This window comes from Acanthaster planci, linkage group LG13, assembly GCF_054643075.1.
Source record: "Acanthaster planci isolate LZ-2023a linkage group LG13, COTS_SCS, whole genome shotgun sequence".
NCBI lineage: Eukaryota > Metazoa > Echinodermata > Asteroidea > Valvatida > Acanthasteridae > Acanthaster > Acanthaster planci.
Window position 1 is genome coordinate 8,956,251 of NC_141789.1, and position 126,619 is coordinate 9,082,869.

The following is a 126,619-nucleotide window of genomic DNA, read 5'->3' on the forward strand; positions in this document are numbered from 1 at the left end:
ATTCAAAAGGGACCAAAAGTAGATGGTCTTCACTAGATAGTCTGCTATTAAAATAGAGGGGATCGGTGCTGTAAATCCCGTGCAATTTTAAGGTTAAAGCAAATATTCTAAACAAAAAGGTTTCAATGTACATGAACGTACACTTCAATTGTCAACGTGCGTGCTGACCGTCATGCACCAACCTATACCGAAAACAGTATCCTTACACGTATTATCTTCGATGGTTTGTAAGCTCTTTGTTGTGTAACATTAACAATACATATGGCATAATTATGAGTAAAATCATGTAGTTTACAGCGATACGTTTTATTTCCATTCACAGTTTACCTATATGAGTCGAGTGATTGTTAATCATCGCCAGATCTGCAAGTTATGCCCAACGGTTTGAACAGATATACCCTTTTAACTAATGGACTAATCTTCTTATTTGCAAAGCTTTGTGCATTGAATCTTACACTGCAGAAAGATAAGGTATCGTATGACAGGCATATATATATAACGGTGCTAGAGAGTAACCGTCAAGTCGTTAGATTAGTCGGAACTGGCCATTAATGTAAGCAATCAAACTACAGCAGCACCAATGGAGTTGACGTAAGTTCACAGACAGAACACGCAGGAGGAATGCGTGTCTTTTAACATCGGCTTTCGCTTCTCGGGGAAATCTTTCATTCCTCGAATACAGTAAAGCTTTAGTAGTTTGGACTGAAAAACTATGTTTTTACGATGGAGAGTTTTCTGTGGCCTCTGTTAATCTTCCATGCCATCGTAGGCATTGTTGGTTTACCAGGCAATGCTCTCATCATATTGGTGTATGGCAAGAAACGACAATTAATGAGCCCACACGTCTTCATCCTCGCCTTGGCTGTAGCGGACCTGATCATCTGCCTCTTCACTCCCATAACCATCTACCACTGGTACATCAAACTCAACTACACCAGTGACTTTTTGTGCCGTCTCGTTGTCAGTGTGACTTTTATCACCGTCTACAACTCTTGTTTCTTGACATCTGCAATAGCTGTAGACCGATACCAGGCCATATGCCGACCGCACCGGCGCTGGATGACGGTCCAGCGTGCCAAATATGCAGCTTTGCTCTGTCTGGTCTTGGCAATGTTCTGCGCTGTGCCGGTATTTGCGTCATACCATGTCCAACGTGAAGGTGAGTCTCAGACTGGCATTTGCACCATCAGCACCAAAGTTCCGAGTTGGGTGAAGTACCTGAAGTTCTCAGTCACCTACGTCGCCCCCGTTTCCTCAATTGTCACAAATACCATCTTGTATGCCAAGATCTACTTTGCTATTCGAAAGCAAGCCGCAGTTCGGCCAGGCGCAGTGCCCTCAAACAAGGTGGTGACAGAAACGACCCCTCCGCAACCCAATCAAGAATTACAAGGAACAGTGTCCTACATTGGCATTCAATCTGAACGTTACATAGACGGTCCTTGCACCACAAAGCACTCAAACGTAATTCCTAACTTTAAGGGTGCCTTGACACATCAACACCAAAACAACCGAACTGATGGACCACCGCCCAAGACCAACCGCCATACTAATGATGTCACTGAAGTTGCACTTAATGACCCCAATAAATATCATCAATATGCGTCCGCCAAGTTTAACGGTAAGACAACCAAGATGCTAGTTATCACTACTGTGGTCTACTTTTCCACCTGGTTGCTGGGCATCAGCCTCATGTCTATACCTAGACACACCCAGAATTACATACTTGAGCACGACGAGGTTGGCGCTGCTTTCTTCCATACGTTTAGTTTCGTATTCTATGTAAACAACGCTGTCAATCCGTTCATCTACGGATTTGTCAACAGTCGATTTCGACAGGAGTGTAAGGAGACAATGAAAACTGTTCGGTGCCACAGTACCTGAAGTCCGTACTTGCATTCGATTTCAAATGTAAATTGAATTCAAATACTGATCACACATTTTCAAAGATACAAACAATGTTATTCAAAAAGCAATGGTGTCTAAACCATGCAATTAAATTAAAAGTTATTTTAATTTCGTAACCATGAAGGTTGCAGATCAATGTTATGTTTCATTCTTTCATTTTTCTTCCCTTTCAATTCATGAATACCTTTTTTTCTGTCGAGTTTATTTTCTCAGAAATATACTAGAATCATATCAAGTTGCACAAGAAAGCAACACAAGGAAACTTAGGTCATTGATTTTTTCTGTACATTGTTATGTTTGTTTATTCTCCATTTTCATTTCTTTCAAGTCTAAAACGTTTATGGAAATATTTTCACCTTTGCTGTTGATATGATGTGCAGATTATTGGTTCTTTAGGGTGCAATTCAAAGGAAGACTTATAGGCATACACAATATTCATTTACTTTGGAAAAGTCCTGATAAGATTGTTAAAAGAAGAATTTAATCTCTGAACGCGGCTATTCATCAAGAGTTTAGATGACTTTGATTTAAAGACAGAATTTTCAGTCAATTAAAAAAAAAAACCTTTAGTAAAATAGCGTACATTGCCCCACACTCAACTCTTTTGAGGGCCTACATTTCAAAGTTTGACCCAGAATCACCATTCTGTGTCTCGCGGCTGACTGTTGGAATTGCAGTTTGCGGCATGTAGTGTTTGGGGAACTGATAGAAAGCAGATAGTACACTTCAAGAATTCAATCTTTTTTTTTCTTTCCAACCGCACATTTTGATAACGCAATGGTTTTTTTTCAAAAACGCGTAACGCCCCGCCCCAGCACCTAAAACGGACCTGCATCTCCGAGATTAAGTCACAAGTTGTTTTGACCAAACTGGTAAACTGACGAAGCCCTATTGACTCGAGAGATTGTTATGGCAGGCATCCAGATTACAAATTCACTCCAATTGCTGTTCTGTCGAAATTTACATTGTAATTTGCGTTCACTGCCTACAGCCCTATTGTAAGAACACAGTCAGATTCTGGAGTGCCAGAAAGCAAAAAGTAAACACGAGACGGGGGCACTTGCCCAACCTCAAACAGTCTGTGTCCTCCCCCTTTGGAATTTTACTTGTGCGTTTAAACATACCAGGCGCCCTTTTACGCTTTTTTTCTTTGCTTTCAGTTTCGGTTTTTTTTTTTTTTTTGGTACTCTCCCCTTTCCCTTTCTTTCCACTCCTTAAACGAGCGTGTGGAAAAGCGATCCTGCCTAGGCTGGTGTTGCTAGGGTTAAAGTACTCCCCCCCCAAAAAAAAGAAAAAGGGGTATTTTAAAGTAGCGAAAATAGAAAAGAGAATCTCAAAGAAGGGAATAGCAATTGTGTGTTCCTAATTCCTCAGGACTGACCCCTTGCATTGTTAATGGTTAAAATCTCCTTTCTTTAGTGCTTTGCCGAACAAGAGCATTTCTCTGTAAAAGCTTAATTTGTTAACAGCGGAAGAGAGTCGGATTGGGTGCCACTAACCATATGCCCATGGTTGTCGCCAGGATTTTTTTCCAGTGCGGGAAAGCATGAGTTTCTGGGGAAAAATACCATGGGGCAAAGCACTCACTGGCAGCGAACTGATCAACTTTCAACAGTGAAAAGGGGTCCATTTTCTCAAGCAAACCTGGGATTTTCATACCCCTTTAATCCCTCTTCTTTATTTCATTAGCGTTTTGCTCACCCCAATCCTTTTTTTTTCTTTATTTTTCCGGGGGCCCCACCCCTTGTTTTTCAGTCTAGCTTATAGTGGTCAAAACACTTTAAAGACCACCGAAGTACGAAACAAAACTTGCTTACTCAAAATACTATAATTACGTACTTATCACCAAAATTCTGTTTATGAACCAAAACGTACCATAACTTATGCCATAACTTATTTTTTACGTTATTACACTGTGTTGTTTACTCTGTCTATTTCATTTTTAGTTTGATTTCAAATTACTCTCATTTACGTATGCCTACAACCATCTACTTTCTAAATTTGGACATTGTTTAAACTACTTAACTAGTGGATATTATGTGCTATTGCTAAGCATTGATTTAGTGCGTACCGGTACATCATTAATGTTGCCTAATTAATGTATAATGTTTAATAATTTTATTTAGTCAATTGACTAAAACAATAGTCATGCACGCAGTCGTATTTGACTAGTCATCAGATTGTCAAGCATGCATAACTTTGACTAATTGTAATTATCGACTAATATCTCAAGTGATCGGCAATACATGAAAATTAATGTAGGAAAATTAATTAGTAATGCAAGAAAATTATTTTATTATTCTGACTGATTGGAATTGTCAAGTGATGTGACTATGTTGATTGGTCACATTACATGCCACTTTCACGGTTTAATCACACTTAAAATAACAGTCTTAAAACAAGATTGCAACTGACATTGTCATTGTCAATTGCTGATTAGCATGAAACAAACAAAAATTGTAAAATCAAATGAAATTGTGACCTGCACTCTCTACAGTTCCTTAGAGTATACTCTTTTTTCAAGATACAAGTAATATTGTCTGATAAGAGATATTGAGATGAGAGATGGACTGTGTCTGGAAGATGTAGAAGTTTGAACTTATCTGCTTTTTATTGGTTTGTTTTTTAGCACGAAATAGAAAGTATGCATTTTCATTTACCTATAATAGACCTTGTTTTTGTCAAATTGTTGACGCATATATAATGTTTAAGAACTATGTAAATGGATACACAAATGAAAAGAAAAAATAATAACTTTCAAGATGTATTTTAATGCTTATTTAATGTTATAGACCTATGTTAAACAGGCACACAAAAGTGTTATCACTTAATGGTCAAATTAATTTTAAGCATCAAAGTTGATAGTAGATTGTACCCTGTGTTCATTTTAGGTGTTTAGAACAAGGGGTAGCAATGTTGTATGGTGGCTTCCTGTTACACCGCATTTGCATTACATGTACAGGTACATATACTTTGATTGGGAGGCATTTCATTCACGGAAACCCATTGAAAACTTTGTGACAAAATTGGGTCCTCTCATCCAGAAAACAGCCAACCAGGAGAGCAGCAAACTGTTGACCAATGGTGAAGACGGTTTGGAGGGGCAACCAACCAATCACAGATTTTGTTCTTTGATACTTTGCAAGGCCTGGCCAGTGAGAAGTTGGGTTGGTTCTTTTCTCTTTGAGGCGGGAAGGAAAAAATGTCGTGTCGTTTTTGTCTCAGCTTATAAAGGAGCAACAGCTACAGTCAGATTCTTGTACAAATTTTTCCCACTACCTTTCCATTCCTCCTCCTATAAACCCCCATGGTTTACGAACGATTTGTTACTCTTGACATTATTAAATTTTAAATAATACATAGATGAGATAAAGTTCATTGTGATGAATTACGTAATTAACGTAATGAAGTAGTTAGTGTCCAATGGTTGCTGTAACCATGTCTTCCCTTGAGTAAGTGCAACCGGGGAGGATAAACCATTCTTTTTTCTGTAAGTGCAAACGAAGAAAGAATGGTGTCTGTAAACTCATTTGTTGACTTTGCATATATACATAGTAATTATTACGGCTTGGTGAAGTTTTGAAGTGTTCTGGTACTGTCCTAACGAATTGTCGCTTCGGCCTATCATAAAGTCATTGTCATTGAGCTGTGGTGCTCCAAGTCAAATGGTGCTTAGAGCTGTTCGTGCTTTTTGGCCTTGGTGGGAGTCCAAACAGTGAATAATGATTAACATGGCATTCCAAGTCAAATGGTGCTTGGAACTTTGGGCACTTTAGGCCTTTGCGGTTGCTCCAAGAATTCACATAGAATGGACGCTCCGAGTCAAATGGTGCTTTGAGCTATGTTTCTGGGCCTTTGTGGGCGCCCAAAGTTATGCATATTGATAAAATGTGCTGCATGCAGGACGAGTCGGCTGCCCAGATCTCGGTACCCGACACATAATGATGGATAAACTTCTTCCTGCTGAGGCGTGCACACACACAACAGTATTTCTGTCTTTGTGTGTATTTATAGACTTCATGTTTTACAAAATTACTAACTCTTGGTAGAGGAAAGTGAAGTGGAAGAAGCGCATACTAGTCCCTTATGTGTGACTCCTGGCACATTTCCGACATTAAGGATCCATGAAATGACTTTTTCCTAGAATCACTTTTTGTTTATCTCTGTACTCTTCTTCCATGTAGACTGTTTGACTTTTCTTCTTTTTTTTGAGTTACGTGAACTGAAAGGTGCACTTTTTTAAATATTCAAAATTGACAGAGCATTTCTGGACAAGTGAGGCGCCTCTGCTTTGATGTAGATGCAGGAACACATGGTTCGAGTTGCATGTTTTCGTGTTCAAATTGTAAACTCTAAATTTGCAATCTGGGAACATTTTTTTGAAAAGGATGGTTGCGGCCCTAACCATAGCAGTGTTTAAAAAATCTGAAAACTTTCTGTGCAAAAATCGGTGCCACATTGAGATTCAGTGTCTTGGATAACATCAATGTTCTGCTCATGAATATGCAAATGTGCATTTAGCTTAAAAACCAATTAAGTTCCAAAGTATGGGTTAAAATTGCAAAACACAAATTTCAAATAAGGTTAATTGAAACCCAAAGATGCAACTTCAAGGGTTTTAGTAAAATTTATAAAAATATTTCTATTCCATGGTTCCTTGAAGTGCACGCGTATCGTACTCAATATCTCAAAGGGGGAAAGATGAAAGCATAACAATGGACAACAAGGTGACATACGCGAAAAAAGACGAGAAGAGGATGACAATAACTCAAAATTGACTCTTTTGTATCATTTATTTCTGCTAAATGTCTTTTCCCGGGGAAAAACCTTGCCCCCTGGACAAAATTCTTGGCAATGACCATTCCCAAGGTTTATGAAAGTTGATATTTGTTGGTCAAAAGAGCGTCAAAAGTAGACAACCTCATTTCCTCATTTTCTTTAAGTAGATTTTCGGGATTTTGGACTTTGCCAAACTAAGTAAATTCTCAATTTTTGCTAGCAGAAAATTGAGTTTTTGAAAATGCTTTACGTAAATTCCCCGAACCCGAAAATCTACCGGCAAAAAAATGAGAAAATGGGGTTGTCCACTTTTGGAGCATGACAGTAATTTTGCTAGTGGGAATTTGAAGTTTTTAGTTGTCAACTTTTGACGCGCCACGAAGAGTTGTTAAAGTAAAATCCAAATTTCTCCTAGCAAAAAAAATTGCGTTTTTGAAAATACTTTAGGAAAGTCCAAAATCCTGAAAATCTACTAGCAGAAAATCAGAAAATGAGTTTGTCCACTTTTGACGCTCCATAAATTACAACATGTGATTGCGAATGTATTTTCTTAAATAGATACATTTTATACATGCTTAGAATTTTGAAGACTACTTTCATTCATGAAAGGGAAATTTATTTTAATTAGTAGTTTGTATTTAATTATAAGTTCTCTTAAAGGAAATATTGGGCAAACATCTCTTGACAGAATAAACATAAGAATATGCACATTAGGCTGTATAATATATAGCGCTTGTTACCACTCCAAAATTTGTAGCTTACTATTCTCTTACTGCGCTTCCTAGACTGCGTCCACAGGCATATATCTTTCTGATGTTCTGAGACCCCCAGAACTCCATATTTAGTGCCAATTGGGAGCTGTCAGTATCATTGGAAACCGTCCCTTAGGCCTACTTAATGCCATAAATGAAATGTGTCATTTGTCAAAATGATCGGTAAGTCAACTGACTACAATTAACGTCTTGTGTTGTTATGCTTTTTTCTTGTAGCGCATAATGATTTGTAGCTGCAAAGCCATAGATTACGCAAACATTCAGTAGAATTTTAAACAATACAGTAAGGGTTTGTGTGGACTATTCAAAATTACCTTGAACTTCTTCTGGCTCATCATAGACGATTGCAATTTACACGCTGCATTTAGCCTAGTCCATTCCCAAAGCTGAGCTTGGTCCGTTATTATTTTAGCGTATTCAAACAGGAAATCACTTCGGCCTTACGTGCTGCTTTGTTAGGATGTATAGCTCTAAGATGAATAGGACGTGTATCACAATGCCCTTCATGTTTGTAAGAAGAATTTATCTTGTAAAATAATTTGTATAAATTAATGCGACTGATTGATGTATACGAAGAGCAACGTTCGTTGTATCCAGCCCTCCCCCAGACATGTTGGCATTTTTAAAACTTATATTTAGAATTGTTTTTCCATTTGTTCTTAGGAAGCGCCAGCATATTAGAAATGGTGCTACAGTTTTGTTTAGAGAGTCTGGGTACTTTTTAGACAAGTCATTTATAGAAAAAAATCATTATACCTCTCAGACGAAAGACCTGATACGCCACTGGAGAAATGTATATGATTTGTTTCTCTATCTTTTCAGTAGTTACAAATGGCACCTTATTCATGTGGTATTAAAATGTAGTTGTTCGTGTTTTTCTTGGAGGTTTATAGCCCCGGTGTGTCTGAGATAATTTTCTTGCTATACGGTATCAATGTATTTTCAATATTGCCTTGTGTGTTACAAAGCCCTTAACCCCACCCTTTGGTACTCCTTCATCAAAAAACAATCTTATTCACTTTCCTATTTGTACCAACTACATTCCGTATTAGTGGCAAAAGAGAAAAATCAACGCAGGCCTGGGTGTCAAGCCTAATCCGTCTCTTCTAAATGGATTAAGTGTGATTTTGGTGGGCACTGCGCCATGAGAAATGGGCAGATTTTGTTTCAAACCTTCAAAACATATCTTTGCTATCATGCAAAACCATATCACAATAGTTTCATCGCATTTAGTTTTCAATTGTTTAGGGTCGTTTCAATTGAATTGTCTTTCTGACGTCTTGTAGCCGCGTGAGTAGATGTAGGTCCTATTAAGCTCCGCGTACCCGGGCCGGGCGGAAATACACACGTACGACCAAACGGCACACAAGTCCACAGAAAAAAAACCAAACAAATTTCAACTACTGGACAACATAGTCTGATACTCGTCTTAGAGGCATAGGATACCAGGCAGATACCCAAACAGTTGGCTTCGGTTGGACTTCACAGGCGTCTACAGAGAATGACCACAATCGCTTGCAGCAGAGACACGTGCTTTTTCGAGCCGAAGATGTAACTGCGGGTATGCCCGTTGACAAAAGGATGCTCAGTAGCTTGGCAAGTTGTTTGTACGCCCAACAAAACTGTCATTTCACACAATGAAGCGGACAAGCAAGCCAAACGAAATCGGTCGAATTTCAGATCAGCTGGGGTGCAGGTAGTACAACGAGCTGAGGTCGCCCCTTTGAAAAAAAAAAAGTTGACTGCGTTCCAATTCTCCAATATCACGTGAACTGTGGAGTTTTGTGGCATTTAGAAACTTTAAAAACTTTAAAAAATGTTGTGCAAACCGTTGTCCGATTTTCTTTAATGAGGCTGCACCGATGCAGCTAAATTATGTCAAGAAAAATGACAGTGTGAGTCATAGCAGGCGAAAACACAAAATGGAATTTGATCGAAAAATTCATGCAGTCGATTGAACAAACACCAATTCAATCCTGAGATTATTTAGATGATCAACAGATGGGCCGGGTTCCATTGTAATCTAACGACATCAAACGGAAAAATTCTTATAAATATCGACTACTGTTCACTTGGAACTACCCACGACTAATACTTGTATGGTAGCATTTACGCTTTTCAGTCCTCTCGAGACGAAATTGAATAAGTTTAACCCCACTCACAGGCTCCGCACATTTCATGGAGACCGTAAGCAATTATAAGCATAGCAAAAGGCACGCTAAAATTATTATGTCATGGAACAGGGACGGGTCTGCTCCAGCCAAGGAGGGGGTAGGTACTCAACCTCGGGTGACGACGGTGTGGACCACTCGAACAGAACTCAGCCCCGTGACAAGGTATGTGTAGTGTACTCTTGTTTATTATCACCATGCAACATAAGTGGCCAATCCAGTGGTGAGAAAGCGGATGTGGCATTTAACCAATGAAGAACCATAGAGGTAGGAAAGAACCAAAGAAAAAACCCAAGCCAGTAGTTCTCGCTCTCAGTCAAAACTATACGTACGTATGGGGGTATCATACAAAAAAATCCTTCCAAATGTGGAATCCTGACCAAAACCAGTCAGCAGCACTTGTCGTGATCTGTACTCAGCAGCAGTCAAAGACAGAGAGAGCGAGCAACGTTTGGCGGCCAAACACTTGTAGCAAGTCCAGCTATTGATCCGCAATTAAAATATTTCGACAAGCACTTTAAAACAGGTAAGGTACATAATTGATCCCTTGAAATAACCCTCAGATTCCAACAAGTGTTTGTATGAGCCAAAAGTTTCCATTACACATTTTCCACTTATTTACGAGGAATGTCATAAGTTGATTTACTTTACAGATAGGGGAGGTACCCTTTGTTTATATTAACTTTTATGCACAACGGTGGTTGTATTAAGGCAAGTATAAAATCCAGTTTTCCCCCAATTATCGGCAAGCACCGCCAAAAATAGTGCTTAATGTTAGCTTATCCTTATAAGCACGACTTTTCTGCTATCTGTCAACCAGCTCAGTAAAGTTGACCCTGGTTTGTTTAGCCTCTTAAACACGCACGTATAATGACGCGCTCACCGTCTTATTCCGTCGTTTAGACACTTGCAGGATATTCCCTTTTCAACCACAGTCATGTTAACTATTCGTAAATCATGCATGTATCCGCTGAACAGCAAGCTTTGGGGTGCAGAAGCCCCCAGCTATGAATTGCCATGGTCATAGTGGTCATAGCTATTTGTACTGACGCAACTATTAAGGATTTCAGTGTACTGGGGGGGTGAAGCTTCTGAAATTCGAACTGGGGCAGAGGATTCAAATCTAGACATTCCAAGGGAAAGTAGGCACTTTCATGGCATTTTTGCATTCAGCTATAGGCCTCATTAATGTCTGCTATCTGTTTATTCGGATACAGGGTAATTAGCATTTAAATTTAAACCCACAACGATGTTGTATGAAGCATGCACATGGAGTTTGTGCAAAATTCACACAAAGGACGATCGTCACTTTCGTCGGTACCCTCAATCCTAAAACCTTAAACCTAAAACCTTCATGTTAACCGGACTTTACGGACAGTACCACTTCAATCAATTATTAATTTGCGCAGATAACTAAACAGATCCATGGCGAAACCTGAGGTAACTCCCAGGGAGTCTAGGCCCTCATATCATTATGTATTCCTTCAACATCACTCTTACTGTATTTTGCTTAATTTTTCTTTCCACACATATAGTAATTTAAAGCCTGTCAGGCCACTTGTATCAACGGCCACACCCAAAAAAGAGTTTTTTTCTGCCAAATTTTTGGTTGTTCGTGTCGCGTACGTCAGAAAGACAGAGCGTCTGAAACTCAAAGTGAAGTTACAATTTTAGGGGTGATTTCCTACATTTGCCATGATGTGCGTTTCAAGTGTCGCTGAAGAAGGAAACTGCTGGGGTGAGAAAGGAGAGATTTATGTTGACGTGTTTTTACATTGGATGTAACGTTAACAGGGCGTAAGTAGGCCTACGTCTAGTACAGATGTTACTGTTGATTCATTAACGCACACATTACACCCACACCTACCGTGCCTACTGGTGGGGTACCTTGCATCATCACACTGCTGGTCACTTAGTGTAGGCCTACTTTTTTAGTATTGGGTTTTTGTAGATCTCTTGGGTTCTTTCTGCAGTAGATAATGTCAGTTTTTTATTTTTTGTTACAGTCCTGGAAGAGAAATTTCATTATTTGGAATACAAGACCGTGTGCCCATGGACTACAGTATTTTCAAATGACACAAGACACTTACTTTGCAGCATTTGTGCACGTGGTTACCCACAAATGTTCTTCCATGGTAAGCCTCTCGACGGACACTAAAAGCTTGTACTGTTTTGTCAAGCTCAGCTGTTAGAGGACCGTCATGTTTCAGACAAGATGTGCATTTCTCTTTCTGTGCATATTATATGCTGCAGATTTCTAATTCGGAAACAACATGAAAATAACTTTCGCATGAATTTAGGCTAAATCCACAGCCAATTACATAATGCATAGTAAGAAAAGTAACTACCTTTTCATCGGTTTGGGCCATACTTTTTCCTACAGCACTGGATAGCATATCTACCATTGGGTAAGCCTCATCACCGATGGCAGCCATGGCATTCATCTGTGCTTGTAGAGCATCTGCATTACTCCTCCAAGCTTCAGCTTCTTCCTCAAGGGACATTGCTGCCTTCATCTTCTCTATAAACTCCTGGAACGATTTGTTATTCCATCGTTGGCACTCTGCACCAGAAGTCAATACCTAGCTAATCCTTATGTCCAGCGCGTGGCAAGCACTTTCCAGGGTGACATAATGCTTGAGAAACAGTCCCAGACTGATGTGTAGCCAGGTGGAAGTACCTAATTAAAAAGTTAGGAAGAAAACTCATCAGTTGACAAGTACTGTCAATTATAATGTTGTTTGTGTGAAATGCATGCATTCATCTAGTACATTTACGGGTTAAATAGACGATGGTATGAATCACTATTTTGACATTCATTGTGGATGATGTTATTATGAACAAATATTGAATCTTACTGAATCTCATATCGATTATTGACTCGTTATTCGCAGAGAGGAACTCTCAGTGAGGTTGGGGAGTACTTCAGTCCTGTCAGGTGAAGCTAAAGCCTTTTAATTAACCTGACAGTATAAATTAGTTTCAGTATTTTATACTTATGTTGGAAAATACAAAGAGAAATGGGTTGGGATTCCCCAAGTGCCTGCTCAGTATTGAAAGTTTAGTAAATGTTCACATGTGTAAGGGGGACTGGGAGCAGGTCATACACCATTGTTGACGTTCTTCACTTTCTGTGCCTTTCCTCCATCTCTCTCGAATTCGGTTAAATCACATGTTTTCAAGGCTCCTGAGTCCGGGCGTCTATCACTTTGCAATGCCATGTCATTTCGTTTAATAGTGCACATATATAAACAGGCATGTCTACCTGTAAACAAAAAATAAAGCATATCACTTACATGTAATTAACCGGTCAGATAATTATTCAGAAAAGGTGGTTTTGTACAAATTAGAAAAAGAAATTACATACATGTACTTGTTGCTCCAGTGTTGCCGTACATTTTACACAGGTACTGATAATCACCAAAGAGGAAAACTTCAAACTAGAAATGTCTGCCGAAAGTGCAAAAGATTATCTAGCTTGCAAATTTAAATTTACCTATCCTCCGGTTTTGAAGCTTGCTGTGATTCCATCTGTCGATTTGGGCAAGTTTTCTCCTCAGTATCCTAGTGCCTATTGCTTCTGTCCCTGGAGGAAGGTCTTCGTTAGGTTTGGAAGTGAACACACTTCAGGCTTTTGTTGGAGGGTGGGGGTGATGCATCGTTGGCTGTCTTTCTCCGATAGTGGGAGCTTTGATTGCAGCTATTACATCCTAAATAGGCAGAGCTGAGAGACTGATGGAAATATCTGTTGCCTGTTGAATACTGGGAAGTAAACCTCATATTTGCATACCGGACAGTGTATAGTGTTTGTGCCTTTAAATTGTGCTCTGCATGATGCACTTGAGACAGAATATGTGTATATATCCTGTCTCGACAGGGTTGGTTAGGTTGGGCGTTCATTACCGATAGACACTCCTAATTATAAGCATGGGTATGGCACGGTTGGTTATCCCCTAATATACCCTTTCATGTTCTGTGTAGATAATGCTGTCAATCCGATCATTTTCCGGTTTGTCATCAGGCGATTTCGACAGATTTGTAAGAACACTTTGGCGGTACTAATATGCTTCAGTCTTTGAATACCATTATCATTATTTTAAAGCAACCGAACACCTGAGCCTATGAAAGATTTCACAATAGTCTCTAATACTGGGATTCAATCTTCACATAAGGTAAGCCTTTATTATATTTTTTGTCACTATGTCCTCTTGAGATGACCGCTACATATAAATTTTCTCAGCCAATTATGTCAGCGAAGAGTATCTTTTTTATTAACGAGTCGAAATTTGTGAGCACTTCACAGTAACAATTATTGTATTCGATTTCGATTTTATTTTCGCACAAAAAATTGCCTTAATTTTTCTTTATCTGTGTAATGTTTTCGTTTCTAGATAATAATGTACATGAAAAATATGCAATTTCGATGTGAAGAGGCCTAATTTGGGCATAGGTGTTGTATCTAAATGCTCTATGTTCACATAATCTTGCTCCTTGATCTGAATAAGTCTCTTGCATCGTCATCTGTGGCGTATCTATCTGAAAAAGGACCAAATAGAACAAATCCCCGTTTTGCCTCCGAGGACTAAAGGTTTGGGAACGCTTCCGGTCATCAATACCATTAAGACCGTCTCAACTTTAAAACGACTTTGAGTAGTATCGTGTTAAATTTATTGATGTTTTTGATGGAATCGGCCAGGAAAATCCATCACAGAATTTGACTGTTTTCTGCTTCATGTAACAAAAGCTTTCAAACACTCAACAGCTAAATAAAACTAGTCATCCGTGGTGTTGTTACCGCTAGCGATGTTGCTAGGAGACGAAGGGCGATGATTGGAGACTTTAAGTGGGAAATGCGTTGGAAAAGTCCAAAACAGGAGGACGGGTTTCCAACTCTATAGGAGCTTTTTCACATGTATTATAACGTTACAATGAACTTGGAAAAACACCTCACCCACAGATTTTCTATCTGGATTGGCGGAAAGTGTGTCTTGTGACGCTTGCTATAGTTTTACTATATTATTTGTACCATCACTCCAAAATAGCATGCATTCCACTAATACGCTCGAGCTCATTAACTTGAGTTTGTGATCCCACGAGATTTTACAACAAAACGTGCCATTATCAGGAGCGATCATATAGAGATATCTTTATAAATCACAAATTTGGTTTCTGGCGTCCAACTCGGCGTATTTCGCTTAGAGAAACCTCCAACATGTGGGAATATTTTGCACAGCGGCAGGCAGCTACACTGAGGGTTGAGCGCATCGATTTACTCCTATTTTGGGCGTGTTTTGAGGAGAGACGGATAAAAAATATTCGCCTGGCTAACGCCTATAAAATTGAAAAGAAAAGTAAACTTCTGGCCATAATTTTGAATTTCCAAAGAACAGTGGGAGACCAACCTCTCCCTGAGAGTCACCAGGCGGCGCTGTTTCTGTCCGATTTTGCCCTGTTTTCTATGGGCGCGTAGTATAATCCCTACACGCATGCAGCCTCGCTCTAAGACAGAACTATATATCTGTAGCAACCCTAGAACTTTATAGCAAGGAAACCATGAATATAAGCCTACTCAGGCGAGTATTTTCGCTCGTCGCCAAGCGCCCAAACAGGAGGGCTTATGGCTTTGCACTGTTATTGGCTATTGTGCATGACCTGCGACCGCGAGGTTATCACTTCCTTTTAAATTTTGTTTCACCAATGGCAGTGCTTTGGCACGTGCAAAGTGTCGGCTGTGATTAAAAAAGAATGGCCTCAGTGCAATCACAGTATGGTAATTTACCTTCTCAAAGAGCATCGCTGATCATGGATCTATATTTTAAATCATTGGTTATCTTGATATTTTTGGATGAACGAATAACTTGTAGTGAGCATATTTTCAGCATTGAGCAAGCTTGCGCGCCTGGCTGCAATTTATCCACAATGCTCTGCGAGTCGTTAGCTGTGACACCGTGTGACATATTTCCGTCACTAAAATCTCTTCAAGGCCATCAGCCCTTCCCAACGTCCAGTTCGGGCAGTGGGCTCACAGCGTAAACCTTTACCTGTCACTCTTGAACCTGCTGAACCAGTTTATGTACTAGCAGCAAATTTATTAGGTTAAGAGAACGAAGATACAAATAGTCAGGTGCGCTTTAAAACGCCGGTAGGTCACGTAGTGTATGGCCGTTTTCCAATACTCCACTTCGGCCCCGTCTCAGGCTTCAACTGTTTTTTAACTAGCTGCCTTTGAAGCTGTAAGCGCAGTAATTACTCTAATAGTGCCACAAAACATCAAATAAGATGCAAGAGAACCAAAAAATACAGTAACCAAATTTAAATTAAACGCTTCAGGCCCACAGTCGGGAATTGGTTTTGGGAACGAAGCCTGAGGCTGAGACGAAGTTGAGTATTGGAAAACGGCCTATGTTGCCGGTACACACATTCTAACGTCGCACACAATTTGCAAAATGGAACACCGACGATTGCTCTTTGGCGAATCATTATTTATTTAAAGCTGTAATTGTGCAGAATCTGTGCGTAAGGTGTTACAAACAAAAAAATGACTGTTTTATCTCTTGGTCTAGTAAAACTAATCTCTGTCTGTGATCTACGAAGCATATAATGCACAGTCCGCTCTGTTACAGATGAAATGACTTATCTTTATTTTCATCACTTCCGCATACAGAATACAATTACAGAAAAAAATTCAAATTCTCAAATTCAAAGAGTATTGTACTTTTTGCCCTGCAGACAGCTTCCCTGAAAGAATGAGAGAAATCAAAATACGGCAACAATTGCAACACTTTCACATTTTTTGGCCGATAGATCCCCCCCTGTTTGACAACCTGTCTCGGCACTCGGAAAATGTAGGTGTAAAAATGAGGAAAAAGTTAGAAAAAAATTTAGTCGTTTCATTTCAATTTATTTCACTTTGTTTCATTTAGCAGGTAAAAATCAACAACCAAAATATATACCAAAAATGCAGTAAAAACCATCATCAAAAATAGGAAAGCACGTAACACAGGTGACACCCCTGCAGGACTGGAAACCAACTTAATTTCATGTACTATCAAGTTGTTGTCGTTGGTACTTATGATAATTTCAAACACAAACACAGAAACAAACAAGTCACTCAATTAAATTTAAACAAAGGATAGACTGATAAAAATGACAGAAAAAAACTGTCAAAAAATCAATAAAGATAAACTGCCACTGATTAAAAAACTACAGCTTCTCTTCTATACGTGGCTTTTTAGAAGAGAATAAAATTCTCGTAGAAGATTGTTTCCTCCAGAATTTTATTGAACCGAAGAAGCTGCTGCAAGACTTTTCGTGCTGTCATTGCTTTGCACCCTCTCTCGAGAGGTGAGGCGTCATTGTTTTCGTCAGCCTCTGTATCCTTCGCTTGCAACGTTGTCCACTGGAACCCTACTGACAATTATTTGTGGCATAATGAAATGAACCATATTCCATTTACGTGGTCGCAGTAACGACATGGGCCTTTTTCTCTTCTCATAATTTTAACATCAAGAATATTTTCTTGGTTTTGCATAAAACATGAATACCCTGGGAGCATACCTTCTCATCCAACGCCTGTAGCTTGAAGTCCCCAGATAAAATGAATACATGTACATGTAGTTACTTTATGATTTTTTTGTTTGAGAGATGATTCGGTTTTGCTCGCACTTGCGTCACCTTCATCACCTTTAAGTTCATCAGCCGTGTTATCCAGACAGACACTTGAACTTCTCCCTATCGCAATAGTGGCTCTATCAACGGCTGATGAGAGAACGTCCCTGCCAGTGCCATTCAGACAATTAATTATCAGATTTCTGGCAGTGTCATCATCTGTGAATGTGAATTAACGCGAACTCAATCGAACGTCAAGAATGAGCATGGTTTATTTTCCAAATATACATAGCAGTCGTTTATGAGTGGCAAACATTCATGAGTGGCAATTTAGGCAACAGGCCTGAATGACATTTCAGCTTAAAACGGTCTATATAACGGAGATAAAATAAATTGGTTTAAGGTTTAATTCATGCAGCTCTACCATGCATGATAAGTCAATATAGGCCTATCCTCAAGAGCTCACAACTTTTAAGACAGCCTCCTCTCGGGACAATAAACATTATCTGAAACAACGGACCTGTCAATTTGTCGGCAGTTAAAGAAATACAACTATCATTGTTTACTAACTCAGAATATTCAGCATTTACAATCAGGCTGAATTATAATTATTGTAGCTTACCATTATAATCCGATTTGCTACACTTGAGTACTTCTTGAGGTTGAGTTTCAGGCCCGATTGAAGGGTTTGAAGCGTAAACCTATTTGGGTTGTTGTCCTCCAATTTAGCAAACCGCTGCAAAAAGGGGAAGCAGTTGACTTAAAGGCTTTGATCTCCGAAACTCAACTTGTTTCTTTTCTAATTCTCCCAAGACCGGCTACCTGCTGAAATGCTTCAAGTTCCAAAAACACAACTCATTCTCAGCGTACAAAACACACTGTCTGGAAAAGTATACATTTTGTGACAACTTAACTCAGCCCTGGAACTTAGCCAAACCCCACGTACCCCAACAAAAGAACCCCATTGAAGTGGTCTATTCACAGTTACCTATTTCCGGAGCGCGCGCTGGCCCAGACCCAAAACCATACCAGGTACCCACCGCCCGATCCCTTCCACCAGCGGTGGCGCTAGCGCTTTTAACTAGTAAACTACGGAAAATAAACTGTCAGTTACAAGTTATTGCCATCGCTTGCGTTGAAACGTTTGGGAAACTATCTAAACGGATGCGGAACTTTTTTGTTTAATGTAAACTTGTAAACGTCCCACCCTTAATTATAATGGACACAATCCATTTTGTAAGGTACAAGGCCTTCCAATGTGTGATGGATGTCACGGTGGTCACAACGATTTTATGAAAGTCAGACACTCTGTTATCACGAATGAACATTGGTGTAACTCTAAATGTCCATTTCTCCGAAGACAAGTTGGCCCAAAATGTTTATTTTCCCCAAACAATATGCCCTTTGTGCAGGCCGACACGCGCAGAAGCATGAATCGTTCTCAAATTTTCATGACTGGGCACAAATTTACGCCACTGAGACATTTACATATACATGATGTGCCCTTTCAAAAATACTGTGACGCTGCGCCCCTCCGACGAAGGCGAGGGCGCCCTCCTCCTCGCAGCGCGTTGCGTCGGACGCACGCCGGAGAGTCCCTGAGCGGCTAGGGACGAGTTCGTTGGGACCGAAGTATACCGTCCCCCAAGAAAGTTGGTCTTCGTCGAGATGATGGCTAATCTGTTTGGTTTTGACGTAACCTGGACGGGCCTGACTTGAAATAAACTTCACCTGGACACCTGACTTATATACAATAATTAATGGTCGAGTTCGGGCGCCGTGCTCTTAACACGGGTTTCTTGTTCTCGCGTTCGAACGGCGGGAACACGACTCAAGAACACTGTTCTCGGAACAGGATCACACATCACCTCCTCGTCAGGGTTTTACAGGAAAACATGGAAAAACTCGTGAGATTTTGATTTTTGAACAGCTGCAAAAAATAGAGAGATGGTTTACAAAGTTGGAGACGATAGGAAGTTTTGCAAAATTAACATTAATTATTTTTCACAACACAGAAGTGAATGTTCCTGTTTGAAAAGAAAAGAATTTAGCCCGGTTGTCCAAGCATCAACTCTCGAATATTTTCAAGATGTATTTTTGCGTTGGGGAGATGTTAATTATATATAACGGGTTTGCCCTTACCCAACTCGGACCGGCCAGCCGACCCCGGCAAGCTCGGTGGTCGAGTGGTTAAGACGTCTGCACTAGTAAGCAGGAGGTCGTGGGTTCGAGTCCCACCCGAGTAAGCTTGTGAGGTTTTTTTTTCGCAAGCTCTCGGACAAGCACTGAGCATACAGTGTTTATTAATATACGTTGGGTAAGGGCAAACCCGTTATATATAACTCTCGAATAGTTTACTACAATATGGACGCCGCCATGTTGCTTGTCACTAACTACCAGCGATGACCAATTGTACGTTCCCAGCGTTCGAGCGGCCGACCAAAGAACGACAAATCAAGCTGTTCGTGAACATACGAGAACAAACCGCCCGAATTCGGCCAATAAGCGGCTGGTTTATTCATCAACACACTCAACCGATATACCAGCAGAGGGCGCTATTGACGGGGAGACTGTGTGATTATACGTGACCGGACTGACCCAGCGAACAGTACAATTAATTGTGGGCATCCAGTGCCGAACCAGGGAATTTAGCAAGTCTACGGGGCTTATTGTCACGGCTGCACTATATGCAGCTCACGTCACGAGATAGCAATCCGCTATGGAATTCCATATCTGCCGCCGCCCGTCGTCCGTCACCTTTTGCTTTTTGTTCTGTCCCAATTCTTTCTTTTATCAGTTCCAAACATGCCATTTTTCGTCACCCGTCGTGCATCGCCCGTCGTGCGTCGTCTGTCGTCCGTCGTCCATCAAATGGTTTGTATCGGGCCTGCAAAAGCTTGGGTTTAACATATGACAATGTGATGATTCCATTCACTTCTAAGGATCTTTTCCTAATAGGCAAGTGCAAATCCCACCTGCAAAGTATATATTAGTCCCGTAATTAATGCCAATAATATTAGACTACCCCTGCCCCTTGACAAGAAAATATCGCCTTTCTGAGAATTCAACCAAGTGTTTTTTGGGAAAAACATTTTCAGCAAAACTGTTCAAGCCAACTGATCCACAGACTTATTAAAATTGGAATACTGTAAAATTGTGCCGACTTGTTTTCATCAAATTCCACAAAGAAATCTGCCAACCGATACAGATATTCCATTTTGTCCTCTCAATTTCACCTTGAAATCCAGAAAGACTAGACTATGGATAACAAACTGTTTATTAAATGTATTGTTAGGGGGCAATTACCACTTGGTTTAAGTTTCAGAAAATATGACGTGTTGGTTTTTGTGGGTGTGTATGCCATGGTGGATAGACCAATGAGAACAGGTTGTCCAGCATATCAGCATTATATATGGGGCTAACAAGTAACGTTACTGTTTAACAGACTTCTGTGAGCCTACCTGCAACTCAAATCATGCCTAATTTGGAGCATACAGCAGATTTCATCATAGGTATACCCGCCCTCAAAATAATGTTGAATCAGCTCGTCTATTCAAGCATTGTAAATAATGTATTATTTACATTCAGTTCTGTGGGATATCGTGCAGGGACAGACAAAAATATTACATAAGCTATAGACCTAACGTCGGGCCGTTGACGAGTAAAGTTACGTGTAGAGTAACTAAGCTATCGAGAAAAACAATGCACCCTAACAAAGGTCTATTTTGTTAATTTATTTATGTAACAAAAATTGTATTATTTCATATACACGTCACTTTACCGATGTCAGTCTTTAAAAATGAAAGGATATTATTTTTTCATTCAAGTGGAGTTCGGCGCAACTGCAAAAACGAATACATCTTCTAGTTCTACTGCTAAAATCAGAGTCGGACACGATGGATCGATCGAACAAGTACATGGGCATGTGAAACGATCAAGGATCAAAGTTAAAAATACCACTGCGCAATGGAGACAAAAAAACGGGCGACGCACGACGCCAGATATGGAATTCCATAATCTGCTCTTATCAGGAACTATACCGCACCAACTATTAGCCCAGTCGGACTTTGGCACAGTCGCACTAGTCTAGATAACTTTAATCCTTGCACAGGATTCTCGACCCTTACCTCAGGATCAGCCTTTGACCAGGACGACTAAACCAAAGATTGTACATCGCCGCGCGGCGCTATACAATCTTTGGAATGAGCCTTGCCTGCGCGCGCTTTTTATAGCCTTTGTGCTGCTGTGACCACGTCCGCGCACGCGCTCATGTGACCAAGCAGTGGCTTTCGCATGCCCTGGCCTATTGCACTACGCACAAGGTAGAGCCTATGCGTCGCACTTGCTCAACCACGTCTAATATGGGTGCGTTCGATTAGCTTACACGTGTAAGTCAAACTTACACCAGAGTGGTCGTTTAGCTATCACGTGATCTTCGTGCCTGCTCTGGTGTCAGCCAACACTACTCCAGCTGGCGGGCGGGTCTGTGGGGTGCACCACTACAAATAAATTCCCATAGACAGCAGTGATAAATCCCCATACTTCACAAATATTTTAAAAATACTGTGGCGCCGCGCCCCTCCGACGAAGGCGAGGGCGCCCTCCTCCTCAAGGCGCGGTGCGTCGGACGGCACGCCGGAGAGTCCCTGAGCGGCTAGGGACGAGTCCGTTGGGACCGAAGTATACCGTCCCCCAAGAAAGTTGGTCTTCGTCGAGATGATGGCTAATCTGATTGGTCGAAACTTAATGACGTAACCCGGACAGACCTGACTCGAAATAAACTTCGCCTGGACTCCTGACTTATATACAACAATTCACAAGCGGCTGGTTTATTCATCAACACACTCAACCAATACACCAGTAGAGGGCGCTATTGACGGGAAAACTGCGTGATTATACGTGACCGGACTTCGCCCAGAGCAGTGAACACCACAATTAATTGCGGGCATCCAGTGCCGAATCAGGGACTTTAGCAAGTCTACGGGGCTTATTGTCAGGGCTGTGCTACACGTAACTCACGTCACGAGACAGCAATGCGCCCTTGCATCGACCGCAAGCTCCTATCAGGAACTATACCGCACCACCAATCAGCCCCTCAACCTACCGAGCCCCTCAACAACACACACACACCACTCGGACTTAGGTACAGTCACGCTAGGCTAGGTGACTTTAACCCTTGCACAGGATTCTCTACCCTTACCTCAGGATTAGCCCTTGATATGATCAGGACGACTAGGCCTAGCCTACGCGCGCCTTTTATAGCTTTCGCGCTGCTCTGACCACGCCCGCGCACGCGCTCACGTGACCAAGCAGTGACTTCCGCTGCACTATCGCACAACGCACAAGGCGGAGCCTATGCGCCATAACCACAGCTATGCGCGCCTAACGTCTGCCTCTGTTACTGGGCAGAGCGCCATCTATATCTTTGCACCGTGCCTAGTGACTAGCGCCCTCTGTCACGTCACACAGCCCCCTGACAGGCCTAAATGCCCTCATTTAGATTAAGCCGAACAATTTACATGTATTCAAACAACGTGACAGAGTTGAAGAACGTCTGTAAACAATTGTGAACAATCTACATAAACAATATTACAGTTTTGTTTACCTAACAATGTAAACATTAAGGGAAACAGTGCTATGATTAGTTTGATTTAAAGCCATAAAATGGAGATTCTGATTAATCCGAAAGAAATGACCCTCCTAGGGTACATAAAAATAAGAGAGATCACACTATGTTTCTTGAAATCATCTGATTTAACTGTAAGGCCCCTTTTCTCAAAGTTCATTTGCGCAGGGCAAGAGTACAGTCCACAAGGATGTCTTGTAGGTAGGTCCGTTGCCGTGTCTTGCGATGTATTTCCACGCCGTCCACGTACGTAATGGTCAGCACCTCCTCTACGATGGTTGCTACCCTTGGCACTCTTGGTCTTTTCAGCTCAAACCTTGGTCGAGACTTCGTCAAGGGGTTCCTTTTGCTGGTTTCGCGTCTAGGTGTAGAAGATGTAGCTGCCGGCCTTGAAGACTCTTGCTGGTCCTCGCTCTTCTTGTCCTCCTCCAAAGAGATGCTGCTCAGGGTGTCCTCCTTCTCTGGTGATGCCTTCAACGGGGACAGGGGTCTCGTTTTCTGGGAGAACTTTTCCCAGGATATCTGGATTCTCTTCTCGGGGGCGGGGCTACTCTTCTTCGGGCTCTGAAGTTGTGGGGGAGTCGCCGTCTCTTCCACCACCAGCCTCCGTGCTTCTTTTTCTGGTTGATCGGCCTCCTGACCTTTGTCTTGCCTTGGCCCGGGCGTCATCCTCTCTATGTCACTTAGGTTGTCCGGGTGAGCTACTTTATAGTGCCGCCGCAGGTTATCTCGACGCCTCTCCGTGTAATTACACCGCTGGCAGGAGAAATAGGGTGCTGGCCCATGGCTTTTCTTATGCCGTAACAGGCCCCTTAGGTGGCTGAACTTCTTGGGGCACCTGGTGCACTGGAACTCCATCTTAGCCCCGACCTCCATGTTATTCTCCTTATCTATGTGATTTTTTTACTTCTGTAAAATAACAGAGGAAACAACTGGTTAATCATTACTTTGAGCAACCATTGATTATTTATTAAATCAATGTGAGTACATAATCACTATTGATATCTTATCGGTAATTTATGCTCCCGTTTGGGATATCTTCTAGGCCTTAATTCCGCCACGGTTTCCTCTGTCTCATCATGGCCTGACTCTACTGATATACTTGGTTCAAGCGTTGTTTTATCTTTGCCTGAAACCTCAAGACAATTGTTTCCTCCTTCTGAGGTAACCATGATCTCAGGATGACTGCTTCCTTCATCCCTATCACCCCAAGGTTCAACCTCCTCAGGATGTTCTTGCGCATTCTCAGCACCTGTTCTGGTGTTGGTCTCACTAGAGGGAGCCCTACTAGGAGTACTCCATGGATCCATCGGACTATTATGGCAAGGTTTCAGCCTATCGGCATGTACAACTCGGGGCTTTGCGCCCTTTGACCTCTGGATGCGGAACACAACATCCGAGAGCTTCTTCAATACTAAATACGGCCCTTCCCACTTCAACTGAAGCTTGGGGCTAACCCCTTTCTTCTTCGCGGGGTTGAACAGCCAAACAAAGTCCTTCTCTTGGATACCAGGATCGCATGCCCGGCGATCATAGTTCTTCTTCTGGCGTCTCATAGCGTTGCCCAGGCATTTCTGCGCCCTCTCGTGAGCACTCCTGATCTGGGCCCTCAAACTTTTTGCATAGTCACCTTTTGCCTCGTCATCACTTGGGGCCGGCTGCTCGATTGTTAAATCAATCGGGAGAGTGACTTCCCGGCCTAACATCATCATATTTGGGGTTTCCCCTAGGCTTTCTTGTGTCGTACATCTGTAGGCGCTGGTTGCGAATGGGAGGTACTGGTCCCAATCGCGTTGACCTTTGTGTGGGTCGATCATCATAGAAACCATGGTGACAAGAGTCTTATTGAACCTTTCTATGAGCCAGTTTGATTTAGGATTGTATGCTGTTGTTCTTGATTTACTTATTCCCAGTAGCCGACACATTTCCTGAAATACCTCCGATTCGAAGTTGGTCCCTTGATCCGAATGGACCTCCCTCGGCACCCCAAATCGACAAACCAATTCTCTAACAAACTTCGAGGCAACTGTTTCTGCCTTCGCATCCGGGAGTGCATATGCCTCCATCCATCTTGTGGTGTAGTCTCCAACCACAAGGATCCACTGGTTCCCATCTTCGGTCCTTGGGAGAGGACCAACCAAGTCTAATGCCACTCTGTCCATGGTTCCTCCAACATTATACTGTTGCAAGGGCGCCCTCCGTTTCTTTGGGGGCGGCTTCTTCCTTGCGCATTGATCACATTTCCGGATGTATGCTCTTACATCGGCACTCATACCTGACCAGAAACACCGCTGCTTCACACGGGCCAGGGTTTTCTTCAGGCCAAGATGGCCTCCCAATTTCCCACCATGCAGTTCTTCTACAAACTCGCGTCTGAACATCTCAGGAACCAGCAACCTCCATTGGACTGAACCACATCATTTGACTCCCATCGCTGGTATAGTATACCGTCTTTTACAACCAACTGATCCCAGTAGGACCAATACGTCTTACTTGCTGGAGACCTGTGAATTTCCTTATCCCAATGAGGGCGCTCCTTCCCCTCACCCTTGGCAATTAACAGCCATTTTGTCGATTCATCCGTCATTTGGGCGTTTCTAAGTCTTTTGCTGCTTACAGCAGGCTCCACCACAGCAACTCGGGCCCCCTTTATATCTCCTGGGCTCGAGGTTGACTTTTGTTTATCTTCTTCCATAGTAGTAGTCGCATCAATATCGGCATTGTCACCATCAGAATCATCTTGCGCATTACAATGGTTGCATTGTTTACAAGGTCGTCTAGACAGACTATCAGCATTCTGAATCTTGGCACCCGGACGGTGCTGGATTGTGACGTCATACTCTGACACAACCTCCAACCATCGTGCAAGTTGTCCTTCCGGGTTCTTCGAGTTCCTTAACCATACCAGAGAAGAATGGTCTGTTCGTACCTTGACCTTTTGACCGTAAAAGTACTGGCGGAAGTACTTCAAATACGTCACCACAGCGAGCAGCTCTCTTCGAGTGACGCAGTAGTTTCTCTCAGCTTTGCTCAACTTCCGGCTTGCAAAAGCCACAACTTTCTCGACACCGTCATGCACCTGAGACAAAACGGCTCCGATGCCCTCTGAACTTGCATCCGTATCCAAGATGTACTCGTTACTTGGTAACGGGTAGGCCAATACCGGGGCCCCTAGCAAACACTGTTTCAACCAGTGGAATGCCTTATCACAAGACTCGTCCCAAATGAATTCTTTTGACTTTGACGTCAAGGTATGCAGAGGGCTGGCGATGCTAGCAAAGTCCTTGATGAACCTTCGGTAATACGAGGCAAGGCCCAAGAAACTCCTCACCTCCTTTACATTCTTCGGGACCGGCCAATCAGCGAATGCCTTAACCTTAGCCGGGTCCGTTGCTACGCCCTCAGCCGACACAATGTGGCCAAGGTAGGTTACTGACCTCTGAAACAGGTTACACTTGCTTGGCTTTAACTTAAGCCCAGCACTTCTCAACCGTTCAAAGACTGTTCGAAGTCGTCCCAACTCCTCTTCTACTGTTCTGCCAAAGACAATGACGTCATCAAGATACACCAATAAGATTTCCCACTGCAGCCCTGGCAACACTTTCTCCATTAATCGTTCGAACGTAGCCGGTGCGTTGGCTAGCCCGAATGGCATCACCTTCCAACGATACAGCCCATTCCGTACCACAAAACTTGACTTCTGCTGTGCATCCTCGTCCAAGGCAACCTGCCAGTACCCTGAGGCGAGGTCGAGGGTTGAAAACCATCGAGCGCCCTCTAACGCATCCAACGTCTCATCAATTCTTGGCACAGGATAGGCATCCTTTATTGTCACCGCATTCAGACCTCTATAGTCGATACACAACCGTTTCGTCCCGTCTTTCCTCTTTACCAACACAACGTTAGCCGCCCACGGACTATCTGAGGGTTCAATCAAGCCACGTCTCTTCAAGTCTTCCACTTGGCGATTGATCTCTTGTTGGTTAACCACGGGATGCTTCCTAGGTTTTTGTTTTACTGGTCTAGCGCCACCAGTGCCGATGCTGTGCTTAACTATATCAGTTCTGCCTATATCGTCGTCTCCTTTTGAAAAAATACATCCTGATACTCAATCAGACACCCTCTCAATTTTGCATAATCATGTGGGGCCAAATTCCTTCGACTTCGGTCGTATAATTCGGTCAAATGGTTGGGTAGCGCCCCCTCGTGTCCTGCAACCTTGCCTGCCGTGGGCGGAGTTTCCACCTCCGCTGGTGTTATTGTTGCAGCTATTGTTCCCGCACGCAGGACACGTTTCTCCTTATTTGGGTTCAATACTCGAATGGGCACCACTTCGGCTGGCACATCAACCACAGACTTGGCCATTACTAGGCCCTTTTCCGCAATTCGGCCACCTGACTCAACTGGTTCCATGATCATACTTCCAGTCAACTCCTCATACTGACAAATAACCGTTCCGGGCACAATGGTCTCATGCCCAGCCGGTATCTCCGTAGTCCTTGTCACCACCACTCTGCCGACAAATGGCGCACCAGCAGCACTCGTGCACTTAATTCGTTCGCCATTGACACATAACTCAAGTCTACTGAAATCAAGACTACCTCCTGTAGACAACAACCAGTCCATTCCCAACATAGCTGGTGCTCCAATATCTGCAAAGGTGGCTTTGATCGGGTGCACAGTCTTCCCAATTCGTAAATCTAACCATGCAGTCCCATATACTTTCAACGGGGTACCATCCACCTGCCGGACTCTGGTATCACACTCTTGCAGAGTCGGCCTCTGTTCCGTCGGTAGCTGGTGATATATTGTCACGTTAATCAACGTGTCGGTAGCGCCAGTATCGATTAGTATTCGAAACTCGGTTGATCTAATCGACACCTTAACAAATAAGCCATGGTGTGGCCCCATTGCCGGAGTCATTACCGTACTGACTCCAACCTCGTTCTCATTCTTTCTCTTCAAACCCCGTCGACCTTCTTCTGTGGGTCCTCTGCATTCCTCAGCCTTTCCGCGGACCCTCAGGTCGGCTGATTCTCGTTTCCCTGGTTACGGAGACGCTTTCGTTTCGGCTGTGTGCATTCTCTAGCAAAGTGTCCCTTTACACCGCAATTATGACAATTCAATTCCGCCTTCGGCCTCCGTTGAGGAGGCGGGGTACCCGGCACCTGTTGGTCTGACGTAGCTGGTGACGTCACTGGTCGTGACAACATGGCCCCCATCAATTTCTCCAACTGCTTCGTCATGTCGGCTACACCCTTTATGGCTCGTTCGACAGACTGCATCCTTTCTTCAATGTCTTTATCGATACCTCTGACAAACTTGGCTGGTCTCTCGTCGACTTTTCTTTGTGCCTCTACCTTATGGAAGTTCTCAGTCTCAAGCGCCGCCTGCAATGCCTCGGACAAATTCTTCGGCCTTGCTCGGAAGATTCCTTCTCGGACGTATTGATCAGCTACAGCGTCCATGAAATGATTTTTCTCTAATCGGTCTCTCGCTTCTTCGGGAATTTCCGGATATGCCTTCACTGCTAACTCATGTACTGGCTGACACAACTCTTGCTAAGACTCCTTTGGCTTTTGCCGACGATGACGTAACTCTACTAGAAAATTCTCAGCCTGCTGGCCAGGCCCAAACCTCCTAGCCAACAACTTAACTAACTCTTCATACTTCAACTTCCGGCCCTGGAGGGCGCCCTCTCCAAGAATGCGAATTGCATCTCCTTGGAGGCTCGCGGCCAAATACTCGGCCGATTGTAAATCGTCCCATCGGTTCACCAACCGACAACTCTCGAAGTGCCCGTAGTACTCGTTTCACGGCATTTTGCCACTGTACCGGTCGGGAACAATACTTGGTCGGCGGGGAACCAGACCAAGCCTTCCCCGCAACTCATCTTCTCCAAAAACTCTCTCCTCCCTTCTAACTGGACAAGGCCCCGCCCCATCCTTCTCATCAGCCCGCACGTTAACACTTGGCGAACGCGTGGCGAAACTCATCAGCTCGCTGTAGAGCTTCTTTTCTGCATCAGGTGTAGTTGGCATGTGAACATATGGACTCTCGTTCACACCCCTTCCATGTACCGCAGAGACTATCGGACTGGACGCCGCCTCTTGCCTTGGAGGTGTCCAATCAATTAAACTGCGCCCACCATCGTCTTCCTTGCAATGGACTTCTGGCGTCTTCAACTCAGTCAGTGCTGGTGCTCTGAACAACCCATACCCTGACGTCTCCTCCCTGTTTCCAGCCAAATCTTGGCCAGGGAGCCGGAATACAACATCCGAATCAATTCTCACGTGCTCAAATGACTTCTGCACATCACTTGGGCCAGGTCTACCAATCGGGCTCGATCCTGCTTCCTTAGCATCTCGCAATGCTGCTTCTAACTCCATGATTCTGTCCAATTGCTGAGCCTTTTCCCACTGCAACAGCTGAACCTCCATCCGGGACCTGTGCAAGTCCCCTTCACTTGAGCTACCACTCATACTGCTGTTTCAACCTCGTACTCAGCCGGCGGATCAAATCTTGCAGACCTCAACCAACGAAAGTACCTCCTATCTCTCCGATGAACAAGCCAAACGTACCAAAAGTAAATGACCGCCAACACAATGCAAACCAAAGCTAACGCAATTGATGCCCACAGTAGCTGCTGCATCGACCAATCGAATCACAGGAAACTGGAACTGAAAACTCTCTGTAGACGAAACCTTCGAGGATGATCCCACTTCTGACACCAATTTGTGGCGCCGCACCCCTCCGACGAAGGCAAGGGCGCCCTCCTCCTCAAGGCGCGGTGCGTCGGACGGCACGCCGGAGAGTCCCTGAGCGGCTAGGGACGAGTCCGTTGGGACCGAAGTATACCGTCCCCCAAGAAAGTTGGTCTTCGTCGAGATGATGGCTAATCTGATTGGTCGAAACTTAATGACGTAACCCGGACAGACCTGACTCGAAATAAACTTCGCCTGGACTCCTGACTTATATACAACAATTCACAAGCGGCTGGTTTATTCATCAACACACTCAACCAATACACCAGTAGAGGGCGCTATTGACGGGAAAACTGCGTGATTATACGTGACCGGACTTCGCCCAGAGCAGTGAACACCACAATTAATTGCGGGCATCCAGTGCCGAATCAGGGACTTTAGCAAGTCTACGGGGCTTATTGTCAGGGCTGTACTACACGCAACTCACGTCACGAGACAGCAATGCGCCCTTGCATCGACCGCAAGCTCCTATCAGGAACTATACCGCACCACCAATCAGCCCCTCAACCTACCGAGCCCCTCAACAGCACACGCACCACTCGGACTTAGGCACAGTCAAACTAGGCTAGGTGACTTTAACCCTTGCACAGGATTCTCGACCCTTACCTCAGGATCAGCCCTTTATCAGGACCACTAAGCGTAGCCTACGCGCGCCTTTTATAGCTTTCGCGCTGCTCTGACCACGCCCGCGCACGTGCTCACGTGATTAAGCGGTGACTTCCGCTGCCCTATCGCACAACGCACAAGGCGGAGCCTGCGCCGCGCTTGCTTAACACACAGCTATGCGCGCCTAACATCTGCCTCTGTTACTGGGCAGAGCGCCATCTATATCTTCGCACTGTGCCTAGTGACTAGCGCCCTCTGTCACGTCACAATACTCACAACTCTCACAGGTGTTCAGGCTGCACAGAAAAATGATGTTCCACATGTCCTCTTTCATTTTCCTTTCAATTTTCGGGGGGTTGACCAATGAATTTTTGAAAAATTTTCACCAGAAGCAGACCACCCCTAAAATGCAGAAAATGTCCCTGTCCAGAAAAGTAGCCATTTTGAAAAACCCTCCCTCAGCAAAATGGCTAAAATAGTGCCACTTTCAAACCCGATTGACATCCAAATTGCTCAGAATTGGAAGCCCTGAGTCCGGCCCAGAGGTCCAGTCTCATATTTCTTCAATTCCTCAGTTCCATGGCTCTCAGGACCCTCTAATATAGAATTACCAGGGTGCACCCTGTGGAGGCCTCGAGGCTGCCCGAGTGTAATGACGTCACGGATGGACTGTTGGTGCATATGGACATGATGGAACGTGGCGGGGACTTGACCTTTTTCCCATAATGCTTTGGCGAATACACACTGCAGCATTCGATTCGCCTCATTTCGATGCTTCCCTTGGTGTAACACTGGTGTATTCAGGGAAGCTAATCGAACGCACCCTATAGCTATGCCCGCCTAACATCTGCCTCTATTACTGGGCAGAGCGCCATCTATAAATTTACACAGCGCCTAGTGACTAGCGCCCTCTGTCGCGTCACGATACTCATAAAATACTTTCCTGAACTACATGTATGCGATCTTCAGAACCAGGCGTCGAAACTTGACAAGTGCATGGAAATTAATTGTAGACAAGAAGAGCTTGACCAGTTACCCTTGTCCTAAAAAGGCATAAACATCGAAAAATTTCCCAGTTTTTGGAACTTCCCCTCAGAAAATTTCCTGCAGGACTTTTACATACAGGCTTTCTTCACAATCTAAACAAGTGAAAGCAATCCTGTTACAGCTTGTTAAAAGTTGAAATTCAAGGTCACACGATGCCTGTATATCCCCCATTTCTACGCCAATGTAATCATGCTGTGACAGATTCTTTGTTCATGTGATATGAACAAACTCTTGGTACTTCAGTTTACGCTTGAATTAATCACCCAAACCGGCCTCATACACTGAGAGTGCACTGCAGTGTAGTGACAGAATTAACCCTTCAAAATGAAAACAAACTATTCTACAAAATAAATGTTTCCAAAGTCTTGTTAAAATGTTACTTAATTCACAATCCTTACTAACTGGCGAATTCTGGGGTCATTTAGACATAAGCGAATTGGCCCCTTGTATGTTTCTGTTTGAATAATTGCACCCTTTAAATGAAAACAAAACTTTCATGATCTTTGTTAGAGATTTTTCAGAGATCAAGATTTTAGCATGCATTCAGATTCTCACAGAATGGGTAATTCATGATCATTTGGCAACTACATCTAACATGTACATCTGAATGTTGACCGGGAAACCCAACATTTTATTTTGCCAGCATAATATTTTTCAAATAATTTTAAATAAATTGGAACACTTCAATTTACTGTATGTTCAAATACAAGTTAATGGTACATTCGTCATTTGAGTTTTTGTGATATTTGTTCCAGAGTTCTTTGTTCACACACCCAACAATGGAAGACCTTTCTCTTTTCAACTGGGTATATACATACATATATAAGTTACAAATTTTGTAAAACGTAAAAACTTGCAGACACAAATGGCCTTAGCCTAGTCCTTTCTGAACATTAACACTGGTTTATTTCTTCATCTCCTACATCATTAATGAAATAGAAATTAACTTAATGTAAGCATAATTGTTGACATTTAAATTGCACAGTTCCTTCTGCTATTTACACATGGTAATAACAGCATCATAATTCAAAAGATTGACAATGTTTATTAACTTATACCGTATGGATTATTATACCGTGCATGTGATGAATGGAGTGAAACTAATTAAAGGCAGGGATATTTTTAGAAGATTTTTCAAAGTTCTAACTTCTACCTGCAAGTCTGGTCCGTAGAAATGATACAGAGTGACTGTAAAAAATTGTAATCTTAATTATACAAAATTAAGACACACAGTGTCTGATAGGAAAATCAGCAGATACATACATGCATTACAAACTGCCCAATCTGACACTAAATTTTGATCACAGAAACATGTATGTATGTTAAATGTAAGCCTGAAAACCTTATTGTCAAATTATTGTCGAGTACGCGTAAATACACGTACCCCCAACTGAAGAATTCTGTGAGACATACATGCACATGTACTGTCCAATCATTTTTCAACATTGCCAAAGCTCATGACATAGATGTACTGCCTTCCTTCTTCTGGCCATTAACATTTTTAAAGCTCGGTTTTGAAATATGGAATGCACAAGTATGTATGTACATGGTCATTATATGTCTTGACAAGCATGAGCAGTCGCACGCTTACAAAAATTGGACTGATTGAAGATGTACATGTAACAATTCAAGTGTTTCTATTAAAAAATACAATAGACTTGTCCAAAAGAGTGACTGACATCGAAATAAGTACTTCCTTAATATAACTCTGTAAATAATGTTTGGTTTCTATTCACAAGCATGACAAGCTGGCCCATAAAACCAGCTGCAGAACTTATCATCACATCTACATCAGTTTGGCAGTTTGTGTGGCAAAGAAATCTGTTGCACAGCCTGGACTTCATCATAACAAAGTCAACTGTTGGATGGCCAATGGTTGTGTCCTTGTGATTTTTCTTCATAGCCCTTCAAATTTTACATACATGTTCTTCATTCTCAACTTTATTTGGAGAGTGAGCACCTAGTTGTGAATTGGTCAACAGCTGATACATGTACATGTACTGGATACACTGTACATGTACACGCATGTTAACCCTAACAGTCCCAAATCCTCCAATTTCAATTAATGTACTTTCCATCAAGCACTTGAGGGTTTAGTGGAATTATGAAGAGAAATTTACAGTACATGTACAGTGTACATGTAAGAATGTATATCTTGTTTCAGCCTTGAAACAGCGTTTTGCGATGTTAACATCATGTACTACCAGTATTTCAACCCTTGATCTGAATTACATAAACTTTGCCAAGGCACTGCTTCAAGTAACCTACATGTGCATGTACATGTACAGTACATACATGTACATACACAAATGTAATCTGGTTACCATCTTGCTTAAGATCAGAGTTTGTGAGCAGAGAGTATACATGTATTTGGCTCATTGTCTTAGGTACATGTAAATCTGGTGCCCCACCACATGTATGCTGTTGGTAATGCAACAATCACATACATGTACATCTACAGAAAGGTAAGCACCTGAATACATGACAACATGTACATGCGCCTGAACATGACTTATGTGGCATCATCACATGCCTTACTTGTACATGTACATGTACAGAGTTCTGGTTACATTAAACCGAGCAGTATAGCAATTAACCTCTGATTGGGATGATAAACTGAAAATCATTCTACATGTATACCCATACTGAATTGTGCAATGTAACTTTTCCATTTCAACTTCAATTCAGTTTGCTACATGTAAGCTCAGTCAATTAAGCATTTGACTTGAAATCTCGATTCCATAGAAACTTTTTCTACCTGTTGAGTTTCTTCACATTTTGCAAGAAACACTTTCTATATTGGACTCCTGATGAGTGGAGTTTCAACCATGTACTGGTACACATAATTTGGTAAATTCAAGTCCACTTCATACATGTACAAAAAGAAAACACACATAATTTAGTTCTAAAAATGCTGCCTAAATCATAATCTGTACATTAAGGTAATTTACCAACAAATTCTAATACAAACACATACTGTACATTGTAGACTTTTTGCAAATTTTTAATCTGAAATCTGCATATATGAAGTTACACTTTCTAAATCTTACTATTTTTAAGTATTCCGAGGAATTTTCTGCTACAGAGGACATTTAACATGTAGCGTACGTACATGTATATACATGTACACTGACTTAAACATCAAAAACACCTGTCATTGTGAGCTTCTCACCACATAGTTCCTTGGAGGCAGAGTCCATTCACACAGCTCTATGATGAAACATGATAGAATTCCACTTGATGCAACATACATAAATGTATCTAACACAGTGGTTTTCTATGAGACTGTTTACACAAGGAGAGGGCATACATGTACACAGTTAAGTTTGGAAAACTGAGTGATGTTTCAAAGATACTGTGATGAGACATTTCAATGCCAATCAGCTGTCTGTTAGATATGACATCATTGTTTGACTGGTATAATGAGCACTTCCTCATACATGAACCTTTGATTCTTACTGTGGGCACTATTTTAGTCTGGTAAAATCAGTAAACATGGTAAATGACGATTTCCATGCTTTGAGAGTTTCCACCCTATGTACATGTATGTGTAAATGTAACATAAAGAATAAAAATACACATTGCATGTCATTTTCCATCAACACTTTCTGTCACAACTCATCTGCGTAAATGGGCATTAACACATGCAATGCACGTACATGTGAAGAGCGGCAAACATGCAAACATACATGTACATGTACACTATACATTACATGTACTGTATGTACACTTCCTGCCTGTGCACATATCGGTAATACACGTACATGTATGTAACATGTCAAAAGCTTAGTTTTAAATGTGACATCTACGGTACATGTATCATTAATTTCACTTTCACTGTATGTGACCCCTTTCACACATCACAAAGAAGCAGTATGTCATTTTTTTGGTTCAACAGAGTCTTTCTGTAAACCCTCACATCCTGCAGGAAAGTTCAAACTGCTTGCAGATCACTTTGCAAGTATAAAGCAGGTTCAATTTTTGGCTGAGCAAGTTACAACTTTTAATCTTACTGATGAACAGTGCTTTCAGGATTTTACCAGACAATTAACTGCTGTGATGTGGGCCAAACTTGTGCACTTTACCTGTTTACACTCAAAACATGGAAAGGGCTTCCATGGCTCTGACCCAGCAAAGCCATGCCATATACATGTATGTGATGAGAGATACGACAAATACATACATATACATGTATAACATTTCAATTTCATGACCGTCATGTAAACATCTATAATATCTGAGAGTTCATGCAGTAAACTCAAAACAAAACTTGTAATTATGGGTCTACACAGTAACATCTTTTGCAACTTTATGTCTTGAATTAGTCTCAGCAGATTCTGTTTCGAGTGTTAAGGAAACAAAACAAAAAGTTTGTGAACACATACAAATTCTCGGTACATTTTGTTTTATTGCAGTTATGCTGCCTTTCCCAAATTTTGCAACTGATACACATACGAATGGTATGAGGTACCGCTACATGTACATATGCATAGTATGTTGTGTGCAAACACGTAATGGTGTGTTAACAGTTGCATGAGTTTGGGGTTTAACTAATACAGTACAACTCTAACACTGTGCTGAATCTGTGGGCAAGTGGTTATAAAACAAACATTGATTACTTTACAAGCTACATGTACATGACCCATTGCGCATTCCATTTTCTCTTAGCTTTGACTGAAAAAGAGAGAACACATGTCCAATCACCTGGGCAGATTAGTTTGGCCACACTGGTACCTGTTACTTGAAGTACAATACATGCACGTTGTCAATATTTGTATGGCACTGCAATGCCAGTACCTCTGTCAGGTGTCTGTACGTACAGTAAGCTGTATTATAGTTATAGCTATACAGTATGCATGCATCAATGCCATTCACTGTCTCCCTGAATTTCAAAAGATGGGTAGTGCTACCTAAGGCATGGTAACTGCAAATAATATTACATGATGATTAGGGCTGTGCTGAATATCCAAATATCCGAATATTCCATAGATTATCGAATATTATTGTCTGAATTTGAATATTCAAATGCAAAAATTCACGAAAAGGAGCGGGGAATTTCCTTTGTTTTACATGTAAATGAGAAAACGTGCACTATGGAGGCTTGTTTCAAGCAGATTAAATGAAAAACGATTCAACATGTGAATTATTCATTAAACAATTGAAAAGGAAGAGAAATTTTCAACAGAGTAAGGATTATTGTTCATCTCTTAATCTTGCAACAAGTAAAGCATGGCTGGAGATACATGTACTCCTAGATGTGAGAAACTACTGTAGTGATCATACTGTACAATCATGTGCATTATCACAATTGATATATGGTTTGTTCCTCAACAATCTGTCAGTACAAAGGAATATTGAGATATTCGACTGAATTGAAGATCAAATATTCAACTGGTAGTGAATTATTCGAATTGACTCAGCCCTAATGATGATGTGATATTTCATGACTGAGTACATGTGTACATGTACTGCAACTAGTTCTTCAAGTAAAACTATTTTGCAGATACAAGTTATTTATATTTCAGTTAGAAATGGGGATAAGATTTCATTTTGTTTACTTTGAACTTGAATTAAATTCTGAAAAATTTCAGTATAAAAACACAACATTTCTGATTCACATGTACATCAAACAAAATCCAAATCATTCATGAACAATTTTTTATCTTAAGACAACATACATGTGCAGGTATGGGCAATTCCATGAAGAGGTGAACAAGACCCTAAAATTTAGAACTGTTTTCTTTGAGAGGAACGTCTTTGTATGAATACATGATAGCATACAGACCTAAGTTTCGGGAAAAAACTGTTTACAAAACCATATGAACAGACAGTCAAAACCTGTAACATAACCAACCGTGTAACATATGCAAGTAAAAAGTTACGTACATGTACATTGTAGCTAACCAACATGACCAAAGTTAACATTTAATGTACGCAAGGTGCTGCCAATTTGACATTAAAAAGACTTTGGTTTTTAAAATGACTAGTTTGAACAATAGAAGGCAGTATGATGCATTTAAAGTAATCACGTTTTTCTTGTTTCAAATGCTGCTGCAGCCATCATGTCCGAGCAAACACCTTGTTTAAAACAGGAAGGTCTAACAACTCCAGAAAAAGTGCATATAAGGTGAGTAAGAAAGTGCAGGTCATTCTGATATACATGTACAGTAAGTGCATATTTTAATTTTCCTCCTACATGTAGTAAAAGTGTTAACTTTTTGAAGAAAACATGCAAGAATGCAGCATGTGTAGCACATGCCAGTAATACTGGATAGCTGAGAGTTGTGTGATACAGTGTCAGTACTACAATGGTTGGAGTGCTCTTCATTTTTGTAAGCTTGATGAATTATTTTTTATTAAAATCATATGATCTTCATTCATTTTTAAGTTGCATTTAATTTTTTAATTACTGCAGTTTTGGGCTGTTCCTCTTGGCCTTTAGAACATTAATGCTCAATTGTCACCAAGAGCAGGCATCTCCATGTATGGTACATGTATACTTAATATGAAGCGAAATGAGAACATGCAGGCCCATGCTGTTGTAAATTTAATGTTACTTGAATAGTACTTTGTAAGTTCAAAACTTTTAAATCTGGTTAACATAAATTGTTTATTTTTCTTTGGAATGTGTCCTTAGGTCAGTATTTCCTTTGACCAGCGAAGAAAAAAAAAGGTGCTTCATACACAAGTTGAAGGCATCTGGTCGGTACGACAAATTTATTTTAAAAAAGAAGAAAACTGCTACAGTCAGAAAATGTCATGAAAACAAGAAGTATCATCCATCTGCTGCCCTCGGTATGAGACGAAGGATGAGTCAATAAGGGAGGGAGACTGGTACATGCATGTCTGCTAGAAAGTATTGCAAATGGTCTGCTGTAAAGGACTACATGTACATCGGTATACATCTTCAATCCACTTGAAGGACAAAAAGTTGCTATTAGTGAGATGTCCCAGAGGTGGTCAATAATAGAGGACACTTCAAGTTTTCTCTCAAAATCTAAGAAAATGCAAGTACAAATTTACATGTAGCCCAAGTTGAATTGTCTCAGGCTCAACAAACCATGATACGAGCATTCATGTACCGCATGTACACTGTACCTAGCCTACCTACAGGCAAAGACAGATTTATAGACTGTTATTATTGTGCTCCTCTTGTATTTCATTTTGAATTTGTTTGAAATTAGTCAGGTAAACCGAAGATTCAATCGAATGATGATGCATACACCCGTATATTACATGTATGTACATGTAGTTTGTTGAGTAATCACTTTACATGTATAAGATTACGCATGCATAAGACTTTGTACAGATAATTGCTTCTTATTCCATGTACTAGTGCATGTGTACATGTATACTCCCTTTATTATTACTTCTGTGTACACTTCCAGGAAGACAGGAATTGATAAAGGCTTTGTAATGCTTAGGATTCAATGTGATTATTGTTTTCACTTATTTGTTAAGACAAGAATTCTTTTTGCTGTTTAAACCAGAGTCAACTGGATTTACATGTACTAACAATGCTATGGGCATAGACAAAGTGTAACGTAAACATGTATCAGTAACTGTAACATAACAATCCATGATTTGGGGGAAATGTTTAAAAATGAAAATAATAATTGTTCCACATTTTATGTCAAAACGTTTGCCTTTCAGTGGGAAAATATACCAATATTAACTTGGTTTCAGAAGCTTTCCTGATGAGGACACTTTTCATGCAAAGAGATGCATTTTCTTCCCTTGCCCGTTTTCTGTAACGTAACTAAGCAAAATTAAAGTTCCTGTTAAAACTTATTGCACTGTCTGATTTTTATATTCTTTGGAGGTCTTGTTTGTCTGTGCATCAAGTACTAATGGCACCTTCATCAGAGTTTTCTGACATTCACCTTGATGATTGAGTCCTAAGAGCTGTGATGAGACCCCTAAAATGTAATGAAACTAGCCATGGAATTGCCCATATACATGTACATGTATACATTGTACAGTGTACTTATTCTACCCAATATTAAAGCAGCACATGAGCACATACATGTACATGTACTTACAAGCACAGGAAAATCATGAACCTTAAACAGCTAAAAATTGTTCAGAAATCATTTTGCTCCCACTCTCCATGGACATGATGGAGTCCATTGCTAAACATTGCTCAACACATTTCAACATTTGGTTTCATTGGAAATATTAAAGAGTTGAGCAATCTACATGCTTTATTATTCATTTAACCTAAGAAGAAATCTTGTCTCAAGCACAATACTGACACTGCTGGCTGGCACCCTAAACTTTGTTAAGACAAGAAAAGTAATGCTGCTGTGCATGTGCCAGTACATACATGCACAGTATGTAATGGATGTCCAACTTAAAGCACTACTTTGGTTTCATGGCCTTCAAACACTACAGGAACCATGGTGCCATTATCTGCATATTTGGCCTGGCTGACTCTGGGCCAGGTGAAGGGTCATCTCCTATCCGCTCCCAACATGTGGGAACAAAAGAGGGCATGTTTTTTAAGGAAATACATGTAGAGAGTCCTTTGGTACATGTACCGACTCACCACATAGGCACGCAAGTTTACGTGCACTTGACACAGAACATACTGAGTACGCAGAGCAATTTTATTCTGGAATGTTTGGTCTCCACACGCATGCCGAACGCGTGCAAGAACCCAGTTGAAAAACTTTTTAACAGTCTGTCTTTCTTTTGCCAGTGAGGGTGCACTTTGACTCACGGTGCATAGGGTAAGGGAGGGGATGGGAATGAGGCAATGCATGAGGGCGGCAGGCAGGCTATTGGTGTTTCACACCCGGCGTGATTCAAACCATGAAAAATGTGTGAAGTCACAGGAAGCTGTAAAGCTCAGACTCTCCACATATTGGATACATGGCAAATGCAGCAAATAACCAGGAGCAGCGTTACTTTCACTTTGAATTTGCTCCCCATTAATGTCATTACACTAGTAAATGAAATATAAACCAACCAATTAGATTAAATTTGAAAAATGTTTACACAAACTTTCCCATACTGTTTAAATGCTTAGCCAATTAACACTTTACAGAGGTCAGTGCCACCTACCTCAGTGTTTTCATGCATAATTACATACATGTAGGTTCAACAATGCACATGATCCAACCAACCATACATGTATGTAAGAATGTAAACTGATAATGGGGCATTTTAAGACTAGCAATGTTTATTGTTTTAGATTCCACTTGTTTTCTCAAAAAGTACATGGATGCCGAAAGGAAAACAAATATCAAGAGAATTTACAGGGCAATAGGTCACTCACTACATGTATGTTAGATTCCAAATTCTCTTTCATACATGTACATGTACTCAATAGTCATGACTTTTGGATCTGTCTGTTTAATCAAAATGACTTTCAGAGTTTCAATAGCTACATGCATTGTTTGGCATGCACAGGGTTCCTCTAGTTTTCTGTTCTCTCCAAAGGATGCAATCTACATTCAGAATTCGCATCTTGTCATGAACAGAAAAAAGCCCTTTTTAACTTGTTATAGTTGAGCTCTGAAGACAAATGGCACTGCGTTCGATTTAGATGCTTCCTTATTTATTTGAACAGATAAAATCAGAGAAAACATGTTTTTCCCAGAGGTGCTCTTTAAACTTGACTTCCTTGGTTTCCTTTACGCACACGGTGACTTAACGGCTTTGTCATGGCACTACAAACATGGCACTACAAGGTACATGCACTTGTACACTGTACATGTACATAAACATTACACTTCTTTTACTTACAAAACGAGAAATGCGTCCACAATGTTTGCAATTATGATTGACCACTTCAAGGTAAAATTTGATACTGCAAGATTTAATACGCGTATGGGTAATCTTAACCGTTCGATACAGAATTAAAGATGGGCTTTGCTGACAGGGGTATTTACGATGCCGATGCATAGGCATGGTGGGGATTGACTTGCTTTACAGCTCACTGTGCTGTGCTATGTGGGGCTTGTGACGCAGCAATGAGTCAGTGACTGACGTGAAGAAAAAATGACGTCATCACGATATTATCGAATATTGAAATATATTTTCCCCGATATTTCAGTTTTTAAAAAATGGATATCAAACAGGCCTACTTGTACATCCCACCCTTATTAAGTAACAAGTGCAGGTATTATCAACAGCAAACCCTGCAAACCCACCTACATCTTGTAGAATTTAATGAGATCTTCAATGGGGGCTCGGCACAGCGGGCAGGGGTCTCCCCTCTCCTTCAGCTTGGAGCCACACTCCAGGCAGCAGCAGACATGGCCGCAGCGATAGAAGACAGCATTGGGTGGGTTCTCAAAGCACACCGTACACTCGTCCTGGCGCAGCGGGGGTTTGGCAGGGCGAGGAGGAGGGGCCCGCCTGGCTGGCTTGTTAGTAGAAGAGGTGGAACTGAGTCTTGGAGGGGGTGTGGGGACAGCCTCTGTTTCATCCAGGGAGTCAGTAGAGGCTACAGCACCATCAGCCTCATCAAATATATTCAAGTTGATGTCATTGGCCTCTCGGTCTGGGATAGGAGGTGGTGGAGGAGGTGGCTTATTCTTCAGTGCACCTGGAAAATGTAAACCACGCACTTTGGTACATTACACAGAAACCTCACTTTCCACAGCATTAATTCTTCATGCACATGAACACTGTACATGTACATGTATATTAACACTCCTTTTTGTATGCCAACGTTCATGCTGGATAAAGAGCTTCTCTTTCAGTCAAAATCAATAACGCGTACATGTAAACTGCATGTCATACATGTATGTAGGATGTATCAAATAATCCTACCACCAGAGAATGCAGTACAATGGTACACATACCAACTGGCACTCAGGCAGTAACCAGTTCACATAGATTGAAACTTGCTGCTTCAACCACTGAAGGTGTTGGGAGTTGCCAAAGTACACACTCGAGTTAAAGGACATGTGTGTGAGTATGGTATCATGGCAGTATGTCTCCTCAGATTTATCTGAGGAGCAAAATTTGAATTGTTTGAGACTGTTTAAACATTAGAGAAACTGTTAATCCACGTGACTATTTCCCGTAAGTTGGTGGAATATTAATCGTTAATTCTAGACATTCTCACAAAAAAATCTTCCCGTATCCTCCCAAGTACTCCACTGTGCAGGAATCCAATGACACTTTATCTACACTTTTAATTTAGACAAGGTCATTTTCCTTTCCCAAAAATGGCCTAATTTTTTCCAAGATCTCCGGGGGGGGGGGGAACTTTCAATATGATGAAAGCTCGGGAGGGATACAATGAAATGCTTGATATTCAGAGTCAGGGTAAAATTTGTAGCATACACAGTTTGGTCACTCAATAAATTTTTTGGTTTAAACCAATGCTCACATAATTTGAACAATAGTTCAAAGAATATTTCTGTTGATTTTAAATTGCTGCATACAGATTACACAGCCAATACAGGGATTATTGTTGCCCATCCAAAAAGATGTTTATCCCAGAAAAGGAACATCTTACATGTATATGTAGTAGTACTAACCTAATATTTTAATTGTTTGTGTAGTCCCGTACAGGTCAAAGAACATCCATAGAGGTGTAGATGTATCAACATGCATCAAAACTTTGTGGTCAGCACCTTCAGGTCCAGTCATGTGGAAGCGTCCATCTCTACCCAGGGTGAAACCTAGGCAGGCCCCCTCCTGTAATGTTTCGTAATCTCGCGACATGACCCAGTACTCCTTGCGGTCGCACACATCCTCTGCCTCGAGGGGCAAGGAGTCTACATCCAGGGAGTTTGGGTCACAAGACGTCAATCCAATGCCCATGTGTCCGATGTAACAATGATTGACCGCTAGAACCTTGACTAGGACTCGTTCGTTGCATTCAACAGGGCGACTGGTGAAGGTGATCCCACCACTGACACTAGTCACCTTGCGGTCTGCAATCACGTTCTCCTCCTTGAGAGTGATGTTGAAGCCGTGGGTGGTATGCAGCGGTAACGACTCTGGTTTGGGTGTATTAGAGCGGGCACTGCTGCTGTGGGCAGAAGATGAGCGACTGCTCCCAGGGATAAAGTCTGAGACCAGCCACAAGGAATCCTGGAAGCCAGAATTCATTGACGCACCTCTTGATGATATCCTATTTGAAGTTGGGAAAGTATCTGTACAAGCAAGCAGTACAGAGAAAACACTGATCACTTTTTTCAAGGCACTTCTACACAATTCAAAATCTGTGCACTGGTCAGATCCAGAGCAAGAAATTCTGTCACAATACATGTACATGTACTATGAATCAGTACAAGCATGAGCAATCATTCTGCTTGTAATACAAACTACATGTACGTGTACAGTACAAACCAGTTCAGTGCTTCAGTAGTTCCACAACATTGAATGAAAATAAAGCTGCAGAGAGTTACTGTACTTTAACCTGTTTTTCTGCAGGTTTATTACATGATTAGTCAGTCGCATGAAAAACCGCCTTTCCCTGGTACGTGTACATGTACCCGTATATTGGAAGGGCACACTTGTAAAGAGAAATATCTCACATGTTAACAAGTACACCACAGCGGTACCTCAGTGTGTGGGCCTCCCAACATGCATGGTACATTTGTAATTCCAGAAATTAGGGGTCCAAAAATGTGACATTTTTGTGTCCCTGTTACACCTGACCTTTGTTATTTGACATGGAAATATCACCGGAATTGATTTCAAACTATTACTATTTGTTTGGCAGGCAATTTGCATCAATTCGTCACTCTTGGAAATAAGAAAATGTGTTTTTAACTTACATGTCCAAAATCTGATGTGGCAGGGACACAAAGAAAAATGGACCCCGAATTTCTGGAATTACCGTTATGTACTGGTACCATGAATTAGTTCATGATGGCACCAATGAATTCTCTGAAAAGCAGTTGACACGTTTTGACACACAACTCCCCCTCCCCTGACCAATATGTGAAATGGTTCAAAAAGGGGCATACCAACAATTCTGACTCCTGTAGTATTGCCATAGACATCAATTACTCCCCAGGTGGGTCTGGTAGTGTCCACCCCATTGAAGAACTCAATGAAGTGTTCCTGGTTCACACTGAAATATACAGTTCCATCCTCACTGAGCACAAAGTTGAGTACATTGCCATGCAAAGCACAGCTTTCCCTGACCGCCTTAGCCCAGTTCCCAGGCCTTGCTGTGAGATCGGGACATGCATACTTGGGAATGCCATTGCTGCGTAATGATAGGGGGTCCTGTGATGTGTAACCAAAGCGAAGCACCCCACTCCAGCCTGCCGTATTTTGGATTAGCTCAAAATGTAGGATCTCCCCTACATGTATAGCCCGGTGGCTAAAGACGAGCGCATTGCAGAAGCTGCCCATGCGGGAAGCAGTCTTGCCATCACCAGACAGCACAATGTTCTTGCCGTGAACCTTGTGGAAGTGGAAGTTACTAAGGCTAGGCTGTTGGTTGGCCGGCTGCAGCGGGGAGTCTAGCGGTTGGATGGCATGATGAGGCCAGCTAACCCTACTCGCAGTGGGTGGTCCATGGCTTTGATTAGGCTTGGGCCGGTAACCACTTGAGGCACCTGAACATGTCCTCCGACGTTCTGTTGTTGTACCTGCTGGTCGAGATCTGATGGACGACTGCTGACCAGTACCTACATGTATACATATTGGAGATTGGACCTGCATAAGTCTATCGTACAAGTACAAGCAAACATACCACACTTGTTTCTGGGTTATCATGGTTATGGTGACAACCCATGTATTGAAAGATGGATGGACTATGTACATGTATGTAACTGTAGGCATAACCAGGGCAAAAAAATTGGAACAAACTGGACTCTGGCCACAAGGCAAACCTTGTCCTGCCTGAAAAAAATGAACACTGATGAAACACATTCTGAGAGTTTCCACTAAATTAAACTGTTCATGGCTCAGGAAATTGGAGCGATAAAATTCCATGAAATACACATTGTAATAAACAAAAAACCTTTCTAAACCAACACATTAACCCCTTGACGACGCGAATTTCTTCCCGAAAGCCGAATCCAAGAATTCCAGCCTCGCTTGGCCACGAAGGCCACCTGCCAAACCACAAATTCTTGGTTTGTGGCCCTGCGTGCTCTGCACGCTTTGAATTACACGGTGAAAAGGCTGATTGTTTGGTGGCATGCCTCTTTTCAAAGTGGGGACTATCGTGAAGCTGGTGATTATGATGCAAATTTGGTCTTTTCATTTCTGGGCTACACACAAAGACGAATTACCATATATACAAGAGCCAGGGTCTGCCTTCTTTCACCTTGTTCACTCGAGCGTGGGTCGAGAATAATAGCTGAAAAGCGGGCTGAGGATCTCAATTTTTACGGCGTGTCTATCCCCCTCTCAGCGTGAAGGGGTTAACTGGCATATAACAAATTATTCAAGCAGCAAACTTGGGAACTACATGTACATGTACTGTACGTACCCAGGATATATGTATAACCCCACATTTTAGGGAATCATGGTGTAGCCTTTATCCGACACCCACTACATGTAAGTGTCGGTCATTCTGTTCAATTCTAGCAACTGCTACCTACATGTGTACCTGAGCCATGCCCCAGTAGAGACACAAGCCAAATAAATCAGGCTGGGGCAGTGATAGCCGAGACGAAAGAAGGAATGACACTTCTTATTCTTGGCTGGGACATGCTACCAGTACATGTACAATGTAATTCATGCCTGAGTGTACACAGTACAATTAAAGGAATGCATTTCACTGCAGAATAAGAACAGCTGCTTCATGTCTAGTAGAGAATGAAGTGATGCACATTACACATACATGTACATGGTCATGTACCGATACATATAGATCATAAAACCATCAAATTACAGTTAATTGGTTATACTACGCATGCTAGAGGACCCAAACATTAATGGGGACAAATAAGGGAAAATATCAATTTTCCATTTTCAATCGCATTTGGTTGTCATCATACATGTATTTGCTGATTGGGTGTCTGTTACGGTGTGTTCAAGCTCAAAGTAACCCAGAGAGCAACAGCAAACAGTGCAAAACAATTCATTAAATTGATAGACTTGTAATAATGAGTACACAGTAAATTCAAAGAGTGCACACTGAAAATGAAGCGCATCTGAGGAAAATGTACCAGTAATTCAGAGCAGCTCTACATGTACATGTATGAGATTGGCTTTATCAGCACAGATAGACGCTTATTTGCACACGGCTATACCAAATTGGCTCACTAGATGACAATGACCATGATGACTCGTTATTCCATCATACATGTACATGTACATTGTACGTACCTGTACCATACATGTAGGATGCAATATCTACTGGTACTTTGTACCGGTATCATCACTTAGTAAAGTAATTTGCATAAATAATTATCCTTTTCAATGTGGATTTTCATTTTTAATTCAAAGCGTGTAAAAATAAATAAAGTGTTTTGATCAAAATTTATTACTGATACATTTAACATGGGTTGCATATTTAGTTTTACTGTTCTTTTTTTATGAGAACAAAACAAGCTGTTCGAATACTGCAATATAAATTTTGCGCTTAATACCAAAGCTGTTACTCATGGCCATGGTTAGGTCCAATTTGATCATGGTTCAGTCCAAGTTGGCATGGGTCCAACTCGGCAGTGGGTACAGGTGCAGGCAACCGTGAGTCAAGTTGTTATGGTTCTGGGTCAATGAGAAACCGAAAAAAGGTCATGAAACAACTAGCATGTGGTGGATTCATAGCAAAAATATACATGTTGGCCTCCCGATCCATTTGGTATATAGCGGTAGACTGGTCTACACTGTACATGTAATTCCCATTTCCTATGGACCAGACTAGTACTAGTCAGCTAGTGAGGCATTTAAAAGACAGTAGCATGTCTAAACTTTTAACTCTGGCCGCTGTGATTTCTCAAAGTCCCCATGTCAGAATGTGGTTATTTATGGCATATTTGGGCACAATTGCAGAATATCCCACAACCTGCATGATAAACATTCCCAGTCAACCTCGTAACTGCATCATAGCCATCCTAGGTTAGTTGCTTTGGACCAGACTTTTCCAGTTGATAACCTCCATTCATTTTGTGTTGCTTTGGCCTCAGAAAAATCCCCATTCATTTTGCATTTAATTTGGACTTGGTTTTATCAGCAACTCCAATAGCATAGCCAGTGATTTCAGGGGTGTAATTTCACGTGGCCGGGTACATGTATGCTGCAATACGTGTTTTTGTGATTCACAATACAGTGCACCACCAACAGGTAGTCATGGAGAGGCCTTCTTGCAGTGCATTATGGGATAGTCGACAGAGTCTCATTCACTAACTGCACTGCATGCAGCAATTTGAATTTTTTCTGAACGTTTGTTTACATGTACATGCATCTTGATTGATTTTGCTTATTGCAAATAAGTGTTGGGTAATCAAAATGACGGTTGTGTCATGCGGGGAAATCCTCAATCAATCTAATATCCACAAATTACAAGTGCGCTTAATCGCAGCAGCATGTCTACCGTGTTGACTGCAACAAACTCTCGGTGGCATCCGTATTGTGAATAGCCTGTATAAAGAACCTCTGCCTATGTGTACATGTACTCCCAAATCAAAATTGGTCAACTCATACCCGGGTTAACTTGCAGTGTTGTAACAAGTCACTTGATTAGGTAAGTTGGGTCGCGTCATTTTAACATTATAACTCTAGTCAAGTCATTAGGTCAAGAAGTCAAGTCAGTCACTTTGTGTAGTCGAGTCGAGTCAATTATCGAGCTCGAGTCAATTTGAGTAACAAAGTTTGAACAAAAATACAATAAAAACACAACTACACGTGAGTCGTATTTCGGTACTTTTTTTTTCATTTAGCATGTTTAGACATACTGAAACTAAATTAGGGCTCTTAATTTTCTTGAGACTTGAGTCTTATAAGCTTGCACATGTACTTGAGTCAAGTCTCCATGAAAGATTCCAGTTGAGTCACCATTTGGTCCCAGAGACTCAAGTCAAGTCAAGTCATTTTAATTAGAAAAAGATTTTCCTCTTTACTGTTTGAATTCAAATCTGTTGAAAAGTGTCTTTGTGGTGAACAATTTAAAAATACATGTATGTACATGTATTATTGCATTTTTATTGTACACAAGCAAACTTGTTTCTGCTGCCCTGAATAAATCATAACATGTACAGGTGCATGTAGGTGACACGTTCAAGTCCATCTCCAATCAATTTCCTTGTTCATCTGGTACAATGTACATGTATGCAGCTAAAGTCAGTTTCCTTGTATGGGTTGTTTAATTAATTTGAATAATTTTTTTAAATGTGATCGAATGTGGCTATGTTTGAGGTTAGTTTCTTTTGGGGGAAAGGGGGGTGTTCAGTCGATCAATGACAAGAATTGCTGTAATGTCATTTACGCTGCTGTCCATTCCACTTTCTTTCATTTGAAACATTTTCTTCATGTTCTTCCTGATTGCAGGTAGGCTCTTGCACAAATACCTGATACAGTGTCCAACAACAGGAAGAAAACAATTTATCATGATCAGAATTGTTCAGGATGTTGCAAGTTTTTTGCTAATTTGGAACTGTGACAAACAGCGTGCAGGCCAGAAATGCCATGTAACGGTTGTATTTTAATCATACAATAAGGCTAGCATAGGAGTTAACCAGTACAAGCACGTTTTCCTTCCTCCATGGTACAAGAGAGTTACCCCAGGAGAGTATGAGTAAACCAGGTATGATGCGCAGTTGTTTTAACCCCAGTATGCATGTAAATTGAACCAAAATCTCCCAAATTTGAAATTGTTCATCAAAGACTTGCATGACATGAGCATGCATACATACTGAATGATGAGGCCTACCATGCCTACTATAGAGTACAATTGGATAGATTAACGTTAACTTCAACATTCACATTTTGCCCATCTTACAACATGTACCTATAATTTACAAACCCATGAAACATGGAAAAAAATCCATAAAATTCTCTGGAACTATACTAGGCGTTATAGGCCCTACGCATAGGCATGATCACGGAGGAATACTAAAATGATGTAGGCCCTTAGTATTCTCATGGTCAGGATAACGTCACTAATTCTTGATTCTTCTCTGTGATTGGTCCATTGGTCACCATCCCATATGTTTCTTATATTTCACATTCGAAACTCAGAGGCAAAATACACGTAGTGTTGCGGTCTATGGGGAAAATCTGACTTATCAACTTAACACTTGACCTTTCCATCAAATATGCCTGAAATTTCACAGTTTAGGCCTATGTGCTATGAATATCTCCAACACTGTACCAAAAAAAAGCATGGTTTAAAAACAAGGAAAACAAGCAAACCCCTGTACAAAGTGAATGGAGAGTTGCTCCTTTGCCCAGACGTAAGTGTAATAAATGGAACGGTTTACAGTCACTTTGCCCCATTTCCACGTCACCCTTAACCACTTCACCCCTAACAACCACTTCCTCCCATCCCCACTTCACCCCATCTCCACGTCGCCCCATCTCCCAATCCCCATTTCGCCCCATTTCCACTTCGCCCCGATTTCACTTTACCATCTGTGCTTGATTGTGTTACAAGCCTCTTCAAAAAATGGTTGAGAGGGGAGTTCCACAAACAACATGAAGTTATTATAGAAAACTCTACGGCATTAAATTAATGTCGACTGTGTTGTCCATTATAGTGAATTAATACATATGGTTGGACTAGTATCGGGGTTATTTCTCATCACGTACATGAATAGACTGGTTGCCACACTCCATCCTGCATTCTCTTACATGGGTACGGCACGGCGGGAACCAGCACTTTGCTCACGTGATTTTACCACAGCAACAACGAAACACAAAGAAAACTTTTATTTTCTAACTTGCCAATAAAAATTTTAGGGTCTCGCTGAAAAATTTCGGTCCAGCGGTCGGGAAATCAGAAGCATTGTTTTGGCCTCTGAACATGCTGAAAGTTGGGTTTTGTCTGATTTTTATTTGGGTACTCAAACTGCAAACATTACATGTTTTTACTTGTTGCATCTACATCATAGGCCTATGCCTATCTGTTACTAAAGAATAGAATGAACAATAATCAATGGGGTGAAGTGGAAATGGGGTGAAGTGAAAGTGGGGCGAAGTGAGCAACACCCGATGGAACACTCTCCAATAGCGAAAATTACATGCTACTATATACACGTACATGTAGGCCTACGTGACAAGTATTAACCATATTAATGTACATCATACATGTACCTCTATTGGTGCTGTTGGAATTCGACACCGATGTTGATGAAGTGCTCTGACCCATACTGTTCTGCTGAGCAAAAATCAAACTAATTCAACCAAAAAGGTGTTTGCCATGTTCACACTAGGCCTTGGCCTACTTCCTTTCATTCACCATGTTCTACAAAATCATAATACAGAAAACAACACGTTAAGGCACTGTATCTTGTCACGGCGATGTACGTCCAAAATCAACTGACCACATACAGGTTGTCTGCATCTGTATATGTACAGTGTACATACATGCTACGGCTCGAAATAACGTGTGCTCTAAGGCCTGACGAAGTCGCTAGCTCGCATTAGGCTAGTGCATACGGCTGACTGAGAGCGCCACCATGCATCCTGATGGATGAGATCATCTCATTAACTTTAAATCACAAAAGCATAAATTATCATAATTTATGCACGTTTTGCAATTTATCATCACAGGGACTGATAACAATTATTTAGGAATGATTTTCCGAAGCCCTGCTTTAGCCCCATACCTGCAACATCACAGGAAACAGATCATCACGCTGAACAGGTTGAGGTAAGTAGCCAGCATAGTTTTTGCGAGTTAACCTTGAATAAAACCTGGTACACTGAGTTCTCCATACTAAAGACACTGTCGTTGCTGTACCTCGTGATTCGGGGCAAGATTTTGCTTGGTTACACCATAGACGAAGGACACAGAAGGAGTTACAACTCTGATACTTCAAAGTGGTCGATGAGCATTGCTGCCTAGTCAGACAAACAATAGTAAACTTTCCATAAATGTCCGATTACTGCCTGCCGTACAAGTGGGCTACTACTATCCTAGCAATATTTGGTGTGCTTTGTTTGCAATTACATGATCATCTGCTTGCCCTGAACAAGGTACTCAGTTACCGAAAGCTCGGCAATCATATATTTCAGAGCACTGGTTTAATCTTATATTCTTGTCGATATCAGTTTTCAAAGTCTTTGTATGAATTTGGCTAATACGGGCCCGCCACCAACAAATGTTGACTCGGACCAGCACTGGACAGTCAAGCTCACAACAAAGATGCGCTATTTCATCACAAGGAGTGTTCGTGAGATCTAATAAAATACCTTTTTGTCTAAATGCCGTAATAAAAATGATTCAAATAAAACACAGCATCTTATAAACAACTTGGCTATTTATTCTCAAAATAACTGCAGAAGAAAGAGTTCGACATGGGCAACGACTGCACATGAACACTTAGGGCACACTGCCCAATACACGCAATTGCGCAAGCATTAAATTTGATGTTGTCAGAACATACCAAGCACCAACGATGGCATGAATATTCAACTTATTATACTGCGGTACCCAACTTTTAAGGATGCAGATTACAAGTGAAAAATTGCGGCGATGATCATGCGTTACAAAGAGGGCTTATGGTTGTGAAACAGGTGGTGCCGCGCTCTGCCTATATGGACATAACGGGTATGCATGCCGGAGGGCGATGTCGTAGCCCGGGCAGTTCAAACTCCTTCTGGATCCTAATTCCTCCTTGGTTATAAAAAATATAAGACGCCTTGCAATTTCAATGGATAACGATACAAAGGAACCAGTAATTCCAGAGATGGTGGTCGCTATGCAAAAGCTCGTCCCGAATAAGGAGGTATAGCAAGAGTGCCTTTAGTCTGGGAAATTCAAATTGTTAGTTTATGTGCAATCAGATCACTCAGTGTACCAGATTTTATTCAAATTTAACTCGCAAAAGGCTTATTGCAATGCATTCTATATATGTTGCATGCAGGCATTGGCGCATGACCATGGGTTTGCCACTCACGCTTTTCGCACGGCACAGACAAACATGATGTACGCTGCCAGTTTCACGAAGGAAATCACTGACCAAGGTACCTCACATGAAAAACTTGCTTTCCAAACCCAAATACCAAGACGCCAAACCAGCTCTTGAGCCTATCATCGAGGAGACAAAGAAAAGAAACAAACTAATACGCTTAAAAGACAAAAGTAAACTGGCATCAGACAGCGATGACAAGAAAATCCGGTCTGCGCAAGCAACAGCCCCCCGCAAAACAGCGACAGATCCGTCAGTTGGCCGCATTACAATTAACTTCGGTAACCACCTCTGTGCATGAGTTCCTTGCTCCACTTACTTTTTTCGCGGCCCTAATTCGCAATTCAACAGATCTTCCGGGAAGCCCATGCAGCTACTAGCCAAAACAGACGTATCTAGCTGTTTCTGCCGCTGCGGGCGAACCGGGCATTGGACTGAGACGTTCGTGCCCACTCAGGCGGCGAGTTTCTGCTTCTTCAGCCCCAGCAGTATAAGCATAGTCTTGGTAAAGGACCACGAGCAAAATGCAAGTTCGTCATATTGATTACTCGCCACAGAAAGACACCCTGTGCACAAATTCTGTGAGACTGGTCGGAAAAATTCTGTTTTCTAAGTAAATGACTCCGTATATTTTCCCTCCTAGCTTGAACTTTTCTGGACATGTTTTTGCTTTTTGACTGCTACACTCTCAGAACGTTGGTTAAAAATTTTATCCAACTTGGTTAAAAATCTAACCAACCATGTATTTGCAGGTGAACAGCTCAACAGTTGGTTAAACCGTTAATCAACCGAGGTTGGTAAAACGTTAGCAAGTTGTTGGTTAAAAAATTAACCAACTGCTGGTTAATTTCAATTTATCCAACCCATTGGGTAGTTTTAATTGGGTAAAAAGTTACCATTGGTTGGTTACAACCAGATAGTTGGGCAAATGATTTTAACCAACTGGTAATTAACATCTTATCGCATATTGGCTATTTTTACACCTTTTTAATTGGGTATATTTAACTAACAGTTGGTCAACAAAGACAGTTGCAGGATGTAATGAATAAATAAAAATAAAAAACGGCAAAACGGTTATTGTATACTGAATTATTAGCATTCAATAATTGATTCCGAACTGTTTAACACCTGAACACTTTCAACATTGTTATTTAACTTCTTTATGACGAATTGTGGGATTTACGTTTGATTAGCCTTAATTGGCTTAACTCTTAATTATTACAAAAATAATACACAAAATGAACATTGCAGTTTCCCTTGGTCGTAATTCTGGTCAAGGGCACGTGTTTTGTCATTGGCTGAATGCAGGTTGTGGCATGAGTTTGAGACCAGCCTGTTGGGTAATGGTGCGTGTGCTCCTGAGGGAAGGCACTTTAAATTTGCCACTCATTGCTTCTCTCCACACAGGAGTAAATGGGTACGTAAGGTACGTAATGTGATGAAAGAAAGAAATGCAATGTTGAGAAAATTATGTCGAAATATGTGCCATTGTTTTAGCATAATTATTACAAAATGACCAACTTAACACAAATCCATTTATTCACCTATTATTCTATCTTGTTCAATTGATATGGTTTAAATTCAGAAATACCATAAATAAATTTGGCACAGCAAACCATACACGAAAAGATGACATAACCTGCGCATGTCAATTATAATAGAATACTTATTTCTTGTTACTTTAAAAACAATTTAGGAAATACCGAAATTCAACTTACAGCAGCATAGGCCTGTGCTGGTATAATGATTGATGGTATAATTAGGCTAAAACATTGCTTCAATCGCATTATATCCATATAAGAAATTCCCCAAATAAGATAAAAATCTAAATGAGCGCTTTTGTAATCAACTTTATAGGCCAAAAAAATGAAGCATTCTGTTTCTGGTCATCAGTTGGATTCAAGGGGGGGGGTCGACCATGTCACACAGATAAATTTTAACGATTTAAATAAGTATGTGGAATGCAATCGTTTCAATATCATAGAAATTACTTTGTAGTCAGCAATTTATTTATTGAACAAAAATGTTACATGGCATCTGTTGACTTACACGATGCTTAATACTCGGTGCCCATCGCACAAGAACATGGTTTTGTTTTGTTTTTTTTAATTTCAACATCTATCAATACACAAGCTCCCAAATGGGTTTACCCCAGATCCACGTGTATTCACCAAAGTCATGAAACCTATTTTTCTGCCTTCAGAGGTCAGGAATTACAGTTTGTTGCATGCATTGTTGATTCTTGATTGTACATTCAATCATATGAGAAACGTTGCAAGAATGGCTAAGCTACATGTACAATGTACAACAGATGAACCAAACATACAGGGCTTGTAAACCACGATCAGGATTTTGGGATTTTCACCAAAAGTGTCAGTTGCATTTACAGCGAAATAAAGCTGAAAAGCAAAAAGCTCTCTCGAGCGGCCAGGCGAAATTGTGATGAGAGAAAAAAAAGAGTTAAAAAACAACATTCCAAGCCACCCTTCTCGTTTGCCTCAGATTGCAGGAAAAAGGCATTTTCATTTCGAATATTCAAGGTTGGGGTGGGGGTAGTGATACCCCATTTAAGTAAAAAGCTAGATCCGCTGCTGAACAGGTCAACTCTAAGAGAAGTGACTCAAGTTGTGGCTCAAGACAAAATAGTGTGTAAACCTGGGGTAATAACGAAGAAACTGATAATTTAGTTCAAGCCGTGAGTTTACTCTAAGCCTCAGGAAGATTCTAAAACAGGTAGTTTTCAATACCTGTCACAAGTCAGTGATATTTTACGCCAAGTGTTTGATTAATTTAAAGACACAAACTGTATGTTGCCAAGTTGGCCAAATTTCCTTATATGCCCTTTTATGCAAAGTAAGGTGGGGTCCTGTATGGTTCACACCTGCATGGGTACACACCAGGCATGGGGACCTGAATAGTGTTTTATAGTGCCTGCTCACTGAGGCGTTGTCCAGCAGTGATAGCCTTAAATACTGGGGTGTGGTTCTGGGGGAGAGACACTGACAGGCCTGTGGTGCGATAGCACAAGTTTGAGCGATAGTTCTCAAGCCAGAATTGTATTAAATTTCGACCTTGTCAATGTGGATTGAAAATCCAGTGTTGGCGGTAGCCATAAGTGGGGAGAGTGATTTGCTGCCCAAAATTCTCAGGAGAAAAGTTTAGAGGAGGGGCAAGCTGTGACAATTTGCAGTGTGCTGTAAGACCTCAGGAGCCAGTATATACTGTAAGTGTTCTTCTTAATTATTTTCTAATATGTAGCCATTATGGTTTGTCGAGTATATGTAAGTGCTATTACTTTATATACCTGTGACAATGGGGCGTTCAAAAGCCAATTTTAGTGACCGTTGGTCAAATGGTGCACAAATGTTTGTCGTAAGATGTATATGCGTATTAACAAACATGGATATGATTATTCAACATTTCAGGGCTCCTTATTACGGAGTCGGAGCTTCCGTAATTGGACACCATAGCGTACCAAGACACAATCCAGCCAGGCCCTGCATTGGCTGGACAGGAGCAGCGAGTCGGCCAGAGGGGGACACGGCTACCTACCTGCCTGTTGGTCTGTTAAGTCCAGCCCTGACTCACCTGCATCATCCTTGAAGGATCGGCTGAGAGTCATGTAACAGCGGCGCATCGGACAATTGACCAACTCTCCCTGTGAACTGTCCGAATTTGGGCTAGTGGTACATGTAACAATTAACCAGCCCACCAGCCTTCTAGTTTCTATGAAACTCATTTTGTTTTTAAACTGTTTATGTTCTGCATTTTGCTCCCCTTGTATATTGTTTTTGTAGTTTGTATATGTATAAATAAATTATTTTTCATTGAATTTTGAAGTTAAATTATCGGCTTGAGTGTACTGCATAAGTTACCGTGCACACATTGCGTGTCAGAGGGTAGGGGGACCCGGGTGTGTGACAATACCCTGAAAGCTATAATCAAATATGTAAACATTAATCTAAACCAACCATGACAATTAACTGAGTAATTCCAACTGGGAAGCATTCGAGGTTTATAATACCTCAAAAACAGTGGGGCAAAAGTTAGACAAAGACTGAGATCCAACCGTTTTGCTTTCCTGGTAACACGTGAATTTCAATTCAAAGAATATATGTAACTTTGGAATTCCCTGATAGATGGGGCTCTAGCTTTTGTGCCCGTTATATTGGATGGCAATTCATACACATCTTCAAAGAAGCGCCACGCAGCAAAAGACAGAGGCTGATACCCTAAATCTAGGACATATACCAGTTTGAATGTGAAGTCTACTGCCATGGTCATGGTCTCCACCGGCAGTGCTTGGCGAAGACTTGAAGAGGGTTGATCCTTTAATTATTGTCCCTCCCATTGTGAGGACAAAAGGCTGCGGCCTCTTGCTTCTGTCGATACTGCTGAGGAACAATTTCAAATTTGTCCCTTCCTAAACTAATCAGTGAGATGTTAAACTAATCTGTGATGGGAGGTACATGTACATTCCCAAACCATAACTCTGAACAAAATGACAGATGAAACCAAGCATATTGGCCAATGTATTCGGGGTGGGTGGGTGGGGGGGGTATTTGCCAATATGAAGGTTAAACTTTTTGTTCAGATATAAAAAAGGGGGAGGAGGAAGACTACCACCCCCTCCCACTTCGAAATGTTTGAGAGACTTGTCCTCTACCATTTTGATTGCTTTTAGCAAAAATGTCATTGCCACAGTGGTATTAAGGGCCAATTGTAAGGAGGAACAACTGCATCCATAGGCGTATGGGTCGGACCCCCCACCCCCACCACCACCACCACCACACACACCCCGGATTTTTTCAGGCAGAGCAGAACTAACCTTTTTTCATGGGGAAAATTTGGATGTTTTCTCAATTCGGATGCTTTCTGAATTCGGATGAAAATTTCAGGTAAAACGCGTGCGTCGAATGGCCGCTTTACGTTTAGAAAAGTGTTCCAATTTTTAAAAATATATTCGGAGTCAACAATTTTATTCCAATCTTAAAAAATGTTTGGACTTTAAAATTGTTCCAATCTTGAGAAGATATTGGATTTGTAAAATCTGATTCGAATTTTGAAAACATGTTCACTCTTTATAAATTTATTCCAACCAACCGCATCTTTTCATCCACCAGCGTCAGGAAATTAGCCTTAGTCACTGGTACGATTCTTTCCTGTATGCCTGTTGTTGGTCCAACCGTAAGGATCATGACTAGATTTCTCCATCATGAAATTAGTGGCAGAACAACCTGGGACCGCACTTCAACGTTTCCTCAGGTGATAAATGTTTTTATTTTTTTTCTTTTTGTTCTGGTCCACAAGTTATGATTTATACTGACGTTAGCAATATTGAGCGCAGCGCCTTTATTCATAGTTCCAACATCATCAATTTCAGATCTTGGTCTGAAGAAAGTTGAGGGTCACCACTTGAAAAAAAAAATGGGTATGAGTGCAACCTGTACCTACAAAGATAGATTGTCAATCTCAAGCCAGATAACCCAGAGAAAACTTAGAACTCAAGTTTCATTAGTATATTTAAAATTTACACATTTATGTCAGGAAATGGAAAAATGTATAATTTGTGTGGGTTTAATATCTTACATTTCTTATTCTGCTCCCCTCGTTCCCGGGATACTTTCCAACCTTATACAACCCAAACGGAACTATCTGTGGTATGCAATGGTGGAGGTCATGATGTTTACCTCACTTCCTAACCCAGTCCATTGTTTTAGGGGAACTTTCCCACAGTCCTGACCAAGTATTTTAAGAAACAGAATGCCAGTTTTCATTCTTTGGGAGATTCATTAAACTGGAGGTTGCAGGTTGTTGGACCCTGGGAGAAAATCTGCTGATCCTGCTGATTAGCAGAGTTACACAATGAACCTTCAAAGATTTGACCAATTGGGAAGCTTATATGCAAATCAAACTTTGAGGAAGGGTTGGTCAAACTTGCAAGTGACCAATCATAGTCTTGATGGAAATATCCATCAAGAGACTATAACAGGCATTTAAGGGCCTATTTCGGGGTCAGAATTCAGTCTGCACCACCACCCAGCAGACCACTCCGACACTCGAGTCTACACAGTAGCCATATGGGGTGAGTTGGTGTCCTTAGTAATCTACCTGTGTGTAACTTCATTTTTAAATTTATTTTGATTACTTAGTATAATAGACTGTGTTACTTCTGATGTTGATGGACTTGTATTGTCAGCTTGTTTTTATGATCAATCACAATCATGGCATTCACATAAAGTTATTTTACAGTGTACTCTTCTCTCCATTTGTTCTGATTACCCCCTTGTTTGGCACTCTCGATTCAACATGATGTCCTTGTTTGTAATTAATGATGATTGTACACCTTGTAAGGATTAATTTCTGTTCTATTATATAGCTCAAGTGGCATCTGTGTTGAATTGTGTTGAGGCACTGAGATGTAGCCAGTAGTAGGAGAGAAGCCAAGTTAGCAAATCCAGGGGTCCGTCCGTCCGTCCGTCCGTCCGTCGGCCTGTCGACCCATATACCATCCAATCAGTCTGTTAACCCTATTTTATTGAGGAGAGCTTCAATAAAGATTTCGTCAGTTGTAGAGTAAACAACAGAGACAGTGTCGTCGTCCGTTAATCGCGGTCGTATCAGTGAGAACCTTGCGCTTGCGGCGCAGAAACCTATCCGGCAGCCCGGCCGGATAATACGACACAATATTAAGATAGTTCATTGATATGGCTTTGATAAAAGGAGTTAATGTGGTCGAGTGATCTGTAATAAAGACATAAAGGCACAGCGTCAAGCAACGTTACCAAAATATTGTATGTGTCGAGTTTGAGTGTATCGTGTTTAAAGGATAATTATGAAAAATTTCAACAATTTGACAGCTGGCGGTACTGTTAAGAAACGAAATTTGCATATTAGACTGGTTCCCGTCCCGTACTTAGTCTCCAAACGTCTTACAGACGTCCTCCGAAGTACATGTACATGTACGTTCGTGGGGGGGGGCACCGGTATACCCGTAGTGGGTAATAAATCCAGCAGAATCACGCTGAGTATGTGTGTATGAGTAAACGATGCCCGCTCAAAATGCACCAATCAAGCAGAAGCTAATAATAGAAAATTTTGCGTTTTCTTTCTCATTATATAAAAAACTTCAAGTTCACCATTTCATTTATCTAAAATGAAGAGCCACCAACGTAGGGCTGGGTAGCTCAGTTGGTCAAGTTGAGCACTGGTACGGTATTCCAGAGGCCACAGGTTCAAATCCCACTCCAGTCGATTTCTTTGTTCATCTTTATATTCTTTCTTAATCTTAAGCACCTAGTCAGTTTCCCTATATCACGACTTGTTTCATGATTTATCTAAAATTTAACAAAATAACCACTGATTTGAAACTGCCGTAAAATGATTTATCAATGAAAGTCATTGAAAAATACACCATCTTACTGTGATCGACAGAGGCATAAGGATAGGTACTTCTGTTTTCATTCGCTTTTCGCTGCAACTTAAAAAATTAAATATTCAGCATCCAAATAAGGCCGTTTCACAGTAGGGCGCTACCACGAGTTTGCAACGCGTTGGCCAATCACAATGCTCGAAATTTGTCGACCCTTTCTAAACACGCATTGGGTCGACAACTTTCGCGCATTGTGATTGGCCAACGCGTTGCAAACTCTTGGTGGCGCCCTACTGTGAAACGGCCGTATATTGACAGGGCTAATCGCGCACATTAAACCGCAAGTGGGACAGGACCAGCTATTTGCATACGTACGTTTACAAACCCAAGAAAAGTTGACCCAAATACACCCGGGGTGTATGGACCAATGTTTTCCCTCATTTTGTAGGGTTGACGTTATATGCTTTCATGACTGGTGAATGTAAAATTGAAGGCACACGTTACATTTTTGTTTGATCATCACTTTTAGTTGTTATGCTGTTTAAAAAATTATACAATAATAGGAAGTAAAGCTGTAAACTCAGGAAGATTTGGTCCTTTTATCTTCTTTTCTAGATTTGGAACGCTAGTTTTCCTCACGGCACGGTGGTCAGTGTGAGCATGGTGTATTCGCTTTTAAATATGAATAAAAAGGGTGTTTCGGTGCAGCGCTTCGTGTACGCCCGTGATCCATAAGTTTATGAATTATTTATTAGATTGTAACCGTGCCAGTTGTATATTAGACATGTATGTGTACAGAACATGAATTATTTATTAGATTGTAACCGTGCCAGTTGTATATCAGACATGTATATATGATGTACAGTACAGTATCATGCCATCATTTGCATCGTGAACTATTGTAGGCCTAACTTACATGTACATGTACATGCATGTACATGTACTTGACATGCTTGCACTTGCAGCCTGGGCCAAGTAAGGACGGCTCACATTTTTGAATTGTAAACGATACGAAGAAAGTTATTCAATCAAGGTTTCACCATGTGGTTTATTTTTTTATTAAGTTGGTTAGCGACATTTGTTCATGTTTGCTTGGCTACATTAGCACTTGGTAAGTTGACAATGAAACTGTGGTTTTTCACGATACTGATGCAGTTAGGCTGGCGTAGTGGTTCTTTCCTCGCCTTCCTCCTTTGCGGTCTAGGTTTCGAATCCAGGCCCAGTCCACGTGGATTGGGCTTTCATTCCCTACCTGATTCTGTGGGATTTACCCAGAATATTCTTCTGGGATTTTAAAACTGTAGGCCTAGGCCTATTGATCATGCTAGCTCAATGCTTCTCATTGTAACTTAGGGGGAAAATAATTTTTATCTACTATTACTAATAGTAAATGTTTACATTATTTTTCTGTTTTATTTTTTATGTCTTTTGGTGATTTTTTGTACAAAAATTAGTGTGAATCTTAACTGAAAGTTTAAAATTTATGTTTCTGTAAAATTTTTGTTCTGTGCATTTTTTCAATGAATCAAATGTTTCACTTCAAAGTTTAAAAATTTTGAAATTGGAAATTAAACAGACATGACAGAGGATCTACAGCTACTTTCTGAACAGTAAGGCACTACTTCCTACATGTAGGTCTTACTGGGTCCATCTTTTTAATGGGTCCGTACGCAATGGCATTTTGAAAAGTGCCCTGCAATTGTACAAGAGAAAACCTCTGTTTTTGCTTTCTGAAGCAAATCATCCCCTAAAGGCTTTATAGCTAACCTACATGGAACTGCCGGGCACATGCCCCCAGAACTGGTACATGTACAGGTTTTTGGCGAATCAATCATAATTCACATGGAAACTTTCACTCCCTTACATGTAATTCTTCCACTGTATTTGAATGAGGGACCTTTTTGATTACTGTCCAGTGCTGTGCTGTAATGGGCCAAGTCAATTAGTACATGTAAACAATCATGGGGGGGTGTATGAATTAGTCAGTACTGTTCAAACTGAAGCATGGCCATGAATGAACCCACGGTGGCCCTGTGCCTACCCTGCCCAAGAGGAGTTCCATCCAAGTACCCCTCGGAACTGGGGGTTCATTGTCCTCTGTACTTCCACAAAAGATGGAGCCCCATGTACATGTATGTAAGCCCACTATGGGGCATGCTACGGATCAAGGGTTTTACAGCCACTTGACCCCCAAGCTCTTCACCCATTTGCCACTTCGGAGGTAGACCTGTGATTAACTGACAGATCTCTGCATAACGGGTTTATTGCTTTTAATATTTTGGGTATCATAACCAAAATATGTACATGTATGTATCAAGATCTTGAACAAAATCGTAGTGTTAGAGGGGTGGCCGGTCGATGGATCATTGAGAATTTTTGGCTTTTACCAAACACACAAGCTGGCAAAGGTTTGTCTTTTTTTAATTATTTGTGGTCTTTTTTGTCAACACTTTTTGTATATTTTAATGCTTTTGCATATTGAATAATAATTGTGCATCGTCTTTTTTATGTGCACATCTCTTGTCATTGCAGCCGCTGGCCTGTATTATTTAGCAGAGTTAGTGGAAGAGTACACTGTCATAACCATGAAGGTCATACGATGGGTAATCATTGTAAGTACATTATACATGTATGCAACTATTTGTTTCTTCAAGAGAATCAAATATGAAATTTGAATATTGTTTTCACAACCTCAGTAACATTGAACAGATTTGGATCTGCATGTTTCTTGGAAATATTCGGTGAAAATGTGTTTGCTTGAAACCCTTTTTCTCAACTTTTTAGGGAACTGTTGGAATCTATGTGGGCCTGATTCTCTTTGAAGATCTGCCCATCCGTCTAACCCTGACAGGGCTGGTCTCTGTGGGAGTGTACTCCTTACTGCTTCGGAATTTCCCCTTCATTGAGCTCACTTCCCCTGTTTTCATTGGTAGTTGTGGTGAGTTTACCCTCATGTTAAAAGTTATTAATTTGAATTTTCGGTGTGTATTGTTTTTAAATGACTTACTGGATTTTTAGACATGTTTTGGAGTCAATTCCTTTTTCCTTTTTAAGGGATCTAGGGCACATCATTGAAACCTACATGTAGTTATGTTTGGTTGGTGTTTAGATTTGTTTAAAGGGTAGCTACAACCAATTTGTTTTAATACAAACCTTCAGAATGCACCATTGCGTGTTTTCAACTTTTGTTTCCCTGTTTCAAAGGGTATTTTAATGCCTTGTTGGTTTTTATGCTAATGAGTATTTCCATATGAGCAAAACCGTGATGTCATCCCAGAAAGAAAGTATCTTAATCACATCAGTTCATACACAAAAAAAACACTGCATTTTTGTAGAATTTGCTGGACCAAATTTTCCCTACTTTGTTGATTCCTTTTTTTGTGTGTGCACAACTAAAAGCAAGCATCAATCCCTTTCTAAGAAATATTTTCAGTAAGTAAATTCTTGGCTTACAATTTGAACAGGCAAAAACTTGTGTGCTGAATTATGTCTTTCCTAGATGACATCACAGCAACAGCACCTTCGATTGTCCTGGAAAGCATGGATTATTTTTGAAGTTTTAAAAAGTGCACGTTCAATTCACAGGAGTGTAAAAAAGATTTTGCACTTGAAAAATTGTGTCCAAGAAAAATTCATTGCAGCTTCACTTTAGCTCACGGTTTGATCTCTTTTGCAGTGCTTCTGGTAGTGAATCATTATCTAGCTTTTCAGTACTTTGCTGAAGTATGGCATCCATTTTCTGAGGTAAGCTCAGTTGTATCATTAGTGTATATTTATCACCCACCGACCGTCTCCCTGTGATGAACATGTACTCCTCTCAGTAATTACTGACTGTGTACTATCTACTATGGATTCTGGCCAGCTGACCCAGGCAAGCCTGGTTGTCAAGTTGTGAAGATACCATGACTTTGAATCCCAGCTAAGTAATAAGCTTGATTTTGGTGAGCTGCGAAGCAAATTATGTGAGCCTACATGTACATGTATGTAATTCCGATTTCCGTCTTCTGTCCGTCCGTCCATCAGGGCATCTGTCTGTCCGGCATGCCTCAAATATTAAAGTTTTTCCTTGCAGGTACATAGGTGTTACAACGTGTCATTGAGTGCTTGTTTCTTTCCTTTTGGAATTCTCTCAGTATTTCAGTAATCTTATATGGCATTAATGCTTTGAAGTGTAGTTTATGAATTTATTGAAAAAATTATAAAAGTTGAATGTTACCATTCTGAGTTGTATTGTGTACTTACCCTGTAGTACGTACATGTACATGTACACTGTATGTATACATTTTGTACATGTACATGTTCATGTGTAGACTGTGTTTAGACACATACAAATATAGTAGGAGGTGAAGGGGATGATGGGGAGGGGGTGGAGTAGAAGATGGATAGGATGATGGGGAGGGGGTGGAGTAGGAGATGGATAGGATGATGGGGAGGGTGCAGAGTAGGAGATGGATGGGATGATGGGGAGGGGGTGGAGTAGGAGATAGATAGGATGATGGGGAGGGGGTGGAGTAGGAGATAGATAGGATGATGGGGAGGGGGTGGAGTAGGAGATAGATAGGATGATGGGGAGGGGGCAGAGTAGGAGATGGATAGGATGATGGGGAGGGGGCAGAGTAGGAGATGGATAGGATGATGGGGAGGGGGTGGAGTAGGAGGTGAAGGGGATGATGGGGAGGGGGTGGAGTAGGAGATGGATAGGATGATGGGGAGGGGTGGAGTAGGAGATGGATAGGATGATGGGGAGGGGTGGAGTAGGAGATGGATAGGATGATGGGGAGGGGGTGGAGAAGGAGATGGATAGGATGATGGGGAGGGGGTGGAGTAGGAGGTGAAGGGGATGATGGGGAGGGGGTGGAGTAGGAGATGGATAGGATGATGGGGAGGGTGCAGAGTAGGAGATGGATGGGATGATGGGGAGGGGGTGGAGTAGGAGATAGATAGGATGATGGGGAGGGGGGGTGGAGTAAGAGATGGATAGGATGATGGGGAAGGGGGCGGAGTAGGAGATGGATAGGATGATGGGGAAGGGGGCGGAGTAGGAGATGGATAGGATGATAGGGAGGGGGTGGAGTAGGAGATGGATAGGATGATGGGGAGGGGGGTGGAGTAAGAGATGGATAGGATGATGGGGAGGGGGCGGAGTAGGAGATGGATAGGATGATGGGGAAGGGGGCGGAGTAGGAGATGGATAGGATGATGGGGAGGGGGCAGAGTAGGAGATGGATAGGATGATGGGGAGGGGGTGGAGTAGGAGATGGATAGGATGATGGGGAGGGGGTGGAGTAGGAGATAGATAGGATGATGGGGAGGGGGTGGAGTAGGAGATAGATAGGATGATGGGGAGGGGGTGGAGTAGGAGATAGATAGGATGATGGGGAGGGGGTGGAGTAGGAGATAGATAGGATGATGGGGAGGGGGTGGAGTAGGAGATAGATAGGATGATGGGGAGGGGGCGGAGTAGGAGATGGATAGGATGATGGGGAGGGGGTGGAGTAGGAGATGGATAGGATGATGGGGAGGGGGCAGAGTAGGAGATGGATAGGATGATGGGGAGGGGGTGGAGTAGGAGATGGATAGGATGATGGGGAGGGGGCAGAGTAGGAGATGGATATGATGATGGGGAGGGGGTGGAGTAGGAGATAGATAGGATGATGGGGAGGGGGTGGAGTAGGAGATGGATAGGATGATGGGGAGGGGGCGGAGTAGGAGATGGATAGGATGATGGCGAGGGGGTGGAGTAGGAGATGGATAGGATGATGGGGAGGGGGCAGAGTAGGAGATGGATAGGATGATGGGAAGGGGGCAGAGTAGGAAATGGATATGATGATGGGGAGGGGGCGGAGTAGGAGATGGATAGGATGATGGGGAGGGGGTGGAGTAGGAGATGGATAGGATGATGGAGAGGGGGTGGAGTAGGAGATGGATAGGATGATGGGGAGGGGGTGGAGTAGGAGATAGATAGGATGATGGGGAGGGGGTGGAGTAGGAGATAGATAGGATGATGGGGAGGGGGTGGAGTAGGAGATAGATAGGATGATGGGGAGGGGGTGGAGTAGGAGATAGATAGGATGATGGGGAGGGGGTGGAGTAGGAGATAGATAGGATGATGGGGAGGGGGCGGAGTAGGAGATGGATAGGATGATGGGGAGGGGGTGGAGTAGGAGATGGATAGGATGATGGGGAGGGGGCAGAGTAGGAGATGGATAGGATGATGGGGAGGGGGTGGAGTAGGAGATGGATAGGATGATGGGGAGGGGGCAGAGTAGGAGATGGATATGATGATGGGGAGGGGGTGGAGTAGGAGATAGATAGGATGATGGGGAGGGGGTGGAGTAGGAGATGGATAGGATGATGGGGAGGGGGCGGAGTAGGAGATGGATAGGATGATGGCGAGGGGGTGGAGTAGGAGATGGATAGGATGATGGGGAGGGGGCAGAGTAGGAGATGGATAGGATGATGGGAAGGGGGCAGAGTAGGAGATGGATATGATGATGGGGAGGGGGCGGAGTAGGAGATGGATAGGATGATGGGGAGGGGGTGGAGTAGGAGATGGATAGGATGATGGAGAGGGGGTGGAGTAGGAGATGGATAGGATGATGGAGATGGAGGCATGGTAGGAGATGAATGCGATGATAGGGTGGAGCAAGTTAGGAGATGGACAAGATGGTGGAGTAGGATATCGATGGAAAGATAAGGTGGATCTGGGTTTGGAGATAAATGAGATAAGGGGTGGAGACAAAGTAGACATGGTAGATATGGGATAATGGGGATAGAATTGTAGAGGATGATGGGGTTGGATGCAAAGTGCAAAACTGTACTTTAGAGGAATTTTAATTATGCATCATCCATCAAACTCACAAATGCACTGCTTATCTAGGCATCCAAGTCTCGTCTGACTATACTGGACCTACGTTCTTTAGGCATTCCTCTCTCCTGTAAAGAACTATGAAGCCTTTGTACACCTGTCTCCCTTGTTGGTAGTCTTGTCTCCCTTGTTGGTAGTCTTATGTTGATTTACTTTTAGGGATTTGATTCCATAATCTTTATGAAAGGGAAAGAAAAAGGACATTTTTTGTTCTATGCTGTGGTCATCTGAGTAGGCGCTCCCTTTGAAGACGGGATTTAATTACCCTGATGACAGAACAGGGTGGACTTGATTCGTATAACTTGGATGTCTTTTAACATTTATTACAGGAAAGAAATTCAAATTCATAAGAAGGAGCAAGCCATGGCGGTTTTGCTGTTCTAGTTTTCTTGGAGGGTCTGAGCAGCTGACACTCATGAGCTCTGTGGTTGAATACATGTAGTTTATATGTTGCACTGGTAGATGGGTTGGTTTAGTGTAGGTTTGGGTCCCACCTCAGCCAGCATACATAGTTGACTCTCGTTATTACAAAATCAGCTTTAACTAAATTCCAGTTATAATAAACACACATCTGTGGTCCGAGCGAAAACATGCACATTTCTGTTGGGAGAAGATCTGTTTCAGTGAAATCGCATTGTACGAAGTTCTTATTACAACGAAAGGTTTTATTCCTCCGTTGCCTGAAAAACCATTGTTGACAACCCACTTACAATTAACGTTACGAATAGTGGTGGCGAAACATGTGCACAATCCAATTGAAGCAGTGCTGCACTGGTTCCCTTCACGCCGAGCCATTGCCGAAGAAGGCATGGAAATGCAGCAACCGGTCTATGTACATGTTCATGTACGTATCCCAGCCAAAATAGCGTTGTACATGTACATTGCACCTCATCGTATATGAATGCAGCTCTACAGTTGAAGCTGAAAAAGCACTGCCGTTTCAAAGTTTCTGCAAATTCATTCACAGAAATTGATCTTGTGTCTATATTTGTATTTTCTGTGTTTTCTGTGTATTTTCTGCCCATACTTGAAGTGACCATGTTTCCACCAAATTTTCTGCTGCAGCACAGGAGGTTTATCATCCACCCCTCTCGATGCATCACGCACGCTTACAATGCGATATACAGGCATTGTTTGCAAGTTTCCTGTGGTCACAATTCGTGTAGTGCACGATTAAAAAATCACTGATTTTTTACAATGGTTATATAGCAATGCCAGAACAAAAATTCCCTTCCCAATTTCGATAAAAATACACCCCAAATACGTGTCAGTTCTCTCAACTATTCAAGAGCCCAACTAATCGCCCAACACTGAATTGTTCATATTGCTGCTAAAAGAACTACATGTACATGTAGCACACTCCCCAATGTGATTGTGTGCTTACATGACGTACATTTTGCCTGACATGGCTATCCAATCAGAATATTCCTTCATGACATCATGCTTGTTCAGCAACCATCTCACGTGCGGGTAGCCATGCTGCGGTGGCGAGTAAACTGAGACTATCGATCAATCATGGCCTTACAGCTGATGTTGAACATCAAATGACAGATGGAAAATGAAATAAAAATATCTCACCTTGGCACAATTTGTGTTGGAAAGAGTATTTACAATGCACATGGATGGGGGCTTCAGCTGATAGCTCTTCACATTCTTGCAGGTACACACAGGCCTACATGCACATGTATGCTGCTAAGTTAGCTTCGTCCTCGTCCATGGCGATTGAAAAGTCTTTAAAAATTCCCGGGCTAGATGCTTTTATTTGCCTTTTATCTCACATGTAAATTAAATATGTTTTCATGTCACAGTGAAGATTATTATTCTAAACATATGAACATGTATTTGATTAACCTTAACAGGTCCAAATCTTACATACAACATATATATTTGACATCCTACATATTTTATGTAGTTAGGGTTAATCATAAACTCATAACCAAGAGATCTTTTTGACATGTATGCATGGTATTGTACACAATAGGACCTATTCATACAGTACACTAAAGCCATTGCACTGCGTTCCACCTACAACGAATTTCGGATAGAGCGAATATTTCCACAAGGTCTTGCAGATTTCGTACTAACAAGAGTCGACTGTAGTATCTTTTCTACAAACTCTCAGAAAGCTTGATACATACATGTACATTCCTGAAAACATTACAGTGGTGAAGGGAAAGTAAAGTATTCATAACATGGACATGGTGGGTTTTATGTGTTCCTTTCAAGCTAACAGAAGTATTGATAGTTGGTCCCGGAGCAGCCAATGTGCCGTTGTATTATCAGCCTATAAATGGAATACTCATAACTTGATTTGTTGTCGTCTGTCTCTTGCTTGAATCATTGCAGGTCATCGCCTATTTTACCATGTGCCTGTGGCTTGTACCTTTCGGTTTCTTCATCTCACTGTCGGCAAACGATAATGTTCTTCCTACAACACATATGCCCACAGAACCAAGTAAGTTCATGTGGGTTACATATGCCCACAGAACCAAGTAAGTTTCATGTGGGTTACATATGCCCACAGAACGAAGTAAGTTCATGTGGGTTACATATGCCCACAGAACCAAGTAAGTTCATGTGGGTTAGGACTAGGACATCATATCCCCACCAAATTAAGAAAAGCTGTTTGCCCTCAAGAGAATGTCACATGTTACAGGGCACAGCAGATCCCAAGACATGCCCTGAATGACCCGTCCAGGTCCACATGAAAATTTCTACGGGTGTGATGGCAGTCATTCCATTTATTAAAATGATAGATTAATTTAAACTCCATCAGTAAATATGCATTGTTTTTTACTATAACACCTCACCCACAGAACAACCTTATTGCAAATTTATCATTTTTAAAACTTGTGACTTGAGGTACTTAAGAATGGGAATAACTACTAGTATGTGCTCGGCTGGTCTTAAACATTTGTTAAAACCACCACAAAAGAATGGGTGCTGATTTGATGTTCCTTGCTACATGTACTTGCTCATTGTGTTCTGTGCCATCTTACCTAGCGGCTAGTACATGCCGTGCGTGTGCATGTCTCCATATATGGTCATTGTTTATGACTACTTGCAACAAGAATATGCCGTAAAATGGCTAGAGGGGTGATTGAAAAAAATAATTTAAAATTGTTGAACAGAATTGTTGAAATTTTCTAACTTCTTGACATTTTTCACACCAAAGGCATTTACAAGTAAGAATTTGTGAATACCTCAGACACTTTTTTATTCCTGTTAGTGGAAACGCATCACGTAACCTATATTAACATTTGATAATGCCCGCTGAGAAATGATAATGCCCACTGCGTAACTCACACGCTGGCACATGTTACGAGACAGCCTATTCGGGTCTGATTGGTCAGGAGTCTGTGCACACGACGCACCACACGCATGCCAAGCTCATTGAAGGGGATTATGTTGGACAACTTTCAAAAGGAATATACCATAAAATGGATGGGGTGTTCGGGAAAATGAAAATAAAGTTGTCAACAAAATGTTGATTTCTTTTGACTCTCTTGATAACAAGGTATTTATAAACGGGAATAAATATGTACTTGGCCAGTCTTAAACTAACGTTGAAGGCCTTGCTCAGGAGGAAGAATGCTGATAATACCCTTGCTTGTGGCTTTGGCATCAGTAACGTCCATTCTCCAGAGCTGGTCTTATACAGATGTTTAACCCCTTGACGACAGAAATTTCTTTCCAAAAGTCGACTCCGAGAATTCCAGCCTTCTTTGGCCACGAAGGCCACCTGCCAAACCACAAATTCTCGGTTTGTGGCCCTGCGTGCTCTGCAGGCTTTGAATTACACAGGGAAAAGGCTCATTGTTGGGTGGCATGCGGCTCTACTCATGCTTCCACATTCCTGTTGCCTCTTTTCAAAGTGGGGACTATTGTGAAGCTGGTGATTATGATGCAAAGTCTGTCTTTTCATTTCGGGGCTACACACAAAGGCCAATCACCATATATACAAGAGCCAGGGTCTGCCTTCTTTCACCGTGTTTGCTCGAGTGTGGGCTGAGAATAATAGCTGAAAAGTGGGCTGAGATCTCAATTTTTATGGCTGCTCTAGCCGTCGCGGCGCAAAGGGGTTAAGACCAGTTGAGCTCATATTTATTACCTTATGAATATGCTTTTTTGCCTGTTTCAAAATAATGGTTTACACCAGCCAAGCACACATTTATTCCTTTATTTAACTAGGGTAAATCCCTGTTCTCTCTAGGGTGCTGGGGGAGAAGACAAGCAGGATATGTTCAGGTATAGAGGTGGGCGGAAAACCAAAAAAATATTCCAGGGAGAACCACAGAATCAGGCAGGAACTAAGAAACCAATCCACATGTCAGCTTAGTTGGGATTTGAACCTGGTTCACAGTATATGGTGTACCATTGTGCCAAATTGGCTACCTGAAAACAAGTTTCACAAACTCTGTCAAGTTAGAGCGATACATATTTTTATTTTTAGGTTGATCTTGTGTGACTTTTGTACCATTATCCTGGAAATGCATTGTAATATTCTCATATTGGCTGTTGTGTCCTCACAGAAAGAGATGATGTTGTCACAAACTATTTCAACAAACGCAGCAAGCGCAGTGGGGTCCTTTCTGTGTTTGACATGCTGAGAGACACGCTCATCCCTGAAAGGACGAAGCGCTTCTGAGAAGTCAACTTACAGTGGAGTAAAACTCGGTCATCTGAGTGTTACTATCATAAGGCACTCTTGCCAAGTATCCAAGATACATGTACTCCTAAGCTTGGTGTAAGCCCAGATAGCGATGGGAGCATATGAAAAAGAAGTTTATGCACAACACAACCATTCAGGGTCATTGAAGTATTTGAATTCTGATGTACCTTGTACAAAGTTTCCAGTTGAGCATATATGCATGGCTATAACATTTGCACGGTGATCTTTCTTAGGGAACAGTGGCTGTCGTTTGTGTAACTTGGGGTTTGGATTTGTGCCTTATCTCACTGCCTTGGTTGGTGTATACCACAGAGCTACATGTATATTACATTAGTAAAATGCTGTCTCCTCTTTTCTTGGTGATACACTTTTTGGCGCCATTCTTGGTGCAGTTATTTTGAATTCATGTGTGTGTTTGTTGAATGTAATAAAATAAGGAATGGAATGAATTCCAAGTGATGTACTCTGGTACAACAAATGCAGATACATGTAGCGTGTAAGCACATCAATTAATTAATAAGGCATTAGGTAGTCTCTGTGAAATTTGTCTGCTGCACAATGCGCACAGGTTTGCTTTATGTACACCAGGCAAAACAAAACGCTCATTTACTGTTTAAACATTTCAGTTTGGGGGTATCAGCTTTGTTGACACTTTGTTTTAGAATACAAATGCATGCAGCTGTACAAATGTCATGCAAAAATTTGAGTTTTCCATATGATTTTGCACATTTGTGGATGTAACCAGCAGGCTTCACTTTCCATGGTGAGTTAGCGCTCTTAAACTAGTGATGTCATATACCTTGATGGTGTATGCTTAAATGCATTCTATGCACGTACTTGCGTCTTCAGTAAATTGTACGGACATTTTTTTTTCCTGCTTATTTCTTATTCTTGCCACCTAAAACGCTTGACTGGAATTGTTGCCATGTGTGCTAAAGAAAAGACGTGGCAAGTAAAAGTAGCCTAACAATTTGTATAATTGATGCTTGAGTACTTGTGTATGTGTTCTCAAACTGTGCTTCCTTAATACGTTACAATTTAAGTTCTAAAATAATAATTCCCTTTCAACTGGTGAATCATAGTTTCAGGAATAGTTCCCTTACATGAACAGAACATTGCTGTAGTTCTTTGTGAATGTTTAGCTATTAACGCCTGCTGATCTACGTTTCTGAGACACTTTCCACACTGGCGTTTGTGTCAGTTGTAAACTTATATATTGATATACACTGTACAGTACGTATACAAACGTGCATTTTTTGACAAAGCCTGAATAAAACATATCATTATGGGCTGTTTATCACTGAATTACTTGTTCCAATACACTCACGGCCACACCACAAAAATGGAAGTTCCATTCCATGGTCTCAAACTTTCTGAATTCATTCATGTAGGTGATGCAGGGCTTTATTCAAGTGATTGAGGGGTTTTCCTGGTGGTAGAAAACAAATTATGAAGGTTTAACACATATATAACGGAAGGAATAATTTAATTTGTTGGTCAATCTAGGAGGTGTAGGTAAGTAGAATGGAATGTTTTGTCAGTCACCCAATGAAATTGTTTTTGCATTGTGCTAGCTAACATTCATCACGTGTATAACGCATGCTCTGACTCATCAATAGAAAAGATGTGGCTCCAAAAAGTAACATGGAGAATAGAGTTTTACAAGGTAAAACAGATGGCCAGGGACTAAGATGCTCTTGCTTTTGCAGGATTTCAGGCATTTCTAGAACTTCAAATTTAGTGGGCAATGAGCACATTTGTCAGCATGTTATAAAAGTTCTTGTGATCTTGTCAGACCCCATTGACTGAATGTCCTTGCATAGTAAATCAAAGTAATTCTCTCGTTGAAATTTAAAGTTGTCTTGATTTGATGCACATTTACTTGTAATCAAACAGCTGTGAACTACTGCAGCAAACACGGCTTCAACCCGTGAAATGGGAACATGTTTTACATATGTTTAATATTTGACATTGCTACCCAGAGGTACACTATCCTTGGGGGGAGGGGGTATTTGAGAGATGTCACAATTTTGTACCTGTGGGGTTGAAAGTAAAAATTTGAACACTTGTTCCTCATTTACCATGCTTAAGGGAATGATTGTACTGTTGGATTCCATGGAAACATTTTGAGTTTGAAGCATACATAAGAAATGTTGAATTATTTTGAGAAGTTTTTGAATTGTTAAAACTTGTCTATATTCTCGTGTATTTCCCAGATGTATTCCGTTCAGATACATGTGCATGTATGCCAAGCATGGAGAAGCATTTACACCCGTAGCTGCCACACATGTAATAGGATTTATGTATGTATTTATAATTTACTATAAATACACATTTTGTGCTCAAGGATGAACAGTGAAAATGGGCACAGGAAGAACCCTTTTCTCAAGTATGTTGTGGTTCAATGGCTTCTAGAGTTTTAAAACAAGTGCTTTGAAAATGAAGTTTTTATTGTCAGTGTCAGTACTGTAAAATCTGATGAACTTTATTACATGCAAGTGGTAAATTGCTGCTATGCAGATGGAAGTACATGTAAATAGATCTTTCTGCTGTAGTATTTGGATGATGCACAGACATCAATGATGTCAAGGTTTGCAAAATTTTATCGAAGTGCAATGTACAAGCACATGAGTAGCTTCATAGAAATGTTGGTTGAACTTGGAAAAGACTTTGGAATTAATGTACCTGATTTTGGAATGTTATCAATCCTTCATATCAAGGGTGCCATGGTTACATTTCAGCCACTAGACAAAACAAAATGCATGTACCTTACAGACCTGCAACATACATGTAATGACGTTACAGTGACATTTTGTTTAGATGTGCATTTTATTCCATCAAGAATGCACACATGGGAACAAAGTTAGGTGTCCTTTCCAAGAAGTGGCTAAAGCAACTCATGTAGATGTTGCACTTTACTGTACCTTTGCACACGTTTCCATAGTGGTCATGTCCCTGTATGATGCACATTTATAGTCAACTCCCATTATAGCAAAGTTATAAGGGTCCAGGCAAATGACTGTTTTTTAGCCAGCACTGTGTTGTAAAAAGAGTGGGGAAAAAGGAAACAAAAGAACTGAAGAAATTAGGATTCTCAGAATTCACTCTTTATATCGAGAGTTGACTGTATTGTACAGTGAATGAATATCTCATTTCACAAACCTGGCCAGAGAAGCATGCAAATATTGACTGCTGTGAGTGGCATAGCAAAACCAACCTCTCAAGGTGACCCATTGGGAATTACAGGTATATTTAAGCTTGTAAAAGGCTCTAGAAGACAGTTTGTGTTTTGATAAGTTCATCTCATCCATGGATTCTGGTTTAGAGACATTTGTTTCAGCAAATGTAAAACTGATGCAAACTAGTCAAAGCTCCTTAATGTGAGCATTTTTATACAATATTCTTCTTTTAACGAGGTAAACTTTAGGTCTCAGTCCTAATAATTTGTTCTTTGTTGTTTTCAGGTACATGTACATGTACCTCTTACTAAGAGGTGTGACTATTTGAAATTAAAAGAAGAATTTTCCAGTTCCCCTATAAGATGTTGCACCCAACTCGTCTTGACAAGTACACGGTATGTGCAATTCACAAGCACTCCTCTATGACATAAATGCAGATGTAAAATTGCTATTGCTACAGCACAAGTTGCTTTTACTGATCTCCATGGAAAATCCTGATATTTCAATAGGTGTGAAAAAGCACCGTCCCCCCCCCATTACCACTTAGGAAACAATACATTATGCAGATTTTTCCCAATGATTGGAATTGCTGAGACTACATATGCTGTCCCCTCTGTGTTTGGAGATCAGTGGTTGCAGTGCCATGTGTTTCCAAAATTAAGGCGCTGTGGAAGCCTTGCGGGAGGACATGGTAAAATTAAAATTGTAAGAATAGCAAAAGCCATGTAATGAACTCTCAGCTAGTTTGGACTCACTACCTATGATTGAGGTGTCTTTGTTTTCTACTTCCTGGTTACCAGTTCAAAAAGGCTGTTGATACCTTTTTACATGATCATAAGTCAAATTACCAACAATTTGGAGGTGACTGGTTTCAATAAAAGTGCTTGGCAGTAAGCCAATTGGTAAATTGTTCATAAATGCTTTGAATTTATAAGCAAAGTTTGGTTTCACAATTTAAATAAAAAACATCTGAAATTGTGTCATCTATGATTGACATCACAGTAATAGTGCCCTCTGTTGTCCAGAGAAGCATGGTCAGTTTTAAATGTTTAAAACGGTGCTGTTTCCAATACATGCGGCTCAAAAGGGTCATCCGATAGTTTTCATTTATTACAAGAATATAAAATTGCATGAAAAGCATGCAATAAACAAAAGTCATTGTGTGAACGCTTGAAGCATAATTAGCAACAGCTTTTTGGATTCTTGATTCTAAACAAATAATGCTTCAGGGCTGGCCAGCTGTACAGTATATGGAAGCTTAAGTAAGGAAAATATCTCATTTTCACCTCAATGCTGAAACTACATTTGTTTGTTTACAGTAATACTGATACAAAACTTTAATTACCATGCAAAGTTTCATTGACTAAATGCATAATATAAACACAAATGATGTGTTTACTATGTAAAAACACTGCATTGAAATGACAAACATTTGTAGTTTGCAGTTGATTGTAAGCTGTCACTGTCAGTGACTGTGGCAAAAAGAAGTTCAGATATTTAATTCATCACATGACTTCAAAAGAGTACTTGTAACTGTGTCCTTCAATCGGAGGAAATCGTGGTGGCTTAGATAATTCCTTCATCATCTTAGCAACCCTTTCTACATCAATGTTGCCTGAGCCACTAGACTCCTCGCTATGACCGGACCGAGAGCTGGCATGCGTCTCCAGCAAGAGTCTAGAATTACCAGGAAACAGTCGAGAGTCCAGGCTGTCTGAGATGTGTGCGTACATCTCTGACTCGGTCTTGACATCACCAGTGAACAGCCGCCGGTGCTGGGCGTCAATGATATTCTTGCACTTGAACTCCAGCGGCCGGTCATGGGGCGAAGGCTTCTGCTCAATCACCCTTTCTACAACGTCCTGTGGCAGGTCAGGTATCACAGCCGTTTCCATGCACGGCCTTGTTTTGCCATCAGGTACGTTGACAAATGCCACATGAGGACTATGCTTTCCATCCCGTTGCTGTGCCACATTCTTCTTTTTGTTTGGTTTATGCTTTGCCAACACGTCTGAAACTCTTCCCTTCTGCTGAGGCTTGCTAGTACGTGGTTGATCCCTTGGTGGACTTCTTTGCTTGCCTTGAGTCATGCTGTTTGCTTTATACATCATATTTTTAGTGGTTCTAGAATCTCCCATTTTCAGTATTATGTCAGGTCGAGATACTCGTTTCAGAGGAGGCCCAATCGGCTTCGGTTGAAGCCCCTTCTCATCAAGCCAATTCGTGAAGGACAAACTGCCGTAGAATTCCTTATGTGCCAGCTGGGATTCCTCTGCGTCCCTGTCATCATCCTCCTTCAAGGTGCGAAGGTGTTTCAGTTTCTCCATCTCACCAGCCTGATAATTTTTACCTTGCCTCCAGCTTTCAGATGCTAGAATCCTGCAGAAACATAAAAGGAAAATGTTTTAAAGCCATTTAGTATCACAGCAATGTGCTTCGGACTCCTCACTTGCGACAGCGCAGAGAAAGGCTTGCCCCGCAGTTGAACACCATATTGCTTTTTTTTTATCCAGCAGTACTATGGTAGTGGTAGCATGCTCTGCTGTTGTGCTTGGCAACCATGGAATTACCGTCTAGGTTTGCACATTTTTGATAAAAATAATACCGGTGCATACCATGTATAAACACAGGTACATGCATACAATATGCCAATCTTGAAGGGTTACAGAAATAGAAAACATTTAGTTCGCGTGAAAAATTTCAAAATGACAATAAATAGCATTTCAAAAACATCATAAATTTAATGTTTACCCCATTAATTGTGACCCCAAAATAAATAAAAAGATCCTGCTCTACCCCATCCAAAAAAATCCCCATTGGGCCGTCCGCACTCCCAGGCTGACGTCATCGCCAGAATAATGTATGTGCAGTAGTGTACATTGCAGTGCACAGTGCATGTACAGTATACATGTACATAGCGTACACTACATGCAGTATTGCATGCAATAGATGTTTGATGTAGCTAGGCCCGCAGGCAAACACTGTCTCAGTTCAAGGTAGAGATTAAAAGACACAGTCCTACCGTTTATTTCTTGAACTGAAACAGTGTTTGCCCTGTTGGCCAAGCTAGATCAAACACAACGCGGTCTATTGCGTCTGATACTGCATGTACTGTGCGCTATGTACATGTACACTGTACATGCATCGTTCTGGCGATAACGTCATCCAATCAGCCTGGGAGCGCAAACAGCCAAAAGGGGATTTTTTTGGGGGGGGGGGGGAATCATAGGATCTTTTTACTTATTTTGGGGTCACCATTAATGGGGTAAACATTAAATTTACGATGTTTTTGAAATGGTAACGTATATGTATTTATTGTTATTTCGAAATTCTTCACTTAAACTAAATGTTTTTTATTTCTGTAACCCTTTAAGGAAAGTTACGGCTAGGAAAGAATCATCAGTGGTTCAGTCAAAATAGTCAACAATTTACACACACCTGACACTCCACTGTACTGCACGCCAGACAACTTCCTTCAAATTATTTCTTTTGACACTTACCGGGCACATTTCCTGTGACCCCAGATCTTAGCATAGTCAAGTGGTAGATGGCCCTTGTTATCTTGCAAGTGAATGGCAGCGTTGGAGTTGATCAGTGCCTCTAGGCACTTGACACTACCCTCTATAGCTGCTTGGTGAGCAGGTGTTAAGTCATCCTCATTTACACTGAGGAAGAGCAAAAGAAAAGGAACAAAATAAATTAACAAGGCAACCCGTGCAGTTACACTACCTATGTACATGTATGTTACCTACCCTGGGAATGAATCTGATGTCATGCTTATTGACTTGAATTTAGAAAAAAACAAAAAGATACATGTAAATATTGCTTGAAAAAATGGGGGAAAATATCGTCAGTAATATTTTTTGATTGTTGCAGTGTATGCTCTGGTTTATTCGTGCCCGGACTTCTGGCTGAAAAGGTGCTACAAGTTGGAAATAGATTTGTTTTGAACAGTGTTAGACCCCTCGCCTTCCCATCCACTCTGTCCTCCTCCATATTAGTTTATGGACTTACAGTGAGGCATCAGCCCCTTGGTCCAGCAAATACTGCACACAGCTGAGAGAACGTTTGCCAGTTCTGCTGTTGATAGCAAGGTGGACTGGTCTCCAGCCCGTGCTGCTGGGAAGGTTAACATCCACCTTGTATTTCTCCACCAGGAGTTTCAAACATTCCAGTCTGCCGTGGAGTGCAGCGAGATGAATGGCTGCTAGACCCTAGTTGAAAGCAAGATTGAACAACATAAATTGAAACCTATCTAACAATTCAAGGACTGTTCAAAAATATGTTGGCGCTTAAAAGAGTTGACAACAAGCATCATATTCATTTCTATAGCAAGGGACACTTTTAATGATGATGATATCCCTGAATGAGCCTGTTCATTGAATTTAATTGGAATTGAATACACATTGCCAATGTTGATTTTGTATGATTCACACGTGAGGGATCACTCAAGCAAAACTACCACAACTTGCTTACTAAATTAAAAAGGAGTAACATGAAGCATAAAAAAATTGTCAACTTCTGATCTTAGCATAATCTTTAAAAGAGAAAGGTGACTGCAAGATCTAATTTCATCGACTGACAGCACAGTGTGATACAGAGATCAGACAGATCCACCAATGGGAGACTTTTTTTAGTTTTGTGGCAGCATCAAACATACCTGACCAGTCCATTGTTGTTTGCAAGCATGTGCACGTTAGGCCATGAGAATGAGCATCCCGGATTACTGTCCAGACAATTTTGAAAACCCATGAAGTTTTTTCATTAGTATTCATTATTCATTAGTTGGTGAACATACCGCACATCGATAGCGAGTATACATCCATGCAAAAGGAACCAATCTTGAAAGTAGACTAGCTCTCGGCCTGTCTTGCATCATGCCATTTTTACGCGGGTGCACTACGAACTTCCGAGCCATTTTTAACCATTCCTGATGGAAAAAAAAATTCTGAAATTCTTTTTTGGAAAACAATGAAATTTTTTGGCTGCTGTTTAAGCGGTATGCAGGTTGTGGACGGACATCCGGGATATTCATTTCCATGACCTTAGCTCTAAAATGTAACGCAAACAATATAAAAGGACTGGTATGTTTGCCACCACTGAGTGTCTCAAAGTCTCCCATTGTTGCCAACATATCCATTTGTTAAAGGCTAATAACTTAAAGTCAGGCTCACATTTCTATCATACTGAGATGGATCTCTCCCTGATCTCAATGACTGCTTCAGCCATGCTGTGTCTCCAATGGCAGCTGCCATAAATTCATCATTGTCAAAGGTTGGCCGGCTTGTAGGCTCCCTGCTGCCTGGTTTACTCAACTGATGAGCAGCTGTTGTAACAGTCTTAGATGCAACGCCCAGCTTGGATTCTGCCACAGAGTTTGTGGCAACTGAAGAGGCTGTTTCCGACATGATTACTGAGACTGCTGTCTAACCGATGATGAACACTCACTATTGAGCTGACATTACCATGGTTACACCTTGGCTGGCTTTGGTAGAAAGATTGATATGAAAAAAGAAAAGCTGAGTAGTGGGCCTAGGCCCAGTGAAACCCTTTTCTGTCCGGTAGTGTTACTGTTAGGCTGCAGTGCATAAAACTTGTAGTGCATGTACTTGTATGTGTACGGTGTAGGCATAGCCTACAGACTGAACCATTAACTGAAGCTCACCGTGCAGGAAAAAACTTGGTTTGATCATGCAGTGCATAAAACTTGTAGTGCATGTACTTGTATGTGTACGGTGTAGGCATAGCCTACAGACTGAACCATTAACTGAAGCTCACCGTGCAGGAAAAAACTTGGTTTGATCATGTTGGCAGGCAGTAGGCCTAAGTTATGGGATTTCTCCTGCAAATAAAAACCAAGATTACACTTACCTCAAGTAAAGTATTTCGGAATTCAAAGTGTATTTCCAATTGTAAGAAACTATACTATTTTTAAACGAGCCAGCATCAGCTTTGCTTTAGGCCTAGGCCTAACTCTTAGCTCACTGTCGTCTCACTCAGTATGCAGACGACGTGCTGAGTGCTGACCCGCCGCATGATGTGATATATCGGGACCGGGTGCCGGTGCAATGTGATGATGATGTACATGTACATGTATATGTACAGTTACATGTAGTCCGTAGCTACGGACGCTGAGCATGCAGCGTGCAGCCGGCCTGGCAGAAACTCAGTCAAAATGTGTTGACGGTTGCCATGCATGAAGCAACTTCTGGTATATATTTTTTTATTTTTTATTTTTTATAAGTTTTCTTCTTCAGATTTTAATGGACAATACCTTCCGAAATTCAACTTTTCTTTAATAAAATTTTGCCTCTGTGGAAATATTCAGGGAATGTTAACAGTGGATTATATTTCTAATTTTAATTGCCTTCCCATAATTCCTGAAGACTTCCCTTAGTAACCAAAATGGCGGCGTACACGAAGGGGTGTTGAGTTTGAATTTAAAGAACGCTGAATTTGAAAACGCTCGAATTGTAAACTTGTTTGGAATTAGGTCTGTTTGTTAACTTCTGAGTAAAAATACAAACAGCTTTGCAATCTGAGGAGTACATTTAAAGGTATTTAAGTTTACCACTAGTCGAGTAAATTTTGTTTTTAATTGGGCCTAGGCTTACGGCGCAACATTACTTGCGTGTGTAGGGCCTAGGTCTTACGTTAGAGCCCCGCTAACCATGCTAAAGTGGTGCACTTCGACGTTCAGTTGATTTCCCTCAGTGTTGCCAAACCTCTTTGTTGAAAAGCTTCAAATCCACTTGGTTACATGTAAATACTGGTAGTGGTACTAGGCCTAGTATTAGGCCTACCTTAAAATGATATGGGCTTTTGAACCTTTATGAACAATTTCAGTGTCATGAAATTTCGTCCAAAATTCAAACCACACAAACACAGCGGGGTCCGGAAATTTTACTGTAAGGTTTAAAAAATCACAGAAAATCCCACAAAAAACATGGAACTCAAGTAGAATCTCTTTAGGCCTATAGTTGATAAGTTCTTGTAAATCATCGTCAGGCTGTGTTGCTGGTCAAATTATCCCCCATAGGCCTATAGGCCTAAATAATTTTTAAAAATTCAAATTTTCTAGTTTTCACTGGGTTATTTTTGGGGGGTAGGGATAGGCCTACATGTAAGTTGTTTAATTTCTTTGTTACGTTTTCACTGGGGTAATTATTTTTTTATGGCAGGGACGACAACTTGATGACTTAAACCGGGGAAAACTTGACCAGGGGATGACTTGACCAGGGGACAACTTAACTAGGATTTCATTTTTGGGCAACAACTTTACCGGGGGACAACTTGACTCATTTCCTATTAGGCCTACCTCCACGCATTTACCCAACTACATGTACAAGTTTGAAAATTCTTTTTGTATTTTGGGGGTGCATTTTAAACATTCTAAATTTTTTAAGTCTTCATTTTTTAGAATGCATTATTATTCTCAGCCTATTTTTAGTTGCATGATATTGATACAATACTTTGCTTGAAATGTGACATTCATTGTTTTGCAGACACTCATTGTGGACTTTAAAATGTGTGCCAGCAGGGCGTCAGAGAGAAATGCAAGAGAGTTTTATGACACCAAGCAGAAGGCTGTCAAGTTCTACAAGGAGAATGGGGTACCAGAGAGGCTGGAGGAAATCCTCAACTCCATGTTTTATGAAAATCCTCCAGATGTTTACGGTCGCTTGGTAAGAGACAAGATGTTGACAAGAACCATTTTTGGTTCAAACTCAAACCAAGTTGGTTTGAGTTTGAGTTGACCTGATCCCAGACAAACACAACCTCAGTGCTTTATAGATGCTTGTTCTGAAGCATGTGATGGGGAGTACAAATGACAGGTTTTCATCTGAATGGGTACAACCAGTTTTTTAAGATGTATTTCTGAATGCATGTTGTCAGTTCGGCTATAAAAAGTACATGTATCATCTCTCTCCTTGCCACTGTTGAGATTCTGGCTATGATGTCTGTCACCTGCATCCACTGCACACTTATGTTAGCTTCAACATTTATCTTTCAAGGTTTGTTTTGGGCAAAATTTATGGATAGGTTGAGACAGAATAATCTGACTGGAAATCATACTGAGGGCACTGCACGGTGGCGACCACCACTGGTTTTTACCCTGTCTTAACTTACTTTTTTTTGTTTATTTCATCTGTATGTTTAAGCATCTTCGCTATATTTCGCCACTATCATGCACAAGTTTGTGTCAAGATCATTTGTGGCTGTCGTCGTAGTGATATTTTTGTTGTTATCACGGTTTCGTGTACTAGCTTAGACTTCTTGGCCTCACTATGCTAACTATGGCTACACCCAGAGTACTGTGTTATCATACACATGCAGCAAGTTATACAGCTATCGACCCATCCGGACAAACTCAAAACCACTTGGCCATGAGAACTTCCCAAGTGAAATTCTACCATGGAAAAGAGGCAAGAAAGCTGGCCTTCGGAGGCGGGTCAAAAAAACGAGGATTTAAGTCACCCTTATGGACCATTATCTTTGGGAATGTGTGATCCCTATCTAACAAGATGGACAAATTACACGCGAATGTTGGCTATTTACACGAGTATCGTGACATGCCTTCTATGCTTCACCAATACATGGCTTCATCTAGGTATTCCAGACAGTGCAATGGACATAGGTGATTATGAGCTTGTTAGGGGAGATAGAACTATAGACTCAGGAAAGTCTCATGGAGGGGGTGTCTGCATGTAAATCAATTTGAAATGGTGCAATAACTATTTGTTATAAGAACAGGTATGTACGCCAGACTATGAACTGATTGTTGTTGGTCTACATCCGTTTTACTTACCGAGAGAATTTAATCATCAGGTCTTTGTTGTAGTGACATACATTCCACCCCAAGCGAATGTGAAAATTGCCAGTGAATACATTGCCTCATCGAAGCAGCATCACCAGACTCAGCAAAAATTATTTTGGGAGATTTTAATCAGTGCAAACTGGAGACTGTATTGCTAATGTACAGTCAGTTTGTGCAACATGGAACTCGAAACAACGCCTCGCTAGACCAGTGTTATTGTAATCTTCCCAATGCTTTTACACCCAAATTATGTCCTCAGCCGGGCAACTCCAATCACAGTAACATTCTTCTTTTACCATCATATCGTCAAAAGCTCAAGAGAAGCAAGCCAGTGTCCAAGGAACAGTGGGTATGGAGCTTCGATGCCGTCAAGAAATTGGGAGCATGCTTTGACTGTACAGAGTGGGGTATTCTTATGGATTCAGCGGACTCTATTGATGAAGTCGTTACAGCATTATCTGATTATGTTAATTTCTGTGTTGATAATGTAATTCCTCTGAGATCTGTAAAGTTTTATCCGAATCATAAACCCTGGATATCCAAGGAATTGAAAAAATTGCTTAATCAAAAAAGGACGGTGATAAGTTAGGTGCTAAGTCTCTTCAAAGAGATATTGACAAGCAAATTAAGATGTCTAGGATGAAGTACTGTATGAGAGGAAACTGGAGAGGGATTTCCGTGAAAATAGCCCATGTGCCATCTGGCAAAAGATGCAAACGATTGTTGGCTATAGGAGTGCATCCAAGGAGGTGGTTTTAGATGAGGGGTTTGTGAATGATCTGGAGGATTTTTATAGCAGGTTTGATGTGCATGACTTCACAGCTGAAAATGTTTCAATCAGAGATGTTCTCCAAAACAGGAGAGATTACCCAAATGCAATGAACATAGATGTACAAGATGTTCGCAGTGTGTTTGCAAAAACAAATGTTAACAAGGCAATGGGTCCGGATGGAATTCCAAATAAGGTTTTGAATTTGTGCAGTCAACAGCTTGCTGATAATTTTACTTATATTTACCAATTAATTATTGATAACGGTATTATTCCTCAGTTATGGAAATCGTCTGTTATCATCCCAGTTCCGAAGGTCAACAATCCTAGTGAACTAAACCACTATCGACCTGTAGCCCTGACTTCAAATGTCATGAAGTGTTTTGAAAGAATATTGTAAGGATTTTTGAAGAATCAGGTGGATTCTTTAGACCCGACTCAGTTTGCTTACGAAATGAACAGAGGTGTTGAAGATGCTGTGCTTGCATGTATTCCTTCATAACCTTTATCAACACTTGGAGACCCAATGTTGTACACTGTATGTCCGGTCGGTCCTCAGCAATTTTTCAAGTGCATTTAATACTACCGTTCCTCATCTGTTAATTGATAAGTTACTCAAACTGAATGTTTCATCTTAACTTGCCTTGGTTATTCATAATTTTTTGGTTGACTGACCATAGTGGGTTAGGTGCAATAATGTTACTTCAAGAGTCAGGTCTTTGAGTCTAGGAGCACCTCAAGGGTGTGTGATCTCCCCAATTTTGTTTTCATTGTATACTAGTGATTGCCGATTCTCTGATTCAAACTGTGCCGAGCGTGGTCCAAAATTAGGTAACATTTATGAAACAAATTTAAATTCCTTTAACACCTTTAAAAATTGCTTTATTTCACAAAGAAAAGATTATATTTTCTAATCTAAAAGAAATGTCCAACAATATCATCATTAATTAATTAATATCATGTACATGTATTAAAAATGATACCAACGATCATGAAATGTGAGGGACGGACAGAAACTTCACTGAAAAAGGCAAGTTTTGGAATTTAGGAAGAGCTGGAATCCTACAATTGTTGTCCACATTAAGAGTAGACATGCCATGCTTTCTTGCAAACATGGGGTTAAATTAATTTTCTCATGGTAATTAACAGGAGGGTCACTTCAGGGCAACATTCCCAATATTGTCCATCCCTCACGAGTTAGAATCATCTTGTTTTCTCAAGGCACATAATAAATCAACAGGATTTAAAATGTATCCTATCTATTGATGATTATCAGTCACTACTTGAATACAAACTTATCAGCATCTTGGCTTTTATTGTATGAAGTTATACCTCTTAATTATCGTGAGGGACGGACATGTCCGTCCCTCACAATAATTAAAATGATAATTCTCAGGCAAGTAGCAATATTCTACATATGCCAACTTTGCAGGGTTTAATGATGCTGATGATGATCCAAATATTATTACATGTGTAAGGTCCACCTTTCTCCTTCTTCTATCCCAATTATATCTGGAGACCATCTACACACTTGACAAAGAAGAAGTAATTTGTTCATAAACAGTGTACAGCGTGGCACTATACTCTTCAACACATTTTCCAAGACTATATTTTGTCCAGCCCCAGAAATTGATATTTTCTGTGTGACAATTAATACATTCTAAGTGTCACTGAATTAAAATCTTGTCAGTTGAATAGTTAGAACATTAACCCTAACCCTCCTCAATCCTTCACCCGTTGGAGGACTGAGGAGTGTTAGGGTTAATGTTTTGTTTATATTAACCAAAGTTGAGAATTTTTCCAGGTATCAATAATAAATACAAATCTGTGGACTTACATGTAGGTGAAGGTAGTCATCTTATTGATGTCCGCCCTTCATGCCCTAAAAACTTCGTTAACAAAAACAAAACAAACATATTGAAAATGATATGTAGCCAACTTGCACTGGTGTCAGGGGTAAACATACATGTACATATGCCTTTTACTGAGAATAAGTATTCAGGAAATCTTTGGCAGAGCAATTAATGCATTGATGTCCGTCCCTCACGTCAGGGACGGATTTGGATCATGCTCTGCGATCGTTAAGTATGCAGATGACACTGTTATAAGTGGCTTTTTGCAGGATAACGCAGAGGCTTACTTTGAGCAAGTCGAACAGTTTGTAAATTGGTGTGATAGCCATCACCTGTTTCTGAATGTAAACAAAACCAAAGAAATGATTTTTGATTTCCACCGGTCTCAGTCTTCAAACCCCCATGTTTAATTAGTTATTCACGATCATAGCATAGAGCAGGTATCTGAATATAAGTACTTAGGAACTCTGATCGACGAGAGGTTGAATTGGAAGAAAAACTCACAAATTGTAGCTGATAAGGCGAGTCAAAGGCTGTAGTTCCTGAGGAAAATGGGGATTGAGTTCTGAGTGGACAACCGTATCATGGTTTTCCTTTATCAGTTAGTACTGCAGAACGTTTTTATGTTTAATTTTTGTGTACCTTTGGCAACCCATTACAAGAAAGCATTAAGAAGCTTGAAAGACGTAGGAAAATCCGAACAGATCTTCCTTCTATTTGTAGTTTGTATGAGAAAACTGACACATTCTTTTGAAGATTCATAGTATAATGCGTGATCCCACACACCCAATTCACGCTTGTTTCAACTACAACCAGTCAGGTATTGGACTGTGTGTTCCTAAGACAACTCATCATTTCAGACAGTCTTTCATTCCAAATGCCATCCATGCTTTCAAAAGCAATGTAAAACGGTAAAATTGCATTTTTTTTGTTACTGTTGTGTAATCTATCATCTACTAAATGCGTATCCCACTGTAGCGTCTTAAATGAGTTGTTTATGGGTGTTCCGGTGTTCGTACTGCTTTCTGTTTCTTTTTAAATATCTCTTCCTGGAATATCATCTAAAGGTTAGGTTGTAGGAATCTCTTTAGTAACCGTATGCGTAGTATTTTAATGTACTGTGAATTTTTTGGGGGGGTCTTTTTGAGGTTGGGTTGTATCGTGTCAGTTTGTGCCTGGTTTTTACCATTTGTATTTTAAAATATTTTATTGACTAAGTTTTTAGGTTTTGAATGTTGTAATATACCAATGTAAACTAAATTTTCATGTTTTTTACATGGACTAATAATAATGAATGACTTGAAAGTGCATATGTGCTTTTTTTCTCCCTCTATTTTAGTCAGAACACTTTGAGTCCCTGTCAATTCCACCTGTTATTCACAAAGTGATGGCTAGAGAGGTTTTAGATGGCAGAGGTCAGCCTACCCTACAAGCAGAGCTCCACTGCATTGTCAAAGGTCTTGAACAGGTACAAACTCCTTTCCAAATTTTCCATTTTCCCATTGTATACAGGTTGAATAATAATCCTACAATGTGCCAAGTTTTTCCTTACTTTTTCTAATTGTTCCTAGGCAATTTTCATGGCCTTTGAAAGTAAGTACATCGTCTGATCGCAAGTTGCCCACGTTAGTTTGCTCAATTGTTGAGTGTTAATTCCTCTGGCGGCACCGTTTTTACTCAAAGCATTTGTCAACTGTCACCATGGCCAGCACAAACCTGCTGATGGAGAGTGCCCCTGTTGAGAAAAAGGAAGCAGACGAGAAAGAGAGACAGGAATTTGTTGATGCAGCTCTTCAATTCATTCAAGGACCAATCACAGAAGCTATCAGTGGCATCGGCCCAGCCAATCAGGGAGAGATTGATGAAAATGTTTGGTGAGTTTTTGCTCCTGATTGGAAATTTTGGAAGGCAATTTTTGAAGGTAATAATTTGTTTAAACCTGAGTTTTAAAAGATACTGTTTTGTCATAATCATCAAGGTGTGTTTGAAGATTTGGGGTAAAATTTCAATTCTGCCCCCAAATTAATTCATGGGCTACTCTAAATTCTGAAAGCTGTGTTCCATCAACCTCCTTCCTGTGGACCATATTTGATATCTGACCTTAAGTCAGTTCCAGCAGTTGAAGATATCAAAAATTGTCCTGGAAAACTGTGGAAAAATATTCAGCAGGTGATCAGTAAATTACAAGCATGCAATGATTCCTCTGATCAGCTTATTTCCTTATTTTTCACTTCACACTTATGCCATTGAATATTGAAAAACACTGTACGAAGTCTTATAAATAATCAGGATTTCCTCATTTTGTCAAATTCCAAGTTGCATGCCTGTAATTATATTTTATCTTTGGGCTAACGAAGCTAAGAAATAAATGGAACCCTTTTTTTGTAATGTGCAATGTGAACAGTACCCACAATGACCGAGAATTCTGATGGATCAATAAAAAATTGTGCAAAATATCAAAAAAATTATCATGATAATACCTATCCCACATTTTTGGCTCAATCCCCATAAGTGCATGTATTATGCTTTTGCTCTTATCAATTTTTTTCAATTGATCGCATTATAGGAAGATCCTGATGAAATTCCAGACTGAGAAGGAAGAGGAGGAGCGTAAAGAACGTGAGCGGGCAGCAGAGCTAGAACCTTCACCTCCTGAACCAGCCAAGGAGGAAAAAACAATCTCTCCAAAGGGCAAGAAGAAGCTAGGTATAAGCTACATGTATGTCTCTGATAATTTACAGTCAGATCTACACAGAACGAGTACATATAACATTTTCTTCAATAAAAAACACATTTAAGTTGCATTTCTCAACATTGTCGTACATTTTTTCAAGTGTTAATCTACACTTTGGCCACTTTGTATGCCTGCTTGTTTGAGCCTAGATTTATGAAATGTGTTACAAAGTTAACACTGATATGGGATTTCCTAATTGTTTAATTTCAAATGATTCACAATACTTGATTGGATTTCTTAGTATTCTTGTAGTTGAGGCCTTTTCAGACCATCACAAGACCTCCAGTCTAATTTTGACTCACAAGCTATTCAAACGACTTACAACAGGGTATTCCTCTGTTATTGTTCACCCTGCTACTCGTTACGGTCTTGTGATGGTTTCAACTAATGTCCATGACGGTATAGTTGCCAGATCTCTTGTTTCACCAATTACAGTGAAATCCCATGAGACTTGACAATAGTGGCTAAATCAGGGACCTGACGACTACATGCACATGGTCACAGACGTTGAATCTGTTTCTTAGACCATCAAAAATGAGTTCTTATCCCTACACTATAGGAAACCTTGCATTGTCTTGAATTCAAGTCACCACAAGCGTATAATTAGTAACCCTGCTTCAACTCAGGCAACGTCTTCTTTTAAGTGAACTCCAACCAAAAAAGCATTGTTCTGTCATTCCCTGTTTGGACTTGCAACTTGACTTGTGGTTTACCTTTTGATTGACTAGCAGTTGATTCAGTTACTCTCGTGCTGTCATTACTCAGTACACTCTGCCCCTCCATATCTCAGTCACTACTCACTAGCATCTTTTTACAAGAACAGAAGTACATGTAGCATGAAATCACGTCAAATCAATCACCCAAGAATGATAGTGACTTGTGGGGTAGCAGAACAATAAGACATACATGTACCCTACTTTATTGGTACCCTACAAGAATTTCATCAATAAAAGTGTTTGTAATTTAGTCATAGCGGAGGAATTTCCCATTTAGTCATAAAGGAGGAATTTCTGAGGTGTACAGATCAATCACAAGTTGAAGTATTTTACGTATGAGACACTTGGTTGAAATTTCAGCTCATTAAAATGATGCTGGTTTAAACGGAAGTGATTTGAAAACTGCACTTCACACAGTGATTTCTTAGTACAATGAGATCAAAGGAATTTACCTCACAAAGATATAAATTTGTATGTTTGTATCTTTGTACACAACAATGCGGCGTTGCAAGTACTTTTCACATCAGCAGGTGATATTTTGTGTAATAAATGGAACAATTTTCGTCTGTCATACTCGCATAGCATTGTGTGTGAATTATTTGAAAATGAAACTCTGATTCTCATTTCTTTGAAGGGAGTGCCAAGTCTAGCACAGTCGTGATGGAGGAACCTAAAGAACCAATGCTCCCAGGTTGCAATGCTGCATGTGTCGTTTCACAGGCTGTAACTCTAGCAGCAGCAAAGCTCTCCAAGATCCAACCCTTTGAACACATTGCCAACTTGTACTCTTCTCAGGTATGGAGGAAGGACTGCTTGAAGCACATTATCATTGCATAAAAGTTTGAGTAAAATATGGGAGGATTTTGTTCAAATTATGTTTTGAAATAAAATGTGGGTTTTTTTTTAAGTAATTGTGCTGAGAAATGCAATGTTGGTGGATGGTACTTTTTCAAAGTGTTTTTGAAATTGGGGCTTGTTTCTTTAAAGAAAACAAATAGTGTAAAGAACATTTGAAAGCATTCAATGAAATAAGTTTTAACATACACATCTATGTAATGTTCTGTATTCTTCATCCATGCAGAGTTTTTATTTTATGATAATGTGTAACTGAGAAAAGGGCAAAAAGCCGATTTAAAGTGCGATACATTTTAGAACTAATGACGATAAGGTATGATTTTTATTACACTTATTATGAATGTTCAGGAACAGCAAGAATATGAGCTTCCCTTGTTGATGGTGAATCTTTTGAATTCTGGAAAAGCCTACCCTGGCAAGCAGAACCTCATCAAGGAATTGCTGCTCATCCCTAAACCAGGGAAGACCCTCAGGCAGGTGAGAGGTCAGAATATCCCCCAATACACTGGTCACTGATGGAGACAGATTTGAGAGACCTCAAACAATTGCTTATATCATGAAAGAATTGCTTTGAGTGAAGAATAAGTACCAGTGCTAGGTATTTGAACATGGAAAGCAACGTTGCTTAATATACCGGTAGAAGTGAAAGCAAAATGAGAAAATTGCATGTTGGAAAGGTCTTTAAAAAGGTCACGGTGAACCCAAGGTGAATCATTAATGAGTGTCAGCAACAGCGTGAGGCAAAAATGGACCCCAGATTTACAGAATAACTAGCCTGTTAACATTCTTTAAAACCCTCAAAGTGGAAAGTGCATTTTCTTTGGGAAAGGCATATTGCAAAACAGCTTCTGGTAAATTCACTCAACTCACTCTAGATGACGATGATTATTAGACTAGATAGGCCAACTGTTTAGGACGAGCATGCTGCAGATGTACAGTGTTAATCTGTTACCTTCACCTACCCCCTGTTTTGGCTTTTCACTTGCTTTCATTTTTTTATTTGATGTGTCTGTGCTGTTAACTATAGTCTCTGAAACAACTGACAGCCATCCACCATCAAGTGGGCAAGTTGCTTTTTCCAAAGCTGGGGGTAAGTCTGATTTACTATCAATATCATAATTTGTTGATCTCTTGGAGGGATTTAGAACAGAATGCAAGGAAGGTTCCCCAAACCAGCCCAAAGTTTGAACATATTGCAACTGTTTCTGTCATATAATACTCGGCAGGTCTGAAACAGCGAGAGAGCAAGTAATATGGAGGTTTGCCATTAGCTAGATATATTATTTTCTATGGGAAAAAAGAAAGGAATTAGTGTGTATGGAGGTCCCCTGTCCATTATTTTGCAGGGTTTGAGACATTCTTCCAGAGATGCTGAGGGGAAAGTAGCTGTTGAAAAAAAACAGAAAAAGAATATCTTATGGAGCAGCGCAGACATCCGGGAGTTTCACAGAATGGCAGGTAGCAAACTACACAGCACCAGTGAAAACAACTGCAACGAGCACACGTATATATACTGATCAAAGAAAAGATTGTGTAACCCGATGATTTGACTGGCTGGTGTGCACGTATGTCGCCATAGTCGCTGTTTTCACCGGCGCGATACCTGCCATTTTGCGAGAATCCCAGATGTCTGTGCTGCCCCCATTGGAAAGTTGCCACGCCTTTTGTGGTGACATATACCAAGCATGTTGACAAAAACCCCTCTTCCCAGTTTATTGCACTCGTAAAGTAATGGCATACAGTAAGCAATGCTAACATTGGTCCTGAACACTGGTCAGTTGGTATTACATGTATGGCTTTGCTTAAGGACCATGTTAAAATCAGTAAATTGTAGTGCAGTGTCTTGAAGCAAGCTTTTCATTCCCAGTTTCTTTTCATTTTGTGTCCTTTTTTTGTTTACTTTTGTGTTAGGTTCCTGGGTTATACGTGAATGACTTTGGTGGCTACTGTCCACAGTATGACCGGCCAGAGCAGTTATTGGACCTTGCCCAGGAGGCTATCACTGCTCTTGATCTGACCCCAGGAGAGGATATCTTCATTGGTCTGAACTGTGCTGCCCATGAAATGTTTGACTTGGTAAGTTACAACACTTGAACTGTCCACAGACAGGGATTCATGTAACCAAAATGTGTTGTAATCCCATGACTAGTCTACTAGGAGATCATCATGTGCACAGTGCACACATTCTAAAATTTGAAGTGTGCCTGCATTTTTGACAAGGTCTAAATATCCTTTTAGTCAAGAGTTCTTCATCAGCACTTCCCTTCAATTACTTCATGCAGCATTTACTGTTTGCTATTTTACTGCATAACTGATGACTATTGCCCAAAAGACTTTCCCTCTTCAGTTGTACCATACTCCCAGAGCAACCAAAGCACTGTGTCATTTTCAATGAGTACATTCGTATGTACAAAATACATTGGTATTCTGAGACTCCGCGTTGCTGAAAAACATGTCCCCTCTCATGTCTGTAGAAGTGTGGTGCAACAAGACTTGAAATATTCTTTGGCAGTTCAAAATATGAGAAGTCAAAGTGCTTTGAACCATTTTTGTGTTTGAACAGACTTTACATCAGTGGGAAATTTTCTCAAATTAAAATTAATGTTATTTGAGGCATTTGCTATAATTTTCTTTCATTAAAATGGAATAGTTCCCAATTGAGGGACGAAGTGTGATATAACATTTTGTCAGAGTGCCTGACTGTAAAAAGTTGAACTAAAAAGTGAACGGTTCAGCAAATTAAACATTTGCAATTTCATTGACAGTGTGTCTATTACCCATTCTTTGTTTTCACAGGATAAAGGAAAATACGAAACAGCTCAAGGAATGTTGAAATTACCAGATGACATGATAGAGGTGTATGCTGATCTCATCAACCGGTATCCAGCCATCATTGCCCTCATAGATCCCCTCAAAAAACAGGTTGGGGAACAAATGACCCTCATCAACTTGCCCCTTTGCCTAAAAGGAAACTCCCAACTAATTTGCCTTAGCTCCATCAGTTTTGTAGACCTTGGCGGAAGCTACTGACTAGATCTTTGTAAAAGGCTGGCAGGTATTGAGCATGTTTGACGGAGTCATTTCATGATTTCAATTCAGACATAGTCAACATGATTAACCCACCTAAGAAAGAAGAGCTAGCTAGTTGTCGTATCACAGTTTTTACTTAGGGATCTTATTTGACCATGAACTGTGTTTGTCCAATTTTTGTCTTATTTCCCTACACTTCTAGCTGTCAGGAATTTGTCATAGTTCCATTAGGGAAAAAAAGAAACAGAAGTTTCAAGTTTTTCTCCTGAATGTTTTATGCTGAATTCTGAAAAATCTTGCTCCTCGCAGCATTCCGACAATACATTAGTTGTATCTTAACTTTCAAGGGGCATCAAGACATTAAAAGTAAACATGAATTGGCTTCACCTTCCTAAAGTTATTCTGTGTTCCCAAGCCTCCTGTTGGATTAAAAGAATCGGGGTCAGTTAGGGTATCAAAAATGTGGTTATTCATGGATGAAAGGCAAAGAATGGTCAATTTTTTATTTTATCTGACTTATGAGAGCAATTTCCCATGTTTTTCTTTAGGACGTAGAGCAATGGCGCAAGCTGTGTGAACGTTTCAGCGAGCAGTGCTTTATCATTGTAGACAAGGCCTATTCCAGGGCTGAGACTCTTCTCAAGCAGGGATTTGGTGAGCTACGTAGTACCGCTGTCTCATTGAAACTACAGCAGATGACTAGTGTTAGTGCCATCACTGAAGCTGGTAAACTGATCAAAGGTAAGTCAGCAGCCAAACCACCATGTGAGGCATACTGCTGATTCCAGAGTGATTCTTATACTTACTAAATAAATTAAGAAATAATGTTACAGTTTTGAAACTTAATTTTGGTTTGGAGTTAAGGGTTTTGTTGTTTTGTTTAAAGAGTAATTGTGTTTAACAACAGTTGATCATACCCTCCCCCTGAAAAAAATTTGAACTAGTATCTGTAAGGCATGCATGACCTTATATGCAAGTGTAAATTCCTTGTTACTTAAGTGCTTCAGCTGTGTTCCCATTGGGCTTTCTCTTCCGTGCCCTTGTTGAAACTTACCCACGACTCCCTGTGAATATTGTTTTGCCTAAAACATCTCTGCATTCCAACTTGGACTTTTGTTTACAGCAGAGGAATGTTAATTAATTTCCATGTGTAGTTGATCAGTGTGCCATGGCACCAGTGTGTGATAATCAACCACGATGCTGCTTGAGTAGTTACACTAAACGACCAACATTTCTTCCCTTCTACCAAAATTTTTTTTTTCGCTCCAAACCCTGTCATATTTCTCACTATTTCGACTCATCTGCAAAGGCACATACAAAGTAGAACATGGCATGCAAAATAGCAGTACATATATATGTACATATGAATCGGTAAGCACAAAGGGTCAGGGAACTGTTCTTTTCGTGAGGCATTTTATAGTTCATCTGCAGAAGTTACTCAGGACAGTTCCCAGGCCGGTTTGAGGGCCCTGTGAAACCACCGTATGAAACACTACCTCTGCAGAAAGTTTCCATGACCACATACAGCCAGCACAATTCAGATTAATAGGGACATTGGTTCTCTGTGCATTCATTGTGGACTTAATTGTGCAATTTTTTCAAGAGTTCAGTCACAGTAGTCTAGCCAAAATAATATACTGGAACATGACTTAAGTGTCAGTTACTAAAAATTTCCCTGAAAAATTTGGTTACATGGAGTAAAGAATTTTTGAATGCTGATTTGCAGAGAACAATGCAGCTGTGGTGATTTCAAGTGTCCTTGGTGAGAGTCCTGATAGTTTTCTGGCTGATTTGGTAAGTTGGGTTTGATTGGGAGGGGTTAAGTGTAATCTGTACTCACAGTTGAAACTCCAACAAGAGCACTTGTCAGAAGCCATCCACCAGATGTTTTTCAAACTGTACCAGATTCAGTTCCAGTATAGAGTAATCTCACACCTGGAATTAGAAACAATCACTGTGGCAGTACATACCATGCTTTTGTTACAATGTCTCTCTGACCAGTAAGGTATAATGCCCATGTGCATGAAAACTCAAGTTCAAGAAACTGCACGAATACGGTGTCACTGTAGTTTAGGCCCCAAAAAAGTCTCCGGTTTCTGGTCAGGGTGTGCGTCTACCATAGACCTGTACGTTAGCAAAATAAAAAGTTTTATATTTGGTATAAAACAATGTCCAAAAGCTGCCAAACTTGCTTAATCAACTGTAACCCTGCTACTGCGTAATTTTAATGCATTTTTGATGGGGTATGGTTGAGTAATATGTACAGTAAAGGAGTCTCTCTAGTTCCCCGTACATTAAGTCGGGCACTCTTTTCAGGTGTCGTCATTTACCTATTACACATTTACATCTGGGAGCCAGACAAACAAGGTGGTCTTATGTCCTGTGTGCGTGTACCAGCTGAAAATGCTTTTAAACAGTAAAACTGGCTGGGGCCAGTCTTAATGTTGGTAGCGGCCGGTGTTATGTTAAAAGAAAAAGCTGCATCGCTGCACCACTTTTGGAGCCAGCACCTGACCAGAAACCGGAGACATTGGGGGGGCGGGCTTCTTTGCCTTTTCAAAGCATGCCATCACAATAGGAGGATGCAATTTGAAGTGGGTAAATTTGGAGTAAACACAAGATTTTACCGAAACCAAATAGTGCTCTCTATTATGTCCACCAAACATCAAATAGGCTAATTGGAACATACTACATGTGTACACCAGAATAAATTTCATATGTTGGTTGTGTTTCATATGTGGTATTACAGCTTGTGAAGGGCCACCCTCTACATATAGTAGGGATATTGTGTCGAAATTGTGCACTGAAAATGTAGCTCATTTTAAAAAAATATTCTCACTTAAAGTTCACTGCATTGACTAGCTGTTGTGCAGTTGAAGCAAAAGACTGAAGAACTGATAAGGTGCTGCGAGTGATTACTATTAAAAAGAAAGGTTTTTACATAAGTTTTTGATCAATTAAGATCTCTGATGAGCAGAAGAATGCATCCAAGGTATCAATGGAAAGCTTATTACCCGTAGTTTAGAATAGGGGTCGTCATTTATAATTATGGTCTTGGTCATTGTGTTCATTGGCTTGGTCATATTTTCCTTTGGGTTACAGTTTATAAAACAGGAAAAGGTTTTTTCTTTGGTTTTTTACAGTTCAAAAGAATGCTTGCACATAACGGTGTGAACCCTTTAAATTCCTATACTTTGTTAGATATCTAACCAAATTAATGTGTCCTCAGAGACCTGTTCATGGTGTGGTTTCATAGCTTTTGTACTACTTTTGAGTTGCTTTCCACAATGCAGAAATGCCATGTATATTTCCCATCCCACTTCACAGGCTGTTGGAGTTAGCTCCAGGTTTGTCAAGTTTGGTGCTATCAATCGTGGCGAGAGGATCTGCAAGTACAACCGTCTTCTGGAGATAGAAGATATGTTGATATCTCAGGACAGGATCAAGGCAACTGTGACATTTGGTTTCCCTGTCATCAAGCCACCTGAACCAGAGGAGACTGCAGAGGATGAGAACAAACAGGAATGATAGCTCTAGCATTTCTGAATTCTAACTACTAGGGGAATAAAGCTCTTTGACAAGTCGCTGCTTTTAGCTCATTTTGGGATATATTCCCGCCTAGGTTGCACACATTCAAATCCTTCCGACACTAAGGACAGATCCAGAACCAATTTTTTGGAGAGTCAACAAAATTTAGAAAATTTTACAGCATTTACAAACTTTTTAAGAAAGGGAAATTAAATTGTTCCCCAAGATGGTGCCCCTACCCTCACCTCACCCCTCTTTCCACCATTATCTGACATTGGCAGTGCTGAGATTTGCTGGAGGTTAACAACCTGTAACTATATGCTCTGTCTGTAGGGAATAGCTTTACTAGCAGAATTCAGTCAGATATCAATCACAAGTGGAATCATAAGTTTGGTTGCAGGTTCATTTATCAGTAACTGCAAGTGAATAAGTGAACAGATTTGAAGGGACTGTTTTTGGTTTGTGTAAGTGGCGTGTGGCTTGAGACAAGAGAACTTACGATCGACTAGCAATTAAAATGAGCTTAGTGTGACTAATTGATTATATCTCATGTCACCAGTCACTTCCTTAATAAAATTTGTTAAAAGATGTAAAAAACTTTAATTCATAAATACCTGAGACAGTTTTTCTATTCCTGTTGGTCGAGGCGCAACACATGACTGTGTATTAACATTATTTTGATAATGCCTGCTGAAAAGTGATAATGCCCGGTGCGTAAATCACGCGCTGGCACATGGATATGAGACAGTTGAATCAAGTCTGATTGGTCAGGAGTCTTATGCACGCGACGTGCCATGCACGCGCCAAGTTCATTGAAGGGGAGTCTATTGGACAATTAAAAAGGAATGTACCATAAAATGAACGGGGGTGTTCGCGAAAATGAAAGTGAAGATTTAGAACAAAATCATTGGAAATCCATTATATGTTGACTTCATTGACTCTTTGAATAAAGAGGTATTTATGAATGTATTTATGAATGTGCTTGGGCGGTCTAGCTTTTAAGACCTTGCTTCGGAGAATGAACGCTGATAAATGCCTGCGGCCAGGCATTACTTGCCTCTATTCTCCTGAGCGGCCAAGCACATAATTATTCCCTTATTAATTGACTAGGTTTTCTAGTGAACTATTGTTTTGACAGAATGTAACCTACATGAACCACTTTGTGTCAGAGGACTTGTAGCACAACCTGCAGGCTATCTACATACGTACAGCTGTTGGGTTAAAAAGCATCAAACATGCCTTGACTCTCCTCTGGCTGATGATTGAACATGCTGTTCCCTCACTTGATACAAAGTCCAATAGTCTGTGAAGTTTCACCATATGTTGAACTGAGACAGCCACTGAGTTGTGTAGCCAGTCTCGAACCATGGGTGGGCCCAAGTGTGTGTTAGTTAGAACTACTGCACAAGTTCTGTTCACATGACTCTTGTGAATTGCTTTGTGTGGCGTTTGGTTGTATCAAAATTTGTATGTTGCAATATGTTGCCTTTTTTTTCTGAATTAAAATTTCCAGCCAAAAACAATTCTACACCGAACATAAATGTAGGTGGGGGCATCAGGAAGAGGGAGCACTTTTCCCCTCTTTTCCTCATAGGTGATTTCATTGGCCCCAAATATTTTAAGGCCCACCTGCACAATTTGGAAAATCTAGCCCTGCTTTTGCGTGGAGCATATCTCCTCATCAGGTTCCTTTCCTGACACAGCCCACAACCATTGGTGACACTTTCTTTCTCACGTTTCACTTTCCTAAAAAGTTGGAAAAAAGTCAACTTACCAAAGCAACATGGTAGCAAGTAAATTTGATTGGAATGTGGGTGCCTGCAGTGAGCCAGTTTGTTATACCAACAGCACAAGCCCAAAATGAAACGTGTGGTATGTATTCTTGAACAGCAATGCATGCATTAGTTCTGCCCAGTCAGTACAACGGCATAAACACCAACCTGCATACGCTCCATGGTTTGTTCTTGAATGGCCATGCCTTGTTGAAATATGAAACTGAATTATTGCCATTTTTCAAGCCCAAAATATATAATTACTCCTATTTCTGTACATTGAGCACACCCACATCACTTTTATTGAACTGTACCATTTCAAATGTAAATGAAGACTTTTTTATACCAATATTTTCAGCAACATTAATAGACAGATTTGTATGAATGTTTCTTTTTGTTCATATTCGGTGTGTACAGTATGGAGACTAGTGTGGAAGTGTATTTATTTTTGGCTGCTTCAAAGTTATTAAAATGTTATTTGGTGTACTTGAATTTTCATTTAAAAATTAACAAAAAGAGTGCTTGAATTGTTTTTGATTTAATCTGGTTTCATTTTGTTAAAAAACTTATCCTTACTAATTTGCAATGAACTGTTTTCCATGGACGTTTGATTTTTCCCTCCAAAGCAATTAATGGAGCCACTTTTCAAGCTTTGCCCATGCATGCGCTTTTGGTATGATGAAAGCAGGTTTAGACCGAGATATAGAATTTAGCTTACTGCAGTTACTAGCAGTCACACACTACTTTTGCAGTGTATAACAGATTGATTCCATTTTTGTTAGGTTTTGATGACCTTTTCAAACCATCCATCCTTTTCCACCCCCACAAGAACACAGAGACTCGGAGTCGCCTGGCAACTTTGCCCCGCCCACCTGTTTCGCCTGTTGATCTGAAGTAAAGACTTTGATCTGTTAATATTGCGAGCGGGCGCACTTTCAAACAACTTGTGCAATACCATCCCAGCATACATAGTACATGTACTGCATGTACAGCTGGCTTGGCTGCGCCGTTGCAACACCCGGTGCAGTGACAGTGCGGGACGACATTTTGGTAGGCTTCATCATTTTTGTACGTGGAGGACCGGCCCACATAGGCAGTTTTGAAGTAGTCAAGACCTGCCAGCAAGGTACTCGTATCCATAGAGCAATGACAAAGATGATGTATCTTTCTCCATGATGTATCACTATCAGACGCATTATTGACTGGCACTACTTGGGTGACCTCTGAACGTCTATTCTCAGAAAGATCATGCAAGGAGGGCCAGGGATCGATGTGGTAGTCCCATTAGTGTGGCACGGATCACTCCTGATCTATCCTTGGCCACACATCCGTATACGCTGTTTCGTGTCGGCGTATTGAACATTCCGGCGCACCCACTTATCGTCCTGGGCGCAATGTCTTTTGCACACGAGCAAGATTCTTAATCTAAACTGCTGACAAAGTTTTGGAAGAGCCCATTGGTACATCTTATCGCTCAGTCCGTGTATTACATACAGATATGGCTTGACATGGAACAGCCGTCGAGACGATGAGGGGTCAAGTGACGTAATGCTCAAAGACCTTATTTTAAAGATTGAACGGATAAAGGCAAAAAGACTGGAAAATACCTGAATAACGTGAGTGAAATCATTCAATAAATGGTTTTAGAAAGCGGAAAGGTCAAGAATCTTGTTCGTGTGCAAAAGAAATTGCGCCCACGATGATAAGTGGGTGCGCCGGAATGTTCAATACGCCAACACAAAATTGCATGTGTGGCTAAGGATACATCGGGAGTGATCTGTGCCACACTAGTGGGGCTACGATGTGGGGGGAACTTAGACCTGTAAACAAGGCCCAACGAATACTCCTCCGTGTTATACTTCCTGAACACTACTCCCGACCCTAGGCTTCCCTGGGTCCATCTTTTTTATGGTTCCATATGGAATTTTGAAACGTGCCCTGCAATCATACCAGAGAAAACCTCCGTTTGTGCTTTCTGAAGAAAATCAGAGCTAAGACCTAATACTACTGGCCTAGGCCTACTGATAATATTAACCCTAACCCTCCTCAATCCTTCACCTGTTGGAGGACTGAGGAGGGTTAGGGTTAATAGCTAGCCTACATCATTACATAGAACTAGGCCTACTGGGCACGAGTGTATTTTGTAGCGTTTAGCTTGACCTGTATTTTTTTGGCAACATGCACGGTGTGAACATGAATTTGCTCGTCATGTAGCACCCTGAAAATAATGATTCAGTCACTTTACTATCACAGGGTGACCATATGGAAGTCCATAGCCTATAGTATAGTGTGGCACTGGAGTGAGAGTCCGTGCCACACTAGTGGGACCAGGAGGTCCATGGGGTGAAGAGCAAATGATAAGAACATTTGTTTTTTTTAAATTTCAGAAAATGCCACAAAATAATAAGTTCTAATTCTACCTCCACTCACGTACATAATGTTACTAAAACTTGTTTGAAAAAAATTGGAGGGCGCCTTTAAAAGAGTTCATTTTGCAAATAAAATTTCATTGGAGCTTTGTAAGGGGTAGCCCACATGTGTTCTTATTCCCCCATGGTACATGTAGCCTGTATGAAATCGACATTTATGAATCAGATTATTTGGAGTTTGATTAAATTTCACCTCATGTAAGATTGGAGGTGAATTGCTCCATACACAAACATTAGGAGAGAAATTTGAAGTGCCCAACATTAGTGTCTTCGTCAATTTTGGCCACACAATCTTCAAGTGTAACATGAAGCAGCATGCGAACCAGTGTTGTCATTAAACCTAAACTTTCTCAAGTCCTCAGTGGCTGGCCATGAGGCACAGCGTGAAATTTAGTGACTGATTTTATTTTTCGAATGTTGCTGTATAAGCCACCCAGAGTATAAGCCGTAGGGACATTTTCAGTGTGAGAATCAACATATAGCCACAACTTATATTCCAAAAATTATGGTGTACTAAAAATATTTAGTTATTTATTAAAAATAAACACCAACGAGCAGAACTCGGAATGAACCCACGAACCCCCCCCCCAGCTCCAGCCTGCGCCTACGGACCTGGTCTACTCCCCCTACATTTTAGTATTTAGGATCCCAAAGAAAGTGGTGCATGTCCCCAATCATTCCCCGCTAACAACAAAACTTTGTTTTGGAAACAAAAATTTTGGTATTGGGTTGTTTCCTTATAAAAAATTTGTTATTCCCTTAACAGAATTCATTCGCTGACAGTATTGTCCATGGACGTCATTCAGTTGGGGAGGGCATGTCCCCCCCCACACACACTCTTTTGGTGCAGTGCAATGGTGCACCTTAATGTCAGGAGGCTTAAAACCAAATTATTTACACCTTATGGAGGCTTCTTGTTTAGTTTTAAGTCTTCCTGTCATTACATCAATTACTTCATGGTATTTGTGTGCATCACAAGTAACAATTGCTTGAAAAAAGAAATAAATCTTGCAAAAGCATTGGCTAAAAAAAATTTGTTACACATTGCCTCAGACTTGAGATCACACCACAGGGCATTTAGAATCCAAAATTTCCCAGGGCACCTTATAAGCAGGCCCTAGACCCTTCACTGTCACAGGCTGTACTCTGCACACTCTCATTAGTTGTGATCAAAATTCAGTGAACATGTACTGTATGTCCCTCAAACTTTGACAAGTGATGGACGACCATGAACATGTCCCTTTAAAACTACTTTAGTCCAAAGTGGAAAATAAAAAAGGAATTTTTATAACTAACGCCAGGACTGTTACCGTTTCTACATGTACCTACAAAACTATGCAACAAGAAGGAAAAGCAGAACCAGCAAGAGCTGTGTGCTATAAAAATAACTACCGTAGTAGTGCGCAGTGGAAAAACTAGACTTGATTGCTGGAAATAAAAGAGAAATCTGGAAAGAAATCCTACTTGCATGTACATGTAACATGGTACATTTTAAAATTTTGTATGAGGGTATAGACTCTTGCTTCAGGGCATGTGCCATTGTGCCCCTCCATATATGCTGGGGGTTAAGTGCTACATGTACTGTACCTTCCCACTTAAAATGTTGAAATGTACAAAAAGTATACATAACAACCTACTGTACATGTACACTATGTATAAGCCCTGAATGGTCAAAATCCTGGTGATGTCTATGCATAACTAATGGAGTGTATCACAGAGTAGTGTTGGCCTGTATTTGTCACACTGTTATACACAGTTAAAGCATTCAGGTTATGGACTGAAGCATGCAGTCAAAATACAATTCCGAACCTGAATGTTTCTTCAGATATTTCCTTCTCCGAACAGTTATTGTGGAGTTATAGTAAAATTCCCCCAAATTTCAAGGGTGCCATACATGTAACTTTGTAGCCTTTAAAGCTTGTCAAATACTTGGACTTAAGTTTCCTATTTGCTGCATGATACTTTTTCCAAATTTTATTAATATTGGTTTTTGAGTCCATTTCTACTCCGAGCTAACAGGCTAAATAGCACGGATTACAATTACAGGTGAAACTTAATACCCAGCATGCCGATTTCAGATAATTGAGTTACTGATTACTTTTATATGAATTGAATCTGTTTCAGTCATTCACGTTTGTGGTAGCCATGTTGCGATTGCCATTCACGATAAAGACAGCATTCCAGAGGTGTCTGTACAAGCCTTTGATTGGCTACAGCCAAGGTCACGTGACATCAAGGTTGTTAAGCACATCTGGTGTAAAACTTCGAGCAGAAGGACCAGATCCCCTGACTCAGGAGTATGATGCTGTTGTTGTTGGTGCTGGCCACAACGGACTGACTGCAGTGAGTGAGACAGCATTTATTAGAGATCTGGAAGATTGCTGGTGTCAGGAAAGAAATGTCTGGATGGACACCAAATAGGATAGGAATGGCTCTGTTTGACAAGAGTTTCATATGATGGGAAAATACCTGTACCATCTAATGTGAGCACAGGCTCGTGTGTACAGTGTACATGCACATGTATGTGTAACATGCAGTATCACTATCTGCTCTGAGCGGGAACAAAAGAGGGCGTGTTTGTAAATGAAATTGACAGTCCTTTGGTACCAATGCTGATGAGTATGCACAAAGAATTTATTATGCAGCGTGTGGTCTTAGCATGCATATCAAACATGTGCATGAACCTGGTTGGAAAACTTAGTACATGTACCTGCCTGTATTTTGCTGGTGAGGGTGCACTTCTGGGTGGGGGATAGCACCACTCATAATGCCATAGATGCACTAGCCTGACTAGGACATAGTCATGCTAATGTTAATTTTCATCTCATTTTTCATTTGTAAGTCCACAACTTTTTTGAGTGGGCACCTGATACACATGAGCAGCATTCAAGTGTATGGCCCTCATACTTTTTCACCTTTGACAGGGTAGCTTTGCATGGTGTCCTTAGCATTAGAGCACTTTAGAACTTTCCAAAAACGTACACAGCACCTGTTGTATTTTTGGAGGTGATAGTGGTTGATGAACCCACTTGGAAATCGATGAAAGGTTTTTAGAAGATGTCACCTAAATTTTGGAATTGCCTTCGAAGCGCTTAGGGGGAAATGACAGAGGAACGCATTTTTGTTCAGACTTTTTGATAATCATTTTTAGGCTAAATTAAATATTTTGTTAACTGCATCATCAGATGCACTACCTTGGCACTCGTCTAAAAACAAAGTGGATTGGTGAAACTTCAACACTGGTGAAAGCAGCTTGCTAAAATCCACAGTTTAAACATCAGTTAACTGTAAAATGGTTTTTCTTTCTCTCTCGTTTTCAGGCGGCCTATCTTCAAAAGGCGGGCCTGAAGACTCTTGTCTTGGAGAGGAGGCATGTCATAGGAGGCGCTGCTGTCACTGAGGAAATTGTGCCTGGTAAGCATACAGAGACTGTAACCCTAGGCCCCTTGGGTGTATGTAAAATAATATTGAGATTGGAGGATTTGGGACTGTTGGGGCTATGTTGATACATGTACTCAGAAATAATAGTGACAAAATAAACACTGACAGTGCATGAAAATGTAATGATACTTGACTAACAAAGGATTCTGAAAACTGACTTTTTAAAAAGTGTCTATAAACGCTTAGTGTTTATAAATGTTTAGAGGATTAACAAGACACTAGGCATTTCATTCAATTCATGCATCAGTAATAACAGAACCTTTTGTATTTTTGGTTAAGCCATCCCCGAGTGTCATTGGATAATAACTACTGAAGGAGAACATGAGAAGTGGTGTGTTTTCAAAAACTGTAGTGTACAGGCCATGAGTTCATGCATGGGGATGTATAATGCCCTCGGTACTCGACATTCGTGGGTAGGAATTCTTACCCATAAATGGCACTTACCAAGGTTGTTATGCGACTTAACCTCCACCTGAGACATCACGCTATTGTTTCCACCGCTCCATTTTTTTTGCACGAATGGGGCATCTTTGTTTCAAAGATAGTATTTTTTGGCAATATACTGTCGAACACCGAAGTTTAAAATAATCGGTACATGTACGTGTTAGTGTCATGTCGCATATAGTCAAGTTCACTAACTCTTCGTCCAGTGTGGTCTACTCGAAGTTTTTCTTTGATCTGCACACAAATTGCTCTGCGTGAAGGCTTTGTACATAATCATCACTGCATTTGCAATCTGGAGTGAGTCATTTAAAAGTGATTTTCGATTTCCAAGTTCATGAGAAACCCTTAAATTAAGTTTAAGACTTTTTTACGTTCTAATAAGCCATTTGCGAGTTGCATTTGAATAAAATCTGATACACTGAGTTATCTGATTGCTCATAAACATAACGATGTGAATTTTTCAGACTAAAGACACTGTTGCTATACCTTGTGATTCAGGGCAAGCTTTCGCAGAGCGACTACCATCTCTGGAATGGACTGGTTTCTTTGTGCCCTTCTCATCCACTGAGAACAGTGTATTGTTGCAAGGCGTCTCTTATGTAACTAAGTAAATGCTTGCCCCAAATCACGAGGTATAGCAAAAGTGGTTTTAGTATGAAGAATTCAAGTTATGTTCATGTGAATTTGTGCCAGATTTGGATCAAAGTTAACTCGCAAAAGGTTTATTGCAGAGCTATGGTTAAAACCAAAAAGATGAAGGTTGAACTGTTTCGGCATGGAACGTCATTAAACATTTCAAGAAGGATGATCTTATCTGCTCATATTTGAGTGACTTATTTGTGACTTCGCAAAGAAAACCACAAGTTTCTAGGGGTTGCATTCCATGACTTTATTTTTATTGACTTGTCTTGCATGACTGGGAAATTACCGGCATAGCTCGCAAAGTATTTTGACGATGGCGAGTTCTCTAATCAAAGGATGTGTGAATGGCAAGGGCTGTTACTGCAGCATTGAGACACCAACAGTTTTCATGGACTGTACAATATTATTGTCAGTATTACTGCCTGCAAGGTGCAACAAAAATGCCAATATTTTATTTACTGGCATTTTATTTGTGTAGCAGTTGTTTAAAAAAAATAATTTGTTAATCTTTCAGTCCGAAACTTGATTGAACAAATATATTAACATGCAAATTACATTGCAATCTACAGTGTACCGGTATTTTTGTGGCTTTTGTTACCTAAAAATGTACCACTCCATTGTTCAGCACGAATGAAGTGATGGAAGCAATACATGTACCTTCGAAAGAATGGAGGGGTATCGCCTCTATAGCTCCGTTCATGCAAAATAATGGAGCGGCGAAACAACAGCTTGATGTCACAGGTGGATGTTGAAAAGAAATAATTGGCAAGCCTTATTCTGAATTCTTAGCCAAAGTGCAGAGTTGTAGCTTCTTATGGAGCTTCTGAAAGGTGTACCAAAGTTGATGTTTACTTTTATGTAAGAACAATAAGAGTGTTTAACTCGGACCTTCCAAGTTTCTTTTAAAATCTGTCAGAAATTATGGGAGTATTGTGGAAGGGTTTATGGTACAGCTTACCTTCCTTACTCTACACAGGGATGCAGTATACATGTACTTGAAGTTGAAATACAAAGAATGTGGGGTATGGGTCTTACACAGTGGTTTTTGGAATATTCAGGAAGCATTCTGGCAAAAATGTTAGGAGATTGAGTAAAATCATGCTGAAATTGGCTTTCAAAACAGTTCACCAGCAGGGTTTAGTGCAGTATAGTGTGACCACTAGAGATTAAGATTTAAGAAATTTTTCATCATCAGAAAAGTTTACTTTAAATGCAGCTCTTGTCAGTAATACATTGTATCTCATACTAATTGGGATGCTAAATAAAGACACAAAGACACATTTCACATTTTAGACAGCAACAATCTGGGCCTTGAGCCATGATAACTGAAGTGGTGTGAGTTTCATCATCTCCCTGTCTCTTGCATTTAAGGGTTCAAATTCTCAAGATGTTCCTATGTTCTGAGCCTGTTGCGTCCTGAAATATACAATGATCTGGAACTCCAGGTAGGTTTCTCTATCCAAAAATTGGATATTTTATTTGCACATTTTGTTATACTTGTTTGTAACGGAACTGGAGTCAGAAGTCTTAGATTTCTTTAGGAACAAACTCTTTCACAATCTTTGACTTCTTTATGAACTTGTGAACTACAGTTGCTTGTCATCATCGTGTTAAACAGTTACAGACGATCAAATTCAGTCCACTTCACTGCACTATTCAGACATACAGTATCACATGGCACTTGACTGATTTGGAAAGCTTTGTCAACATTGCGTGGTTTGCATGGAAGAGTTAAGATGGCCAACAACTCTGATGTTATTAACCCCTGGAATCACTTACTACTACTAGTACATAAATCATTCAGATATGGATTTTCATTGTCTAGAAACACGGTCTGAAGGTGTACTTCCGACGAGGCAGTGCTTACACGCCAATCCTTGAAGAACCAGGGCCAAGCGGCACTCCACGCTCACTCTTGCTGAGCAATGATGCTAAGGATACCTACAGTCAGATTGCACAGTTCTCAGAAAAAGATGCTAAGGTGCTGTATACATGTAGTTCTCATAATTCATATGTGGTGTGTCAAAATCTGGCACATTTGGGTACCAAAGCAGTTATTTTGAGTCATTGCAATTAAAGGTGAAATGTCAACTTTGCTATTTTTCATACTCTTCATTCTTTGTGGTGACTTAGCATTTTAAATTGAAGTAATGAAGTTTTGAGGTCAGACTGGAATGCTAAAATAAGGACTTGTGTAAGTTTGAGTTTTTAAAGAAAACGGCAGTGAAATTTCAGAGCACATTTTAAGCATCGGTAGCATCACAAAATTCCAAAAATCTCTAAACAATAAAGTCCCCTTTTATTGCCTTTTTGCCAGTCATAAATGTGCCTATTTCTGTCTGATTTTGACACACTACCGCACATTTATGCAACCAGTATACATGAGCCACAGGCTTACAAATGCATTGACTACCAGCTGATTTCCAATGAAAACGATATCAGGATTTTAAGGTTGGGATGGCACCTTTTTCCTTTCAAATGCAACTTCTTTTGAGACAGCTGTCTTCTGTCTTCTATTTCAGGAGTATTTCATTTACACGAAGCTGATCGAGGAAATAGGTGTTGCTATTGAGCCCCTGCTGGATGCCAGTCCAGTCAATCTGTCAGCTCTTGGCAAGGGTTCTTTTAAAGAAAGAGTGGATATGTGGCCTGCCATCAAAGCACTGTTAAAGACTGGTGAGTTTGGGGGCAGAGCTGTCAACAATTCGTCAACCTCATCCCCTAAAAAAAATTAAAGTTTGTACAAAATGAGTCAAGCCTTAGTACCCAGACTTTGTCAGTAGAATATGTGAAATCTGTTGGAATATGTTAATTGTTTTGACATCCAAGCATATGTTTGTAAGAAACTTGCAGACACAGTTAACGTAATTCATTCCGGAAAACTTTTGGAAGTGTTTTGGCTGCAGTTTTTGGGAGTAGCGTCACAAAAATTATGAGATAAATGGATGTGGAGGGGTGGGTATTTTGAGGGGGGGAACTTTTGTGCAAAATAAGCTTATTCTTTTGCCTAGAATGAAGTATGTCTTCGAGATGAACAGTGTATTCACCCAGCCGACTTTTGAGTTATTGAGATTTTACTGTATGTGCAAAAGCACTCAGAGTGAGTCCAAATGCTTTTTTCAAATTCCTGTGTATATCCATCCTAAAATTTGTGAAAATACTCAGACTCCTGCTGGTGATCACAACGTTAAATATGCCAATTGCATTGTTATGGTTTTGAGACTAAATTTCTTCTCAATTTTTTAACAACAGTTTCCGTTTTCTGGCATTTCTTGAATAGGCTCATCCCTTGGCAAGAACCTTCCCATGTTCTATGAGCTGATGACTGCTCCAGTGGCCAAGGTAATCAGTTACCAGAACCTCATCACAGCATAGATGCCACTTTTCTGGTTTTCTCTGTATACGATGCAACACGCACCGCCTGCACCTGCATGCCTTTATGATCGTCAAAACAATCAGTTTCAGCTGTACGACACATATCAAATACTGCACGGCGCATGGAGTAAACAATCTTGTACATCATGCTACAGATTCTGTCCAAATATGGAAAAACTTTATATTTTGGAAAGAACGGACCACTAAAGAGTCATCAAATAAAATGTGAAAAGTGAGTTCATGTCCAGTTCCACTTACTTTTCACCTTGTATTTTTTCACCCTGCAAGAGAAGAGCTTCGGTTGTTATGCACTCCTCTCAGTACGCTCGATCATGCACTTTGATACTCATTGCCACAATTAAAAAAGTTCCCTTTTTTGAGTAGACCGTGTGGCATCTCTGTCAAAGTCATACTGAGTCCTAATAAATTGGCATCGTTGAAAACAGTGCCATGAAACATGACCCCTTACTGTCAATCAATGTTTAGATTCTAGACCGGTGGTTTGAGTCGGAACCTTTGAAGGCCACACTTGCAACGGACTGCATCACTGGTGCCATGGTGTCTCCCAGAACTCCAGGAAGTGGGTATGAATCAGTTGGAACTCTCAACCCTCACCGTCAATCTGTTAAAATAACCTCTAGCCTTTGACCCAAACTCTTAAGGCAATTCTGTTTGGAACCCTCTTGAAGTTCCCAAAAACTTCTGGTATAAATGGTTCATTCTTTGCACTTGTACATGTATTTTAAGAGAAGCAGTTAAGCTCCATGCCACGACAAAGTAGCATGGTTATGCCTTTCTAAAGACATTACAATCCTACTGATATCTGAAGCACAAGGATTATCAAAGAAAGGGGTTTCTTGTCATAATCCCCTCAACAGTCTTCGGTGATCTCTATCAGTAGTTCAAGTTGCCAGCATTTGGTAGTTACTGAAAAATGACCATCTGGTATTATTTAACACACTCATGGGTCAGTACAAAAACCTGACGGCCTAACCTTCTTCGTGAGACAGTGTGAGAAATGTTTTACTTTTATGCAAATAAAGAATGACTCTGCTAAATTTTCTGTTGTAGAATTCACTAAAAAAATGGAAGGAACTTTTGAACAACTGTACCCCAGTTATTCTTGAAGGAAGTATGTTTATTATGTATGTATAATCTGCCTTCAGCAGAAGCACCCCCCCTCAGTAGAAAATAGCCATGTTGGCATGGAACGCTCACTTTGTTGGCAACGATTCGACTATAATGTGCACTTTATACTTGGTTGGGAACCTGAAAAATGCAGTTCCTAGTAAAGGAGCTTGTGCTGCTAGGGTAATTGTGCCCTCTCTTGGTCCAGCTCGGGGTATATACAAGTATGAAATTGGCCCCTGGGCTGAATACACGCTCAGTACATGAGCATGTGGATACGTGTACATGTACCGTACAGTGTGCAGTACACTGGAAAATTTGCAAAACATACGTAGGATAGGATGAGCTATGAATGTTGCGGTATGGCAGGGCTGATACTTAATACTATGGCCGTTTTCCAATAGTCATCCTCGTCTCTGTCTCAGGCTTCGTCCCCGAAACCAATCTCTGATTGTGGGCCTGAAGTGTTTAAATCAAATTGGATTACTGTAAGTTTTTTGCTCTCTTGCATCTTATTTGATGTTTTGTGGCACTATTAGACTAATTAGTGCGCCTACAGCTTCAAAGTCAGGTTGTGAAAAAAACAGTTGAAGCCTGAGACGGAGCCGAAGTTGAGTACTGGAAAATGGTCTATGTATGTACAGTGTATGTGTTATATGCAAATTTGCCTGTTGGACATTTGACATATTACTCAATACACTCTCTGAAGAAAAGCCTGAAATGCTGGTGCATACTTTGTAGGAGGGCACTGTTGAATCATCCTGTACTGGAACTTGTTCATTTACCAGTAGTTACGTGTACAAGCAATCTGCTCCTGCTGTCATGTAGCGTGTAAAAACACGGTAACACCCATTAGCTTTTTAATCCTGTGAAGGTATTCTGTGCTCCAATTGGACAGAACTCTAGTGCTTCGCACAAGTGGCCAGGGTCTCTGAACTAGGACTCCACACTGATATGATGGACTTGAAATTATGCAGACACGGCGGCGTGTAAATATACATGAAGTCAACCAATGTCAACTGTGAAACATGGAGTGTGTCAGTGAGTCTGGTGGCATGCCTGGAGCTCACCACACAAATGACTGACCAAGGGCTTTGAAAGGCAAAGCAAAATTGTGGCCATAAGTGAAACATGTACCGGTATAAACAAATTTATGTATGTACATGTTCCACAGTAGAGGACATAGACAGATTATAAAAAGGTGACGAGTTACGAGTACTGAAATGAAACTCTACAATTGTGGTGAGCTCCAGGCATGCCACCAGACTCACTGACACACTTCATTGTTTCATTGTTGACATTGGTTGACTACATGTACCGGTATATGTACACTGCACCTGTCCATCATATCAATGTCGGGTCCTAGTTCAGAGACCCCAACCACTTGGGGGAGTCAGGTTGGCAAAGTGGTTCTTTCCTCGCCTTCCACTTTCACAGTCCAGGTTCCATTCCTCGGCTCAGTCCACATGTGGATTGGGTTTTCAGTCTCTGTCTGATTTTGTGGTGTAACCAGAATAATCTTCTGGGGGTTTTCCTCCCACCTCAAAAACTGTAACTTCTTCTCATTGTTTCCTCTCTGCAGATTTCTTTAGGCTTGCGAGCTACAGTGCTGATAGGACACTTTTGAGGAATCCTTGGTTTCATTACCAGAAACACTCACATGTATTAATAATAATACTAATACCAATGTACATGTACATGGGCAAGAAGTACATGTACATGTACACTTGGGTAAAATATGTAAGGATTTTTCAATTTTTCACTTTTGAAATCTTGAAAAATCCCGAGTTCACCATTACAATGTTTTTCATTTAACAGTTGATATAAAACATAAGAAAGCCAAACACGAGTCTATACCATAGACCCAACACTACTATTGGGCCCTCCAAACCTCGTCTGGTGATTATTTTGAGGAGATTTCATTTTCCTCCAATCTCACCCCTGATGTACGATTTGAGCTTAGTCTAGCTGCCACGCCAAACCCAAAAAATTGTTGTTCTTGTAATTCAGCATTGCATATAGAACCAATCAGATTTGTAAACTCAGAATTCAGTGAGGCAACGGCCTTTGGCTCACAAGGTTCTGCTGTTCTGTCGCTGTTACCACTTTGTTCAAAATGTCCTGCTGTATACCTTGCCAAATGTATACGTTGAAGCTTCTGCCTGCTGCCATCTACACTTGGGTCAAACATCTGAGAGAAATAGAACTGTAAACAAATGCTTCTGGACATAATGAAGCTATTGCATTCGATGGTCCCAATTGCAATTATCTTCATATCTATTACCATACTAATTTTTAAATTCCGTTTAGCACAGCAGTAGCCTAGCATCTAGACTGGGCCTTACACATGAAGAGGTGTCGTTTCAGCCAGTATATCCAGTTTAGGGAGTCATCATTGACTGATTGTTTGCTTCGATTCCTTTGCAAAGTTGTATTGAATATACATTTACACACAGTGACACAAAATAGACTTCACCATTAGAGCGAGCATTATTCTCCATCGCAGGTAACATTTTGGCCCTCTGTTGGTAGGTATGTGTTGATTCACCATGTGATGGGAGAGATTGCTGGTGTGAAGCATGCCTGGGCGTTTGCTGAGGGGGGCATGGGTGCCGTCTCCAGGAGCATTGCCAATGCTGCTGAGGCCCATGGAGCCACCATTCTGACAGAAAAGGTACTATAGAAGACAGGATCATAGTTCTGTGAGTCATGATCAGTCTGTAGTTGTGGGGGGAGCATCTTTCTTTTCTAGACATCCGATTTTGGGGGAAACATGCAAAATTTGAGGAAGTTCTGAGGAAATGTTTTCTTGAAAAAAGGCAAGGGGGGAAGAACTAAGATATCCACTCTGACTGGAACTACTCCCTCATTGGCAAAGAAGAGAGAGGTGGGTGCACATGCAGAGACTACATTCTAAGTGCATGCTGTTACCTAGTGCCTCGTTTAGTAAAGAAATCTTGGTGAAAATACTCCTAGTGTTTGCACTATGGAGACTCTTTTATGCTAGATTTTTTGTTCAAGGTTTTCTTAACAGTTTTTCATTTCGTAATGATAATCCTAACCCCAGAATTGCCCCCGAACCTGTTTTCAAGAAAGGGCAACCCTGTGTGGACGTATTTAAGTCCATACAGACTCTGTATGCTCTGCATTACTGTATGTGGACCACTTTTTGTTTATGAGTCCCCACTAGATATGTAAGGTCAGCCCATGGTGTTCCACACCTAGCCCATCTAGCCGTGTCCACACTGGACTGTCTTTTCCAAGGGTGTTACCAAGCCGATGGTAAAACGAAAAATGATCAAATGTGACAACTGTTCACACTTGGACTTTCGACACGTGAAAAGTAGCTGAGTCCTCGGGAGAAGTAACTGAGCTCTCAGTACAATGACTCACAAGGGCACTTTGTGCGACCTCTCTGCACTTGTTTTCATCTATCGAGTAGCTTCCCATGCTTAAATTTCACTACTTTCGCTGTCCACACTGGGCTTTCCATCCTGGGAAAAGTGACCTGGGAGTTTTTCCTGGGCAGAAATTGGCCCGTAAAAATAACCACATTGGTGATCAGTAAGAGTACTCGAGAGGAAACCTATGTGAGATGTCTGCTCTGGACTTAAACTGGGAAAAGTCCCCCATCCGCTCAGTAAGTTTGACCCAAAAAAATCCAGTGCGGACAGGGCTATAGACCCATGTTGTCTGTCTCCACCGGAGTGATTCCACTGCTACATGTACATTTATGTGATGTATTATTGGAGAGTGGATACCTACGACTTGTTTACTACCCTCATAATAATACGATGAGTCAGTATGCGGCAAGCTCTGTACCCATATAGCTAAACTACATTCCTAAAATCCCAGTGCAAAGTACCCCAAGTATGTTGGTAGTCATCTGAGTACACTGAACTGTAGGTCTTTGAATTATATTTGAGGCAGCCAAAGAGTAGCCCCCACTCTGACAGAATCCACCCATGACAGAAAACAAAATTTCACCTGCACTTAGGATGTTTTCTTACCTTGTACTGTATTTGTCAAAACCAAAGGCATTATGCTATAAGAGAAGATACATAATTTGAATTCAGAGATAATTATGCATGCGACCACTCCTATACTCATTAGTGTAGTCTCAGTAAGTAAAGGAAACTGACATTCTGTATCCAACAGTACTGCTGCCCTGTTATAGGCCTATGGCTTATTATGCCCCAGTACTTCATAGCACTGCTGATTTCAAGTTCTGGTGCCAGATAATTGCATTACTCAAAACTTGAGGTGTTCAATGTACCTTGACAGTGCATAATTTTGGAAGTGACAGCAGGACGAATGCCAGAATTAATTTGAATGAGATAACATTCCATCCTTGCACTGGACATTGCAGCCAGTGAGTACAGTGCTGTTAGATTCTGATCAGAGGGCCTGTGGAGTTGTCTTAGAGGACGGGACTGAAGTCCGCAGTAAGATGGTGCTGTCCAATGCAACGGCCAGAATCACCTACTTGAATCTGACCCCTGAGGAAGCTCTACCCAAGGAATTCATTGAGGAGGTCCAAGCCATTGATTACACTTCCCCAGTCACAAAGATAAATGGTAGGATTGGTTTTCTATCATTATTGTCGTCTAGACCACTTAAGACTTTCTCAAGACCAGCACAAGACCAATGCAAGACCTCCAGTCTAAATTCAAGTCACAAGCTATTCAAATGAACCGAAACAAACGCATTCCCTTGTCATTGACCCAGTCACTTGTGCATGGTCAAGTGCACGGTCTTATGTCTGGTTTGGTGACAGTCTCGACTACAACACTCTTTCTATCTAGCATTTTGATTCTTCTATCAAAATTATTCACATTCGAGCAACAACCCAAAATTTGAATATTTATTTTCCTCTCACTTTAGTTCTTTCCTTTAAGTAAAAATTAGATATTGTAAATAAAAATTACAAAAAGTTGAAATCCTGTATGCAATTGTGAGCAGATTGGCATTTGTAAAGAGATTTTGAGGTGAAATTTTTATATGTTACAGAATTCAGTAGACATGATGCATGTAGATCAGTGGTGCAGTTAATTTCCCAGGTTATCAGAAGATCATCTTAATATTGTATTTGACTATTCAAATGAATTGTTGCCCTGTTCTGCCTTCATCACTATCAAGTTTTGTCAGTAAAACAAAAGTAAAAGTAAAACGAAAGATGATATTTGCCTTCATACCTTAAAGTTCACTGGCTCACTTTTTTCACCCAGAGAACCTACCAAGGGTTGAATCTGGTTTGGTTCAGCAGACTGAACAGGGGTCAGAAAAGTTTTTGATTATCCTGGATGGCTGCCCCAAAGCAACATTACTGCATGCTTTGCTTATATGTTCACCATATAGTGGCTGTAGACCGGCTGCCAAATTTTGCAGCAAACCCAAATGTGCCTTCCCAAGAGCCTGGCGCCCACCACACGGCCACCATCCATCTCAACTGCGAGAATATGGACTTCATCAATGACTCGTATGAACCATGCACCAGGGGCAACATCCACCAGCGACCCATTATAGAGATGACTATACCTTCTTCAATGGATCGTACCATTGCTCCTGAGGGGTGTCACGTTGTGACACTATTCACCCAGTACACTCCGTACCACTTGGCAAATGGAGAAGAGTGGGATGACAAGAAGAAGAATGAATATGCCGATTTAGGTAAGTTGGGAGGTGTTAGGAGAGGGTCAGATTTTTAAAAACCTCCTGAACAGAGATGTGAACAGTTTTTGGCAGTGTCCTCATTAGTCTATGGAATAAACATTTAGGCATTTGTATAGACAGGTGAAATTAGCAAATTGGGTTAATCAGGCAAAACGTCCTTTCATGTATCTGACCTCCAGATCTTGGCTGATCATGGTCTTACCTATTGAACTAGAGTCAGCTGACAACTTCTGATGAATCACAGCCTCGGACTTTTTGCCCCTACAGATCTTTTTTCTTTTGAGTTTTCTGTTTTTTTCTGTTATTCCCATTATTTGCCTACAGTTTTTGACAACGTTGAAGACTACTGCCCTGGTTTCAAGTCCAGTGTTGTTGGCAGAGATATACTACCTCCGCCTGACCTGGAGCGCATTTTTGGACTGACTGGAGGGGTATGGAAAATCTGTACATAATACTTTGAGAATTCCTAAAGGCTAAGTAACTGAAAGAGAAAATAATCACATGAAACATATTGACACTTAGAAACAAAAAGTGGTGTTTTGTATCAAATTCGTATGGTGTCATTTATGTTTTACACAGGGATCTACAGAATCTATCTTCACCCCACTCGGTGCCCTTTTAGGGTCAAGTCGTATCCCATTGACATAATAGCTTTAGCGATGTGCTTAACTCTAAGCTTTTTCACTCCTTGAAACATCTAATTCCTCCTTTCTTTCTTTTCCACCTGCCAGAATATCTTCCACGGTGCCATGTCCTTGGACCAGCTGTATTTTGCCAGGCCGGTTCCATCATGTAGCAGTTACCGGTCCCCAGTTGAGGGCCTGTATCTCTGTGGTAGTGGCGCCCATCCAGGTAACTTAGTTGTACCCTACAGTAACCACGAATGAGCCATTTTGGTATGTCCAAGAGGCACCGTCATTCGAGAACAAACTACGCATGTGAGGAAGTGTTTGACCTTGTTCACATTGGTTCTCCTAAAGGACCTCATTTTGGGCATGTGCGGGTGGAATCAAACTGGCTCCTCCTTAAAAGAATGTGGAATTTTGTTTAATTTATGCCTAATTTGCTGTGCATGGCTTTTCTTTTTGTTTGGCACATAGGAGGTGGCGTGACAGGGGCACCTGGACGTAATGCAGCCTATGTTGCTAGCAGAGATCTCAAGAAACGAGCTGTAAATAACTAATGTGCTTACAGTACAGTCTTCTCACCCAGAGAACGGTGTTATGCCGTGGATCATGTCACCTTGCTGATTCAGCAAAGATGTAAAATTTGCTCTCTTATTGAAGGAACTGTGATCTACCTCACAACAAATTGGCAGTCTATTTATGAAAATTATTGCGGGGATGTGTGCGGGTCAGCATCTTAAAGCAGTATTCAAGCTCTGTCTGACCAGTTTTGTCAGACACGCGAAATCCTGAAATAAAATTAACAGTTCAGCACGATCAGGGTCATTGGAATTAACAATACCTTTAGTTATCAGTATTTGTCATGCATTGTTGGCATGAGCATTTTACAACAGTTTCAAAGGACTGCTGTAGCATAGTACATCTGACAATCTGACACTGTCTTAACCACTTGATGCCAGATGGCATGTAAACACCCATACTTTTCCTTATTTGTTCACGGAGGACGTGCACACTCGTTTAAGAATTCTGTTTTTATTTCCGCGGTTGATATACATGTATTAGCGCGTTGTGCTTGGTTGGGTCAAAGCACAATTGCAATGTTGAAGAATTTGAGGGTAAACAAACCTGCCTCCAGCAGCTTTTTCAGATAAGAAAATCTGACATTAACTGGTTAGTAAGTGCAACCACATTTAGTGCAAGTTTTCTTCCACAATAGATTGTATTCAAGGATCCCCTTGAGAGAACAGTGACAGTGATGATTGGAGGTTTGGAAAAAAAATGAAGTAAATGGGATGAAAGACAAAGCCTGTGGCTGCATTTTATAATGTATGATTTAAGCATATGCTGATAGGGAACCCGGTTTCGGGTACCTTTCAAATTTGTATGCATAGCTGGGGTGCCAAAAATCGGAAGAAAAGACCAAGGCCTTGTAACAAAAGGCCGTACTCGGAACAAAAGGCCTGCTGCTGGGGATTTTCATCATTTTTCGACTTGCATTGTTCCGGAGGTAATCTTTCATTGTTATGAAACAGTATACCACTGTTTTCGGCCGCACAGCGCGCCTGCAGATTAGCACCGCGGACAAAAGTGCTCCAGCGCCCCCATCGATGAACGATAGAGTACTGCTGCAAGCTAATCCAGCTACGTTTGTAAAGACGCCACTGGTATTCACCGGGCACAAAGGAAATTACATAACACTTCACAATTCTGGGTTCTCTTTACAGGGCGGCAGGCCTGGCTGAAATACTCAGAGTCAGTGGAGGTTGCCTGTCAGATTAGAGTAGCCACCAGATAGTGATTCGTGTGGGTTTAAACGTCCAGTAAATGAAATTATAAATTTTTGAAGAATTTTGAAAATCATACATAGGCACTGCATTTTAAAGCCCCCAGCAGGAAATGGTTAACCTCTTCCTTCCGGGGCAGTTATCAATGTTTATGATGCTGGGGTGGGATATTTATCATTTTTTCTGTTTTCAAAATTCTTTAAAAATTCCTATCATCATTTACCGGACACTTACAAACACGTGAAGGACTGTCTGGTGTCCACTCTAGCCTGACAGACGAAATCTATTGACGCCTGAGTATTTCAGCCAGGCCTGCAGCCTTGTAAAAAGAGCCCAGATTGTGCAGTGTTATGTAACTTTCTTTTGTTCACGAACCTGGCTCAGTGCGCTGCTGACCTCTTTCCAATAGTGGCTAGATTAGCATGCAGCGGTGCTGTGTGGCTAATCGCTGCGGTGGTGGAGCGCTTTTGTCCTTGGTGGTAATCCGCTCGCTCTAAATGCCCAAAACCATGGTATAGTGTTTCAAAACGGGGCTGGATTATCTCCACTTCTTAGAATGAAAAATGTCAGTAATTCCCAACAGCCTGGTCTTTTGTTCCAAGTACTATCTTTTGTTACAAGGCCATGTTCCCTATGTCCGAGTTCAGAAACCCCGGCCACGCATCTAAAGCATACGTGTCCGGATCCGGAATCCCCGGCAGGAAGTGGTTTTAAAGACCATAAAAAAGAAGATCAAGTATTTGAGGTATTCAACATATTTTGTAAGAAGACTTTTCCATGAAGACTGTATTCAGAAATTTTTTATGCAACAAGAATTACCAACTGAGCACTTAAACGGTAATGTAAATCATACAGAGATTAAAAGTTGTTTCAAGACAGACTCTTATCAATTCTTTTACTTGTAAATTCTCTCTTTTGCGAAGGGAATAAGGAAACTGTCACAAGTGGGTCTTTTGCAATTAGTAGTATTCATAATAAAATTTAAATATTTTTGAAGCGGTATACACTGTGAATTACATCCATACGTAAGTCTACTGTAAGTTTGCCAACTATGCCAGTAAACTAGATCTTCATTTCCAATCTGGGTAATCATGTCCGTCCGCTCACTGATTTTGGGCTATTCTAATTATTTCTGTGGATTCTTGAATCCTGTCCAGTCATTCTAGAGGAAAGTGTATTCTGAGGGTATCTTACTGGCTGAATTGGTTTTTTCGGGAAGTAGTCTCAATGCTTAATCATTTCTAATAAAGAAGCAAGAGCACATAAAGAAGCACATTAATAGTCCACGACATAAAAGGGGTGAATTAGTGGTGTTGATTATTTTCCTTGGGAGACAGGGAACATAGCTATCTTGGATATCCGTACCTGATCTAGATTCCCTTAACTTCTGAGGTAAAGATAATCAGGGATAAGGTTTTACACAGCCATCAACGTTGAAAAGTTGATCGGCATTACTATACTGAAGTATAACTTATGAAAACTTCAAACTGCTAGTGACTGAAGTAACCTGAACAGCTACTAAGTTGAAGGGTCTTGATTAGCAAATTGAAAAGATTATGCTTGGATTCCAACATTGATCTTGTTGCGAATTATGGCATCACTAAAGTGATGTTGCCAATAAATCGATGCACTCTTGTGTGTACATTGTATAAAATTTGGATACCGTCTGAAATTTCTAAATAAAAAATGTTTCACTTTGTTCATTTTATTGCACTTCACATGATGTTTTTGTACCCGTAAGTAAAGTCTCTGTATTGTCTTCAACCCCCCTCCCCAACCTTTACTATTCAGAAATGTTCACAATGCACTCATTTCCAAGTCGTTCATATCCAGTCCCAGGAAAACTTCCTCAGATTTATAATTTACATGGCGAATTAATTACGTGGTTGAATTCCCCCGGAATGCTGGTGTCGCTGACTTGATTTTATTTGGCAGTGCAAATCAAAGTGAGATGGTCAATCCACATGACCTCGACAGAAAAAAGCAACATTTTTTTCATTTTCAACAAGTGAGCTCATTGATAGATTGACAAGTTTCTACTTTTATATTGTACATGGAATTGCAATGCTGAATCTTGTCCTTTAAAACTGATCCCCACTCCACACATAACATCTCCCCCAAGACGTGTGATGACGTCAGTGTGGGTGAATAAACTTGGGTTTAAAAAAAAATGGCCACCAGTGACAAAACAACTACCAGTAATTCACGTGTTCCACTGTACCTGTATCAATTTATACACCATAAGTGAGTGGACTTTATTCTAAACTGAATTGGTACAAAGACTTTTTAAAAAATCCTCTCCCACGTAGAGCGGGTCGGGACTACTGGTGATACTCTACGTGGGGAAGAGTCTCCTGCGCTCACATATCCCTGCCCAGCCCACATGTACATATGCAGAGTGGCACCGAATCCTGGAGGTGGGTCGGCAATGGGAGTGTAGTTACCAAAGGAACATAAGCCGGGTTTGACAAGAGCGAGCACTCGCCCGGCCCAGAACAGTGCTGGACATTGTCCGGACTGCCGAGTGCAGGGTCGCTCTGCCACTGGCTGTTTTGCTCTGCAGAACATCTTTCAGGTAGCACTTGGTGAAGGTGGAGGGAGATTTCCAGCAAGCCGCCTGGCAGATTTCAGCTAGAGGAACTCCTCTGAGTTCCAGGATGCAGAAGCGGCCCGAACGCCGTTGGCCCTGACGTGAGATCGGGTCGTCTCATCATGTTGCGCCGGCCAGTCTCGGTTAGCCAAAATAATGGTCGAGACTGTCCATCGAGCAATAGTGTCCCTCAACGCCAGATGAAAGAGTTTCGTTGTGGTGACGAAGAGCTAGGAATTAGCTTCACGGCGATGCTTGGTCCTGGCAAGATACAACTTGAGAGTCCGGACCGGACACCATCTCTTGTCAGAGTTGTCTCTCGAAAGTGAGGCTATGTCGGGAGCAAAATGTCGGGAGGCCCGAAGGTAGGCGTCTGGTTTTTCGTCAGAAACCCAATGGTTGGGATAATTAGGCGAACCCCGTGGCTCACAGCAGATGTGGCCATCGGCAATCGATAGGGCATGCAGCTCGCTACCTCACCTCGATGTAACGACCGCTAGGAGGAACGCCAGTTTGATGCTGAGATGGAGATTACATGCATCGGACAGCAGTTCGAATGGGGGACCAGCAAGAACTCGTAGGACGCTTCCGAGGTCCCAGGATAAGACGAGGCATTTGGCGTGGGAACGCTTGACAAACATTCCTCGAAGGAGATGATGGATATAAGATGGCAGTGTTGTCAGAGACAGTCGATCCATCGCTGAAGCCCGAGTGTATTCATTATAAGGAAAGAATAAGTAAGCCCTGTTGCAAAATAAACTACGTTCGGGTACATCTATGTTACTACGTATCCTTAAAGTTGGAGGACTACGGCGATATCATTACATGTACGGGGAATTAAGGTCGTTCCGTATGCATAACAGGAATAGCACTGCAGGTAAGGAGCGTCCGAAGACTCAAGGCCGCTCCATCACTGCACTTAAGTATCCTAATATTTTCCCCCTACATCGAAGAGTTAAAACATTTCCGTTTGTTCGCTGGAATAAAGAAAGCTAGCGGACAAACGGTGAAAATGACAACTACTTGTCAAGTCCGCCTTTTCGTTTCGATTACGCGGGTTGCAGTCGGGAAAAGCAACAAACCAACGTGGGAGGGGGGAAATAGCCAAACTTTTGTCAGACCTCGTAACAGTCACAGTATATAACCTTTGGACACGCCCACTACAGAATTCGTGTCCGGAAAGCAATGTGGGGCGAGGCCAGGCCGAGGGGAAGAATACGTGGAGAGTCGGGAATTATTAGATGAAAAGAGCATGTAGAATTCACGACGATGTGGAGTTCAGCGAATAGGACGCCCAAGGCGTGGATACTGAATTGAATGGTGTGATCATCAGTTTGAGGTAGAGGGGAGCCTGTGCTCGAGTGCCTCTGACGACGAAGTTTCAGACATCGAAGGGCTCAATGGGTCTGCAGGTAGGGCAATGACATCTACTGCAGGCATTATGAACAAAAGACCGATGGTCAGAATAAAACACACACGGTAGACTGATCGTGTCGCGTTTTATTCACTGGGACAGCTCCATAAAAAGGTCAAGCGACGCCCAGAGAGCAGATTTCTCTTATTCCCACCCAGCTGGCCCCCAGCACGGGAGTCTCGGGTGCTATATAGTCGGCGCGCCGGCGGTTTGATGCATAGTGTAGCAATAGGCCTATGAGCAATTGTTCGAGCCGCGGTCAGGGTTTATGCGTGACCAAGACTCACAATCACCAGGGGCCCGCACGAGAAAATGACGTAAGGCGGCCCAACAGAGTGTACATGTATTTCCTGCACGCCTGGATGCCCCAAAGACTGGACAGATCAAGGCAGAGGTGTATAGGTGGAGCTGAATGCAAGTCGCAAGTAGAACCCGGATAAGTTGAAGATTAACTCCTAACATTTTTATTGATAACGGTAGAGTCTCACAAACTGACGCGACAAAATTCTTTTGACTTTATATTGATAATAATGTCTCTTGGAAAATAGATGGATTTCACATCAGCGCCGTCTGCGCATATCCCCATCGAAACTGAGGCTCTCTGTGTTGAACTTCCTCGCACGCGCCCGCGGAGTCGACATAGTACATGCAGTATCTGGTTCGTAAGTGTGACACCACTTCAGTTTAAACCACGCCCACTACACAAGATACACGGCCATCGCAGGTACGTTAGTTCGCGGTAAATTGCCATTGTTGTTGTTTTTTTATTTCAGGTGTCGAGTCATTCTGAAAGACTCTTCTTCAAAAATCTGCAGCCTGAAAAGTCTGAATTTAACATACCTTTATGTATTTTTTGTCTTAACTCTTTACTTTCAATCGTCTGATCGTTTTAAGAATTGAAACTGACACATACAGCCTCGTTTTCAAACGCGGAAGTGCGCAGATTGACGCTAAAAGCGTCGTATTGGGATCCCTCTATACTGTGGTGAAACTGGGTAGCTGCGCCGTCTCTTGGATACCCTGCGGCCAGTGCGGGCATTACCGAGAGGTATGAATGTTACAGGGGCCAGCCCCTCCAGCGGATTCGGACCCTCTTCGGAGCCGGCCACCCGAGGCGGAGGACGAGTCCCTAGTTGCGACAGCCAACATGGACAGAGAGGAGGATGACTCGATTTTGGACGGGTTTCCCGAGCTAGCTCAGGAGCAGCAGGATGACCCGGAGCTGGGACCGGTCCACCAGTGGCTGGTGGCGGAGAGCGACCGGCCTGAGTGGGAAAACATCTCGGCGCCGTAGTCAAAAGCTGGTGGTCAACATTATGAGGGCGCCCTGTACTGGCTGGCTGCCTTTTTAAAACCTTTGCTGTGCTTTCTTTTTTTCACTTAGTTTTCATCATCTTAATCGTTGTTATTTTCTGCCATCCTTGTGTCATCAAGTTTCTAGTGCACTGGTCTCTACTCTGACACTGTGAATCTTTGTATGTGGACAATATTTCCTGTTTTTGTTGACGCTCTCAAGTTTTGTTGCCCCATATGCTCAGCTACATGTATCTCTCCACATGTGAGTCAACTGCTTTTTAATTGTGAGTACCATGTATTCATATACATCAACGGTGTTGCGGACTATCAGAGCTAATACTACGGACATTAAACTACCATCTGCAACATGGCAAGTACTCCAAAATCTGGGCATTTGCAAAAGGTTGAGGGGATGCCGGGCTGGTCAACACAAGCAACGCCTGATAAACACCAGAATTTCCCGGCAGCCATCTTGAAAGACACGCGATTGCAGTCACAATGTCAGCTATGTCAACCACTAAAATGCACGTACTCTCAAACAGCATCAAGAGCAAACTGCCGTCAACAAAACTCTGCTGCCATTGATTTATGCGATCACTGAACAACAAAATAGACGAATTTGAGACTGTAATCAGGGGCAACAATGCTGATGTAGCGGTTGTGACTGAATCATGGTTTACCGCAAATCAATCACCTGAATGTTGGCAAATACCACAATATAACCTCTTCCTTAAGTGTAGAATCGGCAGAAGGGGTGGTGGTGTGGCTCTGTATGCTCAAGAACACTTGAATGCCAAACCCTTCCACGATGCTGAGGCCCCTGATGAACTTGAACTGGTATGGGTGCAGATTAGACCAGCAAGACTACCTCGTCAAATATCGCAGCTGTTTTTCTGTGCTCTATATCACCCGCCTGCAAGCCCCAACGCTGAACTCTTACTGGAACACCTCACACAAACTGTTGACCTGATCCAGACTCGTCATCCAGATGCTGGAGTTGTAATTCTGGGTGACATGAACAACTTGGATGTTGACCCCCTGTGTAACGGCTGAAACCTTACCCAGGTAGTAGATCAACCGACACGAGCACAAGCCATCCTGGACAAGATAATAACAAACGTTGGCAAGTTCTATGCAAAGCCTCTCATCTCTGCACCAATTGGCCTGAGTGACCATTCCACTGTGTTATGGCCCCCGAACAATCATGAAATAGTACCGAACACAACACACACAAAGGTTGTTCGGCCACTCCGAGATTTGGATCTGCGGGACTTCGGATCCTGGATAAGCAACCACCCATGGACTGAAGTTCTGCAAGGTGCGAGCGTGACAAACAAATGTGAGAACTTTTATCACACACTGCAGTCTGCCATTCATACCTTCTTCCCCTGCAAGACGGTAAAACTTCACACGGCTGACATACATCATACAATGAAGGGATGATGCCACGTCGATGGAAGAAAGCAGTCGTGGTTCCGGTTCCGAAATCCAATCCACCCGTATTACACAAATTGCGACCAATCTCACTAACCGACAATTTTGCAAAGTTGGCAGAATTGTTTGTGTCCAAGTGGGTATTGTCTGATATAGAGCCCCACATCAACACGCAACAGTTTGGAAACAGGAAAGCAATGTCAACAACACACTGCCTCGTAGACATGATGAATCTGCTGTATAAGCATTCAGAAGAATTGTCCTTACTGACTATAGTAAGGCATTTGATAGAGTCGATCACAATGTGGCAATTGAGAAATTGCTAAATCTGGGCGTACGTGCATCCATCATCCAATGGATCTGCAGCTTCCTCCAGGATCGCCAGCAGTGTGTCCGGTACCACAGCACAACTTCTACCTGGCTTTCAGTAAACACCGGTGTCCCACAGGGCACCCGACTCGGCCCAGTTATCTTCATGGCGTTGGTCAACGATGTTGCTAATGGCCTTTCATCTAACCATTGGCAGTACGTTGATGACCTCACACTAGTAGAATGCCTAAGCAAAAATCACCAAGGCCACATGCAAGAGGACTTTGATCATATCCATCATTGGTCATCTGCCAATCACGTGAAACTCAATCCCAGCAAGTGCAGCGTCATGACTGTCAGCTTTAAGAGACAACCACATTGACTGGAGCAACTCCATATCGCGGACACAGTTCTACAAGAAAACGCATCCCATCGCATCCTCGGTGTTATAGTGCAGGCAGATCTTAAATGGGATGCCCACATCCAGAATACAATATCTCGTGCCAACAAAAGACTGTATATGTTAAAGACACTGAAGCGTTTTTGCCTACCTGTAAATGATTTGGTCTCCATTTATCTTGGCTATATTAGGCCATTGTTAGAATATGCCACTCCAGTATGGAATTTTAGCCTCACGTTGAAACATGTTACAGCTCTGGAAAATTTCCAGAAGAGGGTTTGCAAAATTATCCTTGGCAATGAATACAATGGTTATGATGATGCACTTGTTTCTTGTGGCATGCTCACTCTCAGTCAAAGGCGAAACCAATTGTGTATTAAGTTTGTTCAGTCTCTGCTCACCTCAAAGCATTTTAGTACTTGGATTCCTCTGACTCGTCATCAGTCACATGGTCGTCAGTTAAGAAATTCTACAACTATAACAGTGCCTTTCTGTCGTACAAGGAGGTATCAGAGCAGCCCTCTTGTAGGATTGATAAAGCTGCTTAACAGTGTGTCTGACTAAACCTATTAGCTCCATGTTGAGTTTATTTGCCCTGCCAATAATAGAATCAGACCTCATCGTTTACTTGCTCTGGTTCATTTTTTAATGCTTTTAATACTGTCACGGACCGGCTTGATTTAAGTCTAATCTTGGAATGTGTTATGAGTTTGGTAGCCATCCGAGTAGTCATAATAGTTCCCACCCCGTCATGCTTGTAACCAGTATTTAAAGAGCTCGATGGGATATGAAATGGTCAGTTGTTTCTAACTAGTCATATTGCTTGATTTATACATGTATGAGGCTGGATTAGCTCAATGGTTATATCTCTACAAAACTTTGACACATTATTCTTGCGCAACGTACTTTGCCGTGGCGTACGTGCGATTCTCCCTCTCTCCGATCGAGTTGTGTTGGCACATAACGTGAGTTGTCGTTCTTCATCAAGCTTTCAAATTTTGTTCACTTTAATTTTGCGTTTGGGTCGTGTTGACATTGCAGCCTTGTTTTCATCAACCTTGTGACTAAGCTAGCTTTTCGTCGTTGGTTGATGAGATCCAAAATAGGACATTTGGCCTTCCTTTTCAGTTTCGCACATTGTAGAGAAAGTTTTGTGCATGTGTCGTGTGACCGACGAC

At 41.2% G+C, this 126,619-nt stretch overlaps 7 protein-coding genes and 1 long non-coding RNA gene across 16 annotated transcripts; 5 read left to right on the forward strand and 3 right to left on the reverse strand.

Moving 5' to 3' along the window:
* Positions 1-316: 316 nt before the first annotated feature.
* On the forward strand, positions 317-1,951 carry LOC110990348 (gastrin/cholecystokinin type B receptor-like). Its single transcript, XM_022255305.2, has one exon. It carries the CDS (start codon positions 724-726, stop codon positions 1,882-1,884), a length of 1,161 nt encoding a protein of 386 aa, XP_022110997.2. The 5' UTR covers positions 317-723; the 3' UTR covers positions 1,885-1,951.
* Positions 1,952-23,010: 21,059 nt separating this feature from the next.
* Positions 23,011-25,690, reverse strand: LOC147796981 (uncharacterized). Its single transcript, XM_087145259.1, has one exon. It carries the CDS (start codon positions 23,739-23,741, stop codon positions 23,022-23,024), a length of 720 nt encoding a protein of 239 aa, XP_087001385.1. The 5' UTR covers positions 23,742-25,690; the 3' UTR covers positions 23,011-23,021.
* Positions 25,691-32,162: 6,472 nt separating this feature from the next.
* Positions 32,163-50,742, reverse strand: LOC110990353 (E3 ubiquitin-protein ligase NEURL1-like). The gene is made up of 4 exons (XM_022255312.2): positions 50,471-50,742; positions 44,221-44,892; positions 42,781-43,401; positions 32,163-41,837 (listed from the first exon to the last, which is right to left on the reverse strand). Exons 1-4 carry the CDS (start codon positions 50,523-50,525, stop codon positions 41,440-41,442), a joined length of 1,746 nt encoding a protein of 581 aa, XP_022111004.1. The 5' UTR covers positions 50,526-50,742; the 3' UTR covers positions 32,163-41,439.
* Positions 50,743-54,575: 3,833 nt separating this feature from the next.
* LOC147796982 (uncharacterized) lies at positions 54,576-56,480 on the forward strand. The gene is made up of 2 exons (XR_015427498.1): positions 54,576-55,513; positions 55,716-56,480. It is a non-coding gene; the product is annotated as an uncharacterized LOC147796982 (long non-coding RNA).
* Positions 56,481-60,553: 4,073 nt separating this feature from the next.
* tex261 (testis expressed 261) lies at positions 60,554-75,288 on the forward strand. Of its 2 annotated transcripts, none has more exons than XM_087144681.1 (6): positions 60,554-60,773; positions 62,195-62,274; positions 62,447-62,600; positions 63,339-63,406; positions 68,877-68,985; positions 71,063-75,288. In XM_087144681.1, exons 1-6 carry the CDS (start codon positions 60,704-60,706, stop codon positions 71,176-71,178), a joined length of 597 nt encoding a protein of 198 aa, XP_087000807.1. In that variant the 5' UTR covers positions 60,554-60,703; the 3' UTR covers positions 71,179-75,288. The 2 variants fall into 2 exon arrangements, with proteins under 2 accessions (XP_087000807.1, XP_087000808.1); XM_087144682.1 differs by having other exon boundaries at positions 60,579-60,637.
* On the reverse strand, positions 74,288-80,563 carry LOC110990350 (uncharacterized). Of its 5 annotated transcripts, none has more exons than XM_087144679.1 (7): positions 80,378-80,563; positions 80,160-80,223; positions 79,556-79,866; positions 79,180-79,311; positions 78,396-78,595; positions 77,882-78,046; positions 74,288-76,760 (listed from the first exon to the last, which is right to left on the reverse strand). In XM_087144679.1, the coding sequence occupies exons 3-7, from the start codon at positions 79,787-79,789 to the stop codon at positions 75,887-75,889; spliced, it is 1,605 nt and encodes a 534-aa protein (XP_087000805.1). In that variant the 5' UTR covers positions 79,790-79,866; positions 80,160-80,223; positions 80,378-80,563; the 3' UTR covers positions 74,288-75,886. The 5 variants fall into 5 exon arrangements, with proteins under 5 accessions (XP_087000805.1, XP_087000804.1, XP_087000802.1 ...); XM_087144678.1 differs by having other exon boundaries at positions 80,367-80,563; XM_087144676.1 differs by lacking the exon at positions 80,160-80,223 and having other exon boundaries at positions 80,253-80,563.
* Positions 80,564-80,763: 200 nt separating this feature from the next.
* On the forward strand, positions 80,764-98,983 carry eno4 (enolase 4). 4 transcript variants are annotated; one of them, XM_087144674.1, is made up of 14 exons: positions 80,764-80,938; positions 81,563-81,723; positions 81,887-82,066; positions 87,161-87,289; positions 87,505-87,695; positions 88,388-88,527; positions 89,906-90,066; positions 90,475-90,603; positions 91,154-91,216; positions 92,038-92,202; positions 92,923-93,048; positions 93,705-93,897; positions 94,883-94,950; positions 96,484-98,983. In XM_087144674.1, exons 3-14 carry the CDS (start codon positions 81,908-81,910, stop codon positions 96,682-96,684), a joined length of 1,725 nt encoding a protein of 574 aa, XP_087000800.1. In that variant the 5' UTR covers positions 80,764-80,938; positions 81,563-81,723; positions 81,887-81,907; the 3' UTR covers positions 96,685-98,983. The 4 variants fall into 4 exon arrangements, with proteins under 4 accessions (XP_087000800.1, XP_087000801.1, XP_022110999.2 ...); XM_087144675.1 differs by having other exon boundaries at positions 81,922-82,066; XM_022255307.2 differs by lacking the exon at positions 81,563-81,723.
* Positions 98,984-99,112: 129 nt separating this feature from the next.
* On the forward strand, positions 99,113-119,716 carry LOC110990354 (pyridine nucleotide-disulfide oxidoreductase domain-containing protein 2-like). The gene is made up of 14 exons (XM_087144673.1): positions 99,113-99,582; positions 103,010-103,228; positions 104,206-104,299; positions 106,784-106,857; positions 107,238-107,393; positions 107,935-108,088; positions 108,693-108,754; positions 109,274-109,371; positions 112,448-112,589; positions 114,285-114,492; positions 115,274-115,585; positions 115,913-116,019; positions 116,320-116,440; positions 116,689-119,716. The coding sequence occupies exons 2-14, from the start codon at positions 103,031-103,033 to the stop codon at positions 116,769-116,771; spliced, it is 1,809 nt and encodes a 602-aa protein (XP_087000799.1). The 5' UTR covers positions 99,113-99,582; positions 103,010-103,030; the 3' UTR covers positions 116,772-119,716.
* The last annotated feature ends 6,903 nt before the right edge of the window (positions 119,717-126,619 follow it).

Excerpts from the sequence above, each read along its gene's own strand:
- LOC147796981 (XM_087145259.1), bottom strand. The coding sequence starts at position 23,741 with ATGGAGGTCGGGGCTAAGATGGAGTTCCAGTGCACCAGGTGCCCCAAG.
- LOC110990348 (XM_022255305.2), top strand. The coding sequence starts at position 724 with ATGGAGAGTTTTCTGTGGCCTCTGTTAATCTTCCATGCCATCGTAGGC.
- eno4 (XM_087144674.1), top strand. The coding sequence starts at position 81,908 with ATGTGTGCCAGCAGGGCGTCAGAGAGAAATGCAAGAGAGTTTTATGAC. Across the intron at positions 88,528-89,905 it reads AAAGGGCAAGAAGAAGCTAG|GGAGTGCCAAGTCTAGCACA; the intron begins GTATAAGCTACA and ends ATTTCTTTGAAG. Across the intron at positions 90,604-91,153 it reads CAGGGAAGACCCTCAGGCAG|TCTCTGAAACAACTGACAGC; the intron begins GTGAGAGGTCAG and ends TGTTAACTATAG.
- LOC110990354 (XM_087144673.1), top strand. The coding sequence starts at position 103,031 with ATGTTGCGATTGCCATTCACGATAAAGACAGCATTCCAGAGGTGTCTG. Across the intron at positions 104,300-106,783 it reads CACTGAGGAAATTGTGCCTG|GGTTCAAATTCTCAAGATGT; the intron begins GTAAGCATACAG and ends CTTGCATTTAAG. Across the intron at positions 116,020-116,319 it reads TTTTTGGACTGACTGGAGGG|AATATCTTCCACGGTGCCAT; the intron begins GTATGGAAAATC and ends TCCACCTGCCAG.
- LOC110990350 (XM_087144679.1), bottom strand. The coding sequence starts at position 79,789 with ATGTCGGAAACAGCCTCTTCAGTTGCCACAAACTCTGTGGCAGAATCC. Across the intron at positions 78,596-79,179 it reads ATACTCGCTATCGATGTGCG|GGTCTAGCAGCCATTCATCT; the intron begins GTATGTTCACCA and ends GCTTTCAACTAG. Across the intron at positions 78,047-78,395 it reads CAAGGGGCTGATGCCTCACT|TGTAAATGAGGATGACTTAA; the intron begins GTAAGTCCATAA and ends GCTCTTCCTCAG.
- tex261 (XM_087144681.1), top strand. The coding sequence starts at position 60,704 with ATGTGGTTTATTTTTTTATTAAGTTGGTTAGCGACATTTGTTCATGTT. Across the intron at positions 62,275-62,446 it reads TCATACGATGGGTAATCATT|GGAACTGTTGGAATCTATGT; the intron begins GTAAGTACATTA and ends TCAACTTTTTAG. Across the intron at positions 68,986-71,062 it reads ACATATGCCCACAGAACCAA|AAAGAGATGATGTTGTCACA; the intron begins GTAAGTTCATGT and ends GTGTCCTCACAG.
- LOC110990353 (XM_022255312.2), bottom strand. The coding sequence starts at position 50,525 with ATGGGTCAGAGCACTTCATCAACATCGGTGTCGAATTCCAACAGCACC. Across the intron at positions 44,893-50,470 it reads TTCCAACAGCACCAATAGAG|GTACTGGTCAGCAGTCGTCC; the intron begins GTACATGTATGA and ends GTATACATGTAG. Across the intron at positions 43,402-44,220 it reads TACAGGAGTCAGAATTGTTG|ATACTTTCCCAACTTCAAAT; the intron begins GTATGCCCCTTT and ends TTGCTTGTACAG.